Genomic DNA, 128812 nt, shown 5'->3' with positions numbered 1-128812 from the left:
TCCAGTGACAGGATGCATGGGAATGGTTCAAAGCTGTGGCAGGGGAGGTTCAGACTGGACATTAGGAAGCATTTCTTTACCAAGAGGGTGGTCAAACACCGGAACAGGCTTCCTAGAGAGGTGATCGATGCCCCAAGCCTGGCAGTGTTTAAGAGGCATTTGGATAATGCCCTTAATATAACGTGCTTTAACTGGGTCAGCCCTGAATTGGTCCAGCACTTGGACTAGATGTTCATTGTAGGTCCTTTCCAACTGCAATTGTCCATTCTGTTCTATTGCAAGATGTTAGTTTTTGCATAGCTGCATTAATTTTCATTTATCAAACTGAATCTTCTGTTATTATCCAGTCACTACCCTGAAAACATTCAAAATAAGCTTTTTTTACTGAAAATATTTGTATCATTGGCAGAATTTGCCACTTTATAATTCCCTTTTTGAGATCACTTCTGAAAACACTGAAAAAGACCATGTATATTTCTGTGGATCTCAGTTGTTAAGCTTCTTCCATTGTGAAAACATACTGTTTATTCTCTCTTTGTTGCTGAACGAGATCTTCCTTATTATCTCTTTTTATCTGTGAGTTAGTTGGAGGACACTATTCAAAGTTTTTTGAAATCTACATTATTATTGACTGGCTCAACATCCTCATCATATTCATTAGCTCTTCCCTTTGCACTGCATTTACCTATGTGTCTACTTATGTTCTTCATTTCAATCACTTTGTCCAGCGTGGAATTAAACTTAATTGGTACATAATTCATTCAGTCATTTCTCAGAGCCAAAAATATTACTTCTGCATCGCAGTCTGTTGTCATGTTGTTGTTGCAGCACGCTGAGCACAACACTGTCCTGAGCCTTACCAGCAGCGCTAAAATTAGCTGACACATACTGGAAAAAAACAGAACACAAAGTTGTAGTACCTTGAGAGATCAAGGAGAAAGTCATGTTAATCAGACCTTGTAACAGAATATGATTTTTTAAAAATGCATTATTTTTTTTTCAGATGAGTATACAAAGTGCCACATGCATCCGTCAATAGCAGTCAGTTCCTCAACACAATTTTAACCCATATATATTTGGAAAAACAGTTCTAGATTGCTCAATAACCAAAAGGTGTAAGTTAATCAGAAATAACTCTGAGAAAAAACGAAATTATTTCTGTGGACTTGTTTCATTCGGAAAAATTGAATCAAGAAGACTAAGAGTATGCAAATTTTAAAAAATAAAATACTTTTAAAAATAAAAAAGAAAAGTGAGGAATGGTTCAGCGTGATGAAAATGGTTGTAAAACAGAAAATAAGAGCTTTTAAAAAAAAAAAAAAGAAAGAAAGGAAGGAAAGCTTACTCTGTAATTTAAGAAGTATTTCCTAATGGCAAAACACATTTAACTGTAGAAGCAGACGACACCTGATATTTTGCACCATTTAAAAAAATCTCTCTAGGTCATCTATTTAGCTTGCAGAATTATAAGAGCTGTGAGCGTACTCTTGATAACTCTCTAGTTGAGGTCCCTGTATGATGGATCTATCAAGACTCTGCTCTGCAAAATAGATTTGGAAGGAAGAGTGAAGTAAAATGATCATCCAGCTTGAGGACCTCTTAAAGACACAGGAATTTCATGCGGTAGTTGCTGTAACACATTAGCACGAAGAGCAGAGGTATGACTGCCCGGCTACACGTCTTCCCTGCCCCCCCCCCCCCCCCGCCCCAGCTCATTTACTTTCATAGGAAGAGAACACATTTTACCATGAAAGACTAGTTAATATTTGGCAAGTTAACCTTTGTCTCTCAGCCAACAGCCAAAAAGCGCAGCAGTGGCTAGTGATATGATCACTTGTGAAATTCACTGAGTATCAGCATACATTTTACAGTTGTTGTCTTGATTATTACCGCTAATTACTTAGTCATTAGATTTTTCATCTCTACCCTGTCTAGGCATTCAGAGTCCCCATCGGAATAGGTGTATTACAAAAAGATGACAGCTTATTTCCCAGTAATCAGGATAAATGCTTTCTTTGCTTTGTATGTATTAGTTTCCTCAGACAGTGGAAGTGCACCCTACATATCTCACTTGCGTTACAGCACCTGTCACAATACTTTGAGTTTCCTGAAGTATTTAACATTACAGCCACCAGGTCAAGAAAACAAACTCAGGTAACAGCACAGACTCCATCTTTAATTCTCTGTAATTTATAAAGACAAAGATGGCATTAGCAAGCCAAGCCTTTAAGCCGGAGCATCTGCTCAGATACAGAAATAAATACGATTTAGGGGACACTTCTTATCCTATTTGTTATTAATGCGTAATCCAGTCAGAATTAATAACAATACATTTGTGCAACAGCAACTTCCAGAGTAAGAAACTCACCTATGCATACAACAATCTTCCTTATAAGAAGTTCTTCATAAAAAAACCTGAAACCTTTTAATATTCAGTTTCTGGTGAAGTCACTATGACAGTTCCTGTAGAAACTGCAATTATGATGCTCTTCCTTTTAAAGCTTTCTGATTACCACTGAAAACAGTTGCTCTACATTGATCATAAAGAAAAAATAATTAATAAGAAATATACAAATACAGCACATTTAGAGTTTCATTTATATTAAAAAATGAAAGCAGTACATTTCCTTAGAAGCTGGAAACCTCCCATCTGCAAGGTGATTTTTTTTTTTTTTAACTGCATACAATCATACAGTTCTCTACAACACAAGGTCTATGATATTTAACATCTTACAAATCATTTGTTACACATGTGCTTTGTATCAGTTTCCCAGTATGGGAGCACTTTAGGCTCTGTATACGGTACTCTGTAGTTTAGCAAAGAACCATAAGGTGCAAAGCGCACAGAACACAGGTGGAGTCCTTATTTATGAGGAGACCATCATTTAAATGGATGATCTTCTCCGGTTCCTCTATGTCAACTAACTGAGGCAGACCGCTTGGAGTATGTCCAGGGAATTGCTCAATGAAGTTCTGTATAAGTCTGAATTGGGAAAATAAATATTCCTAGATCATCTGCAGTATCATGTGATCGAGATACATTCGTTTTGCCACTTTTAATAAAGGCATGATTCACAGAAAGAAAAACGGGATGAAAGAAGGTCAAAGGCTTTTTAGCATCTAGAGTGGATTATTCCTCAGGTGCCATGGTACATTCAGGATAACCTTCAAGCAGAAACTCTGGTACATTGGGATGAACGACCTCTCTCCAAGCACTAGACTGTATCTCAATACTTGCACCCAAAGAGGCTAATGTTATATTTCAGGCACTATTAAGAAGAAGGAGATAAGAGGTTCTGCAGTCTGCTGCAGAAGACTAAGCACAGATCTTCACAAATACAGCAAGGACTTGAAAGGATTATGAAATCCACAGTCCCCATTGCCTGCCTCACAACATTTCATTGAGGCTCATTCAACTCAAGCATGAAGCCAGGAAGCCTCCTAAAATTAAGTCTGATGGATTCCAAGTTGTTTGACAACCTGTAATTAAACGGCACAAAATAGACTCTTTTTTTCACACTAATTTCATCAACTCAAGTCACACAGAAATAAAGAAGAAAACTCAGGTCCAGTTTTAATATTTTATGTTTAACTTTATACTCAGTCTCCTCTTACCATTACACGAAATAACGTAGATAATCCCTTTGAATTTCAGCTTGCTCTCCTTCAGCACACGTTTCCTTTACACAGCTTCTCTTTCATGTACACTTTCAACCACAGTGAATCTAAGCTTAGAGAAACGTAGCTAGGATTAGAAATAACTAGATTCGAGAGACTTGTAAAGGAGTGGATTTTCATTATTATCCATTTGTTTTCTGTATCAAACCCCAAATTTAACCTACCTGCAAAACATAGATAAAAGACAAATAAAAGAGATCATGCCACAGAAATTAAACAACTTTCATTTTTTAAGCAAGTATCTTTGAAGATCTTGTCAAGTAATAGGTTAAAAGAATCTAAGTAACAAGCTTAAATCTTGTATCACGAATCTGACTGGTTTACAATGGAGATTATTCAAGGATATTGTCTAGTAAATAAAGTGGATTTCAACCACAAAGCAAAGCATACGATGGCCAAAATCCTCCTTTATATAATTTTGTACGTTTGTACATTGCACCTTGAGATTCTTACTAAGCAAGAAATGGTGCTGTGGCTTCTTTCCTTTTTTTTTTTCCTCCCCCCTCCCCCTAATGAATGGGCTGCTTGTTCTCATGACCGTCAAAACATTTTTGCTAGTAGACTTTATCTACCCTTACCTTTTAAGGAACTGGTTCTTAAGAAACATTTGCTTTACTAAGAATAAGCATAGAGAGCATTAACACCCAAACTCTGTAAGCTGAACGGTGCCCAAAGCTACAAAGAAGCAGCACGAAAGCGATGACAGCCAGCAGCTTGTAACATCAAAGGGGGCAAGAAGTATTGGCCGTTTCTATGGACGAGATTTCTTGGCTGTTTGCTTAGCTCTGTAATAAAGCACTTTTTAAAAAAACAAAATAAAACAGAAGTCACACATCACGTTAGACCACCACCACAAAAACTTTGCCTTTCTAGAGAGTCTAGAAGTATCTGACTTAACAGTACATCCAGTTCTTTAGGAAGTTACAAAACCAGCATCGCTCAACTAATCAGTTCAAGGACATCTAAATATTAAGTTCTGTACTTAAGACTTCTTTTGCAAATTGAGGTAGACATTGCTGGAATTTGCATCTGTGAAATACTAGGACAAATTTCAAATGGAGTATTTCTTTAAATAAGAAAAAGCGTGCCACCACTGCTAACTGGTACAAGGACAACACAGACTACAGGGAAAACTGGTATTGTTTACCAACCATTTACTAACTCTTCCATACCGACAGATGCTACTATAATACTCTTGTAAAATGAACTGTGAAGTGTCAAAGCACCTCCAAATAAAAATTGAATAATCTATGAGAAGTTACTTTATTTCCTTTTTTTAAATATACATATACAAGATATTTTATTTCAAAAGCACAAGAACATTATACAAGTTTCAAATTTACATTTTTGCAATTAAAGATACCAATATGTGCATTATCAAAGAACTTCTTCTGTCAGCTTGGATGGAACAGAAATCAGTGGCATAAGCGTCTTGCGATCACTAAATACAGATTATACTCACAGTGAACAAAACTGCATAGTAATTTATGAAATGAAAGATGACGACGCTAGTCAGCGAACGACATGGGAGCCCATTTGCTAAATTAGTATGTGCAAATGTACAGAAAGATGCAACTTCTCTCTCCCACTTCTTCAGCTACAAAGAGATTTCTAGAGCTTTAAACATGAGCTCACCTGCTCAGACCAGCTCCTGTCGTTATATACTACAATTCAGACAGAAAACAAAAGTGATCTCACTGCATATTTGGTAACGGAATTTTTGTATAAGTGAAGTGCAAGGTAACTGAAAGTTTTTGATAAATGAATAGGTAAATATCAGAGGGAAACAGTAAGTGAATACAGTCTTGGTATCAATGAGCCATACATTTGCTAGTCTTAATCCAATATTTTTGTTGCTGAGTAGTGTTTTGATGACCTTAGAAATCGCCAGTGCATGCAAGTTTTCATGACAACTGTTCTTCTAAATTCAGTGTGCATTTCAAATACATTTTAGAGAAGACTAACAGAATTAATGTTTGTCCTTAAGGAGTTTCATATTCAGGTTTAAAATCTGAAAGAATCAAAATAAGGAGAATGATCTTAATTGCAAGAAACACAATACCTGAAAAATATACCAAAGCCAACTATTTATATCACCAGGGAAGGATTATACCAAAAGTTATAAAAAAGTATTTGAAATCAGAACAATATTTGAGTTCATTGGTATTCCATTTTTAGATGAGTTACGGTGCTGTTCAGTGCACTCATGCGTACTCTAAAAACTTTTAAAAACTAGAAGAACGATATTTACCGCTAAATCATTATTTGTGATTCTACTATCTCTCATACAATCAGCAGCAAAAAAAATCAACAAAAAGAAATCATACAAAACATGCTCTCAGACCTAAATTTGGAAACCTCCCCTTGCAAGCCTTATTAAAATGACACAAAAGAATCCAAATAGCAAAGGGGCGGGGAAATTTAGAGCACTGACAACTTTCACAGAGAAATGGAATTTCCTGGGAAAGCATTTTTACACATCACATTAAAATTTCTCATGTAAATTATGGTTGAAATTCAGAAAACAGAACAACAACAAACATTTAGAACTGAAGCCCAATCATGTATCATTGAGAGAGAGTTCAATCACAACGTGCTATTAACTACTGGAGGATAAAGAGACAGACTTAGCCACCCTTTTTTCTCTTTTCTGCTCTAACTGGCACTGAACCACTGAACATGGCCCCCGAAACACACAATTTCATTTACATGGGCAGGGCTCCAAACAATAGTGACAGAGGATGAAGAGTGGAAAATCCCTCAAATATGGGCGAACTTATTTCTGATTCTAAAACTTGCTGCTTTGGGGCCTTAGTTTTAGTCCAGTGATAGCTTTGAAGGTCTTTGACTTTACTGAAGTCTCTGGCTCTTGTATAACTTGCAGAGCTACACTACAACTACCTAACAGTATTTTTGCATTTGGTTCTCGGGGAAAATGTCAGAAGAAAAACTGTAAGAGAAGTAAAACTAACCACAACCTAGCCAAATGATGTAGCCCTAGACCTCTTAGGATATACAACATTAATAGAGGACAAATTCATTAGATAAAGTGCAGTTCTGGCAATGCAAAAAGCACAGACTTCATTTTTTGATGCAACAAGCAAGATGGTAATTCCCCCATGCACTTTCTATCCCACACTTCTCTTTTAAAGAGCTCATTAATGAAAACTCTTCGTTAAATCCCAGGATATAGCTGAATGCAGGCTTTTCATTACAACTTAATGCTTGCTGTACCTGTTGCTACAGGCCTGGCACCACTTCCACTCCAATATTATGCCACATATCTTGACCGATTTTAAAGGTTCACTAAGCTTGGGAAAAGAACCCAGGAAGAAAGTAAAGGAGGCTTTTCCACAGCAACTCCATTTAGGTATATTCTCAAGGCATGGAAGAGACAGAAACGTGGTATGTGCCCTGAAGCACAGTATTTGGGAAGCTTTCCTCATCAGAACAGGTGAAGCAATTACAACTTCTCAAAAAAGTGGAAGTATTTCTGGACCTGAATGTTCAGTAAAATTATATAATGTGGTTTTCCTCTCTTTTTTTGGGGGGGGGGGGGGGGGGGGGGGGGGAAGAGCAAAACATAAGACATGAGATTCTGTTTCAATGTGTCAGTAATACATCCAACCTAGAGAATCCATCAATTGTATCTGAACTACAGAATCTACTTGAAAGTAGATTATTTACTGCCACCTTTCTTTCCTTTTCCAAAGCACTGCCAAAGGTAAGAGTTTTCACTAAAAAAAAAAATAATCAAGAGCCTCAGAGCAGTTGCCAGTTGAATCCAAAGAAGATCTGATTTGTTTCTTGGCTCCTGGCAATCTCCTCTATGATGCAATGTTGCTGCCATAGCAGATGGAGCTTCCGGTAACGCTCACGACATAAGTGCAGGGGATTGCCTCTTCTTCATAGAGAGAAAAAAGGAGAATATCCAAATAAGCATAACAGAATAGCAACGACAAGCTGTTCCATTAATAGTCTAGCGTTAACACTTTTAATGACAACCAGAAAATATTAAATACTTGTACGAACACCAATTCCAACAAGTCTGGAAATGAAAAAAACCTCTACATCCGACAAGCAATGACTGCCATTTCAGCAATGGCAATTGTGCATTTCTGATGAAAAGCATACAAATTATTCTTGAGAAAAGTAAGAAAGTTTAACAGTACCAAAAAAGCGTATTTTTCCATTATGAATGACCAATTCACGACTGGAAACTGACATCATGAATTTGAAATTAAACAAGTTCACCAGGCCAAGAGACATATTACAGTGCTGTACGTGCTAGCAGGAAGAACATGTTGTCTAAGGGGGATAAGAAAGAAAAAGGTACCAAAATAGAAATTTAGAAAGAAATTAAGTCAAACATTTACTTACTTCAGACCTGGGTCTGTTTCTCCATATTCATCCAAGTAGGGAGCAGGATACAAGCAGCCCCTGGTTTTACCTTCGATGAGGACAACTTTGCATTCCCTGATTCTTAAGGAAAAAATAGCTGCATTTAAAATACAAGACAACTCCCAGCAGGTTCTTAACTTTTTGGTGAGCAATATTTTAGGTAAAAGCAATGTTTCTTCATCGCAGACAAGAGGAATCAAGTGCTTTGACAGCATTGTGAATTTTGACCTTCAAATATTTCCCTTTACCTTTTTAACACATCGAATTCTGGCTAGTTACTTACTTGAGAAACATACAGACTCCAGCTCCACATTGAAGAGCATGAGAAGTACAGGCTCCCAGCTCCTCCCCATTCACCAGTTCCTGACAACAAGTATTCTGGGAACACAACATAGCCCCACAGAATAAACACAATACTGGATGTTTTTGCTCATCATCAGAAGACCGCGGGCATCTGAAAGAAGTGTAACCAGAACCTTACTGCAGGAATTAAAACTTCAACAGAAATGTTAACTATGCATAATGTTCCAACAACAACAAAAAAAACAACCAAAACCCCCAACCCACAAACAAACAAAGTCTGAAGACACACTACGTCATAATGATATTTCACATATCTGTCTCCTTTGGCAATGTTTTTACATTGCTTGAAATATTTTATCTGCAAGATAACTGCTTTGAGCAGGAGGTTGGAGTAGATGATCTGCTGATGTCCCATCTAACCTGAATTATCCTATGATTCACTCTTCCTGGCATAAAATAGCGCCAACCTTCTGGGCTTCTTGTGTCCAGTGCAAAAATAATTTTCAGACTTATGGCCAAACCAAAGGCACATTGCACTGGTGAAAAATGACCAGCAGATCAAGCTACAATAATTTTATATGCTGTCTTATCAAACATGAGTGACTTCATTTAGTAAGCTGTTGTGTTTCAGATTTAAAATGAACATGTGCTAGTATTGTCCAGTATCACCATAAGGGTGCCTTCACTTCTGCAACATAATTTCTGTACACAGTTTTAACACCAGTTACAGTAACTGCAACAATAGAAGTGCCTAAAAGTGACAAAGCAAATAGGAAGACAAGTAAATACACCACATCTTACCTAAACTGAGAGGCTTGGTTCAGAAGGCAGCTATAGTCTTCAGGAAGCTCTATTAAACTATTTCTTTTCCTAGGATACCTGGGTAAGTGAAGAAGAACTCTTATGAGAAGAATAAAGATGGCAGCAAAGAACAGAACGGATAGCCATAAATTCCTGCTAAGCTTTCAGTCCTTCCTGCAGACTTCTGCAGTTCGAGAGCAATTCTTCAGGCCTAGATGCCCGAGTGAGAGGCTCCACATGGGAGCTTCAGCATTGCTATATTCCAGAAAAGTTGATGAAATTAAATCTCATGTGTAAGCTACACGTATGAAGACATTTCATATTTCAGTTAGCTTTTGGTTTTTTTCCTAGACTAAGCTGGATAACTTGTCTAACAATGTTGTACATTCTCAGTGAAGAGTCACTACATGAGGAATTATACACAGCCATTTAAAGAGAAACGTACTTTTGGTAGTAGAGTGGGAGGAAGAAAATACAAGCACTCTAACTTCCCCACAACAAGCACTTCATTCTTTCAACAGTTTTAACAGAAAAACAGAAGAAAAAACAGCAGTAACAACAAAACCAAACTTACCTTACTGCAATGCTTTTCCCCTTCAAGCAACTTAACACCACCGGGTCAGCACACCACCTATTTCAAACAAACATTTGCAGATGACAGTGTTTGATAACAACATACCTTCAGGATCACTAAACTAAACTAATAAGCAAACACAGAGCACAGATCAAGCATTGATAGTTCTAGCTAAAACTTCACAAGGAGAAACAGCTATCCTTTACAGTTTTGCTTCAGGAAAAGAATTTAAGTTTGTATACACAAGAAAAACCTATGTGAAAAACGCTGACGCTTAAAATTATCAACACGCACACAGAGTTAACACAGAGTTCAAAAATGAAGCAGTCTTCAGAAATACTCAAGTTCTTGAAGTGGGCTACAGTACACAGCTCCTTTTGGAATATATCTGCTGAAAGCCACAGTGCAAGAAAATATCATACAATCTACTAGGAAAATATTTATTGCTTTATTTAATAACCGTTACCCAATGGTTATTTTACAATGCTGTATTGCATGTGGTGTGCGTGCTTAGAATGGCCAAACCTGTCTACTAAAAGAATGGTAGATATCGGCAAGTTATTAAACAGAGGAACTGGTGCATCTAAGATACCTTTTCAGTTATTTCTACAAAAAGGAAGAGAAGGGAGACAGAACTGTAGCAGATGGTCAGTCTAGTAAGCCTCATTTAACACATTTCTCAATCACTAAATTTAGTCTTATGAAATGAGATTCTTTCAAAAAACATATGGGAATGTGCATGATGATCTGACAACTGTTACTATTGCATTAAATATGTAGCCTCCTACTTGAAACCTGTTTTTGACTGGGAGCACCACAGTGGATTTGTTAGCCCTGCCTCTAGGGATCATCTTCTAATGTTCAAAAGCATCTATCCCCGGTGTTCTCTTATAAGCACCATTACGTGCAAACATGTAGGAACATATAAGACAAACTTATTTAATAATTTACTTGTGAAAATGCTATTAATTTATAAGTAATTACATATACTAAAAATACAATTAATTATAGTAAAATTGCATGTAGGGAATTTTTTAGGTCAGCTATATGGACTATAAGTTGGAGTCAACAGCTCAAAATGTCCCTAAACTGAAGGACTCTAGACAACAAAACAGAACAGAGGTTTAAAAAAAAAAAAAAAAAAACAAACCAAACCAAAACACAACAGAAAAAGCTAGTGTGAGCCAGAGAATTCCGCCAAGAACCAGTAACAATAATTAATGCAACTAAGTGCACAAACGGTCACATTAAATACATGGGACAGTCTCCAACACAAATATCAGAATTATTCTCAGAGTTGGGGGGGGAGTGGTGTCTGTTTATTTTAACTTGTGTTTTTGAATGGAGAATTTTACCAATTATTTCTTTACTGCTAGATTGCAATGTACATAATATTCAAATTGTACCTTTCAACCATTAAGCTAACTTCGACATTCATCAGTATTTTGGAAATCCAGAGAACAGTACAAAGCCTACGTAAGTTTTCCATATTCTCATTTTATAGCTCGTGTAATCAGCACTTCTGCTGTAGACAGGTTAAAAATAGGCCAATGAACAGTAAGTGGCATACCATGCAAGCAAAGGTTTATGATAACTTCTTTCTGCATGGAATGATTGAATGATGCATGTCCCTTAAGCTATAATTGTTTAATATTTGAATTACCATAAAACATAGAATGTTTATGTTTTTGAAGTGTTTTAAGAGATTCAGTATACCTGTGCACATCAAACAAATGTTTAGGACCCTAGCATGAGTTTGAACTCAATCATTTGTTAACAAATTTGATCTGGAATTCCCATAGGGCCATTACAACAGAAAAATGTGGCCTGTCCAGTCCCAATTAATACCTTTGAAGCAGTGGATTTACTGTGTCCCAATATTCTTGGAAGAGCAAGAACAAATTGGTAGGCAGAGAGAGGTAACTGCAAAGTGCCTTGAATTGCCCTTCTTCAGAAACTGCAAAAGAAAAAGAAAACACGAACAACTGTTGAAGTGTTTCGGCACCACTGAATAATTCACTTAAAACTAGAAATCTCCTGATCCCTTTTTCATTGAATAAGATGTATCTTGCAACCTCAGCATAGCTCCTAGCTAGTACAATTAGATGTAATTCCACTGACTTAATCGGAGCTACAATAATTTGCATTAGCTGAGGATTTGCTTTAGGTTTAACAAATTTGGCATATATTATTAAGTAATTTTGAAGTCATGCATAAGTCACTGCAATAACAGAATTCTTTGCTCAAATACCATTTCACTGTATAACATGTAACACATACATGTTACCGCAGCAGATTTCTGTACTTACATTTTAGGTTTTGACCATCCTTTTGGACTGCAATGATACCAAATTTTGCTATGATCAAGTCAGTGCTAACACACTGCATAAAGTTGAGCTCATTTAATAGTTTGCTGGGTGGTCATTTATTGGCTCTGCTACAGAAAATGGCACTGCTGATTCACTCCTCCCTATAGAATCAAAGTTCCAGACTAACAGTAAGGACAACAGCATATCCCAAAGCGCACAGATTTTGACTCGTATCTCCTAATCATATTCAAACTTAGTTCACACTTTACATAAATCAATTTAAGATGCTATATTTTGTTTCAATTGTTCATGGCAGTTTTGGTCCTTCTTTCCGAACAGTTGATGATTCTGTCCTTCACTGCATTTTGACAGAATATTTACTTTTGGGTTTAGTATCTGTAATGCATTAGGAACCTTTAAGAAATAGGTTTAAGTTTTATTATGTGCTTTATTTCTACTTGGCTCTGTTTTTGCTGAATCCCTATGTCGTTAGCACTTACCAGCATTAGCAACTGCACAAAAAGATCTGTTTGCTGGTTCTTTTTAAATATACTCCAAGCTATTTCTTAGGTGATGTACTCTAAGCCCCTAGAATTATCCTTAAGTCACAGAATCTTCGTATTCACAAATACTTGCTACCAATACATCATTGATAATTCACATACTTGCACATAATCAGAAGTAAGTCTTTTCCATGCAAAGAAGGCCAAGACAACTCAGCCTCTCATGCCTGCCCCTTCCTATACAAATTAGTATTTCCTTTTCTTATCAAGTCTTACTTAAATGTATTAACTATTGTTAAGCTAGTATGAACGTTTAAAAATTCCATTCTTCCAAGAAAACAGTAAAAAAAGTCAATATATAGCCACATTTGCTTTCTCATATTTACCTTGTAGTAGCTCCTCAGGTGGAGAAACTCCCAGCAAATAATGAAAAAATAAAGCAGCGCAACGAAGGAAAGGCATGATGCCTTTTTTAACACAATCCCACACAAGCCAGCCTGGAATATCCTGACTAAAACAACTGTAATACACAAACGTAATACACAAATGAGCTGCAGTAGTTCACAGTGCAAATCCTTCCAGCACTTTCACATTTTGGCTAGCATTGCTAGAATGGCAGCTGTGTAGAATCAACACTGATGGACCCCAAATTCTGTGAAACACAGCCACCAGCACCTAACTTCTGACTACCCCTTTGCCTAAGGAGTTTATGTAGAATGCTTACATTAAGCTTCAAATTATCTCAACTTATATTTTTCAAAATTTAAAAAAAAAAAAAAAAAAAAAAAAAATCGCCAATATATAACTGTCTATCTCTAGGTAACTCAAGATAACCTGATTTAAACTATACAATACAGCATCACACACGGAACAACTGATTCTTGCACTGTTTTTTTTCATTACCGAATACCAGCATTTTTTTTAAATGGTGAAAGTTTTTCATTCAATTGGTGGTTTTAATGCAATTCAAAAATGAGGAAAGAAACAAAACGAAACATAAATACTCTTCAGGAACAACAAAACCAACTCAATTAAAAAATTAATACCTCATACTTCACTATGGAACTACAACAGTAACGCTCAGATTTTTTAAAATAAAGCTATAATAATTCCATTTTTGACAAAAAATACTGGAGTGACACCCATCTCAGTCATTATTCTTGTAGTTTGTGTGATATGAGCATTTGGTCTAAATTTCATAGTAAATTTAACTTACTTAGAAGGTCCTTGTTTTCTAAAAATTTTAAACTTACTTAAATTCACATTTATGTGAACAGGATGTTCACACAAATGTTGACCAGGACCTGCTGCGGAACAAACTGTACAGCTGTATTATAACACCATAGACTATTGCAAAATTATTATGCAGATTGCACTGTTTAAGCACTGATGGGTCAGAGTTAGAAGACGACAATGCATATGCAGAAATTAAAACGCTAAAGCTGGGTTGCCTAAACTTTGGCATTTAATTCTGTACCTAGGCATCTCAGTGCAGTGATCTGATTTTCTAAAGTTCTACAATTCTAAGCTTATGCCTCAGAAAACTGCTCTTATTATTTAAATATCAAATTTTAAATATTTAGAAATTTACACTTAGAACTTTTAGACAAGTGGGTACCACTGTGATTCTGTGTCGTGGTTTGGGCTACCTCAAACTGGGACACACTGTCAATCCTTGAGAAACATATCTTTGCAACTAGCCTTGGTGAAGATAAATCAAAGCAGAATTTGTAGAGGGTGCATCCATATTTTCTAGCTTATTTCACACACAGATACTGAAGTACTAAAGAGTCTGAAACTATACCTATCAAAAAAGCCTGAAAAGATGGGTGCTAATGCTCAAACAAATAAGCAACTGTGTTTAGCTTTACACTTCTTCCTTCTCTTATAGTTGAACCATTTCCTTTTTTCTGTCTTCCATCTCTAATTGAGAGATCCCATCTCTAATTGAGAGATCTAAAAAAACCCAATCGAGACAAAGAAAAAAAAATAACTACTATGGTTAGTGGTTGTATTTCTCTCCAGAAAGGATACAGGTTATTTTTTAATCCTTAGACTAAGAATTACTCTGTTGTCCACAAAAAGTAGCTGTTATAACTAGAAGTGTTCCCTTCATGAGTTTCCTTTTTTTCACTGTCAGGAGTATTGGAAGAAAGCACAGGGCATTGTGCTAACTCCCCATACAAAATGGCCAATATTTTTTCCTGTTTTCTGTATTGTTCAGATCAGTCCCTGTGGATTGCCATCTTTCTAGGAAAATGCAACACTATGACTGAACTGCTACTTACCCGCTGGTGTACTGACAAATCTCTCTACAGAAAGACTGTGCAGACTGCGCCTCCTCACTGTTGTCAGATGATCGAGCAGTAGGGGATTCTGCACACAAAAAGATGAATCCCACTGTGAATGCACTTCATTTATGACACACTTTTTTTTTTTAAATATACTGAGCTCTTCTTTTTATTAAATGCATTACAGAAATATTTCCACTTTTTTTTTTTTTTACTTCATTCTTTTTCTGTTTGCTGTTTTTAACCTAACAAAGGTTCTCCTAAAACTGCATGCTATAAAGAAGAATCAGGATTACTGCTTCATTGCTCACCCTCACATAAAAACTGCTTCCTTCCCTTGAACTTTTGAAGTTTTTGTCTTACATGGATTAAACTACAGGAAATTTTGTTTGGTTTTTTTAATACCCATCATGCTGAAGAAAAAGGAAAGTAGTAGCTAGGAAGCCTGTAGGTTACTGACAGTTTTTAATAGTGGTATTAAATACAGAGAAAAGTAAAATTGTCTCCTATTGGTTTATAGGATTCCATATTTCAGCTCTGGGTATTTACTAGGTTGAAGGGTAAAGAAAAGTTTATTTCCCAAGTCCATACTGTCATTGCACAGCTCAGAGAGCTGCTGCTGGGAAGAGCTTTGCTCCTCCTACAAGGAGTGAGGAGGGGAAAGATACCGCTCTGGAATGACTGACTAGATCAAGTGCCGATATATCAATAACTATTTTGTTTTCTTAGGCTAAGCACACAGAACTGATACAATAAAATGCTCTGAAAATGACGTAGTGCTATTATTACAACCTAGTGCTAAGTGTCAATTATCATGAGAAAGTTTATACCTGGAAGACACTAATATTGTCCGTCCATTATTTTTAAGAAATTGTATAAAAGTGCCAGAATAATCCAACCCAAATACACCTCTACCTGTTGCTGAAGAGACGACGATTTGTGTTATGTGTGCCAGTGTTGTCAGATGGAAGAGGTAGAGGTGGTTATAGGCTGAACTAATTGATGAAGGCTGCAAGTCTACAGCATCCTCCCAGTATAAAGATGGAAATGATAACACAACTCCCACCTAAAGTGAAAGGGAAGGAGCAAATATTAAAGTAACAGAAATTTGGTAAGAGCTACATGGGTTAATACAAATTATATTCTCACTATACATTTATAATTAATTTCTGTAGTCAACTTAAATACGTTCATTTATCTTGCTAGTTTTAATTCACAAAGGGTAGCAAAAACTCATTGGAAAATATTAACCATTTGTGCCCCTCTAGCACGTAGGAAACTCAGATATAGTTCCATTGTAATTGCCAGTTTAGAGATATACCAAGAAAGCTTGTCCAGTTTCTGGTTTTTGACATAAGACAAAGCACATTGAAAAAAGTGAGAAGAGAGACCAAGCATTAGTTAGAAAGGCAACCAGGGCAAAACAGGTTTTATTTCGGTGGGTTTGGTTTCTTGTTTGTTTTTTGCTGGCTTTTTTGTTGTGTGTTTTTGTGGGGGGTTTTGTTTGTGTTTTTGTTGTGGGTTTGTGGTTTTTTTTAACAGTAGAAGAAACTATAATACAGATTTGTATTAAGAACAGAAAGAAGTGGCTAAGAAGAGTAAAGAAGGTAATGAGAGTGAACGGGAAGGAATCAGAAGGCACGAGACAAAGGGAAAGTGAGGGAAATGAGTTGAGTGGGTGCATTTCTCAGGGGTTTTTGGAGGTTTGATAGCAATGGAGGTTGCTAGCATGAGACTGCAAGCACGAAATTTAATAAGAGTGAGAGAGCAAAGGCTTGTAAGCTAGGAGAAGAGCAGAACTAAGAGTAAACACTCGTATATAGCAGCCATATGTAATCATTTGCTTGTACGCAGTGCTCATGTATAGTCATTTGACTCATGCAAGTGAACAGATAATGCAGGACTATCTACAGGGTAAAGTACACAAAAATCCATGCTCCAAAAAAAAAAAAAACCCAACACCAAACCTACTAATATGAAGAATAAAATGAACCTGCTTACCAAAATGTGGAACATATCTACTTCTAAGAGGGATGGAGTGTCTTCCACTTTGAAGTTTGGTAGAAGAACTACAAAATAAAGATACCAATTATACATTTGATATGTATTTTCTTCTTTTGGATTGAGCTGCAATATCAGTATCTGGTTTTAGAGCGTCTATTATTCCTGTGTTTTCATCAAAAAAAAGTTCAAGTCTCTGAACTAAGGAAGTATCTATTTAATTGTTTACCACTTATTTAATTGATTGTGCATCTGTTTAGCTATTTCCACATGTTCAACCAGCCCACAATTTTAATGACTATATGTTCAAAATTCTAAGATAAAAAACTTTGATTTATTTCTCCAGCTCTAATAAAGCACACAGTGTTAAGGGTGAAGTCCACAAACATATTTAGGCACTGCAGCACCAGATGCCTCACAACCTACACCAATACAAAAGCCTGTACCACACCTAAGAATCCTATCACTAGAAGGCAAGTCAAAGAGCGGGATTCAAAGGCCAGCATGCTAACCTCATCAGTAAGAAACACGAAGGATAGCTATATGTCTCAAACTAGCTTTCCCTGAGACCAAAATATCTTAAACTAGGCTGCAAGCAGCCTTTTGAAAGTACTAAAAAATTGAAGTCTCACAATTGAGAGAGGAATATCTGTTTTGTGGCTTTATCCACCCATTTAGTTTTTTGTCAGTTTGAGTCATTTTGAACACTGCCAGAAACAGATTGTTAACCAACCGTAAATATTCCAGATCTGAGTATCTCTAGGCCTAGGTAATCTGGGATAGAGGATTTTTTGGAGACTTCAGTGATACAGGGCTGGGTTAAGAAGATTATTGATTACTTAAGTTCAATCAGTACTCCGTGATTTCAGGCAATATTAGAGAAATGGAAGTTAGCACTGTTGTCAGTAGTCTAACCTTTGCTTCTATGCTGTATTAGTGCGTGTGCCATTTTGCAATAGAAACTTCTGCAACATGAAAGGTAGCACAGGAAAGGAATACAATACCTCCTAGAAGACGAATCAGATGTTTCTGAATCAGGACCTGTGGTGATGTTGTTCTCTGAGCGGCTGCAAACTGCACTAATGCTTTAAGGCCACTGTGCTAGAGCGCAAGAGAAAATGGTTGGACAGGAAAAAAGGAAGATATAATAATGAAATAAAGCTGTAAAAACATATCTACTTCTACAAACAGAAAATATATCGATAGGAGAATTTAATATGAACTTCCACGTATAAGTAGAAATATGATTCTTCCAAAATGCTCTTTATGCTATCAGTCTAAACATTTTGAGAGCTATCCCTCCAGAGGGATAACATCAAGATTTAGCACGATGTTAACAGTTTCAACAGTAATGGTTTTATATACGTGTATTAGATATGTATATAAACTTTTTTGTTTAAAATGTATTGCATATCTTACTTGCCCATACCTGTCTATTTTGTAGAGATCCAAATAAAGGCTTGCCCTCCGTTTCCAAGAGGTTTTCTTAAAATCAAACACAGAAAAAATTAAGTTGCTTTGTTCTACAGGAACTAACATAACATTTCTGTTAGAATTCACTTAGTTCAAGATTAATTTATTCTTTGTATATGTACTTCTTTTTAAAGCTCAACTTTATTCTGGTAAGAGAATTAGTTTGAAAAAAAAAAATCTAGCTTAAATGCTACTGAATGTTTCCCAGATAAATGGTTGCAATGAGCTTTTTAAAAACATCTGGTTTTCAGATCTTGCTAACTTGGGATTTAAAGGAACACTGTTTCACATGAATGATGAAAAGACATTCTACGGATTTAGTTGAATTTTCAGTTACCCTTATAGAATGCTCAAAAACATCACGGTATGTTTACAGGGATGCTATACAGCCATCTCACCCTCAGATTTGCACTACTGCATTTAACTGTAGTTTAACAAAAATATTTTGTAAACATAATTCCCGAGCTGGAGTACAATACAGCTTTCCTCCCTGAGTGCATTGGTTCTAAAGGGATAATAAAGAAAAAATGAGCCAATAAAAACAACAAAGATAACTCAATTGAGTAAAAAGGTATTAATTAAAACATTTGTGCTTTAGTCACTATAGTCACTTTTCAGAGATGAATCAGTACACTTCAAGATCTTGTAATTTTATTTTTTTTTGTTTTCATAAAGAGTTTTTTGGTTGAGAGGGGTTTTTTGTTTATTTTGGGGTTTTTTTGGTTGGTTGGTTATTTTTAAGCCACCTCCAACGAAAAATTCAAGTGTTTCAACTTAGCACTTCCATACATCAGTTTAACACACAATATGTGGAGCTGATGAGGAAACGTGAAAAATCAGATTGCGATTTTTAAGTGTCTGGCTTCAGGCAATAAAAGCAATTCACATCCCTCGGGTCACTGATGCTTTGAACCTTCTCTAGAGACTCCACTCATACAGGCAGCTAAGGTTCCTTGTCTAGGCAGCTTGGCTACGTGCCTGTTAAATGGTTTTAATGACGCATCCTATGACTAGATTCAAAACCAGCATACTGGAAGCTATGTAGCAGTTTTACTTTACAATTTCATGGAAGCCTGCTCTATTTGTAAACAAAAATGAATAATCCAAGGAAGCGTGGCCTAGGATGGGTCAGACTGTCACAGTGGTCCCTCTGGTTTTATAATCTTACCCTGGTGAGGCATCAGAATTTTCTACTTCCGACATATGCCTTCAATATCACATCTGTGATAACAGTTGTTGCATTTATACACTTGCTAGCAATCTCATCTCTGACAGCCACCAAGGCCATTTTTAGATATTAAATGAAAACAATGTGCATTAAGTGCATAAAATTAAGTGCATAAAATAAAGCTGGGCGGCTTCCAGTCCTCTCCTGACCAATTTGAAAACTCTGACACAATCCAACACTAAAAAGATGTAATGAGTTCTCATGACTGTCCCTGCCTTATGAGAATATTCCCAATTCTTCTACAAACCTTTTGAACTCTTGATTCTGCACTTGGGTCAAGTCCACTATAGATTTAAGGTAGACTACGCTTGTAACTCAACAGCTTCATCAAGAAAAAATGGCATACTTGGCAAATCATATTTATGGAGATGCACAATTACATTCTCAATTCCATCAGCATACATTTCAGACTTATCTCTTGCCTCTCTCCCTTCCTGGAAGCTACTGCAGCTTTATCTACAGCTTCATGTTTACTACACAAATTTATTTCTGTATATAGTACAGAAATGAAATGAGAATGACTGCTAAACAGGTACATTAGCCCAAAAAATGCAATCATTTTTTATGGTAATTATTTTGCCTTCAAAAAGAGATTCATGCTACAGAATGTTTGGCTTGTGTTTTTTTCTACCAGGATTCTGCTTAGCAATTTCAGAATACAAAAGACTATACTACTACGAATTCCATGAGAATTCTTCAAGAATAGAGACAAAAAGAAATAACAAGGGAGGCAGTACTGTTTCATAGTTGTTAGATAGTTATCTGTGTAGCAGATGCCTGCAGGTCCATGATCTCCGGCAGCCTGAAGATATCCATTGAACATGCTTAATGTTCCAATTAGTAACGTGGAACATGATCACTCCCTGCTCTCTCACACTAAACTCAATGTTGGCATTCCACACCTTATTTTATACGCTACCATCTAACAAAACCATCCTGTTATTTATATTAGATTATACATTAGCATTCTATTATTATATATGTAATATACATTGTTATACTATTACGTATTGCTCTTATTTATGTAGAACTATTACTATTATTATTTATACTATCAGATTTTATAAAATTATACAAACAAGTGTAAGATTTTCAAGCCATAAGAAGAAATAAACCCAAATTATGCTTTACCTATACACTGGATGGTAAAAGCACATGTGCTCCAGGTCATCATAGGAATCCTATAATCAGCTTCATTTGGAGCAACTTTTAGCCCAACTCTATAAATGGTGGTGGCAAAGAGAATAAGCATCTCCTTGATGCTGCTTGAGTATTTGGCTCTGCAAAAGCAAGTCAAGATAATTCCAGGCTGAATTATTAATAGTGCTCATTGCTTACTGGTCAATCACTAACGAAGTTGAAGTCATTTATGAAAGAATTCTTGAATACAAAGGCTCTTTGTCTATACAGAGGAGAAAAAAATTTCTAGTTTCCAGTAGTAAACAAGTACCTTGACATAACAGGCTCCACAAATTGAGAGATTAAGAGCTGCCAGGCTAGAAGAAGTCTGTTTCTGTATACTGTATTATAATTCACATTCAAAAAATGCAAACATTTAAAGTAAAATACAATGAAAAAAGCAAATGCAAGTAAGCAAGTCTAGTTAAGTGCTGCAGTGAAAATATATCCCATCTCAAAAGGCACTAAAAATGCCAAGACAGACATTTCAAATGCCCTTTTAGCATTTAAGCTTCTTTCATCTGCCATTGGGTTTGTTTATGCATATACATTTATACACAGAAAAGTGCCTAGGCAAAAACCAGTACAGTTTTAATGGCTTGTGTTTTTTCAAAGTCATACACAGAACTTCGTAACAGAAATAGATAACATACATATTAATTCTCCAAATCTTTACAGCCAAAACAATTGTACCACGAAGTTTGGGGATTAGCCACAGTCATACTTAAACACGACATTGTTTAAGCGCAAACTGTAGAATCTTTCCTATTGAGATGAGTTATCAAGAAAGAATTAGATTCACCTATGATGTCCGGCAGAAGTAGCAGAAGTAGAGTACTTATAGCATGATCTAAAAAGACAACAGACAGCTGAGTACACTTAAAAGTATCTACGCGTCCATTCTGTTTTAGTGGGAGCGTGCTTTTGCGCACTGGAATAGAAACAGACAATACAGCCCTACTCCTGTGAATAACCTATATTACATTATTGCATCCAAAACCAAGTGAAATCTATCCATGCAACAGCCATATAGCAGGAAAATTAACGCAGACAGACATAAAATAACTTGCCTAGAGGCACAGGAAGTGACTCAAATCACTGAACTGTGGATTAGAAGGTTCCAGACTCCTAGCTTTATACCAAGAACATAACTACCACCAGACTGGATTTGACCTAGAAGTCCATCTAGCTCTGTATAGGTCTGATATTCAGTGAAAGCTTAAGGAAAAGTATAAGTAAGCCCATATTGAGACCAAACAAATCATATGCCCTTCCTTCAATACAAATCCTGAAGTATACCTAGGTTATTTTAGGGAGAATTAACATAATGCAGAGAGCACTTCCAGTAACACTTACGAGGACTGAACTCCAAAACTAAGGATGGAATGGAATTCCAAGGCAGAGTTCCCCATGCCCTTGTTGGTGAAAGCTGGAAGACTTTGTTTCTCTCCTTCCAAAAAAAGAAAAAAAAAAAAGATTAGATTCACATTAAAAACCAAAGAAGTGGTTACAGTTTTTACAGTAGTCTAACAGAAGATAATTTTTTATTTTAAATTGATTTGAAAAATAATTGTAAACAGACCTCACCAGCCAAACTGCCTTCTAACCCTCCTCGTTAAGTAAACATTTTCTTCTATTCTCAGAAATATGAGGATTAAAAGTAGTGCTTTGCTGTCAAGGAAAAAGAGCTTTCCTGCATTGTAAGAGTCCAAGGAACAAGCTGATTCTCCATACCTTCTGTTTTCTAAACACTCATACATGTTTTTATTTTGGCCCTTTAAATTTAATTTTTCTCCTTTTTACTGCATCACAGTCAATACAAAAGTTTAATTAACTCTGAGTGTAGTTGGTGGCTATCCCCCCCAAGTTTACATAATTCTCCTCAACAGGGAAGATGGAAAGAATTTAACAGAAACCAGAAAACTGGTGAGGGCACTATGAAATCAGGACATCAGCTCAGAAAGGGCCATGAATTTATCTGCAGCTTTATTTGACACTCTCTTGATTGACAGCAAAACATGTTCTTTCTTTGAAGTTTTCTGTTGGTATTAGTTACAACATGTACTGGCACATGAGATATCCCACAGAATAGCTTCAAGACCAAGATAACAAACCTTTAGCATTTTTCACACTGTAGCCTGATATCCTGACTGTGATAATCTCCAGCCACCTGGCCAGGGAGAGAATTTGAGCTACTGCCTCCGCATCCTCACTGAAAACAGAAATAGAAAGCAAGTTTTACTTTAACAGTCAAAGAATCACCTGATCTTTAAAAACAGAGGACCAATGTAAATTTTAAGCAAACAGTACAAAATGAAATGTTAGGCCAAATACTAGATCTAGGTACTTGCTGTTTGATATCAGCTCCAAAAGATAGCCAACCCAAGATTTTTTTTTTTTTTTTTTAATATTTTTGACTGCCCAAACCAGTATATTTGGCTGAATAGTCACTAAGGATACATGCAGTCTTTTATATAGATTAGGAAGGCCAGCTCCCTTGCAAAAATCTGAAAAGTCAATCTGCTCCAAAGTAAAATTTTATTTTTTTTTTAATTAAAGGCTATGCAATCTGGTAATTCACCTGTTTATTTTTTGAGCCTGCAATGGAACGATAGGAATAACAGTATTGCACAGAGATTTGCAAAGTGGACAAAGATACTCTCCATTCTCCAAGTCAAATATCTGTTCAACATGCAGACGTTGTCGAAAGTTCAGCTGCATGGCTTCAAAGTACCTACAACATTGGAAAGGGAGTTACTAGAAAATGGAATGGCGCAGATGTGACATGAAAACAAATGTTCAAGTAATTAAAATTGTTATTATCTAGCAAGTACTTATCCAAGCCAACAAACAAATCTTTTCCTTTGATTTTTAACTCTTTCATGTGCTTAGACACGAACATAAAATAAAACCTTTGGCATATACATGAACTCATGCAAAAATGCATGGTATACCGCTCATGCAAAAACGACAGCAACTTTTCCTTGCTTCGAAGAGCCTTTTAAATGTCATTAACACTTTTACAGATAAGCAGTCCTTAAATTTTCTACTCTTCTCTCACAACATCTTCAAAACAATGAAACACTGCATCTAGTATCTCTCATATGCATCTCATTACAGTAAGTTTGAAACGGGGATTGTACATATTTTGATTTCATTTTAGGAAAAACTACTGGTAATATTTCATGAATGAATAACAAGCTATTCATGGCAATAAATGAGCCTCATGACTAGACCATTAAACTGTAGCCTTATTTTAACAGGAAAAAAGGATAATTTATATTACAGTATCACACTTGAGCTATTTTATACTCAAAAGGAAACTAAGAAGTAACTATCATCTTTTTACAAGTTTCATTATAATTTTGCTCCCCTGATGGATGCAGTAAACCTTCAAATTTCATTAATGTCTCAGTGGTATTATTAGGAACAAAAAGATCCAACATTCAAATCTTCTTGCCTGGATACAAGCAACTAAATTCAGTACTAACGTTCAGACTGGGTATATAGGATCTTCAAGACAGATATGAAATTATCTAACTTCCCCACTATGGTGATAACTAGGGGTTATTATTATTAGTTTTGCTTTAAATCATACATCTTAAGGGAAAAAACAAAATCCCATTTATCTAATAAGAGAAAGTGTGCGTGTGGGGGCATCTGCAGAAGTTCTAATTATTACAGAGTATTTAGGAAACTATTCTCTTACAATCAAAAGAAAAAAGATACATTTATTTTCCCACATTCAAACAACTATGTTTTTGCAAGCAGCTCCTCTTCCTCATACATGGCAACTACAAACATATTCCATTCATCTGAACTCATACTGTTTTAGAGAGTATTTTGCAGTATTTTTAAGCTGCACAGATACTCTAGAAAGGTGTGTCAGGCAGCACTTGGAGGAATATTAGTATGTTAGAATGTCTGTTATGTAATAAATAAAAGACTATACTCAAACCTTCTGTGCCATCCCGTATGAGAAGAGCCTGTTGTCCATTTTAATCCCATTTACCCATACAGCAAGCCATCTTTTCTTAAAAAGTGCAAGGGAACTGAGCTCCAATGTTGCACTACTTAGATCTACGCAGATGTAGATGGATCTGCCAAGAGCAGATGTATTATACTCAAGGAACATACTGCTGTATCTTTTTAACTGCGTGCACCTATTTATTCTGTACCGATGTTTTATTGTAAATATATATATATATGTATCTATATACACACATATATAGAAAGTAAATTATAAGCACTAGAAGTTTATACAGATTTTTTTTTAAAGTAAAATGGCACAAGTACAAACAACAAACCTCAAGAGATCGTTTATATCATACAACAACATAAAGTAGCTTGCAAATGCATGACCCAACTCTCTTATCTGTTGATAATACTTCAGTGCGATTATTTCTGTTGTTATTTCACACTATTAATCTTGTTCAGAATTGCCTGACCTATGTAGATTCAAATGCAGAGAGCATTAGCTTTGCTCTCTGTAATCCTACAAATGTAGATGCAACCAGGATGACTATATTCTGCAAGCCAAGTAACTTGGCCTTTTAGTATTTCAGGTTGCATTCTAATGCACCACACTTGGTCTAAATTGTGGGCTTCCCAAAACAATAGAAATCTAGTGAAGTTCTTAAGCACGGTATCAATTCTTCGTTTTTATTAAAAGTTTGTTCACCGATAGGGGAGGAGTGGAGAAGAAATACTGGTAGATTTAATGATTTATATTCTATTCTAAATGCCAGATTCTCCTCTAAAGACTCACTGGAACAAGACAGCTTCATCCTTTAAGTACTGACCTGGTGACAGACTTTCAAAGTATTGTTGCTATAGAGGGCTCACCTGGAAGATTCCTACTGGTGCTCATTGGCTTGCTAAAAACAAACCCACTAGGTACAGCTTCTTATTCTTGACCAAATTTTACCCCATTGGTTTTCTTTGCATGAATTAGTAACTCCTTAAGAGATTCTTCTTCGGGCCATAGAAGGCACTACAAACTTTTAATGATTTTCTTCATCAGGCCAAAACTTCTCTTGTGTGGTATTTCATTTTTAGATGAGTAAACAGTTTTGACTCTCTAATTAAATATCCACTTACCGTTGAGTGTTTTCAGCGTGCACTTAAATGTTTTGGAAAATAAATTAAAAAAAGAAAAGACTGCAAAGACTCATCCTTACTTCTGCCAGCAGGCTGCATGCATTACATGACCACAGCTTCCCGTGTGGGTCCCACAAGGCAAGTCAGGATGCATGAAGAGAGGATCTAGCGTCTCTAGAAAGACACAGCAGAAAGAAATTACTGAAAGAACAATACCGTAGCTTCCCATCAGTATGAGCAGAAACGAACAACAGAACACAAGCCTTTGGATTTTATTTTGCCCACAGTCGCAATTAAATTCCATTTGGCTAGCTTTTACAGACCAATACTCCAGGAAAGCAATCACAAGACAGAGCCCACTTAAACTACTGAAGGCTTTCAACAAAATACAAAAGCAACAGTAAATTGGTTAAAAAAGAAAAAAAAAGTTGGTTAGATTCGCGATCACTGCAGTTTTTAATGTATATTTTATTGTATTTTTAAATGAAAGAAAATGAAAGGACAAGAAGTATTAGGCATTTCTCCAACTCATCCCATATATTTTTTTAAACCACTGACATGAACAGCACTGCTGAATAACAAAGTCAAGTCTATTTCTTTCTAATCTTGCATAATTGTAAACAGCAAACACGTTAAGTAATGGTGCCTTTGTGCTGCAATGCACTCACAGTGAGACTCCATGTCCCCCCCCTAAAGATATCTAAATAGTACTCAACTGAACAACAGCAGTCCTCCCAACTTCATCTGGTGGACTGTTTATGATTTTGAACAGATACACCCGAATTCGACAAAATGAAAAAGAAAAAAAAAAAACAACGAACAAACAAAAAAACCTAGCACCCAAATTGCACTGAAAATATAGTTCTATTTGACAGCAGCTGAAGCTGCTCTAAATCAAATGGAGACTGAAATAAGAAAGTGATCCTTGGTATAATGCTAATTTGCCACAATCCACACTTCTGCTGTGGGAACAACCATTTTTCCCCTTACTTAGATCTTCAAAGAAAAGAAGTTCTTACATAGAATCATAGGCCTACTTACAGGCCTGCTTCTAACGGACAAGCTGCAGAGGGCCACGCAGGAGAGAATAGGTACTACAAATAATACACAAAAGTGGCTTTAGGAAAAGGAATTTCGTTCCCTTCTTTTTTCAATTATTTCAATAGCCCAACATGTCACTGCAGAAAGCTTACCAGCGTATCTGACTACAAGAGCATAGGATTTAATTTGTACTTCAGAGTGCCATAGAAGAGAGCAAAACAAATGGATGCAATTAGTACATGGCCTAGATAAAAATTCTATACAGTTGGCTCAAAATTGCCATTACCAGTAGTTCACTGTTAAAAACAAACATGGATCAAACAGGATTCTGTAGAAGCTTGTCCTGGGTCTAGGACTATTCAGTGTTTGTTAATGACCCAGAGGAGGAAACACAAAACATCTTATTAAGTGGAACAACTTGGTAAAGGTTTGCAAGTATGATAGAGAATAGGGTAATACCCTGGAGAAATAAGAAACAATGCTCAACTTCCCTTTGCTTTAAAAATTCTATTTGATAACATCCAAGAGTGTACTTCTAAATTGAAGCAGAAATAATGAATTGCTATTTAAATGAATTTAAAGCTATTTGCTAGACAGTAGTGTTGTTAAAAAAATAAGACATAGGTTTTATTTTGCTTTAAGATCTGACCATGAATCAACAATACCCTGTTATAAAACAGAAAAAAAAACCATTTGAAAATAAGTAGCAATTTAAACTACAAGTTGTAACATCCTTGCCATGCAAAGGCAACAAACTAGAAAACATCTTGAGAGCACTGTGCATCAAGGAGGACAAAGACAAAAATTCTAATAAATGAGAATAAATTACCTTTCCTTCTCCTTACCCACAAAACCAGTTATCCTGGTCAAAAAATTAGGGTGGCTTACTAAGTTTCTTTCTTGACAAATCTATTTTTGACATTTCCTACTCCTTTATTGTCCGTCTTTATTTTTTACATTGTCTTATAAACTGATCAAAATTACGATCAATCATCCAACATACTTCAGAGGCATCCACGCTGGATGGAACACTCAAATTTTTAGTACTTTCTCATTTCACTTCCATTTTTTTGGTGGGTTTTTTTTGTGGTTTTTTGTTTGGGTTTGTTTTTGGGTTTGTTTTTGTTTTTTTAAGACAAATACTTGTTTGCCCTTCTTAGCCTTCTGAGATCTCCACAATCTCCTATGCATTTTAAAAAAATAATTAAAGACTATACTGAATACAATGGTTCTGATAGTACTTTCAATATTACTTTAATAATTGCCAAGGAGAATACACTGAAGTTATCTAGATATTGTTTCAACTTTTCTTATCCCACTCTGGACGGCATTTCTCTCTTTTTAAAACTAACAGCTATCAAGCATCCATCTTATCTTGAATTATTTTTTATTTTCTTTTCCAAAATAGAGCAAAAAAAGTCACTGAGTACTTAAGTTTTCCCTTTTCCTTCTATTTATTTTGTTTCTTTCCCTTAAGTAAGTGACCGAAATCTTTCTCATGTTTAATCAACTGTTACTTACAAAAAAATTCTGGTTGGTCTTTGTTTCCTTCTACCAATATGCTATTACGCAGCTCTAATGCTTTCGTTTGTATTATTCTTCTGTATTTTTCTTTTCATCACATGATATCATGTGATCCTTGCTTACACTTTTTTTTTTAAATGTTGCTGGTTTTATTACTGCCTGGACATAAGGAAGAAAAAAAACCCAAACAAAAAACCCCCAAACCAAATCCTCCTGAGGCTGCCATATGGGCCTTTGATAATGTTCATGTATTTCCTCCATATTGGGAAAGTTTGCTGCTGCTCTTGAATAAACAGGAACTGTTAACATTCATGGATTTTTTCCAGAGTGACTACTTCTACCCAATCCTTAAGTTTTATAAAATCTTCTTGTGAGATTAAAACATGTTCTGATTTCATAGGGACAAATCAAAATCTTCATAGACTTCTCATTTTTAAGTTTTAAAGCAGGGATTTTAAAACAATTTTAAAATTTTCACTTTCTTTTTATTAAGTAGGGTAAGCCATTTAGCAACCTGACTGAAGACAGAGTTCAGTTAGGTTCAAAGCTCTAGATACAGAACTGCTTGTAGTCTAAAAGAACAAAAATCACATACCCCCTGAGAGTTCAAGAATTCTGCTCCTATTCTGAGTTAAAGCAGTTGATTTCTGGACACAGGCAGATAATACCATGGCAGCACTTTCCAACTTTACTTCCTGCTCCTCCTGACAAAGAATACAGGTCAGAACTTCTTTCTCAGCAACAGATGGACCTCGTTTGGGACCCAAAGCAATTCTGGAGTAATCAATTGCTGAAGACATGCTGTAAGACCATAAGTGATATAAAGTGATATAAAATAATCAGACGGCTTTTTCTAAACAACCTTACCTAAAAGGGTCATATATTGCTAGCATTTCTGGTTTTATACCAAAGTGCTTTAGAAAATCAAATGGTGACCAAACAATGAAGAAACACCTCAATGCTCACTGAAATGCAGTTCTCTTTAAAAATACAAAGTGGAAGCCAGCTAACATAGGATAACACAATTAAATGGATTCAGACAGCAGGAAATTCAGGAAGCTGTATTCAATGTAGATTGGATTAAATATATTTTAATTATACAGACATATTAAAATTGTTTCTCATTCTTGAAGAAAACATACTGAAAACAAATGTTGCTACCTTAATTCAAGGCTTTGTGACACAATAAGCTTCCTTGTTTTTTTTTTAAATATTCCTTATTCCAGAGTTCAACAATGATTTATAGAAGACCGCTTATTAAAGAGCAAAAGCACACGGAAGTGATTTGTACTTTTTTTTGCAGCAGATATCTCAGTTTTCCTGATTAGTTTTGTGCAGCCCCAATTAGACCAAAATTGTGAGGTGTATTAGGTATACTGTACTGTTGAAGCATCTCTAGAAGAGGAGCAATCCATACCAACAAAATTATAACCAATATAAACCAAACATCTTCAGTATGAAATTAGATTTTAAGAAGTAATGAACAGAAATATCAGCAACTTGAGCTACAAGAAGCATATTTTCTTCATCACAAATTAACCTTAAGGCATATTGGCTTTCAGATTCTTTCCAAATTAAATACTTAAATTTTCATGTAAGGTAGACAGTCACATCCAAACTTACAGTGTTGTCAACTCAGCAACTTTTTGTTGACATTTTTTTCAACTGTTAAGAAATATAAGTGTCCACCATTTGAAGAAATAATTAATTTTCTAATAATTTATCTTATGCTGCTGTACAAAGTGAGTCCACTGTTCTTACATTAGCATACACATGCTAGTTTACATACAATTCTGTAACAGAAGATGACTTAAAAGTAAGTGGAGACACAAGTTTGCTGACTGGGATGACACAATCTGTCCCTTGAACATACTCTCAAAATTTTCATGTAGCAGACTGAACTTATGTAGCAGGCAATGAGCTCTTCCCACTAGAACTCTGTATGTTTGGTTTTTCTTACCTTTCCTCCTCCATAATAGAATCTTCTTTCCCCTGTGCCTCTAGTGTGTTTTCGTACAGAAGCTTATGGGTTTCAATGAAATTCCTCTGCAGTGCAGACATCTGGGCCATTATCTTCTGACGGTGCAACCTAGCTGCTTCTGCCTTTCTCTTCCGCTCCGCTTTCTCTTTATCCTGACTGCTCTGTGTCTTACAAGAAAAAAGAATAAAAAAATCACAGGCGACAGAGAACAACAAAAAATGAGAAGAACCTTTCCCCAACTATACGCATTCTAACCACTGACACCAAATTCCTTAATTGACAACACTTTAATGATATAAAAAAAAAGTTAACTGCTAAAAGAAAAATTTAAAACTAAAATCTTAAATTAACCTTGTCAGAACAAAGAGGTTTTTCAGGGGTCCACAAAAGGTCACTCGTACAATCTCTTGCCTGGAGACAGGATCAATAACACCTGATCCATTTTAATTAAGTGCTCGTCCGTTCTTAAGAAACTTTAGTGAGGTGAACATCACAGGCCTCCTCCAGAGTTTTGTTATTATTCCCCCCATAAGCAGAATTCCTTTTATTCGATTAACTAAGGCACAAATTCAACTTTATACACATTGCTTCCATTCACAATACCATTACTTTTTGAGGAAATGAAACAACAACAAATTGCTCAACAAGTAGTGGAACTGTAAGAGTCTCGCTTCTTACTGACTTTTGCATTTTGTTCCCTTACCTTATCAGATATCATATGACACCTTTCTCAAAAAAGAAACACAGCATATGCTGTGACAAGTTTAGAGCTATACATGCAGTGACGAGCCAAGAGACTGTCTGGCAGCAAGCTGTTGCCAAACAGAATGTGTAAGAGCAAACCAGCCTGTCTTTGCACACTATCTAAGGCTAGCTGGATTCTTCTTTTCTATTAAATTGCCAGTTAAAAACAAAAAACAAACACTCATGGGACTCCAGTAATCTTCAAAATTTTCATTTCACTATGTCATTTGACCACTAGATTCAAAAGTTATTTTGAGGGAAGCGTAGAGACTGATAACACAGACGGAATAATCACCTAAACCTGATGCCTTTATACAATCAAGGCAAAGCAGATTAACCTCTTGGTAGGTCATGTAAATTACAAGACATCATTTTAAGTGGATTTGTATTTCTAATTATTGCACAATGACAACATAATAGAAAAGGTGACCAAATCATAAAGATAAGAAATGGAGAAACAAACACAAATTACTTCTCACCCCACCTCAGTTGTTTCTTTTAACTTGGAAGTACAACCAAAACCAGATTAGCTGCTGATAATTCCACAAAACTTGTTTAGCATAAATTTCATTTATTAAAAATATTAATCTTGGCACCTAAATCCTATTTGTAGGCTATATATCAGAAATTAATATTTTAAAATTATCATTTTAGGTAACCTTTTTGAAAACAGCCATTCAAACCATTAAATACAAGGCTTCCACAGAACATTATTATTACCTCATCACCTTTTGTAGCTTCTGAGCCTGATGTAGCCGCTACTGTTGTCAAACTAGATTTTTCTCTCAATCTTTTCACTGTGTCAAACATCTAGGAATAGATATTTAGATGTTAAAAATAAAATGCAACTTGGCTCTTACGAAAATATAGACAGGATTAAAGCTCTTGATATTTAGTTTTACATTATTTTCAGGTTTTCAAATGGATGAAACCAACAGCCATACTCATAAATAACAAAAATATTTAACTGAGACCGTATGTGCACTCCCGTAGCACTGCTGTGTCTGCATCCTAAACCTGATGAGCGCTGCTCATTCTTCCAGCGCTAATACAGCTAAGCAGCTAAAGCATTTGTACATCAGAAGAATGGACAGAGACTGCTAGCTTATTTCAACTAGGTGAGATGTGGATCATCCCATGAAAATAGTCATTAAAATAACATAAAAGCGTATACATCTGTAACAGAAAGCTTTCCAGCATGTACCAAATTAGTTGAAAGAGCCTTCAATTTTTATTTACTGTTTTCTCCAGCTATCTTTACTTTAATAAGCATCTTGGAGTTTTGATAATATTAAATATTCTACATTTACTATAGGTATCATTAAAAAGTTAAATATACTTTTAAAACTACATTTTTACTTTCGCCCTTCGAATTTTAGAAGTATAACTTCTCAAAAAGTCTATCAAACCTGCCTCCCTAATGTACCAGGATAGTCCAATTTCAGTAGCCAAGGATAGTTTTGGAACGCTACTATGGATTCTTACCCTCTTTTCCAAAAGCACTGTCTTCTATGTTTGCCACCTAAAACAACAAGCCACCTAAAACAAGAAGCCCAAAACGGAACAGGACAGTAATACTCCTGCTAAGCAGAAGCAGCAGCCTCCTACATTAGAGGAGGTGTCACTGGTCTAGAAGTTTTTCCCATCTCTTACTGGGTAAGAACAGGGAGTTGGATTCAAGAAACCTCATCTCGTCTGGGGGGAATAAAATGTTCCAATATATTAAGCTTCTCAAGAAATCATTGCAGCTGTGAACACTGGGTTATATGTAGGAATCATAACATCTTTCATAAATGCTTTTTAAGTTACTAAAATCAGATCATACTTATCTCCTTGTGTACCTGCAGTATCCAATTGACTGTGTCCTTCTGTGCCTCTAACTGAGGAACTCTCTTTAATTTTTCCAGAAGCATTAACACATTCACAGCGTTCAAGGCCGAGCTTCCCATTCCTTTACAAAGGCGGAAAAAAAAAAAAAAAAAAAAAAAAATAGAAAAGCATGGGTCTTCAGGGGAAAAAATCTCTCAACATTTTAATGTATTTACAATCATGGACTTTAAAACAGAAATGGAACTACAAATGTTGTGTTCATGTATGTGTGTTATATAATTGGCAATGTTTTAATTTCATCTGTTTATTCCAGTTAAATGCGACATAATCTTTTCCCCTTGTAGATCAATAGTTTTTGCTACTTTCAAAAGCAGAAGAACAGACAAACCCAGATTTCCCTTTTGCTTCAAAGAGAAGCAGTGAAGTTCTTATAGATTACCTAAGCTTGCTAACAGCTCAGTGTGCACAAGTTTATTTCTATCACAAAAACTATTATAATTACAGTAATTATTTGCTTTCTCACACTTTGGTAACAGTTTATAATGTTTTAGGCCATTCTCGCTAACACAAGCATGCTTTAAAATTGAGACCATTCTCTTTATTATATTTCTTTTGCAGCGCTTTCCATTTGAAATGAATTTGCACATTTTTAGAAATGAGACAAATACATTACAAAAATGTTTTTGTTTGTTTTTAAATAACTTCTCAGAAAGAGTTTTCTCACAAAAACACTGTTTATTTTTGCATCCCTTATGTATCAATAGGGCTTTGGTTTCTCTGGTTATGCAAAATTCAAGCTGGCAAAGAAATTCTTTAACGTCTCAATTGTAATTACTTTCAGTGTATTCCTACAGGTGACATGAAGCTTCTTAAACATGTTCAGTGTGATGATAATACTTCTTGCTCAACAATAAGAAAAAATAAAATTTGAAAAAGCGAAATGGCAGTGTTTTTCAAACTCAGTGACACCTCTTTAGACAAGATTTTAGAAAAACTAAATAAAGGCAGTTCAGCAGCTTTACGTATTTATTTATGTAGGAGGTATTTAAAAGACGTGTAGATGTGATGCTTAGGGGCATGTTTTAGTTCTGAACTTGGCAGTGCTAGGTTAAGAGCTGAACTCAAAGGTCTTTTCCAACATAAACGATTCTATGATTTTAGTTCATAATTCTTATCTCTCTTTCATCTCTCAAGTGACAATAAATGTTTAGTTTGATAATGGATTTTTTTTATTTATTTGTTCTTACACAGTGAAGGAGAAACTCTAGATAAGGTGGAAGATTATTTAGAAAATGTAGATTCCAACTCCCACTCACGAGTCTTGCACGTAAGATTAGGAAATTCTCTGTAGGGATTTGGAAAATTAAAGAAAAAGAAAAAAAGCACACTTCATATCCACTAAGTTTTGCTTCTGTTATCACTACCATAGTAAAAGACTTTAACTTGCAGGTAAATGCATAACTGTACAGCTCAGGAGTACAAAAGATTGAGACAGTTCACTTAAAACCACTCTCATTTTTCAAGGAGTTCTTAGTTTCCACGTCAATAACGTTCTTGCAAAGCAAGAACCATTTTCAGCTACCTAATGCTAGTATTACTTCATTTCTTTCACAGGAAGAGAAGCACATCTCCTCTTCAACATATCTGGCAATTTGGAACAAAGAAAGCTAGTCCAAACCTGGTTTCTTGGTTATTTAAAAACAAAACAAACAAAAAAAAAAAACCAAACCCAAAAAAAAACCCAAACACCAACCAAACACGTCACAACTTTAGCAAGTTTTAATTCTGTAGCAAAAATAAATCCCTTCTAACTAAAATCACCGAATACTTTTCTAGTTTATTTTTGTCCTGACAAAATCAAGTTAGCCTAATTTGCTCTGCCCGTTTAAACAAAATGAAACATACGTGTTGCTTTGTGATAAAAATCAAAGGTTACTTCTTCTTCTGGAGACTTCTGTAACTGCTGCTTCTCTTCTAGTAGCCCTAAAGAAAGGAGATGAAGCACCTACAGAAAGAGAAAAACAGTAAATCTCATTCACTGTTAGAGGTCTGGAAAACTGGCATATAAAATAAGGATGTTTAAGATAGTTCTGTACTATATGCTGATTATATCTATGATGAAACACAGAAATAAGAAAAAGTGCAGAGATCATACATGAAAAGTGAAACAACTATATACAGTATAATTTTCCTGCATATTACTTGTACTAAAATTAAAAAACTTGCACACATTTTACATTAATAACATATGAATCTTGTCATTTTGCGGATACAGATCTATGAATATTTGGTTAATTCCATAATCCAAAGATTAGCAGCTAAGGGAAGGCAATTAAATAATCCATGCACTCTAATTAAGAAAACTGATTAACTCAACCAGTCTGTAAATTCAGGTCCTAATCCTATAAATATTTAAAAAAAAAAAAAAAAAGAAAAAAATACTTCAACAATGTCAGTAATTCCTTTTTTTAAAGCATAAAGTCACTGTGGTAAAATCAAATGTTTTAAATACTTTAAAAAATAAATTATTTCATGACTGAGGCCCCAGAGACATTTACATATTTGGAAATTTCACAGCTTACAAGATGAAGCAACTCCAATTTCCCTAAGATGATCAACGGGTTACTTACTTGCACATGAATTTTCAAGTAAAAGATGAAGTAAGGAGAATTACATACTGAAACAGCTTCAGTGATGAGGAAACATGGGGAGAAAAGCAAAATAGAAGACTGAAGAATATTCCCGATTTAACACTATTGTGTTTCACATTTCTATTTTACAGTGGAGACAAATAATTAGAAATATTTTCTTTTTTGGTAAGATTTATAAGAACAGGTTTGGGGACAAAAAGTAAATTCTTACCATTCAAAATTAAAGTTTATCTTTACACATTTTGATCTTATCACGAGCGGTTAACATGGTCAACACAAGAATGACCATAGGAAGAAAACCAGCGCTAACCATACCATTTGGATCATAGCTTCAGTCCACAAGTGAGTTTCCAGTTCCACTGCTCTCTGTAGAATAGTCCGCAGTATGTGCATCATAACGTCACAGTTCAGAATCCTCACCACGTTGCTGAATGCAGGACTGAAGTCTGGAGGAGGAGGTGGTGGCAATGCTAGAAAACGGTCACGTGCAAATATATTAACAAGCTGGCATCTCAACAAAGGTTGCAAGCAAAAAGTCGAGAGCACAAACATACTAATTCCAGTGAAAGAACAGCTAGACCTTTAAATTAATAAAAACACACTCGAACACAATTGCTCACTTAAGTCAACTTTTATCTTCAGCAAAACTAAGTACTTTTAGTAAGTTCTTATATAAAACATATGCAAACTAGGGTAAACAATCAATCACAAGTACTTAGTTATATCTGTAAATACAAATACTTTGCACTGCCTGATCATTTGTGTATCACTAATAAACATATAGTGTTTGTGTTTTGCAGCAAATTTAAAGTTTTCAAGTAGTTAAACAAGAGTGAGAAGTGGAACTTCCAGAGCGTGGTGTCTCACACTAGTGTCCCATGCCTTATATGGCTCGAGCGCTAAATTTTTCCTGCTGTTGGGGCATTTTGATAGTTTCTAGCTATCTACATTTTCTGAGTGAATATTGAAACCATGTGATATGGTGTCTCACCCAGAAGCCAAGTACAATCTTGGCATCTACTAACAGCAGCTCAACTGACGCCACAGCCTCTCCCTACCTGGGAGCATTGACTTAACTCTTCTTTTGCTACCTGGATGCCTATTTTCAGAAAACTTCTATAAATGTAATGTCTGAAACCAACAATCTTTTGGCAATTTAGACTGAATGAATTATAAAAAGTTACTGAGGTAGCCACATAAAAGCATATGCACAAAGCATTTGCAACAAAATGGGTAGTCTTGGGGGAATACACATTAAGGTAAACCGTTACCTTTGTATTTTGGAACTGTATTGTCTGATTACATGAATGTGAGTGTCTGACAATTACATCTAAATATTTGCATTTTTAAAAAGTTCTACAAAATAAACATCCCTGCTAACATTAATTGCTGAAGTGAACAGGGGAAATAAAAAAAACTTAGGCACTATTGAAAAAAATCCATCAACTGTATAAAATAAACAGTGGAGGAAGAAACAAAAAGTAATCCAAAGATTTTTTTTTTTCCTCATTATTTTCCAGATGCCGTAATCTTCCACGTTACTTACAACTGAAGGAAATTAATTTTTTTCAGAGAGAATGTGATTTCTGATTTAACTGTGTCCCTCCTAAATGACAATGCCAATTTATTCTTTTTCAGTTCCAGGGTTTTTCAACTGAAAGGAAGCCAAAGCAAATAAAATTTACTCAGACTGAATTTTAACCAAGTATGTAGCCAAGAATGAAAATGCTGTAGTGCCCCTGATTGTACACAAAAATCAAAACAGGCTTTAGAGTAGAAAGCAAAGATTACGGTATTCAACTGGAAGGGCAACCTGGGAAGAGAAAAATAATTGTCTGTTGCAACTCACAAAAGCAGGTGATAGTTGCTTTTTTTAAGTTGTTTATTGTACTTAATTAGTTCAGCTTACAAAGTCTTCCTCAAATCAAGTCAGTTAGTGCTCATGACTTGAATGGGTAAAAGTAAACTCAAAGGGGAAATAACGTTTATGTTACGATAGAAACATGGGGCTTTATCGTTATCTGTATTTGCAGCTTCTAAAAAAGAAAATTTTGATTTATAAAACTTAAGCCTCAAGTCTCATACTTACAGAATGGATATGAGCACTAGTTCCTGCGGCAACCTCTTCTACACAGCATTATAATATCTTAACATTGTGCTAGAGAAACTACTCACAAAAATAAAGTTTTGCCTCCTAGTTACTCCACCATAACAACTAAGTTGTTCATTTTGTCAATGGGTACTACACCATGTTTATTTGTCTACACAGAAATTAAACTAAAAATTCCTAAAAAAGAGAAAAGAAATGTCAGGTTCTAATTAATTACAATTATTACAAATCACAACAAATTTAATATGAACTCGACTAACCACGATTAAGTCATAAGACACCTCCCAAAGTTCATTTTTATATGCACAACTACATATACTACTGAATTATCACATTTGTTGAGTTATCAGTTTCAAGTTTTTACCTTCATCTCTGTTTTCTTGTTTCCTTCTTTTCTTTTGTGTATGTTCAGCCTACAGAAAAAGCAATGTTGTATCAGCATCTCTACAGAAGTACGTAATGAAACAATAAGAAACATTAAACTCGAAACGTGGCAAGATACATAGTACTTGGTCGCATAACTAGAATCTTGTCTGAAATCTGTTCAACAATATTGCATTTTACATTTCAATTTGTAGTAGAGATAAATAATTGGACATACGTGCTTCCTCAATAAAAGTTATAAAAGCAAAGTTTGGGGTTTTCCCATTCAAAGATAATTCTTATCGTATTTTGTTCTTACCATAAACAGTTGACACAGTTAATACAGAAGTCATCCTAAGGAAAATACTAATGCAAACCACACCACGTCAATTTGTATTAACAATCTTAACTTCATTAGAAGTTTAGTTTTGAAGTTAACTGCATATACTCTTTACTGAATCGGTTTCTTTAGATTCCATTGATTCAGCAAAATTCTTTAGACATTGATAAGTATTTACTATTTCTTAACCTTTGAGAGTGAATCTTACACTGCTTACCTTGCTGTGCTGGGTCTTAGTATAGTGATAAAAGAACATATTGAACTCCTTCAAGCATTCATCTTTCAATTCATAAACTCCATGGCCAGACACACCCGGTTTCCTTACAGAGAGATATTTCATGACATGCAGATTAATAACTTATGTTCAGCACATCTTTGAATGTAAACAAACCAGTAACACCATTTATTTTCTAAGGAAACGCTAACAAGAAGAGGAACAGTGATGGCTGCTTCATTAACTTATAAAGAGCATAGAGTAAGTACAGTTATCAGTCTTTAATTTTCAAGACTGCTTACTACTGTAAATCCTACCCAGCAGCAAAATATTTGTAGTCTACACCATCTACAGTGCACCATATAGCTTCTGAGAGGTAAATGCTTTTTAACTTTATGGCTTAGAATTTCAGACATTCCATGTTATTGGATAAAATTCATTACTTGCTTTAACCAAAGTACAAAACAAGTAATACAAAGAGCTACTTTCCAGCCAGCGAGATTTTTTGAACCTTCCATATAATTCCCAAAGCAAAATTCCTAGGTACGCCTAGAGTTGCCCTTGATTAAACATAAACAAGTGAGCCACATGAAATTTAAAATAAGGTAAACTAAAATAATTAAAATTACAAGATATTTTTGTGACAAAAAGAGCAGACATTTGTACTAGTATTTCTCAACTGCTGCAATTGATTGTTCTATATTTGCATGTATATCTATGTCAAAAAAAAGAATTAACTCCCATCTGAAAGTTACAGCAAGTTCCCAACTAAATAACATCTAATGATTAGGTGGTAATCGTCCAAGGCACAACGACTTGTTAAGTTTCCTGACCATCTTTGAAATAAAGCGAGATCTGAAGATTTTCCCACCAGGACTTGAGATTACTAAACTCCTGAGACTCCTCAAACTGGATTTGAAGGAAGAGGCGGGCAACAGGAAAGAAGCAGCAGCTTTTGGATATTCCATACAGTTTTCTTTCCTATGCATATTTGAAAGCATATATATTTCAAGACAGCAAAATATTAGCTGAAGAGAGACTGTGCGGTACAACTTGCTTAACCCGTATAATCCAAGAGATCTTATTTCACGTTCAAGCTACTTACAAAATAATACTGTGAACTTACTTAAATGTAGCCACTCTATCAATTACATTCTCCAAGCCAGTTTCATTGTTCTCCTGGTAAAAAAAAAAAAAATTTAGTTTAGCATAAATATATAATGATTCAAATATATTCAGTATTATGCTAGGTGTAACAAAACTAGACATACAGATTTAGATCAACTCCCTAATTCATGAATTAATATATTTTGCCCACTGTTATTCAGAAAACAAATATTCATAATTGACAAGCTACAAGGAAGTACTAAAGACAGCTAATACTTTCATTTAATCATGTAATATTTTATATATAACAGAGCTGATCTCCAGAAACAGAGCAGTGCCTTACCCAACCTCAATAGAGGGAAAAACAGAGTTTTAGTCTCTTAAAACTGAGTGAATGTGGATCACCCATTATTGGTTTCTGATAATATTCCAATCTATTTAATTTACAATAAAAATTAAGTTTTTTGCATCGGTTGCCAGCCCTGAAAACTTGCACAGGCTATAAAAGTCTATTCCAGATCCCTCTCCTTTGCTTAAATTTTCAACAGTTGGAATAAAATGGCAGGGAAACCTGTGCTTTTGAATAGACCTGAACAATACTTGACTTCCAATGGATCCGCACAGGTTTAAGTGATCAAAACTACAGGATCAAATTGATTGATGGCACACAGAGCAGAATGGTATACATCTGCATGGTCCTACAGGGCCAAATGAGAAAATTATTTTAAAACTTTTCTTTTTGAATCTAGGAGAACTACAGCTGAATATTCTAAAAAATTCCACCTCTTCACCAAAAAGCACAATCCCCATACAAGCTTTTTCAGGTTAGACCATGCTTGAATCCATGGCATTTACCTTTACATCACGAAGGTGTGTAAGCCCCTTTGTCATCCTATTTTGTAATTCTGAAACCAATGTCTGAGCTTTATATCAAAAATAAAACGCTTACATGTAAAGATTTGGAAGTGAAAAAAGAAAAAGACGTACACAAAAAGTAAATAAACCAGGACTCACATTTTCAGGCAAGGACTTGGTAATTGCACTGTGAGCCATTGGTTCAATACATAACAGATGGATGATTTCTCTCATGGTAACATCTTCTTTTGTCACATTACTCACTCCAGGCACATATCTTTCCCCTACCAGAGTGAATCAAAAGGAGAAGAATGGCAAATATGTCAGTTATAAAGCAATTCTGAATTTTGCACAAAGGTAATGCTATTGCTGAGGTATTTAATTGTGTACGTTTGCATTTACCAGAAACTTATCCCAAGTGTCTGAGAGAAAAAATGTTTTTTTAGCCTAGCTTCCAAACAAAATGGGCTGAGATGGAGTTTCTCTTCATATTTTACATAATAGTCAATTATGAAGTTATCTAACAGCTTTTTACACTATGTAACCCTTACTGCTTCCAGCTGACAGACAACTGTGCTACTGAACCATCTATTTAAAACAGCCATTCTCCAGTACCCTCTCCATACCATCTATGTTAAAGAACGCCACCAAGCCTGTTTTGTCAAACTGTAATAATCCATTACTACAACAGCAGAGAGAAATGAAACTCACCCACAACGTAGATGAGAATCTGTAGCATCTCTTCTATTAACACATTACATTGTTTGATCAAATCCTACAAGAATTACAGAAATTAGGGTTTTTTTAATGAAAAAAAACAGGCAGGAGAATCTGTCATATAACACTGAGCTCAGCCTTCAGATGTACTACTTCGCTGAAGCACTGTACTGTAAGAAGAAACCTCCATTCTAACAAGCTAGAAAAAAATACTTGTGCTTGTAGAGGAGATATTCTGCAACTGAAGTGCAAGATTCGCATGCAGGAAAAGAAACAGCTAAAAACGCATCCCAAATAAAGGTTCAGATAAAAGTTCAAGCCTCAAGAAGCAGTACAACAATCCAAGAAACTTCCAGCCAAAATAAGAACACACAAAATGGCTTACAAGACATAGAAGTTTTATAGACAAGTCATTTACATGGATTTTTGTAGATGCCCTATGAATTAAAGGTCAAAGAGGGCAAAACCTGTTTGCTAATTTTGAGTAAGCCTCTACAAATTCCAAATGCAAAGTCATTTATCTAACCACTAGGTCCTGTGTTGACTGACTTTTAGTGTGATCATAAAAATGCAGTTACCAACAGTAGCTAGTTTTTCTTATTAATGTTCCATAAACTCAAACAAATTAACCAGCAGAAATACTTGGTACTTACCTGATCTTTGGTGGGCTTGAGTTTTTTGAAAGTATCAGCAAGCTCGTATCTCTGCAGTATCAGCAGGAGGAACTGGTTTGGATCCATAAGAGATGCACCTATCTATCAAAAAATCCAAACTATTATGAACATCAGTTACTACTACAGTTCTTCGTTCATTATGAAAAACACTCTTTTACCAAGAAAATTTTAAGAAATCATATAAATTTAATTAAAATTTAAAAAATTCCGTGAAAGTTTTGAGTCAAGCAAGCAAGCATTCAGAAAATCATACCTGAAGCATGATAATGTCTTTATCATACATCTCTTCTCTGCATTTAACATCTTGATAATAGAATACCTGAGAAACAGGAAAACAAAATTTAAGTAGAGAAGTAATGTAATGTAATGCACTATCAAATGTGCACCAGTTAATGTCTGAGGCTTTTTTAAATCATAGAGCTCCTTTATTGAGTAAGGGAAAGTCCTGTGTTTCTTTCAAAACAAATATGTACTTTAATGGAAAATAAAAATGTTGTTTTTTCACCTATCCAGAGAAAGTCTATGCCATACTTCTTCATACCCTCTTCCAAGACAACATAATTCTAATGGCTGCTACTGATCAAAGTCTAAACATCATCTTCCTCCTACCCATCTCTCAGAGAGACAATTCTACAGGTGGCTATCAATATTTTCTTTTACCAAAGGGTCCTGCGAAAGGTAAACACAGAAAATTTCTGCCATTAAAGAAAAAAAAAAAAAAGAAAAAAAAAGTGAAGCCAAAGCAGGCAAAATACAAGTACTTAAGGGTAGACTTTTACCTTTATTCTTGCAACAAAAAAAGCCCACAAGTATTATAAAATATTTGTTATGTCCAGTTATATGGCACTCAAGAGTTTAGCATGAAATCATTAAAATAGTTTAATTTTTGCATTTAATTATTACCACATGTCAGGAGATTCTTCTAACATTTTATGTTACAAGCAATAGCACTAACAGTACTTACACAGTGATTTCTTTACCAGATATGAAAGTAGTTTATAGTAGACATCAGTAACATCAACACCATTTCACAGTCAGAAACAGTCATAAGAGAGATGAAAATACTTGTCTAATATGGGGACACAAGCATTGATGAAGCTGCAGTCTAAATTCCCACCTAGAAGCCTTTCTATTTAGTGTAGGATTGACCCCCCAGTGACCTCTTTCTGCACTGGATGAAACCACCACTGGGAGCATCACTGAGAAACGTTTGCATACACCATTAGGACCAGCTCACTACTGGATACTGTAGGGAGTACCTGGCTTATCAGGGAGAGCCCGTTCCTTCTCCACATCTCTGCAGCAACCTGAGCAACCAAGACAAGGCATCGCAAAGGATATTCCACTAGCAGCTCCACTTGAAATTCTTCCTAGAATTTAAAAAAGAATAATAAAAAAAAAGAAAAGAAATCCAGCAAGAGTAAGTCTGACAGTCATTTTAAAAGTGTAAGTCCTAATAAACGAAGACACATTGACAGCTGCAAAATAACTTGTATGTGTCATGAAAGTTAGAGGATATAATTTTAGGCTTTTTCCTTCCCAGAGAATAAATCACAAGAAGTCGGGGCAGAGGGGGAATCTTACAGGAGAAACAAACTCGTGCAGTCTTGAGATGGTTCCAGTCTTGCTTAATCGTACATGAAGACCTACAAAACCAACATGAAAACATTAGACAATAAGTCAAAATCAGTAAAGATTCTCCTCCAAGCCATTCTAAATGCTAGCTAAATCATCTACAACTCGCAAGAATTACAGAAAAAAGTCAAATTTTATTTAGGAAAGACTTGGTACTTTTGTTTGGTGGGGTTTTTTTGTTTGTTTGTTTGTTTTAGATAGTAGATCTATTACATTATCACTACAGTTCTTACTAGCCTTACAATCCATTATTTTATGAACAAATCTATTCATTTAATGATTTCATTAAAACCATTTAAATTGAGACGCTAAGTAGTATTAGCAAAATTTTAATTTCACGTTTAAATCATGTCAGTAATAACTGAATTTCAAGACTACACGGCTTAACAGATGGTATCTTGTGATAAAGAATCTACAGCTTAATAATAGCATATGATTTCATTTGTATTCTAGAGAAAGTGGCGATCACCCACTGCTGTGGTCCTTTGTATTCTGACTGGAAATCTGTCCTGGCATGCTGCAAGCATGTCTTTTAAGAGGAGCATTTTAACAGTCCTAAGATGTATGTGGCTGGAAAATAAATTCAAGATACAGTAATAATGAACATTCATTTAGGCAAAACGGGTAGAAATAGAACCACATAAATCCAAATAGTCCAGGGAAAACAGAAGTTCTCATTAAAACACAAAACTTTTCCTTCTCGCCTGACTTTCTTATCTCTCTCCCTTTTAAAAAATGTCCTCCAACCTCCCAGGCAAATGTTGTTCTTTTCTGGGAAAACCTTCCCTTAGGGGGACATCTGAGGAACATGGTTGCCTCACCATGAGAATATCAGTAAGTCAGAGAGCGACTGATCTGTGAAGCACTTCATCTAAATGCTGTCTAGAATAAAGAAATAGAGACGGATAATAAAAGTAATTCAAATAGCAATCAAAACAAAACACACCACCTACCAGCAAGAGTCCTAGACAGTGGTAAATGTATGCTGACAGGATCTGCAGACACTCTGTAAGGTCTGCTCTCCAGAGTATGGCCACACAAGTGAAACACTGTCTTTTCCCGTGAGCGGCCATTTGTGCTGCACCTCATCACAGCTTTGTGACATTCACTGTAGGCTCTGAGTAACAACTCTTCCTAGAATTTAAAATAAATGCATAGCATTATATTCAAAAATCATATATATGCACTGAAATTCCTCACTTGCTTTTTCTGATGGTATAAACAGTTACTAAAAGTCCACAATATAATTACTACTCTGTTTCTTAATACTGAGAAGTACTGAACTGGAGCAGTGGAGCATCCAACTAAAGCTAACAGACTATGCTTCTGTCCAAAAAAGCTGCTCTGTCAAATGCTCTAAAAATCTATGTGCTTACTTAAGCTGCAATATTTCAATATTTTGTGTAGTTTGCACCCCAAATTGGATCAAGAAGTTCCTGAACTGCTGTAGTTCTTCCTGTCTCTCCTACTGGGGGGGGGGGGGGGCGGACACACCAAAAAACCCACCACAAAACCTACTTCAAAATATTACAATATTTTACAATTTCCTCCCTTCCCCCAGCACAGAGATGAGCTCCAGCACAGATTAAGTCTACTTACAGTGCAATTACCCAATTAGCGCGGTTTCTTCAGTCCACTTTTGCAATTAACAATGAACACGATGTGCTTCAAAACCTTAGAACTTGACAGTGATACCATGAACCTAATTCTCAAAATCTGATTATTATTATGAATTATAAGAAGTATTTTCTGTTTATGATTTGCCTGACACCCTGTGCAGCCTTGTCAGCTAGAAAATTATATTCTTCTGAGATCTCTTCTCTCTTTGTCATACCACAGATTAATTCTTTCAGACTCTTCGTGGAGATCTGCATTGAACAATACTGAGCTTTTTTAAAAGCTGCTATTTAAAAAACACTCAGGATTATTCACAAAAGGCACCCATGTACGAATCCCAGACAACTGACATACTTACATCACAGGCACACCACTCCTGGAACATCAAAAGAATGTTCTTGAGCTGCATCTGTATAGCAATAGCTGCTTCCCAGTCAGGGTCCACCTCAATGTGCTGACCAATCTGTCTTTTTATCTCCTCCATTCCCTGAAATGAAGATGCAACAAACCACTCAAGCTAAATCAGTGCTTGTAGGCTTAAAACAACGCAAAATCCCGTATGGTAAAATAGAGGTTATTCAGACACATGTAGCTAAAATTACACAAGTAATATTCACCAAAGTAAACACTACTTTTTCACCCACCCAAGACCGTGATTGAAGAATTTACCATTTTAATTGCACGTTTATACCCATGACATTGCTATGGATAAAAAGAAGTGCTGTAATATCTTCATAACAGTATATTAGAAAGAAATTATTTAAACGTGTTGTACCTGCATGCAAGTTAGAATCCTTAGGAAAGAAACAAATCCTTCTAAAAACCGCGCCCTCAGACGGTCTGTCCATAATGTAGGCTTGCTGACTAAAACATACCTGTCCCCAAAGAAAACATTATCATCTTTTGCTCAGACTTTCCTTCCGCTTATGCTTGTATTTAAAGTGTTCTTTGCATAAAAATAATCAACTGCATCACCACATTACATCACCCTCCCCATCTCAAACTCCTCTTAAAATTGTCGCCAAACGCTAGAGTTGCTTGGTGTAACTCCATCACTTGAAATGAAAAGATTTGGGTTTTTTAATTCCAAGGTATTTGGGGTGGTTTGCTTTTACATTATTCAGTTTATTAGAGAAATTTGAGACCTGTGAGAGGGGAAAATGCTAAGCAGATGAGGATTATACAGCTTTCCCAGAATGATAATGAATAGAAGCCAAATTTCCCATACTGTCTTACAGCAGGTATATTTTGTTTATTAATGCAACTGTTATATGGAATGGTATCAGTGAAAATAATCAAAAATCGTCTTTATAGAATATAATTTTAGTATTGGAAAATTTTTACGTTTCCACTGAAAACCAAAACATTAAAGTTTCATGTGTGTTTTCGATGGGCTTGGGTTTGTTTTTAAAGCAGTTTTATCATCAGATTCCTGAATTGAAACACCTCATCTTACTGCCAATTTTCCAAGAGTTGCTCAAGCATCTCAGTTTTACACTTACCTGAGGTCATATATTACTGCATATACCCGGTTCAGTTTGTCCTGACTGTAACCTTGGAAGTTGAACTTGTCATTTTTGTCTAGGTACTCTGGAAGCACTTCTAGAAGTGTCTCTGTAATGGTGGTGATTACATTCTGCTCTTCAATAAGATGTCGGGCCTGCAAGAAGAAAATTTAAAATTTTTCTTCCGATTTTTGTTGAAGAGAACTGTCAAATTTTTCTTTGAATTGAGTCTTTTTGATTAGGAATTATTTTAAGCATTTGTAAAGAGTCCAAGCTACAAAAACTCCTACAGTATTTATTATGTATGAACACAATTTCTATAAATTTAGCATGTTTGTTCACTCTGACAGCTTCAATGTAACAGACATGCAATTTTTTTCCAGAAGGATCATGTAGAAAAGGACTTTTACACTAGTATTTCAGGCAAGAAACATATAACCTTTAAAACCTACAGGTATGCTAGCCCCTCCTCACCCCATCCCCCCCAGGATTTAACATATTTCACCCGCACAAAAAGACATGTAAGCACTTTTTCCCCCCGCCTCCTCCCAAGTTTTTAAAGTTACATAAGAAGGTAAATGCGAACAGTAAACGAACACAGAAAGTTAATGCAGAAAACAATGCTGCAGAAAACTTATTTGCCTTCCCTCTGTCTTCTGTAATGAATTTTCACATGAACTCAAGCTCCTGCTTTCATATTGGCCTTAACAAATTTCAAAAACATTCATTTTCAACTCAGCAATGCATAATAGACTCTCTACCAAGTACAACAGCCTGCAAAGGTGGTACTGCCAGCAATTCTCAAATTTATTTCACATTTCTAGTGGAGACAGGCTGTACGTACCAGAGTGGGTACAGTGAACATCTGAACCGAGAGTGCTGTCACAGAGAGAGCTCTATCATGATCATCACTGATGTATTCTTTTTGCAATGCCTTGTAATACTAGGAAAAGAGAATATTGGGGAAATTAAATAAAACAAGTGTTCTTTAAAAACATTTACTTTTTTATTTGCAAGAATTACATCTCAATGTCTTTCCTCCTTTCTAATAGACGCAGTTCAAACAACAAAACCAGCACAATGTCCTCAATGCACCAAAGCAATTAAATATGTGCCCCACTGCCTTAATACTGAAGATAAGCACAAATTTAACTGTTCTGCCAGATCAAAACGAGGTTGTTTTTTTTCCTCCTTTTCCCCAATAAAAGAAATTCAATATCTGAAAAAAGGATCGATAAAGACATTAACTTATTATAAAACAAGTCTTCCTCCTGCAGTGAGCTGCACAGATAGTTATTCAACAGCTGTCTATAAAAGATGTGTACAATGAGTAATGTAAGTCTTTGTTTGCTTTGTTTCAGTCCAGAGAAAACCATGAGTGTCAGTCACCTTTACCAGGATTAAAAAGTCTCACCCTAAAACAAAAACCTCTTGGTCTTAAGTTTAGTATATTTCTGAACTATTGTATGTAATTTTTAAAAAGAAAGACCAGTTTCGGTTGCAGTTCATCTCCCATTTCAAAAGATACACAGAATACTAACAATACTGCATTCAACATGAGCATATACACCTACACGATTATAAGGAACAAACCAATGATGTTGAAAGTAACACACTCTATAAAGGCTGAGCTAGTTGTTGAAGCTCTGCTTGTTGAAAAATTCATTATTTATACTGAAACAATTTTCAGGTTTCAGGGAACTTTTACAAAGCTAGTAAAAATTCATAGCATAAGTAACAAATAGCTATTTACCTTCACAAATTCCACAGCAAAAAGTTTTTTGTATTCCATTTCCATGAAAAAACTACTGAAGATAAGTTCATGAAGAACCTTCCTTGCCCCTGTGAAAAGCCAATACAATGCACATCACTTTATTGTGCTAAGATGCAGCTTTTTGTGTAAAAGAGGAAGAGATTACTAAATTATAATTAAAAATTATTAAAAGCCTTGAAATGGTTATGAAGTATATTAAAAGAGTTATTCTTTTTTTTTACTTTATTTTTAACATTTGTTGGTATGTATTTAAAACACAGGGTAAGCATCAAGTCACTAACAGGCAGGCTACAACTTGTGAAAAGATTCTTCAAAATACATAAAGCAGGAAAACTTTAGGAGGCAAATACATACACAAAATAACAATTATCTCAGCTGTAAAAAAAAAGTCTGTATAAAAACCATAATATAAAAACTATAAAGAAATGTAATTTCACCTGCATATCACTTATTTACTTTTACACATTTGTTACACGCATGAAAAAATAATTTGCCTCTTCAGTTTATAGCAACATAGGTACACAAACCTTTATGAAGTTTTGCATCCCATAGCATCAACTTGCTTATGAAACATGGGTTTTCAGATCCAGCTTCTTCTTTGAGACATATTTGACAAAAGATCTGGCGGAAGTCACCTATAGGGATAAAACTATTCATTTGTACAAGAATGCTTCAATAATTAAATGATAGGAGGAAACAAAATGAGAATTACAGAATTATGTTCTTTAAGAGAAAAAAAGAAGGCACTTAAGTATGAGTTATTTTTTAACAATTTTTTTCCTCAGTGATACTCCCACACACTCTCCCGTTACTAATTTCTTCCTATTATTCTTACCACCTTTATTTAATAAATCCAGTGACGCAGAAGAGTTTTTTGAAATGAAAAGCATTTAGACGGCTTTGCAAAGCAGATCCATAAGCAGAGTTCACCACAGAAATGTACAGCCTAGGCAGATCTACACTGGTCCCTTCCTTGGGCGCTGAAAGTCAGTCTTTTGTAGAATTTCAGAACATTATTTTATATTTTCTTGCATCTATCAGTAAATACAGTGCTTGATGAAGCAGTTTTGGGGATCACCATATCAGAGTCATGGGTTACTACCATTCAGAAATGAGCTCTTACGTCACTAATTTCAAAAGGAAAAGTGGAATGTCATGAATCAGATTCCTAACAACCTGGAAATAAAGAGCATTGAATGCTTCTTGATCAGTATTCTACCACTTGAAGCAATACCAGGAAAACAATGGGAACCACCAGACCACCAAGGTGTTCCAGCTGAGTACAGAACATCAAGCCCTTAAAGCATCTATGTATATAATCCAGAAGAACAAGGACAAGAATGTTACACTTCAATCTTTGTGCTTGAAGACTCTCATAAAACATATTAAAGTATCAGTTAACTTATATCAAAATGCTGCACCCAACAGAGGAGGCTGCTTTTTAGCTTATCTCATCACCTAAAAAGGTAATACTTAAAACCCTGTAATTCTGGGGATTTGCTGGGGCACTAACACCAACTTGTCTATACTCACACAGAGTCAACAGATGAATAATTAGCTGTCAGTTGGTGTTTTAGAGTAATCTCATAAAATTTAAAATAATAAGAAAAAGTTATCTAGAAAGAAAAATGTGGATAAACCCCAAACTTTCACTAGAAATCTTGAAATAAACCACACAGTCAAGAATTTGTACCAACTAAAAGAACTGTCTGAGGAACTCAGACCAGCAAGAAAATATCATCAGTGAAATAAAGTTGAAAAGAACTGAAAGCTAAAATTTATAAAATATTGTAAAGAAACGCAAAAAGGTACAATTCTGATATAAGTATCTCAAGGGAAAGATTGGAAAGTAAGTGTTCAGAAAAAAAGGCAGGAAAGTCACTTTATTATCCAAGCTTACAAACTGGCTAAAGCAGACCAACAGATTTACCCTTTCAAGAAGGAGAAAGAGCAAAGAGCACAGCTTAATCTATGTATATTTGTATGGCAAGAAGAAATTCTATAATGGCTTTAGTCTGCCAAAACACAGGTAGGACAAAACCTAACAACAGTCATCAAAATTAGATTGATCCAGAAGTCATCTTTAAAACCATGAGCATCATTAAATACCAGAGCAATGTTTGAAAGCTTAAAATAGACTTTCCACTACTGGACAAATGTTTAAATTAAGGCTTTTGTTTGTTTGTTTTACTGACGCTATCTAATTAATCACAGTTATCAAATCTGAAGCAGGAATTAATTCAAGCAGAGGATGTATGCTTTACACTGATGATGTTCTGCAGCTTTCCACCACCGCTGGGTAAGGCAGCTTTTAAGCAAAGAAGTCACTGAAATAGGGCATGTGATGCTGAAACTAAGGATAATAAAACTTCTAGAGGAACAGACAGAGCTCAAGCAGGGAAAGACATTTGTTTCAGTAAGAAGGAAAAGAAAAGTACTACTATTCATAACCATACCAATGGATATCAGAAGCCATACTACTGTATTTATTTATTAATTAGAAGGAATGTGAAAGTATTTTAATAAGGGAATATCATATATAGTACAGCTAAAAACATTTTTTGAGATAATTAGTCAGCTAATTACTGACGTAGCAGTATTGTAACAAAAATCAGTTATGCTTACTTGAATAGCTCATGAGTTTGTTCAGCCAAGAACCAAGGCGCAAGGCAAACTTCTGGTGAGCCATAACATCAGCATGCAGAACCTCCACATGAAGTGGTCGTTGAGAAACATTTTCAGAATGCCTCTAGGAGTCAGGTAAATATTAATAGAGATAAAATAAAGGTAAGATGATTTTTCATATTTGTCTTTACCACTCATTACCTCTCCCAAGCAGATGTTAATGGCAAACCCTAACAAAAATGAAATCAGTTTGACATTTTATTTCTGAAGATACTTATTTATCTATACCAATTGTGGTGGGGTAAATTCACTTTCAAAAAGTTCACAGGCAGGATATAAAAGCATGGAAGTACTAAGTTAAAGACTACAACAGACAAGTAAGTCTTCAGTATTAATAATGATGAGGGTGATTTGCTTGTTTTTCAAATGAGAAAAATATTTTAGGAAGTTACCTTGATTTCTTCTTTTGCTTCCTGACAAGAGGTGTAATGTCCTGCCTTAACAGCTCTACGACCCTGTTTAAAGAAAATATCGAGCGTGAGACTAACATATGACAAAACGAAAATGTCACAAGCTTGATCCTTGCTATGTTTTTTATGAGAAATGGGGACCAGCAACATTCATGGTGCTTATAGATATCTAGAAGCAAATCAAGATTAACATAATTATCTTTAGAAAAAAGCTATTTCAATTAAATTAACAACAGAACAACAAAGTAAAGTCTGGGTATCTTAATATTATTAGATGAGGAAAATTCATGTACACTAAGTTACTCTGCAACATGCCTTTCTCTCTCCTCAAGCTCCAGCACCCCAGAAACAAAAACTCTATGATCAAGAGACTAAAGTAGCACTACTTAATGATTAAAAAGTTACTTTCTCCCATACACAGAATGAACTAACCTCTTTATCTATGGCAGTAGTATGCAACTGGGCTTCACCGAGTTCGCAGCCAAGTGCCCTTTGCAGGCTATAGATGACATGATCGTAAGAATGATGTTCATCATTGAAAAGGACACAGTAGTAGCTGTCTACCTTCTCTCTACTGGAAAAAAGCCAACAGAACACCATACAAATAAAAGTAAAATCGTAAATAGTGTCCTATCCAATACAAGCAACAGCTCACTTGGTAGCTTGAGAGAAACGTCAAGTACAAAAAAAATCATAGAAGAAAATCAAGCATGGTCTTCATGTCAAAGACACACCCAAAAATTCCCTCACCGTGTATACCAGAATAAGCCATAGAAATAACGTATGAAGGACAAAATAGATTTTAAGTTATTTGATTGTTCCATTACTATTCCTCTCTCTGCCATTTAAAGATCCCATTTGTCTTTTTAACATGACATATAACAAACTTTTTCCATTTTGATGGAGGACAATCACATGTTACTTTTTCCATGAAGTATCAAAAGCTTTTCTCTATATAACTGTAGGTCAGAAATGCTACAGTGCTGTTTACAGGGATTTTGGCACTAACATATTTGCATGAGCCTAAGTATACCGCAGGCAAAATTATTATGAAAGTTTCTAATGCCTTGGAAGAGAAAGCGGGAAATACTCCCTACCTAATTGTGAGCTCCGGAGGCAGTTCCTTCTCTTCTTCCCATATAAGCATATCTACAATGTATTTTATCACAGCGGGAAACACTCTCCTAGAGTGCTCCATAATTTCTTCGTTCAACTGACATTCAGAATTCTGTAAGACATGAGATAATATTAACATGGAAAAGAAACTTAAAAAATTAAAAAAGGATTGGTAGAATACCTTATTACTATATTTGTTTCAGGAAATGAGCCTTCTCGTTATTTTCAAGCAAATTAATCTCACCCAATTTCTTCTCTTCAAAATTATTTCATCCAAAGGGCTCTCAGTAGTATTCCAACAGTTTCATCTAACTTTTTATACACATCCAGTTTTTATCTAGGAATAGTCTATGAAAGGTCTCACCAAATGTGTTAGGAAGCTTCAATTATTGCTTTTTTTTTTTTTTTAAAAAATGAAGCTGGTTAACAGTTTTCTGTACACCCGAAGATATTGAAAATTTGCAGTCCAGACCAAAATTATTCCCCTGCATTGCTTGCTCTTTTGTGAGTGTATTCTGTCAAATGTTTACGACAGCTTAAAATCATGTTTTTGAAAAATTCTTAAATCAACTATAGAATCATATTTATCCATTTATGAAGCAGATTGCTTTAAAAAAATAAAAATTCAAGTGAAATCATGTTGTATCCATAGGATGTAAAACCTAAAAACATAGTGGAAGAGAAGTAAAAATGCATTAACATGGCCAATTACTTACAAAACTCTGAACAACAGTTTTCTGACCTGATAAGCACTACAAGAATAATTTGGATCCAAACATACAATCTAAAATGTCTGCCAATGAAATCATGGTCTATAAATATCACTGTGTGTACATACTTAAGTTTGAATAAGCTTGTGGTAGATCTTGGTAATTAAGAATACAAATGTCTGGGCTATTTTTTTTTTCCCCAGATTGACAAAGCTATCATTATCCTACAGTTTGGAGCAGAATGAAAAAAACTTAAGTGCTAAGAATAATCTAATTGAACGCAGTCGTAAATATACTAATTTTTTCTTCCAGTATTTCTTAAGAGTTTGGCTTTTTAAGCATTAACATATGGCAAGCAAAAATGATAGAGCTGGAAGAAAACATGAAGCTGTGCGTAGAGATACTCAAAACAAGAACCTTCTGGCAAGACATGCTACTGTCCTTCAGTCTGTAGAAGAAATCAAAGGAAACTACATCAAAGGATTTATAAACTACTAAAAGTGGGGACTGAACTCATAAAAGTAGTGGAAAGTTAAATGATGCAATGCCACCTCCAATGCTACCCACTTTAATAGAAGTCACAGTAAAATGAAATTAAGATACAGCTAATGTAAATTGAAAGCATAAGAACAAAATTTCCTCAGAACTATGCCCAAAAATGCCTAATTATTTAAGCTTCAGGTAGAGCTTCAAATAATAACATTGTGGAAGAATGAACAAAGCGTGTTCAGATATCAACTTTTAAAAATAACTAATAACCTAATTATTATTTTTTTAAACAAACATGCCTGGGAAGTATTTTTACCTCATCTCTGACATAAATTCTTAAAATTATCTGTTTTTAAGGATAAATTCTGGCAAAAGGGTTTTATATTTATATATTTCTGGCATAGCAAAGACATTAATTTGGAATCAATAGGGAACAGATGACTCCTAAAAGCCTGGACTGGGGATTCTAAAGTGAAGGATTGCTTTTCTGAGCCCCATGTTACATACATACCAACAAGTTTTGTAAATATCTCCTCATTGTAAAACTTTTTTTTTTAAATAAGGTTCAATTAAGATTTTTGTAAGGGTACTGCATTTTACTAATGCTCACCTCTTTATCTCAGAAATGGTAAAAGCTCCGGTGCCTATCTTTCACATGGTAGATTCAAACCTGTCCTCTACTGAGGGCTCATTTTTAAAAGGTGGTAGTTCTGTAGATCATATTCTAAACTTAATCTACCTTTTAAAAATAGCAGCCAGTTTCTAAGCACATTTTTACCATGTTCTGCACAGCAGACAAATGTATTGCGAACATATCCCTCTTCTTATTTGCTCCTACCTGATCAGAGTAAGTTTATAAACACCTTAGTATGATACATCCTCTGCACTTAAGCATAATTAAAGGAACATTGGTCAGGATCATCAATAAAAGAGTGCTTTTTGTTTGACAAGCATGTGATAAACTTCCATACTATCAGAAAACATGCTGGAAGAGAAATATGCAAGACTGTTCCAAATGTGCTTTGCAACTCATTTCTTTTAATAAGCACTATATGCTGAGAAAATTCCTACATTATGAATGTCCTTGATTCTCAAAACAGAGAACAAACTATGAGATAATCCAAACATCCATGAGTCTCTTCATCATAAAAAAAAAAAATCTCTCGGACAAGTCTTCTATTAAAACAGGAACATTGTCATGCAATGCAATCTAACAAATAGTTACATATAGTATACATTAATATACTGATCCGTTTCATTATTGTAGTGGTTGTATATCTGCCCTATTACTAGAGAGTCTACATACACTGACTGCATAATAACTACATCTACTGACAACAAAGAACTATTACAACAAGTAACTTTCTACTTCTTCAAATTCAAATAATTGTCTGTTTTTCATTATTCACTACTCCCAGGTAGTATGTTCCAGTTTATTCTTGTGCAATCTACTCTAGATGAACCTGCTCTGGCAGGGGGGTTGGACTAGATGATCTCCAGAGGTCCCTTCCAACCCCTGCCATTCTGTGAGTTGACAGCAGTTGTAACACAGCTTTGGACTAGCACAACTCCATGAAAGAAGTGATGATCAAACAAACTCACTGCAAACCAACCAAAGACCTTATGAGAGACTGGAAGAGAAATATTACTCGAAGCAGCATGGGAGGTTCCCCATTTCCTTATCATCACAGGTATGATTACAGTTCTCAATAATCTGTAAAACCAAGAGATACCGCGGTAGCTGCTGTCATTCCTGATATGATCTATCCTTTAACCTTATCTCCATTAGATACAAATGACCCGAAAAATATTCTGAGCAGCTTATCTTCATCCAAACAGAAATAAAATGCTATGGACTGAATGCATGCAGTTTCCTCTCAAGCTTTGTTTGAATACGGCTTTGAAAAAAAGCCCACAAAATTTGGACAGTGCGATTTTAACAAGAGTGAAACAGTTTTTGGGTAAAATTTTTTATAAAGGTTTTGGTGTTTTTCCTAACATTTGGTTTTGAATTATTTCATTGTTATGAAAAAACTGTTCTAAAGGAAAGGGAGGTAAAAAGCCAAATATGCCATCACAGATGCAAATACCAGATCTGCAAGATCAAAATCTGTACCTTGCTGATAAATAGGTTCCCCAGCAGGAAGTAAACGTTGCATAAACCATTTTAGGGACTCTGACCAGAGTTGTTGGAACCAAAAAAATAACACCATTCTCAGAAGTAAAGTGCTGAAGCAACTGTTTTTTAGATCTCCTACAGAGGCCTAAATTTTAAATCTGGGAGATACAATCTATGTTGTTTAGAATCTCTTTGTTAAAGTTCTTAATGTGCCTCATAGGTCCATGTTCATACAGGTATTGGTGTGATTTTTTGTGAGCCATCACAGGTGAAATCCATAATGTATGCTTGCTACTGTCTGTAAGACACAAACTGGTCACCTGAGGCATAAGTAATATCCCGTATCTAGGAGCAATGGAGATACTTTGGCTGGAAACAATTTTCAAGTGAAAGAACACCTAATGCTCAACTGAGACCTGAACATTTTGTCTTAAGACCATTGCTAAATTCTCTTCATGATGTGACACGGACCCCTCAGCAATCTGCTAGAAATCTGATACTGAGCATCTTGTAACATAAGCTTTCCATAGTATCCAAAGGTGGCTTTGAAGCTGGTAGACACACAAGCTTCTCTACCTTCCCGTATGTCTTTATCAACAGTACCAGGAGTCTAGCATTGCAAAACAATACTATTTTCCTTCAGAATGCAAGGACAAAAACTAATACTTCCCAAAGAGGAACTGTTTCTGGTTTCTTATTCTGGAAGCACCTCTAGAACATGCTGGAAAAACATATAACGTATGTGATAATGGCAACAGCAGTAAAATTAACCATACTGCAGCTATTTTGTGGTATTCTAATATTGTGGAAACAATCTGGTTCTCTTGATTACAGTTTTTCGTAAGTAATATGTAGGTATCAGCTGCAGATATGTATCACATGGCTCAGTACTCGGGGATAAGTACCGCACAGCAGAACAGACTTTACTGAAGTAGAAGCAGGTCAATATTACAGTGACAAGCTCCAAATGGTAATCAGACAACCCCTTCTTGGAGCTTCAACTATTTTTATTTCTGAAATCCATTAAGATTCATGGTTTTTTGAAGGATGAACCAGTCAAGGAAAACTTTGCCTCATTTTTCTGTAAGACCAGTGTTCTTTATTTCTATTCCATTTAATTTTTTTCCAGATCCTAAAGAGAAGTACTTTTGCAAAAAAACCAGGAGGAATTAAGGGTCTCTTTGCAACGATGAATGGTAAGGGCGTTTTTTGTCCTGGTTATCTCAGAATGTAGGACTCGAAAGAAAAAATTTTACCTGAAGCAACTGATTTGCCTACATTCTTCTTGAGAACTACTTATAAAATGGCATATTTCTCATTAATATGCTGCTTTATGAGGTACAATAAGCCTGAGACATCCTGAGGTTACTTTTAAAGCATAGCAACTTATTCTAGCCATAGTGACAGATCACATACCAGAATTAACTGACAAAAAAAATTGTTCACTAATGCAGTAATGTGGAAAAGAGAAAATATTATTAAAATCAAATACTATACCTATTTACTAACCACTGGGAAACCAATTATTTATAAATAAGAACTGAGTAATACATATAGCACAGAAAAGAGCAGAAACTCCTATTTTAATTCCTAATCAAAGACAGAAGTGCACAAGACCGGTAGATGGAAGTGTTCTATTGGTTTTGCTTTTTGTTTGGAGACAAAGGATGGACAATATACATGTTTGACCCCAATAAACACCTTGACCAAGGAAATCCTGATTCAATTCAATTGGACCTGCTACATAAACATACATACTTTCATATACTGGAATAAGCACTTTTTAAAAAAAGACAATATTTATTCTTTCACTTTAAGCAATATTCTTACTTCTTTTGCAGAACCTGATGCTCCAGGTTCATGTTTAGTACACAGCGGTCCAGCCTTCCATGCCTCTGTATCCCCACAGTCACAAAATCCGCCTCCAGTGGAGCTATGCATCTGTAAAAACGTGTATTTCAGTCATGAAATATGCACGTAAAAAGCAAGAGAAAAATAAAAATGTGCACTATTTAAGTCAAACACAAGTATCAATAGCTACTTACAAAATACAAGAGGCACTGCATAACCAATGGACTTGTCACAACATATTTTTTTCTTTTTAACTAAAAGTTAAAAGGAGACTTATCAAAGATGAGGCGGGGTGGCGTGATGGTGGGGGGGGGAATGTAAACTTTTTGAACAGAAAATACAGGAGGAAATACAGTTGCCGCTGCAAAAAAGTATGCAAGTAAAGTAAATTTGAGTATTAAGTAAATTTACTTAGAAAGTAGGTGAAAAAGCCTATGACTGATAAATAAGCACTTCATAAATAGAAAAATAATGATTTCTGGTTTTATGAGCAAAATTATAGCAAAGATGCTTAATGCCTTCTTTACAAATTACTTGGTAAAGTTTGAAAATAATCTAAACAAGCATGTGTGTATATTGAACAGGTATTTAGTAGTACCTCTACACCTAATCAAAGAAAATAATATATAATCAGCATCTACATACATTCTTGCAACTTTAACTTTGCATTACACTTTCAGAAAAGTACAAATTTTGTATCATTTTGGCAAAAAATTGAGACAAAACTCAGGCAAAAATAATTATCTTTAGCTTAGTCTAAATCCCCAATCCTAAACTAATTATAAAAAACACTAAGTGACCCAATAAAAAGACATTAAAAAATTTGTTATTTACTTGAAACGTTTTAAAATAACCTGATCTAATTAGATGTGCTTGGAACACGAGGCTGGACTAGGTGACCTCCTTAGGCCCCTTCCAACCTAAATTATTCTATGAATCTATAAAGAGCATAATCTGTATTCTGTAGAATGCATCTTTAAAATGGAAATGCAGCAAATCTGCTCCCATCTGACTACCTATTTCCATGGCTGATGTTTTGCCCAAAGTAGTTACTGAAAAACAGGGAAACGACAACAGCTTCTCAGCCCAGCTGTAATTCCAAACTGCTCCATAATCACTATTGTCTGCTTTCCCTGATTTTCATCTTACCTCTCTGTAAAATGTGTGTGTGCGTGGAAGTTACATTTGCACCGTCCAAGTAGTTTTGTACATCTTTCAATCAATACTTACTATACATCTTCAGATCAGTATACACAGACTCATACAGAGGGGCGGAATTTTGTATTTTAGTCCCAGTTAATTTTGAGATTCTTACAAACTATCTCTCATTAAAACATACCCACTTAAAGGGGATTTATGACCAATTGATAATACAAGTAAGACATCATGTCAACAAATAGAAGAAATAGCTGCAAAAAAAATCCAGCCCACTTTTTGGTTATGAAAGTTAATTAAGTTGAATACATAAAGTTTCTGTACATTTTTTTGCAGCAGAGTTAGACCAACTTTAAAAATTACACTTAATATATTGTTTTCCATTTCTGCATCCAAGGCTATTGACATTACAGAGTTCTCAATGAAGAGGGCAAGCAAAAATAGGGGCTTGGGAAAGAAACAGTAGGTGACAGTTTAGTCATCGAGTTAGCTAAAAATTATTTAAAAGATCCTTCTTTAATTAAAGCATGGGAACCTCTCAAAGATAACACAGATTTGACTCAAAGAGAATCAAAAGGATATCAGAAAGAGATGATCCAGTTCTAGAACAATCTCAAAAAAATTGATGCTTGACTTTTGTTTTAACTTCATCATAGTCCACACTAAGCACAAAGTAGTTTATGCAAATCAAAATGGAGCAACAGAGTGGAAGTGTAGAGACTGCATGAGTAAGTGCTGAAGTAATGGCCCTTGTATACGCACACTCATTCTCGTTTTCCAAATAGTACTGACTGGAACTCAGGACAAGACTGTCATTTTCAGTCACAGCTTTTTGCTCTGACATACACTTCTGTGATACTGCCAAAGAGAATAACAATGTATGCATTCACAAACACTCCCTTACCTTTAGCTCTTGAACAAGACAGAAAGTCACTATTCTTAAAAGAGGCTTTACATAGTTAGAAACATGAGAGAATTAACTAATTAGTAAACCCCAGATATTTTTTTAAATGAAAATTGCTAACGGTTCATATGCAGTTTATTATATCCTCAAAAAAATCTTCTCTAAAGCTACAAATACAATTTCTTAATATAAAATATTCCTACCTTGTACCGGTGGTTCTTGTGAATGCTATTCTGGAAGCAGTCCATACAGAGTACACAAGTTGGATCAACTGCACAGTCTCTGCAACGAAAATGGTAACTGGAAAACTTTCTAAAACAAACACATGGAATTTTCATGCACAAAAGAAAATGCTGCTCTGAAAAGAAATTTGAAATTAACAGATCCAAATTATAAAAACATTGTCTACTTCACAGAAAGAAGATAAAAGCCAATCTTGTTAGGCTTGAACCATGTCCTCAGACCTGCTGTATCAGAAACATGCTTGATATCACTTTCAAAACTTGTTGCTAATATATTTCTGGTTTTGCTAAGAATAAGCAGCTATGAAACACCATGATGGCCCTGAAGTAACCTTTATTATTGTTTCCAACAACTGCAGCCAGTTTGCTAATGAAACTTTTGCTACACTTCTGCTAGGTTATGTTTATAACTTTTAAAACAGTTAGAAGTTAAAATCTAAGGAGAATACCTTTGTAAAATGAGCCAAAGAATATATACTTTGAAATTTAATTTCAACAGTTTCAGTCATGCACTCAAACACATGAAAATCCAGAATTACATTTGTGGGCAATCTAATTCAATTTTTCTCTATGCTCCACATACATACATTTTTTTTTTACATTGCATTTTGCCCCTAAAACATGTCACTCTTTTTTTCTTTAAATGCTGTTTATTTCTATGCAACTTGTGGATGACAGGCATTTAACGCAACATAACAAGTTTTCTGTTTCATGCCATTGTTCAACATCTATTTCAAGCCTCCTTTACAATACAACTAAAATAGTATGGTAATTCTGATTACAGAATGAATTTCCTTTCAACCCTTTAGATGATAATCATGATTACAATAATTTAATCTTCACTAACATTTATTATCATAAATTGACTGCAAGGTGAGTTAAAAGAACAAAAACTTAATCCAGAAGTTAAAGTTGAATGCCTGATTCAAGACATTTAGATTTTAATATTTCAGAGTATCTGTTATTTTTAGCAATTTAGATGCCTAAAGCAAATGTATATTTAGCTTCAGTTGCAGTAGTAAATACACTATTTTGTATAAATACTACCACATTTTTGTAAGACAGGAACTCAAAAAAAAAAAAAAAGAAAAAGAGACTACCTCTGGGAAGTATAGCTTTGTCTTTTTGCCTGCTATCATACAAGAACTCTGCAGAAGTAGGAACAGAATTATTCCTGTTGCAGCAGCACTAAACTGCCTTGACCATCCTTTCCCTTTGTTCAATCCAATGTCACACTCACTACACACTGTCTAGCAAACAGGTAAGGACTTCAAAGACCATTCTCCTTTCATACACAACACTAACTTATTCCTAGAAAAAGCTGAAGAGTATGTGATTGATTAAAACCTTACAGTGTAATTCATAAACATAAAGTTTACAGAGAGCTTTCATTCTGATATCTCCTAAATTCTAAGGGCTGGATTTTTTATCCATAATAATGTTCTTGATCCTTAATAACAGTCTTTTGGTATTTCTGATTAAATTTTCTAGGGTTTTAAAATAAACTGAAAACTAGAATAAACTATGACAATAGCATCATATTAATACTAATGAATTGCCAGCACCGTTACAATCTTTACATCTACCACAAAGACCTCTGGCTTTTTAATATTAATATATTCTTATTCATACTATTTATATTAATATATTCATATTAATATGAATCAACAAAATAAATTCTATCAAACCAATGGGCTGCCATCTTTAGTATACTCGAGGATGAGACAGAAAGTGAAAACATGACCACTGGTCACGTAGCTATTGCTTAAGCAAAGGACTGACGATGCTCAGAAATGCGGGGTTCTGTTTCAGACTTTGAAAGGGTGAGTACTGTACAGCTCACAGATTTTTATGCCTATTCTCCCTCAATTCAGGTACAGCCCATACTCATACCCTATCATCCAATCTTTTTAACCAATGGCTTTCAGTACCTTTATTATCCTTTACATTTCCTTCCCCATTTCTCTGCCAGAGCCTGCTTTTCACATGCAATTTTCCTCACATTAAAGTGGTTTGAAATGTGAAGCAAATGCCACTGTCAGTTAAGCAAAGACCTACCGTGACCCAAAGAATGATTAGTTAGCAGTGCGACTAATTTTATTAAACCACTTTGCCGCATTATCTCACATGGGAACACTCATGATAACATACCTCCATTCTTACCTGCAAGAGTACGTTGTCTCCCCTCCTTTGAACACCTTCCCACAGAGCTGTGAGGTTCCACTTTGTTGTAGTTTCTCCAGGAACATATCTGGGTCTTCCCCAAACAAATAACATTCCAGGGGGTATAATACTGCTGCCTGGACCATTTCTTCTTGTTTCTCCAGCAAGGGGTCCATTTCAGCTGAGTAAATATTTGGCACATGTTTTGCCAAGCACTGTAAAAACGTAGCTTGGAAGTTGAATCTTTCATCACACCACTGCAAGAAAAGTACACCCATGGATAAACATAAATGAATAAATAAATTTAAAGGTAATAGATTAAGTGCTTCTACTGCGAATCCAGAATTCTTTTCCACATCAGAAGTCAGTTCTGCAAGCAATAAAACCCAAGAAAGCATGGCTTCTCAAGATTTTCTCTGCTATTTTCCTTTCAGTACCCACCACAGTAACCTCTGCTCCCTTGAAGTCATCTACTAAAACACTTTGAGGCAAGAGTTGGCAGGTGCTATGCTACTGTAGAGCAGCCCGCGCACTAATTAATCTTCAACTACGTGCTTGACAACTGGCCAGCCAATACACAAACCTTGCTGTTTGTTCAGCTGCTGGCAAATGGAAGGAGCAGCAGCAGCAGCGGGTTTCCCTGTCTTAGCTGGGAAATAAGTTTGGGATTCATTCCTTAGCCTGCTGATAGTCACAAAACGTGCAACAACTGAATGGCCTTTGAAATTGTTACCCTTCTGTAAAATCTTGTTGAAACTGGTCATCTGGGTTCAAGAGTTACTGAGGGAGAAAGAAGCACAACTGACTGTTTCAGGTTAATATCCTTGGGACGCCTAAACTAAAATGCTATTTTATATTTATAAGGCAATTAATAAAAGTACTTATGTTTTGGCTTGAGGTTCTTAATTTAAGTCCCTAATTTCAATTGCAACTACTCTAGTTCTCTGAACAGTTCTCACCAATTGCTCTATTTCTGTCCTTCAAGTCTGAATATTCTTTCTTTCACATTATTCAGAAATAGCTTTTGTTTTTCCTCATTGCACATCAAGTAAGTTTATCCATCAATGCTTCTAAAACAACCTCCTTTCATGCACAACCTTGATTTATGCCCAAAAATTTATTTTTGCAAGAAAAAAAAAATATATGTAACTTCATAAATAGCTCAAGGGAAATTCCTCTAGGCCAAGAATGAGCAAAGCAACCAGCAGAGAGTTCAGATTGAGAAAAGGCTCAAAGTAGCAGACTAATCAACTTTTTTAAAAGGATGAAAAAGCACAACATCTTACATGAAAGGCAAAAAATGCTGATTTCTCACTTAAAATGAAACCTACATCAATTGAATCAATGGATTGCCCCCCCCAAACTGACGGAGATAAGAGATTAAATAACAGATCTATAAGGCTACAGCTCCCCAGTTTACTACCTAGAACCACAATTCTCCAAAAAAAATAAATTAATCTAGAACACATGCAGTACAAACTGCTGCAATCCCAGTACTCTGAAAGCCGGATCTGCAATCATGTAGAAATTGCATAGCTGTTTTCTGAAAAATTGTATGTCTACCTAATATAGACAAGTACAAAAAAACCTGTCTACTTACAAAATCTAAACAGAAATAGAAGCAAGATACCAGGTTGAAACAGCCTCGATTAACAATAATATCCGTTACCCCAAACTAATCTGTTAAAGGAGATTGGTTCCACGTTGTAACCACTCTAAACACTTCCTTTATGGCTTTAATAAAATACACTACAGTTCTAATATGTTTAGTTTTAGCCTGAGGCTTCTACAGATATTTTGGCTATCAATCTTCCTTAGCATTACCCTTAGGTAGTCCATAATTTCATTTATCAGAGTGATCCATGAACTCAAAGTTATGGAAAAAAAATACATGGCAGACACTGATGAAAAAGAGAAGCCATGGATAATGAGGTCAAGCAGGAGAGCGAATTTGTCCTCAAATCATCCTAGAATATCCTCATTTTATAAATGCAGGTTGACCAGTCTAATCAGATTTCTTGAATCACAAAGCATTCAACCGATCCTCAAATATCTGAAAATGAAGATTCACCCATGAAGTGACAGGAGTCACTTATTTAAAATACAATTCTAACAAAAAAGTCTAGATCAAGAACGGATTTATTACATGAGCAGTAAGCACCACTGTGATCACCATATTGGTCATAACAGCTTTAGCATAGACACGCATGTAATATATAGCATTCTGTATACATACACACACTCAAATATATAGGTATGTATTTATTTTTACATATTCACAGTGGTAAGGAACAAAAGGGAAAGGAAACAAATTAGCAGATTGCCTTTTATTTTAAATAATTTGTTCAAATTTTTCAACTACCTAGCAACAATTTTTTAATAAAAATTTTATTTACCTGGGACATAAAGACACCAAATTGTAAAAAGCAATTGTAAAAAAATTGTAAATTAAATCCAAATTTCTCAAAAACTTGCATAGTAACACTTAAAAAAGAAAAATATCACATTTAGCTGGGAGCTCTCAGAAAGACGTCAAATTGTAAAAGGTAACTGAAAACTGAATTCCTTGATCGCGTGTTTATTTTTTTGCAGGTCTGATTTAATGAGTGGAAGTAAATTATTCCTATCATAAATAAAGTCCATAATTCAACTTTCCTCCTTAAACATGTTTCTTCCCATAACTTGTTTTTGTTTTTTGTTTTAACTTACCTATCCCGCATTATGGCTTTAGCGAGTTCCCCTCAAACTGTATTTGTTCAAATGGGTGTGTGTGACCCTTTGGCACGCTCCCTTCCCAAAGCACAGGAGAATCCCTGTAGTCTGTAGCTCTTCTATCTTAATAAGCCATGCTCCCAAGAGATGGTGTAAGTTTAGCTTCTGTGTCGTTGGAACAGAGGACATCATAGCTTCAAGAAACAGGGGAAAGCTTTCCTGAAAATCTGCCAGAAGTGTAGAACGGGTTCTCACACAGTCTAACTCATAAGCATTTCAAGTATTCCCGTGCAAAGCTTTTAATTCTATTTAAATGTTGTCCAGAGAAGGAAGTAGGGAAACAGAGGGAAGAAGGGAAGCAAAAGAACTCTCTCAAGCAGACTGGCTGCCTTTTGGTAAACACACTAAATTATATCCTCAACCTATACATCACCCAGGAAATATCCATTATATTCACAAGAGAAACAAGAATATTCATTTTCCTATTTCTAAAAGCTGCACCAGGCTAAACTTCAGACCTATCCCATACCCTCTGTGTCTCCTAGGAGAAGCAATTTACTCCTTGCATCAGAATCTGTTTAGCATACTATATTCAACTGTATAAAATTACACACAAAATCATCAAAAAAATACAGAAGCTGCCAAATAAAGCACTCCCTTAAGTTCAGACTGACTGTCCAATGCTAGCTTGGTCCCCTTGTGCACACATATTGAAATTCAGGTTTGAATACTTTGATTAACACTTTGAGCAGTCCCACCTTCCCTCTGCTCACTCACTCCTTTACACGTCAAGTGCTCAGCTGCTACAGATATGAAAACCATATGAATTAATAAATTGTTGTTTTTTCTTTATTGACTGGCAAAGAAGAAATAAAATACTGTATTATCATCAAGTTCTAACCATCCTATGCACGGGATGAGCTGGGAGTCTAGAAAAGCCTAAGAGCCGTGCGAAACAGCAGCAAGCAGAGCCGGGGCTTGCACTGCAGCATTCTGCCCAGCACTGGCACAGGCTGCCCTGAGAGGCTGCGGAGCCGCCATCCTTGGACATACTCAAAAGCCAACAGGACATGGTCCTGGGCAACCTGTCCTAGGTTGGGCAGGGAGTTTGGACAGGACGACCTCCAGAGTTCCCTTCCAGCCCCAACCATTCTGTGATTCAAGTACCTTCACCAGGAGAAATATTACTTCTTTCTCAGTTTCTTGTAGTCTTTCAATTTCTACCACAAGTAAGCGCGACTTAAGAGAGCTTAAGTAACTTAAGCACTTAGCTCTACTAAGTCATTTTCCAAATTTGATGCCACTCAAAAATGAATTTGAAGCAGTGTACTGAAAGAGGCAGAGATCATGAGATAGAGCAATTAAGATAAGAACATAATCATGTAACTAAAATACTACTATTGGTTGTCTCTCCACAGCCCCCCAGTGCTCACACCCAGCCCTCCAGGGCCCACAGACTGTAACTAACAGAGGAAAGCCCAGAGGAAGCAAGCCTCAATACACTCCATTCCCATCGACACTATTCCACTGGAAAATATTTTTGGACTGCAAGGTGAAAATTACTGAATTTAGGGGAAAAAATCACCTCTGCATACATTTGGAGTAAGTTAAGGCTTACCTTCAAATTTTAATTCTGAAATTTCTGTGCTTTTAAATATCTGGATTGGCAACCTTAGTAAAGTTCTTTTGGTAGGTGTTTTTGGTCATTTTCTCATTTTTATTAAGTTACCTGAAGAAACAGCCATGCCATCATATGGACCATACAGTCATACGCATGGCCGAGAAATAAAAGAGCCACAAACAATGACCAGAATGAGCTCAGGGAGTAATCACAGCAGCAGCACACAACCACCCCTCCTGTGGAGGGAGCAACATCCACCTCATGCCGGTGGGCATTCCCAGGTATTGAAAACAGCAGGCAGAGGTGACACTTGGGAACCGACATTAACAAAGACCATATGTAAAAGACATACATAGCCTCCTGTGTCTTCTTTTATACTTTACATCTCTATCCTTCTCCAGCCTCATCTTTATTCTTCCTTCAATCAGGCCTTCCTGTCACATTCTCCTTTTTTAAAATAACAGTAATTCTTAAACTGCATGAAAAAGGGAGATGAGGGGAACCAGGAGTTGCAAAGCTATGTTTCTCAAGTGTAAGTGGTTTTGTCAAAAAAGCAGAGACAGCATCCATTTTGTCCAAGACTTTTGATTTGTTCCGTATAACAAAAGCAGTAATCTATAATTTTTAATGGCTCTTCAGAAGAGTATGACTATAGAAGTGGCACCTCACAATACCACTTGAGAAAGAATCATTAGAAGATAATCTCTTGCATGGAAACATGTCTTCCTCTGTGGGATCAGACTACTAATATTTCTTCCCATGCGTAAGCACACAGAGATCTTCCAAAAAGTCAATTCCAACTAAAAGGACAGTTTGTAGGCTTTTTTCAAACCCTTTAAATAAGCATCACGTCAGAAAAGGTCAGAGGATGAAGAATTACACTTGCCTACAAATACTGCTATAAAAAGAGCAAAATATCTGTCGTTGATATATCCAATATATCCGTACCCAATGTTGTCACTCACAAACGCATTCATTTGTGAATACTGCAAATAATAATAGGCATGAGCGCTAAGTATATGCAGAAACAGAGAAAAAAAAAATCACTTTTCACCTATAGCTCAAGCGTCAAATGAAATTTCTCACCACTATGACAGAACTTCTTCATCATTGCAACAGGTTTATTACGTACATTAATTCAGTAGCCATTACTTCCATGACAGTTTTTGATTTACATTCTAAGCACAGTTCTGTTTGAATTCTAAAGTCTTTTCAAATTAACAGTTTGCATTAGGCAATACTATAAAAAGCAGCTCTACTTTAACTGCAGTGATTGACACACTGATCTTTTAGTGCAAAAGTACTGCATAAATTTCAAGACTACATTTTTAGAAATATACATTAATGTAATCAGTGAAAAGAAGGAATATTAATATTTATAAACATTAAATAACAAATTATGAAGGAATAGACATTGCCAGTAGCACAAACTAAAACCTGAACCTGGTCCAACATTCAAGTTTAACAGAGTAGTAAAAGAACTTAGTTTGTGCATGACAAATCTGTCAAGCATGAGACGGCAATACCAGCTGCCTGTCAAAACAGCTGGTAGAAGCAGAATTTTAACAGTAAATCGATAAAATGCTGGGGACACATTGATTTCAGGCAGATGCCATTCAACATTAATACGGAATGCAAAAGGCTGCTTTACTTTAATGCACAGAACAGCTGTTAGTAGTTAAACAGAGATTAGCAGGACAACAGATCCCAGGAAACTTTTATTCTGATATTGTCTATCCAATTGAGCAACCATAAAAGATATCTTAAAAGGATAAACATGCAGTAGTTCTTTGATAAATATGCAGAATACTTAAAATTTCTTTAGAAAGCAAACTTCAAAATATTCTTGAACTAACATTTTCATATAAGGTTCTGCTTTTAAATGTTTAGTTCAGTTTTTCCTTCTGATTATTTTAGTTTAAAATTCTGTTTTCTACTGCACTGAAAATAAGATCCAACTGCAGTGCATAACACCTAGGCATTATTTTTACTAAAAATAACAAGATGACAAGGCAACCTATTTCAACCTCAAAAGATACATATTCCCCAAAGAAGAGGCTTCAAAAATAAGCACTAGGAATTAATTAGCATATTTGTTCTTCCCTGCCTTAAATCAAACTGAATTTTTTTAGGAGCACAAATTCTACTATCTCAGGAGGGGCACGGTTCAGGGAGATAAAACGGAAGCTTACTCTAGCTTTTTGTCACTTAAGCACTGCGTAGCTGTTCATGATGTTTCACATTCTCCGACAAAGTACAGCCGATGTTTCAGTAGAGAACCTAAGCTTAAAAAATGACGGTTTAGAACTCAATTACAAAATATCCGTTTTCTAACACGACAGTCACATGGCTCCTTTATATTAACATAGCTGGTAACCAGCCACGTACCAAACTTTGGTCCGCTCTGCAAGAAGCAAATTTGGTTTCAAAAGTTATTTTGTATTGGCAGAACATGGGTAACATTCAAGACCATCTAACATTGTCCTAACAAAACATCAACTCTGACCTAAAGACATAAAAGAACTGTTTGATCTCTACATTCATTTAAACTTTGGCCCCTAAGCCAAAGCAGGGTGCCAATTAATGTTAAAAGATGCTTTAATGATGCAGGTGTTTGCCCACTGGGAATGAGACTTGTAACAGCACAGACTACTGAAGCTTTTTCTACAGTAGAATCTTACCCCAATTCCAGCAGTCTCCAACAGCTAACAGTTTAGCTGAACTAGAGCAAACTAGTGATAACCAGAGAAGCAAAAAAGTAACCGCCAGCACCAGCAGCTACTGCTTTGGCTGCTGGACAGTTAAAACTAATGTCATATTCAGGGTAAGCAATGCCCAGAGCCAGGCTGTTCAACGTCCTTGAAACTGCAGGCCAGGTGTCAGTTTTAAAATCAGACTCACCTCCAATATCACTGGAGTGCAGCTTCAGTTGACAGGGATCAGCACGTGGATACAAACAGGTGGCCAAGGAGACATTTCAAGTGAAATCATGGCCTGTAGTTCTCTCTCTGCCACGCTGCAGATATCATACTGCCTACCAACTGAACGCTCTAGCCTAAATACACTACAAAATTAGCAGGCTACTACTAAGTAGGTTCAACAGGCAAAACAAAATAGCCAGAAATTCTAGAATTCCCAAGTCTTTGAGGCATGCAATCTAAACGCCTTTCATGTTCCAAATTTTTTGGTCAAACCTGCGTTAGGTAGATAGCAATGTACAACACATCAACACTACAGGAAATAGGAATTCAGTATCAGGCATTAAATATACAAAATACATATTTTGTAAAAATAGTTATTCTCCCTAGAAAAATCATCACCTTTGCAGAGTTATTTGTAGCACTCTTGTGAGACTTGAAAATAGAACTTTTTGTTTAAGTTCTGACCATTGATATAACAGATCCTTCTTATTTTGTTTCTAAAGAAACAAAGGAAAGGCTTTGATTCCTTCCTTGTCTGATCCTTAACACCCATGCTGTAGTCTCCTACCCTTGATGGAACAGAGTCTCTATCAAATTTCTTAGCATCAGACTACACTTCAAAAATTGCAGCTATGGTGGATATTTATGAAGTAGTAATTCATTAATTTGGTATAGTTATGTTTAAAGAAAAAAAAAAAAGCAAAACCAGAAAGTGACATATGTTTATACCAGGCTTTTGTATTAATGCTGGTGTACTAAAACTCGCCTTGCACCCACGCAATTTTCCATTATCATGAATTTTAAGATCCCTTGTATACATAGTCTAATTCTGCAGTGAATTAATGTGTAATAAAATTCAGGTCAATCTATCTGTATCTAGCACTAACTCAGCATCTCCCAAAGGCCTTCCCTTACACAAGAAAGCCAACCTGTTTATCCCTAGCTTCTCTACTGCTCTGGGATCTTGAAGACACTTAAACAGTTGCACGATATCAGGAACATCCACCTGCAGCTACATTCTCCTGGAGCCACATACCTCTCACAGCACAATAACAGTATAACAGCCGAATTACAGCAACTGTAATTTGTGCCCTTTTTGTGGACTTGAGCAAAGCTGACAGATACTTCCACTATCACAGTTCACTCCTGCACTAACAAAAGCCACAAAAATTACTCCAGTTACCTATTACAACTTCACGGACTCCACTTCTTGGACACTGATACAAGTGTAGAGTAGACAGTGTTCTGCTAATACACTCCGCTGTTCTAAAAACAGTAGCTTTGACTAGATGCGATTCAGGGTTTATTTACACAAAAGGATATGCTGGTTTACCTAAAGATGAAATTTTAAACTAATTTAGCTTAACATAAACTGATGTAAAATTATATGGACATGTCATCTGGTTGTCGTGGTTTTGGCCAAATTGGCCAATGGCCAGCAACAGATACTCCCCCCGCCAGCCTCTCATATACAGAGAGGAGGAGGAGAGATAAAGAGAGATTTATGAGTTTAGAAGAAACTAAACTACTTTAATGAAATATTAATAATAAAATAAAAAGGAAAATAATGAAATAGATACAGAATATACAAAACCGTATTAAGCTCCCAGGATGACATCACCATCAGGCACTGGGGAAGTCCCAGGCTGGACTCAGCAACGGGTGGGAACTGGATTCCACAGATGGAGTCAAGAACACATGGATCGGGATCAAAGGCAGATGAACAGACAGGGTCCTCCTTGGATGTCAGCCACTGAAGGAAGAGACTTGACCCTTTGATCCCTCAGCTTTTATACTGAGCATGGGGCAGATGGGATGGAATATCCCTGTTGGTCAATTTTGGGTCACCTGCCCTGTACGCTCCTCCCCACAGGTGGGACCCCTCTACACTTTTCCGCTTCCAACCCTCCAATGGGGCAAATAATGAAATTAGTTGACCTTGGTTGTTATAGCAATAAGTACAAGCAAGGGCCTCTCTGCGTACCATTCCTTGGCACAAACTGTCTTATCACTCTGAACGAACTGTTTTAGACACAACATGCTGTTAATTTCAGAGAGTTAGAAGAGGCCTAGCTAAGAAATAAAATTACTGAACAGAAAATTGGTTCTGTTTTACTTCAAACCAGGACACTGGTCTAAGCAAGTTCACTCAGTTCAGGAGAGGTTAGATTTAAAACTGAAAGAAATGCCTGACTGATATTTCATTAATCTCAAGTTTGAGATATGTGCATATGAATATGAACGTCCCCTCCATATTACTACTTGATTACACCACCGCTATAGAAGTATGGCTTCTCATATGCATTTTCTCAACAATATAATAGCATTGAATGGCACAACCCAAAATCTGAAATAGCTTGTAACGCACAAGCACCTGCATCATGTTTTGCTTTCCAAGATTAAGTGGTTTTCCTTCAAGTTATTTTCCTGCCTTTAAAGAAAATATCCTAATAATAAAGCTCTTCGCTTCTTGTACACCACTACCCTGCTTACATTTATACTTTTGTACAGGAGTATTGAGTGATGACAAAAGGTGGGACTGATGAAAAAAACCCCTTTTCTTCACAAGTATTACTGAGAAGGTACATGTACATCAAAATTTTAAGATTTTGTATAAATTAAAATCTTTGAAATATTTTAGTATCTACAACCTGGCTTGTATATTCCAGATAGGCATCACCAAAGCAGGCAGGAGTCAAACCGGAATTTGTTTAGAATACAGATGGACAAACAACTAAAAGGCTGGGTCCAGCCTGCAAAGCAGGCTTTTATTGGGCCACCGGCAATGCCTGCTAGCCAGCTACTAGACAAGCCAAGTCCAACCCATCAGTCAGCCAACAGCAATGCTGTTGGGAAAGAAAAGAAAGTAAACTTAAGTTTGGTAGACAGGGTTTACTGCAGTACCAGTGCAGCCCAAATTCAGCCCTCTCTCCTTCAGGGCAGCTCAGCTCAGGAAGCAATGCAACCAGTATAAAGAAGAGGGCAGAGACAGAACCTGACTTCAACTAACACAGTGAATCACCAACTCGGGTATTTCCAACCACAGTCATCCAACCCGAAGAGTTGGAGTTAAGTGCACAGAAGAAACCATAGAGTTGGGCTGGGTGCAGAAGAGTTTATTACCTGAGTCATCACCATCCATTCCAGAATCAGTCTGGCACCTGCAGAATCATTTAGGTAATCCTGCATCATGTACCCAGCGCTCTGTGAAGGTTTATTAGTCATGCAGCCAGATGTGGTGCTGCACTGCAACCAACTGCACCCAGAGCCAGAGATGAAAAAGGAGAGCAAAAGTCGGTCTGACTGGGCTGACGCCAAGACAGATTTGACAACTTCAGTAAGGACGAAGCTCTCTCCACTCAGCCAGTTGTTTCTGCTCCACATTCCCTCAACTTCCCAATTCTAGCACAACAGCGAAAGGACATTCAGAGTAGCTGTGCACGGTCAAAACACAAGTCAGACAAGATACGTTAGTTCCACCTAATTAGTATCAGCTTTAGCACAGCAGTAAATTGGGTGTACTGCTTCCAGATTACAGCTTTCTCTGGCATCAGTATAGCCAGGTTTGCAAGCAACTTCACGAACGCTGTCAGACCCAACCTAAGTCCATATCCCTAACACCCCTTCTCCCTTAATATATGCCCCATACTCCCTGTCAAAATTCCTGCAGTTTGCTTGGATACATAGCAGACAGCCCAACCTGGGTGGCCACCCACCTCTCTTGCAATAACAGTAATTCTAGCGCAGAGTCTCTCAATTGGCTGAAACCACATAAAAATTAAGACAACGTAGTTGATGAGCATCAACTTTGAGCAGATGAGGATCTCTTTAACATCTTTCCCCATGTTTTTCACAATACCACTATTATGAGTTTTACACATTGCCTGGGTTAATGCAGCCTCTTATGTCCCCGAATAATGGAAGGTTGATTGCATTGTTTTGCTGCTGATTGCAACTATCACTCACAGTACCTCTCTGACTCTACACATGGCTCTCAAGCTTAGGAAGTTGCCTGACTCAGGCTGCATTTTTTTGAAACTACAATGCAATCGAATTACATTTTTACTAGTTTAAAATCAAATTGCTTTTAATATAGGAAAAAAAAATCAACACATAGACCTGTTATGGCCACAGAAATATACTTCGCTTTAGAAATGGCTCTGTAGTCACAGACTGCATTCTTATGATTTGCAGAGACCCTTATAATTCTGAGAGGAAAGGTACGACGAATAATTGTTGTTGCCCTAGCACTACCACCTGCAAGAGAAGTTCCATGAGTAAACATCTCTCTAATTACATCTTCCTCATTTTATTAATGGTGTGTAGCATCATGTAAAAAGTAGCTATTCCACAGGCTTGCCAGTGCCCAACTTTTAAACATCCACAGTCAAAAGTTTCAAAACCACAGTATGTATTCGGGTTGTTGCAGGAAAATATAACATAGAATGCAGTAAAATTTCTGCCATGCATTTGGACTCCCTTTCTTAAACTGACAGCCTTTGGGTTTTGAACTCCACTAGCAAAAATGTTTGCAACATAGTAATCACTTCGCAAGGCTGTGAAGGAAAGCACAGGAGGCCCTCACCTACTTTCACTAGCCAGATTCAGCACCAAGTTGTGTTCAGTAAGGGAATATTGAATCCATAGGTGACTGAAGTAATTCACAGAGAGGAGAATTCTGTTCAGCAAATGAACAACTGTCTCCATCTACATCCTTTCTAAACCTCGCTATTTGTTGCTTCATTCACACTCTGCAGAATGATAATCTGTTACTCGGCCTTTTTTGTTCCACAGTAAAGTCACCTTTAATTAGGAAAGGTAAAGCCAGAATAAAAGGTGCATGTATACGCTGCGGCGTTTTAAGGACGCGTGATAGCCTTTGGAGCTTTCTAAAGTCTGATCTCGTCTAATTACCGAGAGGTCAAACGAAGAGAGGGGAATGAAGGCGGGGGGTGGGTGATGCTGCAGGGAGCTGGCGACAAACCGCTTCCCTCCGGGCCGCCTGACAGCGCCTCGCTGGGCCCAGGGCAGGGCTACCTCTCCGGGGCACGGGCCGCCGGGGCCGAGGCCGGGCCGGGTGCGCAGGGGGCAGCGGGCCGCCCGCCCTTCTCCTGGGCTCCGGCCCCGCTGCTGGCCATCGCACCTCGGCAGCTGCCACCGCCGCCGCCCGCCGGCAACAGCGGGCATACAATAGCGCGTCCCGCCCCTCCACACGGCGGCCCCACCAGAGAGGACGCGGCCCCCACGGCGCCGCCCCATCGGGCGGAGGCCGCCGGCTCCCCTCCGCGGCGGGCAGCGGGGCGCCCCACGGCCGGAAAAGCTAGACGGGTCGGCGGGGTGGCAGCGAGGGCAGGGCACAGGCTGCCCCCGAGCGGGGGCAAGGGGAACCGCGCCGGGCTGCAGCCTCACCATGGCTCGCTCCTGGGGCTGCGCGTGGACCCTGCCGCCCGCTGCTCCCGCCGCTGCTGCTCCGGGCCCTCCGTTGCCTCCGTCCGCCATTTTGAGAGCGAGGGACGCGACCGGCGAGGCCGTCACCGCCCGGAAGGAGCCGCCACCGTCACCCGGCCGCCGCGCCGCGTCGCCTCCACAGCCCGCCCCCCGCGGCGGCCCGGGTGGCACCGCGCAGGCGCCGCCCGCCCTACGCGCATGCTCCACGGCGCTGAGTCGGTGCGGGAGGTCAGCGGTGCAGGCAGCGCTGTCCCAGAGGCGGTAGGGCGGAGGAGGGTGAATAGGCTGAGTTCGGGAGGTGCGGTGAAGCGAGCGCGGTTGCCTTGGCCCGGCCCGGCCCGCTGAGGAGCGCTGTGAGGGGCTGAGGAAGGCCCGGAGCCCGGGAGACCGAGGCGGAGTGCTTCCCCGGGGTGTGTGAGGACGGTCGGCAAAGCGAAACTCGCGTTGGTTCCGCCCGCGGAGTTACGTGGGTGACGTTCCTCTGCGGGCCCTTAAACTGCAGGATGCAGGTGTTCGCTCAGGGCCCTGCATTAATAGCAAGATAATAAACGTTTTAAGTAATTTTCCTACACAATACTGCGGTGTTACACTATTTCAGCAGACTCCCATTTCATATTTCAGCATGTCTCCTATTTGGGCTAAGCAAAAGCAAAATTTTAGGAACTTTGTACAAGCATGGGAGGCAGCAGTAGTTTTGGCACGTCACTGTCTCCAAGGTCAAAGTTTTTCCTCCACTAGAACTGCGGTGGGTATTCTGCGTTTGCTGCTCTGGCAGAAGACTGGGGTGTTAAGGAACTTGGCTGATACGTGACAGACCTGGCCTCAATGCTGCTTGGAAGTTTTCCAGATGGTTGCAAACCAGTCCATTTGCGCAATTCCCTGGGTTTATACCTTTCTAAGGCTGGGGAAATAGGTGGAATAGCCATAGCTTTGGACCTCGCAGGCATACATGCTAACTACCTATGTCTAATAACTCTGTTTTGAAGAAGACTGACTCCTTCCTCGCTGCTTCAAGCCTCCAAGCAACCCTTCCACATTCCTCGTTTATCAGTATGGATGGGATGAAGGTTGCAAGTGACCTTTTCAGGTATATTTAATAGAGTTTTCTCACTGTAGCTGGCCACAGGTCCTCCCAAAGTTCTTCTCTTACATCTTTAGAATATTTGACTAGCTTTTCCGTAGAAGCTACCATTCATCTTCATTTTAAGTCACTGCAGACTTATTTACCTTATTGAAATCTGTCACTTAAAATTACTGAGTAGATAATGTCACTGAGACAGGTTTAGGCATGAGAGATAAAGAAAGACAAAGCTTCATCTAGTTTTGTCCGTGTGTGTTGCAAGTCTGCGTTCAACCCTTTTCGATGGCATGGCTGATCTCTAACCAGCAGGACAACAGCCAGCTTTAGACTGCAATTACTGGAGTCCTCATCATGTTTTAGCATCAACAGTAGCAATTATGTCTTACAGCTTCCGATGTAGTCGAGCAAGAGAAGCAAGGCTGGGATTCCAAGACAGCAACGAACGCGCTCGAGCAGCGGCAGGGCCGCCTGCGGTCCCCTCGGCTGCAAGATGGGTGTCTTGCGTGGCCATGTCTTTTAGCTGAACTATGGGTATGGTTTCACTTTAGTGTGGGACTTTTAGAAGAAGTTATGCTAATATAAACCAGCTGCTTTAGTTGAAGAAGAGTATGGATTTATTAAGGAAAATAGTACAAAAAAAAGAAATATTTGGAACCCACGTATGCTGGGAGACAGCAAAATGAGTGGCAGCGAACCTCTGAAAAAACAAGCTGGCAACACTACCCCAGGCAGAAATGGCACAAAACACCAAGACCTCCATGGATGCTAAAATAATAGACGAAATAAGAAGAAGGAAACACAAATACAGATAAATTTTAATAGTGACAAAATGCTGAAGCTTGGCAGTCCTTCTAGGGCTAAAATAAAATGGTAGAGCTCCAGGAAGAAATTGAGCAAACCCTAGTTTTCAAGATTACTCCCCAAGATGACCGGGATTACTGATTGCTAACTGTTGATTTAAAAGCAGTTGTTTGGGGTGTTCTTTGCAGGGAAGTAGGAAGCAGACATGCAAGATGGAAGGCAGCTGAAAAAAATAAAGCAAACATACATTGTATACGTCCCACAAAAGAGCAGCGAAATTATCAAGAACATCTGAAGAAGGGGTGTAATATAATAATGAAGATTAACTGATCTGAAAAGTGGTTTTCTTGATCAATGCTAAAAATTAAATCTTTTTCCTATGAAAAATTATATGAGAAGAGTCAAGATAATGAAACTTAAGCAATATTGAATTAGAAACCTCTAAGAGTCTGGAAAGTTGTTTGAGAATACCATGTTAAATATCAAAGAAAACAGTGATGTAAAGTGGCAGAACCTTTTTCAGCTAAACTCGTGCTTAAGATGGTAGGAAAAAAAAACCAGACTGCAAATGCAGGCAGCAGTTAGGGAAGCAGAGAGCTGATAGCAAAGAATAACTTACCAATTATGAAATGTGCAGTTGTTATAGTAAGGTTTAAAATGGCGTATATGAAAACAAAACAGAACAGTGTTCAAAGCACCGTAAGATGACTTTTTATGTATGTCGGGAGAAAAAAAAAAAGTCAATTGCCTAGATTTATAAGCAGGTAGAATTATAAACACTGACAGGGAAAGGAAAAAAGAAAGGTGACTGTTTACATGCTGTACGTGGAAGGAAGCGGGATGAGACATTGATCACTTTATACGTCTGTTTTTGTCCCGACCGTTCTTGACCGAAGAAATGGCCCGAGGCCTCCTTACGGTGCACGCTTCCCCCCGGATCACGAAAACGGCTTAAGGATAAGGCAGACCGCGCGTTTCAGATAACGTGCCGGCCGTGGGGGCCTTTCCAGGCACCCCTGCAGTTTTGGGGCAGGCTCAGGGCGCGGGGGCAGCCTGTGGCCGCCGCCCGGCCCGGGCGAGGGCGGCCCGAGGAAACCGCCGAGAGCCGGGGAGCGCCCACCCCCTCCCGGCGCTGGCACCAACCATCGACGAGCGGCAGGGGCGGCCCGACAGGCCGAGGAGGTGGGCCGCGACGCGGAAGCCCTGAAGCCGGCGGCAGGGCGGCCCGGGGCGGGCGTATGGTGGCCGGGCGGCGGAGGATGCTGAAGCTAGCTGTGGGGCTGCTGACAGCCGCCGCCGTGGCGCTGCTGCTGGATTGGTGCGCACCTCCAGGGGCGCCACCGCCGGGGGGTCAGGGCCGCCGCCGGCGGGCCCCTCAGCCGGCCCCCGGGGCGGAGGCCGCTAACCTGCTGTGGGTGGTGCAGGTGAGTGGGGCCGGGGGGCGGTGCGTGGCCGAGCAACGGCCCGGCGCCAGCGGCGGCCTTTGGCGCCGCGCTGAGGTCCGGCCGTCCCTCCGGCCGTCCCCCCGGCTTCTCGGGGCTCGGTGACGGGGCGAGCCCGGCCAGCTGCCGCCGGGGGTGGGGGGAGGGCAGGGGGCAGAATGAGGGGCGGCCCAGCTACGGCACCTTCTCCCCGTAGACGTCCCCCTTTCGCCTTCACGGAGGCTGGCAGTGAAGCTTCAGTTACAGGTGTTTGACCAGTTTGCTTGGGCTACCCGAAAGATGCGATGTGCATGGTAGAAGCGGGTAATTAAGACTCACCTAATTATTATGCTAGCCTCTATGTTGTATCAGTACCCCATACAGTATTATCTGATATCCCAGTGGGAAATGCAGGCTCTGCCTGTCCCTTTCCTCTCCCAAAACTCAGGAAAGTCGTGTGGCTGAGGAAATGGTTACACAGAATTTTAGCAATAGGCAGTACTGGGGCAGTACAAGAGTGATGTATGTTAGGTTAAATGTACACAGCTTTGTTTCCAGGTTGAACACAAAATCCAAATTAACCTGGTATAGTCTTGGAAGTAAACTGTCACGTCCGGGTTCTTCTGTGGCCTCTTTTCTGACTCTTCCCCCCTGCAAGCGTTCCTGAAGCACTTTGTGTATAACTAAGCACAAGCTGCTTACATATTTGCAGGTAATTGTCTGCTGAGATGTCGCAGGGGTTGCTGTGCAGTTCCTTCTAACAAATAGGCTGCTTTTACTATTTTGCTTTTGTTCTCAAACTCAAGGACACTTTGCCTACATGTATTAGCTGCATGCAGTGCTCTTAGTGCACAAGCCTATGTATTGTTAGTCCTTTTGTTCTCTCCAATTTCTATGTATTTTCAATGTCAGTTTTTCCAGTAATTTTTCCTTAAGTGACTTAAGGCTTATCTTTACTGCAGAACAGATTTCAAGATGAGAGATATGCTTGAATTAATGTAGATAAAGTCCCTATCTTGAGTTGCTATCTGAAGAGTCGACTACAGCAGCATATAGCAGATGCAGAGCTATGGTGACGGCCCCGTACTTCTCTTGCCGCGTTCTCTCTGGTTGTGTGACTCCAAGTGGAGTTCTCCCAAGGACAGGTCACGGCACAGCTAATTTGAGACTTGGCTTTACTTTCAAGTGGCTATGTTCTCTTTCAGACATGCCCTTTAACAGCTGCTTTATCATTGACCTAACTTGGCAATTAATCAAGCACTAAATGCAGCGTTGTGCCTGATGATGTTGTGGGAAACAGGCTTCAGGCTCCCTGGTGACTCCATAGGTCTAAGCCTAGGTCATGGCATAGAGCTCAAGATGATGGGTTCCACCCCCAGCAGTTCCTGCCTTGTTTTTCCTCCCATCCACAGGACTCTCTCTTCTTAAAATGAACTAAATGGCAATCTGTGTTCTATAATCTTGTATTAATGGCTCTTTCAACTTTCTAATAGCAGAACTTCCTGTCTTATCCAGTGCCTAATAGGCACTTTAGTTCAATATTTGACAAGCTTGCAGTTGATTTTTCTCCTGTTTCTGTCAGCTGGATGCATTCTGCTGTTGCTGTAGGCCGTTGTAATTCTCCCTTGTTCATGCTTGGCTTTCCTGAGCCACATCTTCTCAAGATAAGGAATGTCAATGGTGATTTCTCCTCACCCCTAAGTCTCTTCCAACCCATTTTGACAAAATCACTGCCTAAGATCCAATGAGAGAAGCGAAGTTTCCACATCGGTCAGAGGGAGGGGAAAGAGAGAAGAAATGCAATAAGTGGGCTCTTACCTACATTTTGGGAAATGAAATAAGAGCATTGCAAGCTTTTCCCCCTCTCCACTGACTTCCCTTTTATTGGGATGTTCTTTGAAGTTAATTAGAAAAAAATTAGGAAAAGCTCCACTCCCAAGATCTTCATATTTCATGGCTTTTAGTGATGACAGAAACGTATTCCCGGGACACTGTAACACTTAGAACTTACAATAAAAGCCTTTTGTAAATCTTAAACTTGTATCATGGTAGGGGAAAAAAGTGGGAGGATCTTTGTAGAAAATCAGGCTTCCCAACCACTGTCTGCTAAAAAGTTGGAAATTTACATTCTCCATAGTTATTGGTAGAACAGGAGTGAGGTTTCTTGTAAGACTTTTTGCTCAAGAATCTGGAGACAGCAACAATAGAGGGTTTTATTTTCTCTGTTTGATTGCTGAGATAGATGAATTGCAAATACACAGGAGGAGAAGCAAAGTAAGATATTGTATCCTTGCCAATGATTAAATTAGGTTTGATGTATCAAGCTATTTTACTTTGCTTTTTTGTTCACACTTGCTTGAATGTATCAGTAAAAATGAAGTTAAGTTTATGTCTAAAAGTATTTACCTTTTTTAGCATCCAATTCTGATCTAGGTGAAAGTTCCATGTAAGAAAATAGGGAATTTTCCTAAGCAGAATTTAAAAACTGTATTCAGACAATATTTTCTGCATATTCAAATGACTGAATAAGTAGAAGCTAAGGCATTTTGTCGTCAAAGTATTTTATCTGGATTTTTCAAAAAGGAAAAAGCTTTACAAGAACCAGGTTTATTAAATTGAATGTAAAAGTTAATGTTTTTCTTTCTCAGTTAGTGATACCATCAGATGGCCATGAGCACGTGCTCACTGTTCTTTGAGCATCAAATACCATTTGTCTAAACTGAGGAGGATAATTTATTAATTGATTGACTGAAGTGGAACAGAAAGTGGAATTGAAAGGACTCACCCAAGATTTATTTTGGACAGATCTGAAAATCCACAGCATTTAAAAAAAAAAAAAGATTATGTTTCTTATTCTCCCCATCCTGTCCTGTATGGCTTTTCTGATGTGAGGGCTTTGACTGTTTGGTTCAGAAATGAACAGCGTCTTTTACAGTTACGTGCAAGTGGTATCATCTTTGGGCAATCTTTGCCTTCATGAAGGCACATGGAATGGGGTATAAACACACTCATTAGCTTCATTAAAATTAATGGGTAGAATGTTAGAAGTCCTTCCACCCAGCTACTGAAAATGACACACCAGCTATAAAATTAGTTATCAGTATGCTTCAAGTCCTAGGTGACTTTAACCTATTGTTGCTTTGCAGAACTACTGAGTATTCTGTCTTGCAGCAAGATCACTGTGTTGCACCAGAAGCTCACAGAATTTGGAAGTCAACAGACCACTTAGAGCCATCAAAACTTACTGTAGATAGCTAAGTATTTCCCCATATTATTGTATGCCCTTAGATTTAAGGAAATTCTCTTGATATAAATATGATTTTAGGGGTTAGAGATGCAATATCCTATATTTGCACTGCTTTTGTTCTCCCCTAGTCAACCACTTCTGTTTCTCCCTGTATCCCTTAGACTGATACGAATCACTATGATTGCTCTTATGTTGCATTCTTATTTACTTGGCTTTGCAGAACAACTTGGGCAGCAATAACCCTCTGCTTGGGACAGTGTTTCATTTTTCTCTTTTGCAGGTGTCAGATATTCATATCAGTAGATTTCAGGATCCCAAACGAGCTCCTGACTTTGAAAAATTCTGTTCTGAAGCAATTGATGTAATTCAGCCAGCAATTGTTCTAGCAACAGGTAAGCAATTCAAAAGTGTGAATTACCCGTTGAATGTGCTGTCAAAGGAAGAGCAAATAAGCAAAATTTTAGGATGTCAAGAGAGATCCTATGAAGCCTTAAGATATCTTAAGCAATGGAAATGGAATCACAGCTGAAGATAGACTGCTAGAAGCAGAAGAGAATAACTTCTCAACTCAAGAGAATTAGTTTTTGTTCAGTGTCTTGAGTCTGATGGTGATTTTAGTGTGTATTATACATAACAAAGACATAATTATGCAATATAGCTATTGTTTCCCCAATATTTGTCACTACACCTTAGTCCTTGCTAGCAGCTGTCTTCCTTTTTGTCCTCCTGATGGTGATTCTACATGATTCTTCATATTTGAAAGTGAGCGATATCTCTGATTAGTCATTAAGAACCAGTTCCTCTCTCAGAACAGTCCCTGCTCATTTGTATGAAATTCACCTGTGAACTAATGTAAGATTTCATTGCTGGTTTCCGTTTGAGCATAGCATACCAAGGCAGGTGAAATAAACCTTGCCATTTCATGTGATAGATTACTGTTGCTATTAAAATGGATTACGTTTTTGCAAGCAAATAAAAAAGACTTTGAGCCATTACTATATGCAAGGCTTTAGAATCTTAATGCTAGACTTGTACTTTTGTTTCTACAGGGATTTATTTATCTGCTGCTTGCTTTTTAAGATAAGAGTTCTGAAATGGTTAGCATTCATCTTTTAACTAGCAATGCAGGGAGGCATTACTATATGAACAGAAATGTGAATGGTTCAAACTTTATGGAGCTTGAGGGGATACGGAAGGTGTAAAGTTAGGCAAAGCTTCTATAAGTAGAATCTTCAGGTATAATGAATGCGTAACAATTTTCTTTGGCATTGTGGTAGTAAACATGCTGCAGTGACATGGTTGATAGATGTTTGAACAGGCTGCTACCACTGCATTACAAGGCTTTTACCCTGATAGTCACCTCTTGGACCAGATGACGGGAACATCCAGATTGCACACAGGAGGCCTGTGGCCTCTTACACTAGGAGGCTTGGGTTGCATGCTTGCCTAGTTACAGTATTTGTGTAAGCTGTGTAGGCCTCTAGTTATATCTCATCTTTGTACACTTTCAGGTGACCTGACAGATGCTAAGACAAGAGATAAATTGGGATCTGAGCAAGTAGAAGTAGAATGGAAAACTTACCAGTCAATCCTGAAGAGATCAAGAGTCATGGAAAAAACCAAGTGGATAGACATCAAAGGGAATCATGGTAAGAAGGAAATGAAACATCTCTTTCTATCTTGTGATTACAGAGCTGATTTAGGTAAGTTTGAATAGAGAGGTAAAGTATTAGTACTTACTAGCATGTTAGTGGTGGTTATGAGTCACTAGAAGGGTTGCCATCCACGTATCTGCTCTGTTGAGGCACACTTTGTTTCCAGAAACTTATTGGAGTTTTAGTACCAGGGAAGTAAGAGTCTTCATTTATTAATTTTGCCAGGCAAGTGATAGAACATAGCTTTAGGTATTAGATTCCAGGTCATTAGTTTATATACCCCATCTTTTAATGGACAGGCAAAGTGTAACCTTACTCTACTGAAGAAATGGTTTCAATTTATTTTACATAGACCTTCCCCCATAGGCTTAAGTTAAATCTGTCACAAGTTCAGCAATTAAAGGAAATTTGATTTCTTTTGAATAGAAAGAACTCATGGAAGTTTGTACGTGTCATAGTTGCCACTATATTCTAAGCATTCAAACACAAGCACAGAACCTTGTGGGCTGTATAAGCCAGCTGTTACATGAAGGGCAAAACTAGAAAGCCTAGCACTGTGGAAAAAATGCATGCTTTGTCATATACAGCCCGTATATGACTTTTTACTCTGATTTCCCTATCAGGCTTCTGTTACCAGCCTTTATGGAGAGGTGGACCCCAGTTGCAGTACGAGATTCCCCAAGTTGGTGTTTGTTTCACACATGCTATTCTCTGGGTGCTATTGCTACTTTACTTTCTTTGCATGAGTTAGGTCTTACTCACAGAGAATCACAGAATCACAGAATCTTCAGAGTTGGAAGGGACCTCTAGAGATCATCTAGTCCAACTCCCCTGCTAAAGCAGGATTGCCCAGAGCACGTCACTCAGGACTGCATCCAGGCGAGTCTTGAAAATCTCCAGAGAAGGGGACTCCACAACCTCCCTGGGCAGGCTGTTCCAGTGCTCTGTCACCCTCACCGTAAAGAAGTTTTTTCTTACATTTGATCGGAACTTCCTGTGTTCCAATTGTGCCTATTACCCCTCGTCCTGTTACTGGGAACCATTGAAAAGAGTCTGGCACCATCCTCCTTCAACGCACCCTTTAGATACTTGTATGCCATAATAAAGTCTCCCATCAGCCTTCTATTCTCCAGGCTAAAGAGTCCCAGCTCTCTCAGCCTTTCCTCATAAGGGAGATGCTCCAGTCCCTCAATCATCTTAGTTGCCCTTCGCTGGGCTCCCTCCCTGTCCCTCTTGAACTGGGGAGCCCAAAACTGGACGCAGTATTCCAGTTGTGGCCTCACCAGTGCAGAGTAGAGGGGGAGAATGACCTCCTTCGACCTACTGGCCACACTCTTCCCTATGCAGCCCAGGATTCCATTGGCCTTTTTGGCAACAAGGGCACATTGTTGGCTCATGGATAATTTACTGTCTACTAGGACCCCCAGATCTTTCTTCTCAGAACTACTTCCCAGCAGGTCCACCCCTAACCTATACTGGTGCTTAGCATTCTTCCTCCCCAGGTGGAGGACCTTGCACTTGCTTTTGTTGAACCTCATTAGGTTCTTCTCTGCCCAGCTCTCCAGCCTGTCCAGGTCACGCTGGATGGCAGCACGGCCCTCTGGAGTGTCAGTCACCCCACCCAGTTTGGTATCATCAGCGAACTTGCTGAGGATACACTCTGTCCCATCATCCAGGTCATTAATGAATATACTGAACAAAATTGGACCAAGTATTGACCCCTGGGGGACGCCACTGGTTACAGGCCTCCAACTAGACTCTATGCCGGTGATCACAACCCTCTGAGTTCTGTCACACAGCCAGCTCTCAATCCACCTCACTGTCACCTCATCTAGCCCATACTTCCTCAGCTTCCTAATGAGGATGTTATGGGAGACAGTGTCAAAAGCCTTGCTAAAGTCAAGGTAGATGACATCTATGGCTCTCCCCTCATCCAGCCATGCACCCAATCCGAAAAGCTTCTGAAAAGCTTTATGGCCAAAGTGGAGAGTGGTTTTACGTTCCCACAACAGCCTTATCTTTGAATTGAAACATAAATGAGAAAACTATTCCCACTTTTAGGTCAACCGCATCAAGTATGTAATATCTTCTCTGCACAGTTAGAGAGTCTGCTTGTCAATTATGCATTTTTTAAAAAATAGCTCTTCAGGGCCTGCTCAGACTGCTTTATCTCAACATTAGGAAATAAAATACAGACATCAATAATCAATTTGATATGAAAGTTTCTTCATTTCCATTTTCTCTCCCTTACAGATTCATTCAACATTCCACACCTGGATAGCATTCGGAATTATTACAGGTACTTTTATTTACCATACAGATGCCATTATATTCAAGGTCAAACTCACTAAACAATATTCTGTTTTCAGTTATCACATACATGGTTTTTCACTGACTTTCCTGTAGTCCAGGATCATATTTGCTATTCCCTCTGTCCTTTCCGTTTCCAGTTAGTAGAGCAGAATAGATTGAGAAAATAGAGAATTATCTGTGCAGACTTCTTATCTCTTATCCCTCTGTGTTTTGTAATTGGATATATTGTAAATCTGCTCGTGTCTAGGAAATGTTCTGTGCGTTTTGTGTTCAGTTTCCTCAGAACAGTTGTGGTATTTCTGTAAAAAAAGGTACTTCTGTAAAACCAGTGTTCCCAAATAATGCTTTACCTCCTTAAAACAGATCAAAAAAAGAAAAAGAAAGCTAGAGAAAACCTCACTTTTTTTAATATTCTTTCTGTATGCCCAAAGGGGCTTTTCAAATCATATGGGTCTAAATTATATCTGAGCCATTTCTTCACATCTGAGTCATTTTCGAAAACTGAAAGTAGAGAAGCAAAAAGGCAGATGATGATAGTGGGTGGAAGAATGTTCTTGAGGAATAGACTTGAGATTTGAATGTGAAGATAGGTGAGGAAACTTTCCCCTCTTCAGCTGGCTCTTTTGCTTGTACATTGTAAAGGTAGCCTCAGTTGAAACTCATGTTTAACTTCTCAGTTTCTCCTGCCCTTCACATCTGAACACAAAATCTTGTCTCGTAATTTTGGTGGTGATTTCAGCTTTGACTCTTTGGAACTGGAGGAGGACTTGGAAATCTGCTTTAATTCAGGCTCTTAAGCCATCCTCTGCAATAAGAACACAGATTAAACATCTGAGAATTCCGTTTGCTTCAGTTCCCTGCGGCCCAGCGGGAGCAGATACATTTTCCCACAAATTCCGTGGGATAGGATCCTACAGCAGCTGCATTTGCAGAACATGGAATTCACATGTGGATTTACCATGAAGGGATGAATGTGTGGTGCTAACAAGGCTTTTGAATGTGCTAGAGCAGTGCACATCCCTATGTCTTTCATCACAGTTGTGACTACATGACAACCTAGCATCAGTCTTCCACTCTAGTTTAAGGTTGCTATCAGAAGAGTTAGTGACATGCAGAGTAGCACTGGTGACTTTGCTGGATCATCCCTGAATTGCTGTTTGGCCTGGACAGGCTTTCTGTTTGGAAAGATACATGGATCACCTGCCCCTAGTCCACACTGAAGATGCACTGATAGCAAAAGGGATTGGAGAGGATTAGGGTGAAATTTCAAAGCAATTTAGCCAACTTGAGAATTTCTGAGTTAAATTCTGAGTCAGGTAAAAAAGTCTTTGCTTATTAGTTAACAGTCTCTTGCTAAACAAATGGTTCTCATAATGGTTTTTGCTTCATTATAGTCTGTTCTGATCGCAAAATGAAGAGATTTATCATACTTTCTATCAAAGACTGAAGAAAGGCACTAAGAGTCCTCAAAAGCTATTAAGCATCACTAAAGACAGAACTTTACAGGGACAATTTTATTTATCTGATGTATTAATAAAATATAAAGATTAAGAAAATTATTAGTAAATGTGCTACACTGTAGGAAGGCACTGTCTGCTTGGTTTTATGTGTGATTCCTGAACAAATAATTCATTCTTTGCTGTACACCTTAGAGCGCTGTAGCTTGCAGGTATAAAATAGAGGCTAGGGAAAACAGGGAAAAAATCTGTTGTTCATTATGTATTAAAATTAAATAAGGAAACAGTTGCATTGAAATACAATAATATTTTTACACAAAAAGCATGGGTATCTATTTTATGTCCACAGCATACTTTAGTGGGACTACAGGCAGAAATCTTAGGATTATGGCACTGAGCTTCCAGTTTTCTTATTGAAGGTTCATGATGTTTGTAAAAGTAACATTAACTTAAAAAAAACCCAAACATATTATAAAAGGGCCTTTATGGCATTGGAAGTATTGATTTATATCTGAAGCTTGTTTTTAATATGTTGTCTTTTGTTATGTTCAGGTCAACCCTTCTGGCAGTTTTATTGTTTATTCTGATTGGTGGAGGAATAGTGAATTAATTACTTTCTGGATGGCTGTGTTCAAACTATACTCACCATCTGAACTCAGGGATGTTTTAGCTTCCACATATCATGCAGGGAGTTTAAAAAAAAAAAAAAAACACAAAAAAAAACCCCCAATAAACCCACCAACCCAAAAGAAAACAAAAAAAAAACCCCAATAAAACCCAGTAAGTTTTAGTTAATCTCAGATATACTCACAGTCATTTTAGTTACAGAATTTAATTTAGAAGGTAGAATCATATAGGTAGGTACCATTAGTTGTAATGTTATCTGTCTTTGCCAGTGGAGGATATGTGCAATTCCCGTCTAGCATAAAATGTCAAAAGCACTTCAATTTTAGAAATTAGAAGAACTGAAAATATCTGTTGTCGATGTAAGAAGAGAAAGTAATTCATATTCATAAATATATTATTACATGTATTTATTGTAGACAATATTAGCATAAAACCACGGGGGGAAAAAAAAAGGTTGAATTAGTTGACATATCTTTTACGTCCTTCCATGTTACAATTCTCTCTTAAGAGTATTTTAAGATTAAGATTCAAGAGCTCAATTAACATCAGGTGGCGTGCAAAAGAGCAGCAATCCTTTTTGCTCTCTGCTTTTACTCTTTGAAGAATTCTGATGACATTCCACAGGTGACAGGAGAACTGATAGGATTTGATGTGCAAAAAAGAGTAATAAGTAGGAAGAAATGCTGCCTTATTTGCTATTCATAAGATTTGGTGTAGTGTTGTGTCTCTTTTTGGAAAATAACTGAAAAGGTTCAATATTTCTTTGGTTCAAAATCATATTACATTAGCCAACAGCTGATCATTCTACATCTGAGTAACTTAAGAGATCTCTAACAAAATAGTGGAGACAAGACTTGATGTCCCTGATATTTCTAGGTAAGCAAGGAAAAATTCTTTTGGAAAAATTCTTTCAGATACCAACAATAAACACAAGACAATTTTTTTTTTTTTTTTTTGGTTGCAAATCTCCTTTAAGGTGTAAGATCCTGCTGTCCTGTCATCTTGCCTATTTGTTTTGCATTGTTTATGCTGCTGGCCTATCCTTTGTCCATGAAAAAAGTGCCGTGTTGATCAGGGAAAGTGTGTTTATGCTAGCATTTTTTTAAGTGTTTGTGTGCTAACCTGCTGCTTGTCTTAACATGAGCCATGTAATGCATCCTATTTGAAGTGCAAACTTTTCAATGCCATTGATTTTTAAGAAAAGACTTTACTGCAGTAACAAGATGGAGCTAGATCCAATGCAAGAAATCTTGAATTTATAGTATGCATGTCATTTTTGTCATTGCTGCAAGCTTTTCTAACAGCAATATTTCCATTTTATTTTGGCAGGAAATACTCTGCCTGGCGTAAAGATGGCTCTTTCCATTACATCCACACCACCTCTTTTGGGAACTACTCATTCATCTGCGTGGATGCCACACTCAGCCCAGGCCCTAAGAGACCCTATAATTTCTTTGGGATTTTAAACATGGTATATTATAAGTCTTGACGTTCTATTTTGCTGGCTGTTTTACTTCTATAGTGGTTTGTTTGTTTTTATAAAGAAGAATTGTCTGAAAGATTTGTGTTCATCTAAAAGAGTCTTTATGCTTTTTAAGTTATTATACATGTGGGACATTTATTTCAAAAAATTAATGTGTCACTTAACGTATGGAGTATTTGTGTTATCTCACTTAAGAAATAATCCGGTACGAAAATGGCAAATTAGACATTTTAAGGACATTGTCAGTAGTTTCTCAGCACTTAGCTAGACTTGAGTGATAGTTTCCTTATATGCTGTAAAGTTTAAAAAACAAAAACAAACCCCAAACTTTCTGATTTCACTCCTTTTTGTTTCATTAGATGCTTTTTTTCATTATATTACAGATGAGAGAGTTGCACTTATCAGTGGAATAATGTGAAAAATAATGCTATAAAGAAATGTGTCATTTATGAAAGTGAGGTCTGATCTTCTGAGGCCATAAAAATGACATGGTATTGTTTGGAAAGAATAACATTAATCACAATGTTTAAATTACATATCATTTTAGATAACATTTTGCTTCCCTTCGATTTTTCTCTGTAGTTTGTTGATATGCTATTGTTCTTGAGGTACTCTTCTGAAGTGTTGGCCGAGAGCTAATGTGTTCTGGTAAACAGATGTCATGTTTTGCCTGTGATAATGGCCTCAATGAAAAGCAAAATGTTCTCCCTCTAATCTTGTCTAAAGGAGGCTCAACATTTAATTAAGTGTTTGTAAAGAGCTTGGTGATACTTAGATGAAAGGTGATGTAGGAGTGCCAAGTACTGTTCTCATTGTTTACTGTAATCCATAGTAGGTGCAGTAGATTTGCAGACAAACTCTCAGGGAGCTAAGAAATGCAGTTGAGTCTAGAGCTTCTGTCCTCGGCTGCAGTAGGCCAAACATTTGCTTGCTAATTACCCAGCACAGGAGTCCAGAGGGTGTCCTTCACAGATTTTTACACAAAACTGAAAGTAACGGTAGATACCTGTAACTTTCAAGAATTAAACTTCTGTCAGGAATTTGAAAAATAAATTAGATTTGTATCAGTGATTTGATTGCATAGCTTAGGTAAACGTATTCTTAAAGCCCAAATTCATAAAGGTAAAAGAAATAGAATTTCACTTAATAAGCCCCATTACATAAACCCAGAATGATATACCGAATCCATTCTTTTTAAATATACCTTTATTTCTGTTTCCTTTACACATGCCCTTTGGTGTTTCTTTTCAGGTAGGAGGGAAAATAATATGTTTGTAATTCTCTGTGTTCTCACCATCTGCAAAATGGTGAAAAAGTAGATTTGTGTTCTTTTCTGGTTTTAGTTTTCCTGCCTCCTCTGTTAGACTTTGAGATCTTACCAGTATAGGGAGTCTCTCTGGACAGTAAGTGGGTGATTTAATATTGGAAGTCAAACAAGTAAAGGAGGGAAACTTTACCTGCTGTGTAAAGTGTTATTTTTGCTTAACTTTAACAGCAATGGCTGAGTAATATTTTCAAGATTCAGCATCACAGTTCATCCGATTAAATGACTGAAGCATATGGTGCACAGTTTCTGTGGTCTGTCATGTTTATAAAAGGCCATCTAGCAACTCAAGAGATAGTAGGGATGATAATTGTAAGGTAAAGATGTATGTAAAATCAGCTCAAGTATGTCATCTCTTACTATATAAATAAGCAGTAGAAAGGATAGAAATAGAGTTGACCAAAAATCTTTGTTTATATTGCACTTTTCCTGTGTTCGTTTGCAAGGAAAGTATTGCGTGTCTTGTTTTCACTTTCTTTTTCCAACATCGGATTTTAGGGATACATCTAGTAGTACAGTTTGTTCATGACAGGTCCCTGAAGCAACTGAAAGTATTCTCTGAAAAAAAAAAATAAATTGCATTCTTCATTAGTTTCTTTCTGCTTTCATTTTGCTGTTCTTTGCAAATAGCCTGAATGTTAAACAGGTTTGTTTGGTTGTTTGTTTGTCTTTCAAACACCTGCCCATTTCAGAATCAAATGAAAGATCTATCTTTGATGGCATCAGAAAGTCTGCGCAGCAATCATACTGTCTGGTTTGGCCATTTTCCCACCTCAACAATCATCTCACCAGCCCCAGGAATACGATCATTAATGAGGTAAGATCGTTCTTTTTCTCCTGTATGTTTTCAGCCTGAAGTACATTTCTTGCCTCCGTACTTGTGTGTCACTTCTCACGTTTTCTGCAGTGGTATTTCCTTCCCACCCAAATAATCACAATTCTTACGTTCTTTTGTTAGTTCTGCCACAGCCTATTTATGTGGACATCTCCATACAATGGGTGGGCTGATGCCAGTCTTGCACAGTCAACACCGTGGTGGCACGCTGGAACTCGAATTGGGAGACTGGAAGGATAATAGGAGGTAAGTAAACCCCATGTGAGCAAATGATTACATGGAGCCTACCTGGTTATACTGTGATTCCCTTTTACGCTGTTTGGAGGATTTGAAAGAAGCATTAGATCTGCCTGACTGGTTATTACTGTTAATGCTTTTGAAAAACGTCTCTGTTTGTAAGTTTGAGATTTTTTTCCCTATGCTAAAAGTGTACTAGTAATTTTTTTGATTCATTCTCAATATTTAGAAATTAAAAAGAGGACATCTAAATGTCCATTTAGTATGTTTTTAGCATTCAAAGTAGATAAATAAATTGTAAAAAAATTCAGCACCACTATGTCAAAATATCTGTGCTCTGTACCAGCTGTTAGAACTGTAGAGACAAAAATAGTCTACCTGAAAAATGTTACCTTAGCGGCATATCAAAAAGTCCGATGCTACAGGGAATGTATAGTAGCTTTTATTCTGCGGTGGTCCTAAGAAAGATACTTGCACCCATACAGGAAGAGAGCACACTTGGGTCTTTGTCCATAACTAGAGTACCTACCCAGACACTGTAGTAATGTACGTTATATTTGAATTCTTTAACTTAATGTTTATCTGTCTGATTCATGTGCAAAATTCAATAAATCTTGACATTTGGAATTTTGAGTGGTGCTTTAGTGATTTATAGTAAAATGAACCTCATCAGAGGTAGGAAGCTGTACAACTAATACAGCAGAGTTGGTCGATACAGAATAAGCTACAGAAGAGAATAAACGGAAAATAAATCAGACAAGTTCCGATTAGTTATTTGGGAAGCAAGGGAATCAGCTGTTGTGCAGTAGTTTGTATCAACAATATTATTTTTTTTTTTCCTTTCATTATAGATATCGGATCCTTGCATTTGATCATGACCTCCTTAGCTTCGCAGATCTTAACTTTGAGGAATGGCCTGTAGTTCTCATCACCAATCCCAAATCCTTCCTTTACAGCAGTTCTACTCATGAACCACTTGTCAAAATTCTTTATTCCACTCATATCAGGTACCCAGTGTTCTCTTGATTTCACAATATTTAACTATATTTTAATATTTGTGGTCTTTCTTGGTTATAATGTACATCTATATTTATACGTATATACACAAAACCTCTTTTTTAAATGCATGTGTCCACTGTTCTCAGAATTCACTTTTCTCTGGAAGATTGTTCCTGAGAGCTCACTTTGTATCATATCTGTGACAAAAGGAGATTATGTAGTAGTAATTAATGTTTGTTTTATTTATCCAGTTATTTCCTCTAAAGTCAAGTGAACTTTTTTGTGTAAACAAAGCTGATAGAGTTAGATGAACACATAATATGTGTTATTAATCTCACATGTTGACATTGCCTTGCTGATTTCAGGATTTTTTCTATGTATTTTTCTACATGTTTTCTCTATTTGTTTTGGGATTTCTTTGCCTCTTGTATTTTCAGTTTTATGTCCCTTATATATTAAAACATTTTAAGCTTCTGCCAATTTTCGTATTTGTCTTAAATCTCCCCATCTTTCCATTTTTACCTTTTCTATTTACTTTTTTAATTTGTATTCTATGCCCTTTCCAACATCTTATATTTGCTGTTAGACTAATATGTGTTAAATATATGAGTATATTGCATACACAGAATTACAATCAAAAGAAGTCTGTCATACTTTTCAGTTAGGAAGCAGTGTCCTACTAAGTCTAGCTACTTTACAGTTTTGTATTTAGAACCTTATCTAAACATTCTTACAATTATATTAAATATATGAACTGTTGGAATTGTTCACCATAACTATATGAAACTCCTTCATTTGACTGAAACATGCTCCAGAATGCCGTTTGGATTACCAGAGATGAAAGAAATTGTATGTGCAGCATATTGAGTCTATATGAGTAACACTGTTTCCCTGAATATAAGCACTGCCAAATGATACTACATTTGTTGGTATCTCAGACCTGTAAAACCAGTCTTGCATTCCACTACACTTCTCACAAATTCAGTTAAAAAGACTGAGAGGTTATATTCTGACTAGCAAAATGTAAAAAAACAAAACAAAACCAAACAAACAAATAAAAAACCAAATGCACGCACAACAACAAAGGACTTGAGAGAGAGAGAGAGACTGGCAATTTTTAATGAAGACATCTACATGTGTTTGATTATGTGTCTGCATGTGTGCACTAAGATGCATCCTACTTGCGTTAGCAAATGTTTTGACAGCAAGAGTTCTAAAATTATTTCTACCAGGACCTGAAGATCTCTGCCAGTTTTTCATCTGTTCCACAGTCCAGTTTTCTATGCTATTCTTTTGCACAATACCATACAGAACTTCTCTTTTTAACAGCAGGGAAGAGCTGTAATATTACCATCAGCCTACAGATATTTCACTGTTTTAATTTCTAATGCTTTTGAACTCTTAAGCACAAGGCAGCGTAATCTTTAGAGGCTTCTCTTCAGGAAGTAATGACAAATCTGCAAGTCCTGTAGCAAATCGGTTTATTTTGCTGTTTATTCACTCCTTAGAATTCTGGCCTTCTCTCCTTCTGTCATTATCTCCGTCGAAGTCTATATAGATGGAGTTCACTTGGGGAATGCGCATCAGGTGTCTGGCCCTCTCTACGTACTGAAGTGGAGCCCGCAAAACTACAGTGAAGGGTTCCATCACATAGATGTGACTGTCCAGGTAAGGTACCTGTTGGCATTCTTTGTATTGAATTTGTATGTTGTCATGTCTGCTCCATCACTCTTTTGCATCACATAACTAGGGACGAAATATGTGATAACAAACTTCCTTTCATATTTATCTGTTTACAAAAACCCGAAAAGATTTATGAAATGAAAAAATACTGACTGCTCAGCACTAAAACATTCATAAAGCATCTGGACAAAAGAAAGGATTCTTATTTTTCATAAGAAATACAATAAGACATGACATAAGAGCAAGCGATTGGTCAAAAATAAATTATTCCAAGTAACAGGCAACAATTACTTTTAAGGTTGTCTTGGAAAAAAAGAAAATCGAGCTTGGTCAAGGAAAACAGGAAGTAGCATCATGTTAGTTCAGAAAGGCAAAGGAACTGTATCTGGAAGATTGGAGTGCTGTCTTTATCTGTTTGAAGTTCTTTTAATGATTTCTTACAGTCAGAGTGAATACAGCTTCTGTTTCTCAGAACATCAGACTTAACTGATGTTAGATTACTGGGTGCAAAAAATGTTTTTCTGTGAATGCTTCGGTTCTTGGTACTATATTTTATTTTATTTTTGTACCTTCAAGTGGTCTTTGAAGAACTCAATCTGGCTGTTCTAACATTCCGCACATTTGCGCAGGGAAAGTCAGCTTTGTGCCGCTTGGTGGAAGCCAGCTGGGTATAAGGCAGAGGCTAGCACAGCTAGGCGTAAGGCAGAGCTAGCTATAGGCACGAGAGCGATGCTGTGTGGTTTTTTTCTAATGGCCTTTCTGTACTGCCAGTGTTCCACCTCCTAGCTTGCTACCAATTTCTGTGATGCTTTACTTGGGAAAGCTGCATTTTATAAGTGGTTTATTTTGTGGTTTTTTTAATGATGATGAAAACGTATGCACAAAACTGAGTAACTTTTGAAGAGGGTTATAAAGGCCTGCATAGCAATAGTTTTCTTGCAAATACATGCTTGTTATCAGATAACTGAATGGCATTAAAAAAAAAAATAATTTCCTTTCCCCTTCAGTCATAAATCACTATTCCATCTAGTAACTGAATAGTTTTGGAAAAGTGAGGAGGATGAAGTGTTGAGTTAGATAACTGGAGAAAATAACGATACTCAATTGCTGTACGTTGTTTCTGGGATTGTCCAAAGATTGTCTCAGCTGTAATCACACTCAATATAGTAAGTCCTTTATTCTAAATAAACCATTTATTATGTACTGGAAGATAAGGTGTCGGTGTTACGCATGCAGAAATACCAAACTGTTGAATAAATGTAGCACTGTTATTGTTTATCAATATCAGTTTCTAACAAATACTCCAGAAAAGAAGCACGACAAAGCTTCAAAATATTTTAAGATGGGCTATTATTTAGAATTCACCTTTCAGAAAACAAGTGGTGGTGGCGGCCAATAAATAGTCACTGTCTTCCAGGAGTTTCTGAATCTCTGAAAGGATCTCCTTCATATGTAGCACTTTCAGATTATGATTTCACAATCACCAATTTACTTGAAACTACAAAATTGACAGTAAGTAGTCCGTTGTAGGTAGAACTATTTAATAAAGCAGTATGCCAGACATGCATGCATCAAGTGGATCTTTCCAGAAAAGCTGCAATGATAATTAGCAACTTTAACTAGATATTTTGTGCACTACTGGTATCTAATTGCTCTTTCATTTTATATCAATCTAGGATGCTTCGGGAAGAATTAGCACGCGGGGTCATATATTTGCTATGGAAGAAAACCTCTCTCTTAGATTTGGCTTTTGGCCATCTCTTATTCTTCTCACTGACCACTATGTTCTAGTAAGTACTTCCAGCAAAACAGCCGTCACTTCGTGTTGGTTTCCCCAGAGACTGCAGGAGGCATTTTCCTGATTCCTGGTAGACTTGAATACACTCTGCTTTTTCCAGATAACACTCTGATGGAATTTCACAAATATTTCAAGTTTGCTTTCTCAAGTTGCACACTTCAAACGTGAATGTGCAGCCATGGTTCATGCAAACAGTTGACTTCCTGGATTTAGTCACCATTGTCCTTTTTGGGCATAGCTATACAGGCATTTTGTACAAGCAAAAGGAAAAGAAGCTACTAGAAAGCTGCTAGTAGAAAAAGGAAAATGAAATCAAAGAAAACTTCACTGTGATCTGTTGCAATATGCATACTAACTTAATAGCTAGCTCTAGCAAAGAGGAAGGCAAAATCCCCATTGACTTTAGTAAGTTTCAGGTCATATCCAGAGGCGTTACAGCTTGGTACGTGCAAAGAAGGCATGTCAGAATAGCTTAGGTGCACTTACAGAACAACAGGGGAAAGTCCACATGACAGCAGATAGTATCATAATTGGCTCAAAATTATTATATTAGTTTTGTTAATCAGTAACCAATATTCTCCACTATGTCTTGGTCTCCAATTCTATTCGGTACAGCACTCGGAAAATGTTTTACATAGGAAGTGTATTTACACTTTATCAATGGATGTGTTTTACAAACCCCGTTCTTCAAAGGTTCAGGTCTATCACTTTCAGCCATCCAACTGAATCCAACTCAGTAAGATGTAAGGCCAATAACTTAGAAACTCAAGTTTCTTTTTAATCTTCAGTTCAATGACACCATCAAGCTTTGAAGATGCGTCAGAAATCTTTGTATCATTCTGTAACTGCTCAAAGGCGGCTACGACTCCAGGCCTGGCTTAGAGTTAAAACTGTCTTTTCAGGCTCGTGTGCTGTTTGGACTGATTGTGCTGATGCAGATTGCCTTGCTCGTTATTTTCAGATACCTCCAAAAGCCAGCACTCAAAGGTATGAACCAATGTTTGTCTGTGGTTTTTAGAGGATCTAATTTTATTTACTGTTTATCTGTATGTTAACAATATGTAAGTAATTGTGCTCTTAATCGCCATATGCATTTTGCATCTAGTACTGTGGGGTTTGATTGGGTTCTCAGAAGCTGCCGTTTTGCTTCTAAGGGGATCCAGAAAACCTCCGATATATCAAATAAAGTAAATGAAAACCTAAAAATTTGATCAGGTATCTTTGTTTAAACAAAAATTCAATTAAATGAAGTCTAGAGGTTTAATTTTAATTTTCTTACTGGAGAATCCAGTGCATAGGAAAATTAATGCTTTGGTTTGTATTAGTTCTGTATGTGTGCTTGTTTCACTACAGCTGGCCCAGAATTCTTTGTCACCCGAGTGGAGAAACAGATTTCCTTCTACAAAAATAATTTTTGTGAATCTTTGCAAAGAACATGAACAGGCTTGGGTCTTTCTCAAAATAATATTAAGACCAGTTCTGTCATTACTTGATATTTTGTTTGTGATAAATCTAGTAAATGAAAATTAATACTATTAAGCTTGTGGTGTTTATCCTTCAAACAATTGCTTGAACCACACCTCACTAATGAGATTTTTCTGGAAGCCACCTCCCTTCCTATTCATGTTAGCGTATGTCCCTTCCTTTATACTTATAATCACGTAGCATCCTGAGGTAACTACAGCAACTGCTTACATAGAAAAAGAATATATTTTTCAGTTGCCTTTTTGGAACTCAGCAGCTAAAAATGAAAAGAGCTAGCACTCTGTGATCAGCTACGTCCCTGTAGACCATGACAAATGTTTTACAAATTGGTGAATAAATTTGTTAGAGCTGTTGATATTCAAAGGTCAAGCTTGCCCTCTGGGAGTTAGTGCTTTGTGAGAAGGGCAGCCACGTAATAGGTGAAACTCTAAAAGCTAAGTTTTATAGGAGGGCTTTCTCAATCTCAATCTATGAATTGTCTATTTCAGTTAGAAAATTAATATTGCTTTTTTTTCACAACATTACACACTTGTCAAAATGCTGCCATTTTAATGCCTAGCCTTCATTTTATCGGAGTTGCTATCAGATCTCACTAAGTAGATTAAGCAAAGAAAATCCAGTTAATCTAGTCTGTGCTGACCTGCCTTTTTGGGTTTGCACGATTACTGTTTTGAATCTCTTACTTTTCATTTAATATGAACTTTCTCCATGTTTTTCATTTTAGCTAACTTCGTTTTCTGGGTATAGAATGGTCGTTCAGTTTTATTTACATACAGTAAGTGTACTCATTTAGAATGGCAGCTCTTCTGCTGTTTTTAACATAGATCATTATCTTTATTGGTTCCTTACTTTCAGTTATCACAGTAATAGTAGAAATGCATTCCCTTACGTTTGTTCTGTAGACGTACCAAATATTTCTTATTTAATAGAATGAGTAAGAAATGTGCAGATTTGTTTCAGAAAAAGCAATACATTTTATATATGTGTGTGTGTTGCAACCTGAATCAAGTGTATTTTTCTTAAATGTTGTCTCTGTTTAGAAAAGCCGGGATTACTTACTCTGACCTCATATTCCCTTCATGTCTTCAGTAAAACAAACACCTTCTACTACTCAATTCTGGTTCTGAATTTATACACCATTCTGGGTAAGTAACATAGAGTACTGGAGAACAAAAATTAGTATTTTTAAATTGCACATCAGATCCTGATGAAAAATGAGACTTCTAACATCTTGGAGAGTAGGGAAAATCTACTTCAGTTGCAAAATCTATGTGGAACTTTTAAAAGTTAATGTCTAAAGAGACTAAAGTTTGTTTGGAAGAGCCTAACTTAGAAGCCCTAGAATTAATTAAACACTTAAATTATTAAATCACTCTGAAAGCAAAGTGAGTATTTTAAAATTTAATTTGGTTTTCACTTATTCTTTGAGTAAGATCTGGTTGTGCCTTGGTGTAAAAAGAGTATAGGGAACGTACATTTCACATGACATGTCACTGAGATGTCTTGGCTCTGATGCTAACAATTTTAGCTTATTTCTCCTCTGATAATATGTTACTAAAATAGCTACTTTGTTGGCAGTCAGTGTAGTACCCATAACATAGTGCAGCCTGCTCATTCTGACTGCTAAGCTGGGCCAAGCTGGAATTGTTTATGACCGTGTCTTTCATATATCTTACTGTAATTCCGGGAAAAGGCCAGCATGTGAAAGGATCGATCTTTTCACTTCTCTCATAAAGAAAATATTATATGTGGTGTTGAAAATTGTCACAGCGATGAAACCTTAAAAGCTTAAAAGCATTTTCATTGCATTCACAATTCGTTGGTGTACTGTGATCTTTTCAAATCAGCAATGTTCATCACATTGTTGTTTGTTGACAAATTGTTGACAGTTAGGCTTATTACTATAGACAAGCAATAGGGAAGTCATTTTCCCCGGTTAACTACTTTGTGCTCAGTAGCACAAAGCGCCGCGTGAAAAAGGGCCATGTCTATACTGTATTTTCTGATGGTGCTCTATGTTTGATTTCCTCTCTTTCAGGACCATGGTTTGTAGGTGAACTGATAGACGGCCACGTGGGGGCCTGTTTTTCCTTTGGGGTGTTCGTTGGTGGTTCCTTCTTACAGGGAAGTCTGACGTTTGTGGTTGGGATTTTACAGGTACATATTTATAAAAATTAAGGCTGCCAAACTGCTTTTCTCTGGGAATTTTTTCTGGTTTTTTTTTTCTTTAATAGTTTAATAAAGAAAGGAGTCTTGGAAGGAAAGAGAACATTAGTGGACATGCCTGACTACAAGAGCTCTTTCTTACCTTTCTGCAAAGTTAAAGGGCGGAAAGGAAGGAAGTTGTGCATTATTGTCCCAAACTTCTCTTTTCCACTATTCAATGTTGCTTTGGACTCCCTGGATGTCTGGGTTAGAAGCCGTCTCTACAGGTTTACTACTCTAAACTTTTTTTTGTCCTCAGCTCACACGCAGGTTGCAGTGATTAAACAAAAGGAACTGAATGGCCAGAGCAGCCTTTACACACTGTATTACCCTTCACAGCAGTAGGTGTCACTCTCCAAGTACACACGAGTCCAGTGTTCCCAACAGTCTGACCTGGCTGCCCACTGGTTTTCGCAGCTGCCATTAGTCTGAAGGAGAGGGTGTAGTTCCTTCGCGTTCAAGCCAGACCAAGCTGGTATTGCCTCCTTCATGGTCCCTCCCTTATGCCAGTGCTACCACTTGTCTGGCACCACAGTGGGCTGGGTCAGAGAGCTAAACTGACATAAGGACCTTCCTTTTTTACTGTGCTAGTGTTTTGCCAAGTCTAGCTCCCTGAACCAGCTCCAGGAAAGGTCAGATGCATGTCACTGCCCCCTACTGCAAGGGAGTGGGCAGGAATGCTTGGCCTGGGACTGAGGCACAGGCAGTCACAGCTCTATCAGCTGCTGCGTCTTGGAAGCGCACCCTGAGATGCCAGCTCTGGGAATTGTACTCAGCCCTTGGAATGGGACAGTTCTATGTGCTCTTATCTTTCTATGCCCTCACATATGTTGCCCATAACACTTGGCTTGCTCATTGTCTTATTTTTCTCTCCTCTTCTTTTCAGATGTTGTTTTTCAACCTGCCATTAATGGCCTACTTGTGCTGGTGCCTGTTGCTGCGATGCCAGGGTCACAGCTTCCTTTCTCACATCCGTCACGTCCGACGCCCCGTGGCTGTGCTCATTCACCTGGCAATGGCCCTCCTCCTGACCTGGCAGGTCTATTCCTGCTATTTCCTGCAGCGAACCTATGGAACCTTGGCTTTCTTCCTCTCCCCAATGAGAACGTGGCTGGTGGTGCTGACCTCGGCTCTGGTTTATAAAACTTGGACACTGAAATCATCTGAGCTCAGAACTTACATAGTAGAAATAAAAAACTGTCAGAGCTCCTGAAGTACAATATGAGTATTCAAAGTTCTTTTCCTTAAACACTGTCAAGGCACAACTTATAGTTTTGTGATGCTGGAATTCCATACAGCCCAACTATTAGGTGGTATGATCTGAAAGTGGTAAGATCGCGATCTGCATCGCTACAGAGCTGTATTAAATAGTGAATGTAAACAATATGTATTATATACTTTTATGGTATTATACATATACAATATACTGTATAATACATGTTATATAATACAGTTATACATTAATACAGTGTGGGAAAGTAATGGAAGATCGACAAGAAGGATTGTAAACACCTTGCACTTGGGGTGTTGGAAAACATATATCCCACTAATCATTGCTCAGTCTTATGTGCTCAACAAGTAGAACATCTGCACTTAGATAACATGGGCCTATGATGGACTCAGAGGCACCTTATCGAACGTGCCTGAGATTCCTGCCCTGCTGTCAGAGAAAATCAATGCACAGGGGAAAACTATGCCTGCTTGAATCCCTGATACACAGGCGAGAACAGCAGCTCTGAACTGTCTGTCTCGCTCTGGCTAGCGAGGAATCTCTTGCTAACAAAGAAAAAATCTCTAGCAAGGAGAAGCTCCACGGTGCCTGTGTTCCCGCTTGCGTGCCTCTGCACAGGTGCTGTCTCAGACACCCCCCCGGTTCACGAGGTATCAAGATTAAATTTACTCTTTGCATTTCACCCGTGGTTTTGTGGTTGGGCCTGTGTCGGCTCACACATGCAGTATGAGCTGTATCATAATCTCTATAATAGGGGGTTTTGTGGTACAGAAGATAGATCCGTATGGATCACAAATGGAAATGTTTGATCATTACTACTGTGAATGGAAAAATGCTTTTAATTAATTAAATTGATTCTTACACTGCTGGGAAAAATGAGCTCCAGGATTTGTGCTTAACTTTGCTTTTTATTTCAAGGTTTACGTATCTTTTTACAAGACTAAGTGTAAGACTAGAGGGGATGTCTTTATGAAGTAACGGTTATTGCAAAGGTGCTGTGGTAGCCTTCACAGTAAGAGTCCTACGCTCATACACTTTTTCAGTTCATAATGCTGTATACGAGCAGTCTGTAGGCTGTCAGGTGTGTATATGTGTATTTATGTTTACCTGAGCCATGCCTTGTTGGTCTTGTCCTGGGAGTGCTGGCTAATTAACATGCTCTCTGACTGGGAGGAAGAAGTTATGTTTTCCACTGCTGAGGTTGCCTATTTTCCCACACTTGACCAGTGAAAGGAGAGTGAATGATCAGTGTTACTGGGATTCCCAGCTGTAGTCAGAGTTCAACTTTAAAGCAAAGAAGGGAGACGATGTCCTCCAGATGGGAAAGGGTGAAGGAATCACGTGGCCTGATGCCTACAAGGTCTTAAGTGAGGGGGTCAGGGCTGTATTTCTGGGTCTCAGTCAAATGTGACAAAGAGCAACCTAGGAAAACTCATTTCTTTGTTTTCAGTTTTCCTAAGTCTAAAAATGATAGAACACTTAAATTTACGAAGAATGCAATTATCCAGAGCTAAGACTGAGGTGCCTTTATCTGTAACGTAAGGAGAACACTGGCCTGCTTCACAAGACTGCTGGGAGTGGAACATTTAAAATACTTCAGGTAATTTTCCAGTAACTTATTTATGGCTCCTCAAGAAAAAGGAGGGTAACTTACTTATGGCACCTTAGAAGAAAACAGCAGTGGCTGTAGTAGAGCATACAGGAAAATAAATTTAATTGGAATAAAATATTGACTACAACTAAGACTTCTGTTATTTCTAAAAGGTGACAGTTTTTCGATTCCTTAATTCCCATTCCTCAGTGACTGACAATATACTAGAAAAAAGAGTAACAGCTCTCATTTGCATAAGTTAAATACACTGTTAAGAGAATACAGCATGTCATTGGTTGCTACCTAAGTTTGTTTTGCAAAGCTGTTAGAAAATCAAAGAGGCAGGGTACAAAACTGACTTGTGCGAAACAGTACTGAAAAATTAATTAAAAAACCTGACATTTCACAATTAAATTACTTTTATGTGATCAGGGAGCATAAGAAGTCGCAATAAAATACTTCATATCTATTCCCTGTGACAAGACCCTGTTCTGAAATGAGACTTTTTTTGTTCTGGTGGTAGCGGTTGATTACATTGTAATCAAGTGTCTATGGATTTAAAAATCTTACAGTCTGTGAAGTACTTACCTTTTGGCTCCACGGGATGTGTTCGGTACGTGGATGGGATTGTCTTAAGAACCTCTCAGTGCTGTTCTTGGTGTGGCGAGCAAAGATGTTTCATTTGCAGATGTGCTATCCCTGGCTCCAGGGAGCCAAGTAAGAATCACATGCTCTGAAGTGTGGTTGATGTGTGAGTTATATGTGTGGGGGGAATGATGTAGTAAATTCAGAGAACGGGACTATTCCAGTGGTATCACAGTGAAGAGCACGCTGTACAAACTTAGCACTCTACCCTGCAGAGGAAGCACCTCTTATCTCATGTTCTACAGGCACAGCTATTGCCGCTTTTTGTTGCCTAACAGATGAGTAAAACTTACCGTGTCTCACAATAATTCAGATTTTTCTCCTTCTTAAACAGTTTTCCAATATTCTAAAACCTTAGCAGGAAAATACTAACTTTTGTATTTGAGCTGTACACTTTGACACAGGAAGACTTTGTTTACCAGTACTTTCTTAAAAGTGTTTTAATTCTTTGTGTCTTAGCAGGCTGAAAATTCTTAGAAGCACAGACTATGAGATAGCCTCTAATTTAGCTGTCCTTACCGTATAGGCAAGTGCTTGCCCAAGTTAACTATAAGTGACAAAAATCACAATACAGTATGTTTTCTGTTAAAATTAAAACACAATAAATTGGTTTCGTAAAATGCAGCCCATCTCCTAGAACTGTGACCAGTCACCTAAGTGAACCAGTGACAATGGGAGAAACCTCTGACAACTATGCAGAAGTTATGATAAATCTGCAAGCCACCCTATAAAGAAACTGCATTTGCTCCTTTGTTGGCCTGTGGTGCCCAGGAGCCACAAATCAACATAGTGGACCGAAGGGAGACATTCCGGTGATAACGGGCACTGAGTTGTCCTGATGAATTGCCTGGGTTTGGTCCTCTTTCAAAATTAAGCTCTGCTCACTGACAGGCAGCATTTCTACTGAGAAAATAAGACAATATTGTGCTGTAACACATCTTAGCGTTTGCATCAGTATAAGATCTCTCACAGTGTTACATGGTTTATAACATGGTTTTCCAGTTTATGGATAAAAAGATTTTATTTATTAATTTTTTTTACTTGAACAGAAGCAAATGGCTTTGGCATTCATTCCTTCTGGCACGTAGTTCTCTTCATTTTAAACTAGTACTGCATGGCTGGTTTAGGGTAAGCATGAGAATGCAGCCATCTTCTGAAGTCAAGAGCATCCTTTCCAAGCTGTTCATTAGGAGGACAAATCAGAGCTACGTGAAGTGAGCAAAGCAAGTGGCAGATCCCGGAATCAGACTGATGCAGTACTTTACGTACTGCTGGCAGACATTAGTATGATCTGTGACAAATCAATCTTTCATAATATAAATACTTCTATTATGGTACTCTGCGGGGTTGGTTGGTTTGTTTCGGTTTTTTTAACCTGCATGGAGGAGCTCCTTTAAAATACTTAATTCCCATTTGAAACCCCTCTAAAAGGAGACTTGAAATCATTATTTGGAAAGAAAAAAAATCTGACAATGTCTTTCAAATGTATTTTGTTCTCTTTTTCTCTTTTTAAAGCCTCTTGGACAATATCGTGTGTAACTTTTCATGCTGCTGTTTGCTTATGAAGGAATTCTTGTGTTCATCAATGATTTATGTCCAAGATGTTGTGAAATGCATAACATAAACTAGGAAAAAAAGAGAAGATTATTTTACATGTATTACCCTCGGTTCTCTGAGGGCTGACCAAAACTCGCAGAGGGAAGTTCCCGGGGGAACGCCATTGCCGTGCATAATTTCCTATAACTGTCATCAGTGAAGGCCTGTCCAACCCAGTGATCCTAATAAAGAGATCTTGGCATTCGGTGTAGTGGAAAATGCAAGGATAGGGGGCAAAAGAGGCTTTTTCCATGTGCTTTTCCCACTATCTGTAGCATACCAAAAAAAAAAAAATCAACAAGAAACAGTTCCATAAGTTCAAAGAGAAAGCAGCCCGCCCTGGAGCTGGCCTGGGCAGAGGCAGAGGTGAGCGACAGCTGCCTGCAGGGCCCCGAAGGCTCACTGGGGCTGCCTGGCCCCAGGACACACAACAGGCTGCTCCAGTTTGAAACGCTCATTGCTGCCCGAGCAGCTTTCTAATGGCATTGTTATTGCCGAAAGCCAGGTACAGCTATTACTCTGGCTGAGCGGGACATAAAGACAGGAAAAGCACGAGTGGACAGTGTCCTGCCCTCCCCAGGTCACTCCGAGAATCAGGAGAAACTCCAACCGTGCTGGCTCCCGTCCGAACTTTACCTCATCAGAGCCTGATCCTTGGCCTTTTGCTTTCCCTCCCCACATTCCCCAGCCTGGAGGGCAAAGGGAAGCGAGCAGGGGCTGATGGGGTGAGGAAGGCTCCTTCTTGCACAGGAGAAGGGACTGTGGAAAGGTCTCTGATATGGGGAAGCCAGTCCAAGAAGAGGGTGGAGCAGAAGAGGCCCTAGCCCCATAAAATTTACTGCCTTCTGTCACCGTTGCCCTCAGACAGTCTCCTATAAAAAAATAAATTGCAGCTCCCTATACTTGTATAAACACTGCTTTGCTACTTCATGGTTTCAGTTTTCTTTCAATGCTGCTGAGCTGTTCAGCCACCCTCTTACCACCACTCCACCCGGAGTAGAGTGCTGTAGCAAAAGTGAATTTTGCTGTCTTTCCGGTTGCAAAATTCTGTGTTGCTGTGGCTGAAAAGTCTTGACTCATTTCTGCTTCTTTCTGTGCTTTTTTCTAAAAAGCTCCTAGTTGTGTCTCACAAAATATTTTCTAGGTTTGGCGCTTATTCCAGCTGCCGTTACCCTTTCTTATTGCACGATAACGCTATCTGCCTGTGATCTTCTTTTATCCCCTGGCAGTCTATTTCTGGATTGTATAAACATTTCCCACTGTGAAGAGAACCCAGCAAAGAGAAAGGCAGCCTACCAATAGAGGAGTGCAATGTTACAAACAGGACTAAGTAATCCTGTGTCTGCTTCTTCCATGATCAATGCATTAAAATATAGAATAAAGAGATGAGGCTGTTCAAAAGGCGTCTGCCTTTGCTCTCTCCACTTTTGTAACAACAACTACTAGAAATTGCAGCAAGGCACATTTATGTCAGGGCTGGCAAGCTCTTTTCACGGTATTGCTGACATTTTCCATGAAACCCTGACACTAAACCACTAATAGGTGCTCCTATGAAAGACAGCATGTTTTTCTGATTACCAAGGAAGCCAAAAAGAAAGAAAAGGAACATGATGAACTAAAAAAAAAAATAAGGAAAAGGGGGGAAAAAATGGAGCGTAAGAAAGCAGAAGGGAAGAATATTAAATATAGGACAGGAAACAGCAACTGTTCAAGGTGCAAAGGGAGAAGGGGTGGAAATGGGAGTGCATAGAACTTTACCAAATACAAACAAGCAGAAGACTGGCTCAAAGAAAAATAAGAATAAAAAGTCTCCCTGCCCAATACTGTTTAAGTTTTATTACTCTTGGCAACAAGAAATGCTTTTTTTATAGACTTCTAGTCTTTAAAGAACTTCTAGTAGCTTACAACTCCTACTCTGAATCCATGCTTGCCTTTGCCCAAGATGTTACAAACTATCACTCGCCCTCTGTCAGGCGAAGCTTCATGGGACAAACGCTGGTGGCTCCTGCAGCCAGTGACCGTCTACCTGCTACATCCAAAGCATCTTGGATTTTGGTTACAAGTTATTTGTCGCCCTTTGTGAAATGAGGCCTCTCCTATAGTGCTGAAGAGTCACACTATTACGATAATTAAGAAATTAAGACACAGTGGAAAAAAAAAGACGTATTAATATTTTTTAAAACTGTGGGCACTTTGTTTGAAGCATTTTCTCCCTTTGATTTTTAGTTATTCTTAAGAGGACTCATAAGTAAAGAAATGCTTCTATGAGAGTCCTAAACATTGGGGACACCAGGATGAGATTTACTTTGACTAGGAGCCAATTTTTTTTTTATTTTTTCCCTAAAGCCAATTGTCTAATGCTGATAGAACTGACGTTGCCCTCAACAGCTTACCTCAACTACAGGAATGCTGCTGCGATCTAGCTGCCTTTATTATGGTAAAGAATCAGTGCCTCAGCATGATCTCACTCTGGATCACCCCTCACATCATCAGCTCTTAACAGGCTTACAATTTGGGTGGATTACTAAGCAATTGCTGTAATAGAATAGTGCTGGGAATTTTATAATTTTATCATATTCCGTTTTAGTTGTAAAAAAATAACTTTCTAGAGGAGTGTCATTCCTGGAAAGCGTGTCAACTCATGGTACCAGAGATGAGCTCACTCTGGAGTAGCTCTTCAGCAAACACTGTTCAAAAGTACAAAATTTGTACTTTGGACAAACAAATGTAGCTCTGGAAACATAAATATGTCAGAACGAGGCCTTCACCTACAGTATACTAATGGAAAACAACATTTTAACACCTTTTCAGTAGTGGTTATTGTTATGATTGCTTTCTTACATTCATACAACACAAACTCACCACAGTTCACAGCTGAAGTCTCTTTTGAAATGTACAGGTATTTAATTAGCTTGCTTTGGATACTACCCTATGATATACTTCCTTCCAAACAGGCTGGAATTAAAACAGAAGAAGGGTCCTCAGTTTTAAGAATAGAAGATATTTTTTTCAAAACAGGCTGTTGAAACTCAAACAAAATTGATAGATTGGAGGAAGCCATACATAGGGAAACGCAAGTTATAGGATGCTGAAACTTGTGTGCAGGAAGAAAATACGAAAACACCATGCTGGCACCATGCCCCAAAACGCACCACAAATATTTACGTACAATTAGAGAGAGACACACACAAAAAACCCAAATTCAATGGAGGACTTCTGTTCCTAATTAAAACTGATACTACTTCAACTCAGCAGCAACAGCAATACTAACACCCTCATTTGTAAAAATACTCTTGCATCGATATCTATTTTCAGGAGGAGCAGCAATGGAGCCTCATGTTAAGACCAGCTTTGCCTGCAGGGGTGTGGAGTGTTAACGGCAGGTCACATACGTGGAGCGGGCTGATTTCCTTTGCAGTTAGGTATTTGCTTTAGGAATGGACTGTAAGGATGAGGATGGTTATTCAGAAAGGTGAAGTGTGTTAAAGCACATTAAGGCTACTCTGCTGCCTGGCAGAAATTGAACGCAGAATATGGTGTGCGCTGCATAACAAACCAATACAGGGTGATGGTGATGCTGTTTTGTTCTGAATATTCATACTGGGCATGGGCATGTGGGACCACATGGGAAGGAGGAAAGAAAGGAAAGGGGGCAACGGACACATCAGCACACTCATTAGAGCCGCAGCTCCCTCCCCATTAAATCCAGCCGACATGACAGGAATCCAAGCCTAGAGACAGTGCTCAGGATCACTACATTTCCTCCTGCCTCTTGTTTTAATGTACGTACGAATTATCAAGTCTTACAAGCTTGCATTGCTTAACTTTCACAAGTAAGTTACCATCTATGAACAGTCAATATGCAGGAATTCATAGAATTTCACTCACCTGTTGCTTTCTGTCTTTATTTGCCCACTATGATCACACTGATTCTACTGCGTAAAAATTTGGGCTTCTATCCCAGTGTGACACTGTTATTAATGCTGCTTGAGGTAGTTATGCTGATGTTGGATTCACAATCTAGCTGAAAGTGAACCAGTCACTGGTTTTGTAGTTAAAAAGGCACACTGGGAGATTTTAGACCACGTAATGCTATACTGCAGGTGTCTCTTCCTCGAAGTTTATGGCATCCATCACTGCATGCCTCCTCCTTTCAGGGCCAGCTTCAGCACTAGCAAACAAAAGGACTGTTTTTCATATTGCTCACCACCATATCAGGCGATTTTGATAACCCATTGGCTTGCTTTCCACAGCATGCAAAACGATTTCTTGCATAGTGTTTCTTTCCTAATCCTTGGATTCCGTTTAGCGAAAGGCGAGGCAGTGACTCACGCAGACCTGGATAATCCATTCTCTGGACAGCTCAGCTGACCCTGCAGTTTGGAAGCACTCGTCTTAAAGGCAAAGAAATGAAAACCAAAACCAACAATAGCCTGTAAATCAGAATGTGTCACGAGCAATGCTATTCTCTAAATAAATATGCATTTATGTCTCTAAATGTACACGGTCCAGAAATTCTAATATCTTTAAGATAATTATCTGTTCCCTTTTCTGTTCCTTACTTTTGAAGACACATACTTAATCTGATCAGTCTCATTTGACTTGGAGTTATGCTAGTCAGACTTGGCAACGGTGACTCATTTTTTCAAGTTTCCCCATTGGGATGGTAAAAGAGCATTGTTAGATCAAAAATTCTGAGCCAAGATAAGTTACTGAGGGAACAGAAGGTCAATTGTCTGCAAAGTTACCTTCTGTCCTCAGGCAGCATGTTTTGAGATCCTCTGTCTGTCACCCTGGAGAGGTAGAAAAACTAGAAAAACTAGTGAAATCGGGGAGACTATCATAAAATACAGTAGAGTTTAGAAAAGGAATTCTAAAAAGAAAACACTTAAGTCCGGAATGCAAAGATTGAGAAGAGTAAATAAATGAACAGTTAAGCAGGAGGCTCACCCTACACCTGAACCTATCTCTGATGAAAGTCTCAGGTTGCATGCAATGGAATTGTAAATGAATTGAATTTCAAGTGCTCTGAAAATAGGGGATATAATGATACAATGCAGAGACATGGACAAGACAGATCAGCGGAAATTTGTTCCAGATGGTAAAATGGAAATACCTTTGTTATTAGAGACCTTAAATTCCAGAAATGGAATTTGTCATTGCAATTATCTGTTAAAATGAGAACAGTTACATTCTAAAATGATCAGTCCGATTGACTGAACCGTCAGAGTAAACTTACACTATTAAATTGAAAATTCCCAGTGAAGTTCCTGGGCACTGAGACACACTATCACGGGAAGGGTGCCCATCTACACTACTAAATTCTTCTAACGACCAAAACTAGGTGGCTGCATACAAATTGCTTATTGGAATTGGTTCCCGGGATGTTCTAACTTCCAAACCATACCCATGAATATTTGCAAGTGCGCTAGCTGGCAACTCTCAAAATCATGTCAAAGAACATATTACTCATTTCTAGTATAAATAACTGCACTCCTGTTTCCAGTTCTATTTAGTTTATTAGCATAGGTTCTGCCTTAGCATCCCAGAATCTCTGCTTTCAGTACATACAGAACAACATGATGGTTTATTTAAGAAAATGGAAATTAGTATATGTAAAAACTTGCTCACTGTTAGAGATAGAATCCAATTATTTTTCCCCGAAGAAATATTTTTTACTTAGAAACTGAGACGATCTGTTTTCCAATATTGCCTCCATTCATCATGGACTGGAAAGCGGCTTCAAAAGAAATGATGAAATAAGTTAGTGCCAAGACGAATGTGTCCAGTAACTTTCAAAAAAGAAAAAAAATGGTGGAAGCAAATACATTAGCCAGCTCCCCGAATTAAGAAGAAAAAAGCTACTCTGTAATAAACTGCTAAGGGCAGTTTTGTGTAATAATTAAAAAAATATTTGTAAGCAACTATTTAGCCCTATACAAGTTAGCAATTACATGTGCTGCTTTTGTGATATGGCATACAAATACCAAACAGAAAGACAAGGTGTGACTGGAGAGTCCTCAAATGCTGTGGATTTCACGAGCCTTTGTGAAAGGAATATAAATACTCGATGTAGTGCAATAAATGCCAGAAGCTGGTGCAAAATAATAAATCTTTGAGTAATCAAGGTATGAAATATGACTGCTATATTTGATCAAAATCCTTAAAAATACATATGTATACAAGTAAGTAGCAATAATTAGTATAAGTTTTAATCTATAAGATTCAGATATTGCTTAATTATACTGGTTTCAAATCTAGTGGGATTAAAGACTAAATTCTTACAGCACATCTTGAATCACCTGACTCTCTAGCTTTGTCTCACTGGAGTCTCAGTGCCCCCTTCATTTTTATATTTTCTTTGCTACAGATTTTTTGAACAGGCTACAGTCTATTTTGTTCCTTTAAATAAATTATTTTTTACTTTGTTTAGCAACGTCTAATATGCTTGCCCCTTTCTTGTGTGTACTTTTCAATTTATTTTTTGTTACCAAATTCAATAACAAGCACTGTTAGAAATTGGTTTTTTTAAAGCTTAAGTTCAAGCTTTCCAAAATACCATTTCCTTACACACAAGTTCGAGGAAATGGGCAGCACCTTGAATCTGTAAGATCAGGGTGATATCATCAGCTGCTAAGGTAGCAGTTTAACAATTCACTCCCCCCCCCATAGTAAAACAAAGAAAAAAAACACCCAAATTTATAATGAATTGGGTTTTTTAACATAAAATATTCTTCTCACAAAACTTTTTAATACCTTGTGAAAAAATATTTTTTATTATAACATAAAAATCGTGTTTTAGATCAAATCCAAAAATCTGAATTGGCAAACAAAACAAAGGAGGTAGTTAACCTCTACTGTCATTGTATTTAATCAGACTGCTATTCTTAGAAAATGGTGTAAAAATCTTACCACCAATGTTTGCTAAGCCTTCTACCACGGTCTCTCTGACCTGTCAAGGCAAACAAGTCCTTTTAGCTTTATTCAAACAAGATTAACATTTCTTAGAAACATGCCATGAAACTGCCAAGAAACTATCAAAATCTAAAGGATTCTCTTGCTACATTCGACAGTCTTTCATCAAGAGAGGAGTGAATACTTTCTGATAAAGCTGTAGGCAATTTCATGCTTCAGTCAGAACTGGAACATCCCTGCCCCTGCCAAAATTTCATGTTTCAGGATTTTCCCAGGAAAATTTACTGATCACCTGAAGAATCAAAAACTAATGTAGACAGACCTCATGGGGAAGGAATGGATAAAGCATTTACCCATCACAAAATAATAAATGGTGGTTATAAAGCTTGAAACAAAATTTCAGACAAGATCCCCAAAAGCATTCAGGACACTGACTATTCAGGAATTCGAAAGTAAATATTTTTGAAGGTCTGATCCCTTAAGTAAAAAAAGCGCTTGCACTCTATACTGAAAGAAATAGACATCAGCAGCATGTAATTAGGCAAGTCTGTCATACTACAGTCACATCATCCTCAGCAGGTGTCTACTAAAACAGTGCTACTTAATAAGCTTTCAAGTATACTTAAACACTCATAAAAACACTTGTTCAATAATGAGGCATGGTAAGAGAGCCAAGGACAAAGACATCAGACTTCTTGTACTCAGACCGTGATCTGAAGACGTAGTATCAGAGGCCAGAGACTAGATGTAAAAGTTCGTACCTTCAGTTTGCCTTCTTGGATCCACTGACAGAGTTGTAATACACTAGCTTCTTGTTTGTCCATATAGTTCAACACTAAGAATCTTTCCCTGTGAAAGAAAAGAATGGGCCTTGATTTAAGAAAGGATGGTAAGCATAGTTTGAAATCTTTACAAATATTTTCAGGAAACAGCGTTATTGAAACGGAAGGATTATGAGTACTAATTACACTGGGACACAGCTCAGAGCTTTGCCAGCTTGCTGAGTAACATCAGTCTTAGCCAAGTAATTCTGGTCAAGTATCAGAGACAAGAATAATAAAAATCAAGTAGTATCACCAAAATAAGAAAATGTCTATAAAATGTGAGTGAATTCCTATTCTTTCTTACTTTTTTTTTTTGGTGGTAGGGAGAATAATGAATGGACCTGCAACTAGATGGTGAGTATAAACGTTCAGGCTCCCCAAAATTTTGCATATCCTGCTATCACAGCTGCCTACAGCAATCAAGAGAAACTGTAACGATCATAAAAAATGATAATTACTTGTAGCAATGTACTGACTACATTCTCCACTACCTTCTACTACACATGGTGTATTTTAGTATTTTTATCCATTTTTTAAAAGTGCAGACAACGGTAACAGGGACGAGAAATGAATTTTAATTAGAAGAGGTCAATCCATTTGCACAGAAATCAAAAGTCTCCCCAACTTTCTGCAATGCAATGAATGAAAGATCTCCTAAGACTTTGTTCCTAATCTCTTTCCTAGCTCCACCTGAATCCTGACAGGAGATTCAGCAATTCCCAGAGTCATAACAAAAATTAATGGTTTACCCTGTATATATCTGCCACTCCTCAGTCCCATTATCTAATAAACCCCCAAATACTAAAAATGTAATTTCAATACAATCACTGCATCAGCTGCATCCTTTTTTAAAAAATATTTGATTTTGTCTCTGCCTGAACTACTACACCAGGCAAGAAGGCACTCTGCAAAACATGTGAGAACAGAACCATGGCAACACCTCCCCTCGTACTGAAGAATCCGTCAGAGACTCCAGGACTAAATCAAGCAACCACAATCAAAGCATAACAACAGACAACTATATTAACACATAACAACATCCTTTCCCATTTTTTTATGCTGATACAGACAATTGTAAGAGAAAAGATTTACTGACACTGCGATTACAGTTTCCTTTTTTCATATGGCAACGTTCTGTTCCGATTACACGTGCCTGCAGATGTACAGACTATCTTCCAAACATCGGAGTCACAACATCACGTGCGCAATCCACCTGGAACCTGGTCACAAGTTCTGGAAGAGAAACGTACCTTGTGATATTTCTTTCTTTCTGTATTTTTTCTATGTCAGGAGGCAGTGGAGGAGGATAAGGCACATCTTTGTTATACTGAGAAATCTGTCCACACAGGATGATATGGCTGTTCTGATTCATCTGTTTGGGACAGCACAAAGTGAGAAAAATTACATTTCTTGGTCTCAGAAACTAAATTTTCCAGAGATGCAATAGATTATATTCCAAAATTTTCACACGGGTATCCTTATTTAGAGCCACATTTCCTAGAAAAGAGTGGGAGAATTGCAGGCTGTCCCATTAAACCTATGACAACATTCAAATAGACAAATGCAGGGCAATAGCGGAAAAAGAAATGCTATACAGCCCAAGTGTAATTTAAAAAGGCATTAAGGACAAGGAATATAAGAAATTGTTATCTTACTGTGTGCCCTTTTTGTCAGGAGGAGAGGGGCAAGCGGACAAGGAAGTTGGATACTTCTAAAGAAGTGATTTAGAGCTCCCAAAGATGGCATTGCCACCAAAGCCTCCTGCCATGAGACAGAGTAGTTTCACGCTAACGAGAGGACTGGTCAAGACCAGGAGAGCTGGTCTTTTGTGAAGCCAGAAAACCAAAGCTGATAAAACACAAGACTACTACACTGACAGACAAGATTTTAGAATACCACCAGGTCTCCTGGACAAAGAAGTGAGAGATGAGAAGCAGAAATTGTGTTTCTATTACTACACTGCCAGGCTAGTCCAAATGACAGACACTGGTTTCAAATACCTGATTTCTCCTCAGGACCAGGATCAGCACCTGGATTAGATCAATGAAGTGGAAAGTCTGCTCTGTTGTACTGCAGGCTCGTCTCCAGCATGAATTAATTCAAGGCTGAGCATGCAGACATTGGAGAATGACTAGAATAAACCCGACAGCTGGTATAATCACCTGACTTATTACTGTGTCACTGATGTCTCCACCAACATTATCAAAGTAAACATCCACACCGCCTGGGCAGAGTTCACATAGCTGCTCTGCCACGTTCCCCTTCTTGTAATTGATAGCAGCATCAAACCCCATTTCTTGGACCAAAATGGAGCACTTTTCATCTGTGCCAGCGATCCCCACCACTCTAGAGCAGCCCTCCAGACGGCCGATCTGCAGAGCACAGTTTAAAAACAAAACAAAACAAAACAAAAAACAAAACAAAACCCCCAACCAATACAGAGAAGTTAGATCATTCATCTGCATAAAGGTACCAGTGGGAGGAAGGGGGCCTGAGCGGGTGTTACAGTTATCCCACATCCACTAAACCCCAAGCAGCAAAGTTCAGGGCACATTCCCATCTCATGTGACACCAGTGCCTCTTGTCATTCCCTCCCCACACATAGAGAAGGGGCACGTACAACCAAAATCTGCCATCTTTTCAAACTCACTGGCTGCAGGACATTTAATCTGTGGAGTCACCAATGACTGGCAGTACTAGAGAGCCAAATATAGTATAAAATCACCAAGTATCAAATATAGTATAAAATCGCTAAGTACCTTAACATAGCTAATAGAAGGCCAAAAAGATTGGACAATAATTGATTTAAATCCTTTTTTCATAGATCTACTTATGCATTGTTTCTTCATAACTCCTCTTTATCAGTAGGTCTTAAGCTTGCTTAATATTTATTGTGTTTGTATATATGTATCTCTGTGTGTGTGTATATATACATGTAGATACGCAAAACCACACCGCAACATGTTCTGTAAAGCTGAGGAGGATAGAAGGGCTGTAAATCTCAAAACCCAAAGGATGTCATGGAACACAACATGAAGAAGGGTTTACTCCATTTTTTTACTGACTATTTTCTACTATAGAAAAACAACGAAAGTCGCCAGTCAATTCAAAGACTGTGTTCAAATGGCAGACTACTATACAAATATATAGTAAATAAATGTATTTATACCATCTACTTTATTTACGCTAGTGACAAGTAATCACCTTGGGATATTTTCTCCTATCTCAGTTCCACGAAGCTGAAGTTTCACGCCTAAAATCTTTCTCAGTAAGAATTTAAGCCAGATCTGTGAAACTGGCCCTTCCCATGGAGTTATACCTGCTCACATTTACAATGATTTTATCTGTATGTTTACTAACCAGGATGTTTCAGAAAATAAACTTGGTAACAGAGTATGCTTGTAAGTCTTAAGCCTACCTACCTGGCCAGCCAAAGAGCCACAGGCACCAGCTGCTCCACTCACCACCATTGTCTGATTTGCACCCACAGCCACGTGTCCTTTCTCCCTTATACCTAACAGGGCTGTCAGTCCTGTGATGCCAGCTGCACCGAGAAAGTAGGAAAGGCGTCCATTTACAAGTTGTGGAACAAGCTACAAAACAGAAACGCGTGGTGGTGGTCATTTCTTTTTAAGGTGAGGCTTGCTATCTGATTATCTAAGGATAGAAGACTAACTCAGGATATTTACCAGGCAAGGTACAACTGCTCGGGACAAGCTAGCTCTAATTAGCTTTACCTTAATAATAAGTTTTATACAAAATGAGACAAAGATTTTATTTCCATAGTTTTAGAAAAAGTTTTTAAACGAAGTCACTGACAAAAACTTAATGGAAGTATCAAAATGCCGTGGGGAGATCCAAAGCGTCCAGCAATAGTGAACTATCCCTATGTTAGCATAAAGGATAAAATATCACCGTCTTATCAAATATTGTGATTTCAGATCAGTGCGAAAAGGTCCTAAAGGGAGGAGTTTATTCAAAAGTATACATTCCTAAACTACAATAAGTTTCTGTATTACACGAGGACGATCAACACAATAACCCTAATGCACTGTTACCTCTCCATTTTCAACTTAATATTGAATAACCTTTCTTCTGCGGTTGTAAAATCTCAAGTAAAATCTTTCACTAGCATATGTTAGTGAAATAAACTGAAATAAATACATCTAAAGTCTTTTATGTCTTATGACTACACTCTCATGGATCAGGTGTTCTACTAGAATTAGAATAATTAACAGAATTAATTAACAGAAGCAGCTTCAGGGAAATTTATTAAAGATCCAACAATTGAAATAATACTGGCATGTCTGGTAACCAACAAAAGCATTTACATTTTTCTTTGTTAATAAAAGAGATAAATGGATACAGATTTTGCCGCCTGTGAGCCAATCTGCCTTTTGAGAACTGGTTGCTCCAATAACAGCGGCTTGGTTTTAACTAAGAAATAGTATCATTAGCAGCTATTAAAAAAAAAAAAAGAAAAAAAAGGTTTAAGAAAAGAAAATAGTGACAATCTGGGCTTTGCATTTACACTACCTTTTGTAGGAAGCTTCCATCTAGAATTGCCACTGTCTGCCAGGGCCAATTGAAGGAAGTTACGAAGTCTCCTTTAGCAAGGTTATCATGCTTGCTCTCCTCCACAACCCCAATGCCGCCACCATCAGCAACTTCAGACAGCTGCCAGGGCAGGAGGTAATCTGAGCCAGTATCCTCATTCATTCGGCAGCGCTGAAAGACAAGGCTTTAATAAGAGCCTCTGGTTTGTTGAAGAGTTCAAATGAAGTTGGGGATGAGTTATGTTTAAAACTTCAAACACAAAGGGCTACTCAAAAATCTCTCAACAAGCCCCAAATATTCATCATCTTCACTTAGATCCCTCTTTCCCCTCTTGTTTGCTCAGTACAAAAGGAGGACGGACCATTCTGACCTCCTCCTGCAGCGTTATCAAAGCCAACACATTCTATAGATGCTGCCTCAAAGTCAGCCGTGCAAAAACAACTGGCTTGGGTCTGATGAGAATCCTAAAAATGCCATTCCTTAACTGGATGAATCATAGAAATGTAGGATTGAAAAAACAACCCACAAGTCATTTAGTCTATGCCTATGCACTGAAGAACAAACGTCCGTAGGCCATCCCTGACAGAGAACTGATTAATGAAACATTTTAAAATCTGAAGTCTTTTCTTTATATCTCCCCCTGTAGCCTGAGTTAGTACTTCAAGATGCTTAAACTTTTCCTTAATTCCCAAGCTAAACCTACTTTCCTGAAATTAAGACTCTTTTCTACTATCTCCATCTATGCCGGGAACAAAAGATCAGAATACTCTTTATAGCAAACTTTTACGTGCTAGCAGACCATCTGTCTGGTTCTGCTCCTACCTTCACTTCCATTTCAACCCAAAACTCTCCCAACCGCGATTCCTAGTTTTGCAGAATTAGGTGCATTAGCTGGTTATGGCTTCATTGACTAATCCTCCCTCTGTTTCCATTGTTTACAATGTATTGACACATTTTTGTCTCACCATCACCCACTTAAGGAGAAAATTTGACTTTCATTTGTAAACAAAACCACTAATAGCTAAATAGCATTTAAGTTGAATCATTTATGTGTTTTGTCTAGAATTATTTTGCCCTCTCTTGCTTCATCATGAAATATTCTTCCTCCTCTACACACACTCCCCTCAATTAAAAAAATACTTCCTTCCATGGCAAAAAAAAAAAAAGGTTAAAAATGTATATAAAAAAAGCAAAGTTCAGAAAAAGACAATAAATCTGTAATGGTATGCCAGGGCTCATAGTCTCTTCTTGATCCTATAAATTCATATTCCTATGTATATCACAGGCACATTAATGCCAAATTCCTTCTCAATATAACTCCATCAGAATGAACAGAATTACTAAGTTACACTGGAGATACACTTGTCCTGTAATTGGATGTTTAACTTTGATGTTAAACATCATGACAGGTACAGAGTGGAAGATATTTTAAAAAACAAATTCTGGCTTAGCTCTAAGTCCATCACCTACCATGTAAGGGTCCACCGAGAGATAGAGGGTTCTAACACGCACTTGTCCCACCTGGATTGTATCTGCTATTGTACTTTGTTCCAGTCGGAAGTTTTCAGCCACCGGCACTCCATTCTTACCTAGAATTATTTTAAAATCAGAGACATAAATTATTCAATATAGAGATTCCCTTAACCAATATGGAAGGCCTGTTTTCAAGGTAGTCCTTTTTAGAATACGTTAGGCTGTATCTTTACTTAGGTATAAACCTACCGACCAACTTTCAGATTTCGTTCCACAGACTATGATTTAAATGGGCACACTGCCACCATCCAAACTGAAGACCTGCCGATCTGTCAGCTTACGCTTACCTGGGCCAGCACCAGGCACTTGCCCTGACTGACGGTTTCCATGCTGTTCGCTACACATCATTTTTATGACGAATTAATATAAATGAAAAAAAAAGGGGGGGGGAGGGTGTCTGTTTCCATTCTCAAAAAATGGTTCTATATACAGTAAAAGCTGAAAAGCCCCTAACTTTCAAAACAAAGACATGTATTGGGACTTCTCTCATATAACAAAACCCCTGTACGCTATTTTTCCAGTAGCAAATGACCATAAATTTTAAACAGGTTAAGTTTTAAACTCTCACCTTTCAGTCTCTTTTGACTCAGTGAGATTGGGGAAATACAGACCATTGCCACTGCACATGCATATGGGGCAAGAGCATCTCTTCACAGCTACAGACAGACCTCTTTAATTTAAAGTTTCCCAGGAACACCTATAAAACGTATGCCAAGAGCCCTAGAACCGGAGGCTTCATCCTCAGGTTGGTACCACACGCAGATCAATCAGACTGACATCTGGTACCACCGGCACTAAAAGGAGTGAGCCAGATACCCGTGTATGTTTTAAGTCAGAGTGACGGGGCAACTACAGCAGGCTTGCATTAAAAGAGACAGTCCAAACAATAGTTCTTACCTCTTAGGACTATTTTGGCATTGAGCAGTATACAATGCACCCCAAAAACTTAATGAACGCATGTGGGTCTTCTACAACAGACAATTTAGAAACTCACTACTCAAAATATTGTGCTGACATCCCTAACAAGGAAAATGTGTAAGCAAGGAAGTAAACAAATCCTTAAGAGTGTAAATTTAAACAATAAACGCTTCAAAACATGGGAAGAAGAAAAGACTCGATATTTACTAAAAGGAAATAAAAAATGAACAGTAACAAAATACTTTATTTTAGTCATCTCTTAAAATGCATAAAGAACAAATGTCAGAGCTAAAAAGCAATGTTTGCTAATCTTTCTTCACTTTGAGTCCCTACACTTAGGGTTTTCTCATTTATTACGCATTAAACCTTTTTTTTCTCACAGAAGAGTTTAGAAATCTGTATATACAAAATAAAACAATACACTTCACAGTAAACTTTATTGCTGCATGCAATATTAAGACATATAAATGTCAATATCTTAAGTTAGTGTCTGTTTCTACCCTTACCATTTTGGACCATTAGACAACCACAACAAACACATCATTCCTTTATCAGAGAGAAATACATACCAGGGCGTGAATTCAGCACTACTCTCTGTATAATCATCCCTGCTTTTGCAGCAATTTCCCACTGGATTTCTACAAAGGAAAACATTGTTTGAAGGTATGAAACATAAATTTGCTTGAAAAAGAATACGGGGCAAAGTACTTAGTAATTTGGAAACTGAGGATGAAATATGGGCCTCACCAACTTCAGCATCCATGCCCAAAAATCATATAAAACCACCTAAAATGTAAAATAAAAAAGAGTTTCCCCGTTTATCTTGTTAAAGACGTGATTTTATACAATGTCACAGTCGCACCTCCGGGAAAGTCTGAAAATTATCATGTACCATGCTCCTTGTAAGATCACCACCAACCCCTACCAGATTGTAGGAGATGGGTGCGGTTTATTTTCCTGTACTGACTGACTTGAGAACACTCTGTTCCCACCTAAAAGACACTGTGGCAGTTTTGCCTGCTTAAGTCAGGTGCAACTCAATAAAACGCATACACGCATGCCAGTAACAGCAGTATGCAGGTATATCATAAAAAGAGATTGTTGTGTAAGATGTTTCACATGAAACAGCAAGTCTTTCTATTAGTAGTGCGTTTTCTCCTAAGAAATTGTCTGGCCCAGACATGAGAAAGAGTTACATCCCCATTTGATCTGTTTTACTGAAAATTTTCTCCTAGAATTTCAACAGTTTAAAAGCGGACTGTAAATGTGTGTTCTTGCAACCGTGAGATGCCAAAGTGATTAACAGGGAATGAACCTGATTTAACAGAAGAAAAATCATGGTCCTATATGCTTTCGGAGCTAATACATAATAAAAATGTTCTTACTACTATTCTCAGCTGAGTGCCATAAATAACCGACCTCCACAAGGACCCAGGACTTTAAGGAATGAAACATGATAGCTGATGTCTTTGTTATAATGTTTGTTTTGCTGACAAGAACAGCAAATTGGAGTGAAGCTCAACAGATGAGCCTAGGGAGAGTACATCACCACCACTTGTCCAACACCTTTATTGTTTGAACATTGTGAAATACAGAACCTTCTGTCTGTGCTGTTGCAGTGCTTACATTACAGCACTCACAGACCATCAAGAAGTACAGCCTGGTGTACTGTACATAATACAAAAATCATCTGGAGAAAATGAGCATGTCCCTGGCCTTTCCCTCTCCTCCTGGCCACCCCTCCACGACTGATTCAAACCAAAAGTATCTTGTTCATAAACCAGATAAATGTTTGATTGTGTTCAAACTTGAAAAGCTACTTATTAGGCAAAAATTATTCAAGAGTTACTTTTGAAGAAATTATTCAATAAATTATTCAACAGATCGAAGGGCGCTACAAGAAAAATTACGTGAAATGGATCTCAAATGTGTCTTTACAGCATCATATCAGTGAAAAATAAGTGACCTGCACAGTTCTTTGGACAGAACAATGCAGAACATCAGTCTACAACAAAAGGAAAAAAACCCCACACTTTGATGAAGTTACTAGTTACTGTTTAAAAATAAAAAAATGAGCATTGGAAATACAGGAGTTAACAGTTAAGGAGTGAAATAAAAATCCGTTTTTATACTCACACAGCTGATACAATCTCTGGAATAAATATACTCATGTAAAACGGTAACAGGAAGGAGGGCCTAAGATAAACTTTGGCCAATCTTGGGTTCAGCATCATACTCAGCTACAGACTTCCTGTGTGATCGTGGGCACACCACTTTGTACTTCTTTTATAAAATATTTTTCAGAACAAAGTTCCAAATTTGCCTAACAAAATTACATTCAAGTGGCACAGCTGTTATCCCCAGAAAAATTGTCTTAGCATCTGAGAATTTGTGCTAATTCAACGAGCATTTTATAAACTGTGAGATATGCCCAGTACAATTTAAAAGGACAACATATTCTAGTAAACAATTTGCACACATACAGAAATTGGCTGAAGTTTATAACCACTAATGAGTGCTCTGTGCAGAAATAATGAGTTAAGAATGTAGTGAATATAAACCAACAGCGATCTGACAGCTCACATGAAATCTGGGCAAATAATTCCTCTACATACTTTTCATATTCAGTTCAAATCTATTGATGGCGTTAAGAGTTTGCTCCACTGCTTATAAACCATACAGAGTAGGCAGAATTGCTGTACAGCTCATGCCTTACAAAAAGGCCCACTGTCAGAACTCCTGACCCAATTTTTGTTATTTTGAAACTAAATACCTGTATTATGCAAACACAAAATCCCAATCTGAACAAGAAGAGATGATGAAAAGCATTTTTATTGTGCCTAACACATACTTGAAGTATCTGCTTTCTATGATAGTACAGAGAAAAAAATTAGATTTCTTTAAAGAAAAAAGCCAAAGATACTAACATATTAAAAGAAAGAAAAAGCAATACAGAGTGGCATAGAAAGATGAGAGTGGAAAAAGTATACAGTGTAAATTCAGATTACTTCTTTGAATGCCTGACATTCTGAGGGAACAAAATGGTGTTGATTTCCCAGGTCATTTTCACAGCTTTTGGTGGAGAAGCCTGTGTACTAATTCAATTTGAAGATCTTCCAGATACTGTGAGTGGATGGACAAAAAACAGGGCTGGCAACTAAATTGTCACTCATTCTATGGCAGCTGTCACAGTAAAATACAACACTGGAGATGGACATTTACTTCCAAATATGACTGCACTTACTCTACAGTGGAAGTCAGTAACACCATTACACAAGCAAACGTTCACACTAATATCATAACATAGCAAGAAACAATCAAGCCTTCCTCACATTATAAACAATACAGAAGTGACTAAAGAAAATAAGCAGAGGTGCCATCTTTCAGCCCCATAAATTGACGAAACCTTTTGGAGAAAGAGAACAGATTTTTTTTCAAGTGAAATAAAGGGGATTTGTATCATATACATAATCCTTTTCTGTATACATGGAATCCCAGTGTGAAGGATGCTTTTGACTCTTTTGGGTTTTTTTTTTTAAAAGACCAACAGGCAGCAACACGCATTATTATTTTTTAGCTTTTCCAAACAAAAATAATGAGTTAGTTTTACTCCTTAAATCAAATGGAGTAAAAATTAATTCCAAGTTTTAGCATTGTCATTCTATGCTAAGATCTCCTGACCCACCCTGTGAGTACCACAGGAGCATTAAGCAGCACAACAGCCGTACCTTCAGGGGAGTCTCAAGTATGTTTTAGCTCAGTTTTATTCTTATCCCTTCTCCTCTTGCCTTTCTTTTCCCATTTTTGCAGAAAGAGCCATGACAACCCCTTTTAAAAATGTTAAATAAATTTCTCAGCGCTAAAATGCTTCACTTTATTTATCCTGGGCTTGATTCCTATAATTTCTTTTTTCTGAGACTGCCCATAAGACACAGTTTTCAGTTGCAAATATTTTTGCAAAACAATTCACCTGCTTCCAAGTTCTTAGAGCCTATGCCAGGCTCAGTCTAGTAAAAAAAGGAAGAACAGGTAGTTTATTCCTCCTGTATCAGGTGTGGGCAGCAGAGAGGAAAAAGGCAGTCAATCTAAAAGGAGGAGAATTAAGACTGGAAGTCATCTGAAACTGTGGTGTCAAATTGGCTGGAACAAGGATCCTCAGAGGAAACTCAAAGAAAGAAATTTCAAGGAAGAACGACTCTGAATAAGGAACATGAAGGAAGGAAAGATGGGAAGGACTGGCACTAGGAGTCAGTAAGAACAGACAAACGTGACAAGAATAGCAACTTAAGGGCCAGTAAAGCAGGGAAGAGAGAAACAGAATGGAGAGAGAGAACTGGAGAAACTGGCAACGATGAATGAGACAGAACCATGCAAAATGAGATGGGAATAGATGGGCAAAAAGCAAAAAAATGGTAACTGTAACTGGCAAGGTGAGGAGAATGGAAATGGAAAAGCAAATGTAATGGCTTAGGCACCAAAGTCTCCACCACACCCGTAAGGAGCTCTACATTTGAAGAACGTTAATTAATTGCAAACTCAAGTTTTCAAAAAGTAGAAGCCAGAATCAATGCTGTCATGAATGGAGAAAAACACATGCCGTAAAAAGATAAATACTTTAATGAACTGAACTAATAAATCCAGATGTCATAGTATTTTATGTCTCATCACTGAATTCTCTGGTGTAAAGTTCCTCCCATAGTGTTTTCTCCATGTGGATTCTCTGACGCACTGTAAGGGTTGAGGGCAGGCTGCAGTCTTTCCCCCAACAAAGAAAGAAAGGTGAAAAAGGAAGAATGACAACAGTAGTAGGATCTTGATACAGCTAATTTTTTTTTAACAAACAAGCCTAATATCTTTGAGCTTTTGATCAAATTTGACGGACAAACAGAGCAAAAGTTCCAGTAAGTATATACACGCATATCTACACACAATAGGATTGTAAAAACTTTACTTTTTCAGATCTAGGTAGTCAAAAAACGCTGAAAGCTCTCAGGTCCCACCTCTTGGGCCTTTTGAATTTTTTTTTAAATAGTTGCATTGTATTGGAGTTGCTGAAAATTGTTTAAAAATACCAACACACAAAGCCTAACTTTTCTTAGCGGAATTTCAAATCAGGAATGAACACAAGAATGCAGATTGCTCCCGGAAAGGCAGGAACACCACCTGACATTTTTTTGAGAAGCCTGTGTGCAATATGCAGGCTCCCACACAAGAGCAATCCCAGAGAGTGTACTGATTATCCACTTGCCTAGGTGTGACCCAAGGCCAAGTTAGAAATCACTGCTGTCAAAGGTGGAAGAGCCTCTGGAGACTGTCTTGCAGATGGTTCAATAACAGTTTCAGAAGCTGCAGACAGAATAACGTAAGAGAGAGAAACCAAGAGAGGTCAGAAGTAATGAAAGATGTTCAGTTTTACAAGCTACACAGTGGCCCTGATGTGGGTGCTGAGGAGGACTCCTTTCCTCAGGGATTCCTCCACAGCCCCAGGCCACGGTTTGACCTAGGGGCTCGGTGAGGCCAGGCTGCTGTTCTAGAGATCAGGCAATTCCAGTCATACAATGGTTTAGGTTGGAAGGGAACTTAAAGATCATCTAGTTCCAACCCCCCTGCCATGGGCAGGGGCACCTCTCACTAGACCAGGCTGCTCAAAGCCCCATCCAGCCTGGCCTTGAACACTTCCAGGGATGGGGCATCCACAGCTTCCCTGGGCAACCTGTGCCAGTGTCTCACCACCCTCAGAGTTAATAATTTCTTCCTCATATCCAATCTAAACCGGCTCTCCCGACCGTCAAACCCGTGCCCCCGCCCACCCTGCAACCATCACGCGCCAGTCCCTGAGGAAGCGGCTCCTGGGAAGGAGGGCGGGGGTCCTGCCCCCTTAGGGAGGGCCCGGTGAGCGCTGCCGAGCCCTCCCCACGCGAGACGAGGCCGCCGGCCCTCACGGTTTTACACCTGGCACCGGGGCACGCTCATCCCAACGGGGACGGCGGGCGGGCGCGCGCCCACCGGCCCGGTCCGTTCCCTCAGAGACTCAAAGCCCCGCGCGCCGCCGCCATCGTCCCCCTCCGCGCGTGGGAGGCCGCGTGGGGACGGTTAGAGGCCGGCTTTCCCCCCATGCTTATGCCACCACCGCCGACGTCACCACACGCGAGACACTCTCGCTCACCTTGAGCGCTCCCGGCACCTTCGTCGCGGGGCGGAGAGGCGGCCCCGCCCCGCCCCGCCCCCCGCGCGCATGCGCGCAGCCCTGACACAGGCACCGGCTGCGGCACAACCCTTAAAGGGGCCGTGCCCGAGCCCGGCCCGCGGCAGGCGGGAAGGGCCGCAGTAGGCAGCGGCCCGGACTCTTCAGCCGCCTCCTGTCGGCAGCAGGTGCCTAGTTTTGTCCCGTTCTCCTCCCTCCATTTCGCGGGGAGTGGCCGGTGGCGCTGTGGGCCGGGGTCTCCCGCCTTCCTGTGTGGGCGAGGTGATGGCGGCCTCACCTCCTGAGGCGCTGGGGTGAGGTGCCTACAGCTCCTGAGGGGTTTTTCTTTGAGAGAGCGGGTAACACTGACAGATGCTCACTCCTTGCATGTTCTAGTGGGAGAGATTTTGTTCATTGATGCAATATAACACTGTATTGCAGCCGTTCTTAGAATTCCAGTAATGTCACAGTTGTGTACAATATAATGTTGTATTTACTATATCCATCCTTTTGCTATGCTTGAATACAGCTGAAGAGACGTGTTTACTTCAAGAACAGGCTGTAGGAGGATGAATAACTGAAGAGCCAGAGTTTTCCTGGGATGGGGCTCAGGTCCTGGAGCTGCCTGACTTGATGACTGTGTAGTCACCCTGCTGGGTGTCATAGTGACTCACCGTGCTGGAAAGGCAAACAGGTCTGTGAGGTGGCCACTGAGTTGGTGCAAACTACTGTGGAGCTTTAACTGACCACTCAGAAAACTGGAAAAACTCTTCCAGACTAATGATCCAGATGACTTTATTTTCTGCCTCTCACATAAAGGCAGGCAAAGCCTTTCTATTGTACAATATAGGTCGAAGTGAATGATTTGTATTTGTGACACCATGGTATACAAAACTTTGCATTTCACATTAGTTGCAATAACTTCATTGGAACTCATATGGTCGGGGGGGTGGTGGAGGAGGTATCTTAATGTTGTAGCAGAACTGGTATTAACTAGGAAAATGAAATGTAACATGTAATTGAAGCAACCAAGGGAACCTGCTGCTGCTGCTAAAAATCCTCTATACAGCCCCAACATCATTTATAGAGAAACAGTAACTAGATATGATTTATTTGAGATTAAATTAAGGAACTAACTACTAGACAATATAGGTTTGTTAATAAGCAGGATATTCCTCTCAAGAGAGTAATGTACTGTAGGCCTGGTCAGCAAAGTGAGAAAACCATCTGGAACTGCCAAGATTAGAGGAGAAGCAGGTAAAAGGTAATTTTGGCAGGGGGAGATCGCAACCACAGACTCATTGAGCACCTACCCAAATGATACCACCTACTCAAAAGAGAACAATAGAAGAAGACAGAGTTTGCGCACTAATTTACATAGGAAGCAAAGAAATCTCCGCCACTCATTAAAGAGAGTAACAATGAATATGTATTAATTGTTAGTTTTTGGAACTAAAGTGTGCTCCCTTGGGATGAGCACCCCATTTCTGCGCATTAACGGAATAAACTCGGAAATACCTCTGCTCCATGTGTTACTGGCTTGCACACCGGGTAAAGAACCCAGACGTGTGACATTAGTAAGGGGATTCATACCTCCATACTTTTTTTTCCCCCAACTTTTATCATTTAATCTAATGAAAGGTCAACATCTTACTTACAGTGTAACGCACTGTAAGTAAGTATTCAGAGTTGAAGTTGTCCCCATAGTTTCAAATGGGCATATCTTGTATGTAGAAGGCCTGCATTAATGAATGAATACTGACTTGCCTCATACTTATGCAAGAAAAGAGCAGCACAATTACTACAGAAATAATTATTTCAGAAACCAATGTCACATGTCATTATATGAGCAAACAGGAAAAGATTATGAAGTGTATTAATGGAGAACTCCCAGTTAATTTAGAAGTAGTATATCTCAATGACTAGTAATAATTGAAAGAAAAGTGGGGAAAAGGTATGCTGTATATGGGCACATCTGCATATTTTTGTTTCCATATATTATATAATGACAATACAACTTCAGATACTTTATAAAAATACCAAAAAAACCCAAACCCACCCCAACACATGAAATGGGCTTTCAAACTCTCTGTTCAACCTCACTTTCTCTTGCCTATTATAGGGTGGCTTTCTATCCTCCACAAACAAGGTTATCCTGAAAGGTGGTTACAGCAACCATCTGCAGTTTACTGTTTTAACCCTCATGTTCACACCCCCCCCCCATTGGCTCTTTTGTTAAGTACTTGTCAAGTGAAGCTATTGTGAAACAAGCTTAGGTGTGAATTTAAAATGCAGTATCTGTTCTGCAGTGGCTTGCTTTATGGATACATGTTCTACTCTAAGAACACCTTTTTGTGGTTTGCTTAATCCACCTCAGACTAAGCTAAAGCACAGAAAGTCACACTTCCTATGAAACAAAACCGTCCACGCAAACTATTGTGGAACAGTTATTACATAACAGGTATTAGGGGTTATTACCACATATAAATACGGCTAAATCAAGCTGGGTGTCATCATTTTAAAGTCAATCAGAGACAGGGCAGAGATGAAATGGGGGATGTGTTTGTGCTGGAAGATGGTTGTGGTCATTGTCAACAAACCATTGCTGCCTACTCACATAGGGTATGTCATTCAATTGGGCCTTTCTTCGCTGAACAGATACTTCCCCCTAATTCAAATTTTTCTCTAACTAACATCAGGCAAACTGGAGAAAGCAAAAACATTTCTGGCCACATGGTGGGATTAAAAAGACTTTGTCCCCTTTGATGTTTTTAGAACAAAAAGAGAGAGAGAAAAAAAAAAAAGAGGCTTGTGGATACAAAGTCATTAGCTCTGAGAATCGTGTGTAAATTTGGACAGAGTGTGAAAATGAAACAGCAGTTTCAGAGCGGTTAAAATCATATTTCCATAAATTTTAGTGAAGTCTACCACAAAAATTAAAATAGAACTCAAAAATAAAATTCTGGAGGCTTTTTTTTTTTTCTTTTCTTTTTTTTCTTTTGTTTAGCTGACTGCCAAATCAACTTTTGTTCTTGTTTACCTGCCCTTAATATAGAAACAATAAACTTTACATATTCTGTCTATACTGTGAGGCATTA

General features: G+C 37.7%; 3 protein-coding genes across 8 annotated transcripts; 1 reads left to right on the top strand and 2 right to left on the bottom strand.

The window, feature by feature from the left end:
• Window positions 1-7235: 7235 nt before the first annotated feature.
• On the bottom strand, window positions 7236-75163 carry UBR1 (ubiquitin protein ligase E3 component n-recognin 1). Of its 2 annotated transcripts, none has more exons than XM_063331803.1 (47): window positions 75031-75163; window positions 62368-62624; window positions 60166-60244; window positions 57883-57993; window positions 52716-52846; window positions 52051-52192; window positions 51601-51663; window positions 51149-51272; window positions 49051-49158; window positions 48503-48591; window positions 47594-47692; window positions 46747-46904; window positions 46020-46119; window positions 45603-45731; window positions 44581-44761; window positions 43577-43638; window positions 43252-43362; window positions 42246-42311; window positions 41972-42073; window positions 41313-41376; window positions 40761-40885; window positions 39766-39818; window positions 38643-38745; window positions 38087-38135; window positions 35928-36082; window positions 34867-34966; window positions 32973-33082; window positions 31852-31941; window positions 30367-30554; window positions 29002-29207; window positions 25922-26015; window positions 23323-23475; window positions 22856-22953; window positions 22098-22191; window positions 20694-20842; window positions 18291-18346; window positions 17866-17962; window positions 16862-16929; window positions 15776-15926; window positions 14858-14945; window positions 12956-13089; window positions 11606-11714; window positions 9758-9814; window positions 9184-9261; window positions 8363-8533; window positions 8059-8160; window positions 7236-7582 (listed from the first exon to the last, which is right to left on the bottom strand). In XM_063331803.1, the coding sequence occupies exons 1-47, from the start codon at window positions 75118-75120 to the stop codon at window positions 7441-7443; spliced, it is 5286 nt and encodes a 1761-aa protein (XP_063187873.1). In that variant the 5' UTR covers window positions 75121-75163; the 3' UTR covers window positions 7236-7440. The 2 variants fall into 2 exon arrangements, with proteins under 2 accessions (XP_063187873.1, XP_063187875.1); XM_063331805.1 differs by having other exon boundaries at window positions 30367-30548.
• A 2691-nt stretch (window positions 75164-77854) lies between these two features.
• TMEM62 (transmembrane protein 62) lies at window positions 77855-101830 on the top strand. 3 transcript variants are annotated; one of them, XM_063331532.1, is made up of 14 exons: window positions 77855-78375; window positions 81900-82011; window positions 83131-83268; window positions 85528-85573; window positions 89001-89142; window positions 91171-91295; window positions 91437-91559; window positions 92402-92557; window positions 94058-94217; window positions 95909-96022; window positions 96933-97017; window positions 98556-98660; window positions 99554-99672; window positions 100607-101830. In XM_063331532.1, exons 1-14 carry the CDS (start codon window positions 78190-78192, stop codon window positions 100931-100933), a joined length of 1938 nt encoding a protein of 645 aa, XP_063187602.1. In that variant the 5' UTR covers window positions 77855-78189; the 3' UTR covers window positions 100934-101830. The 3 variants fall into 3 exon arrangements, with proteins under 3 accessions (XP_063187602.1, XP_063187603.1, XP_063187604.1); XM_063331533.1 differs by lacking the exon at window positions 77855-78375 and adding an exon at window positions 78549-78696; XM_063331534.1 differs by lacking the exons at window positions 77855-78375; window positions 85528-85573 and adding an exon at window positions 78549-78696.
• A 5354-nt stretch (window positions 101831-107184) lies between these two features.
• On the bottom strand, window positions 107185-125780 carry PTGR2 (prostaglandin reductase 2). Of its 3 annotated transcripts, none has more exons than XM_063331537.1 (11): window positions 125697-125780; window positions 120100-120168; window positions 118550-118668; window positions 117059-117250; window positions 115945-116115; window positions 114685-114894; window positions 113773-113894; window positions 112460-112547; window positions 111696-111735; window positions 110415-110523; window positions 107185-109156 (listed from the first exon to the last, which is right to left on the bottom strand). In XM_063331537.1, the coding sequence occupies exons 2-10, from the start codon at window positions 120134-120136 to the stop codon at window positions 110459-110461; spliced, it is 1044 nt and encodes a 347-aa protein (XP_063187607.1). In that variant the 5' UTR covers window positions 120137-120168; window positions 125697-125780; the 3' UTR covers window positions 107185-109156; window positions 110415-110458. The 3 variants fall into 3 exon arrangements, with proteins under 3 accessions (XP_063187607.1, XP_063187608.1, XP_063187605.1); XM_063331538.1 differs by lacking the exon at window positions 107185-109156 and adding an exon at window positions 124779-124876 and having other exon boundaries at window positions 110264-110523; window positions 125697-125743; XM_063331535.1 differs by lacking the exon at window positions 107185-109156 and having other exon boundaries at window positions 110264-110523.
• Window positions 125781-128812: the final 3032 nt, after the last annotated feature.

The sequence above is a fragment of the Chroicocephalus ridibundus genome, chromosome 4 (assembly GCF_963924245.1).
Source record: "Chroicocephalus ridibundus chromosome 4, bChrRid1.1, whole genome shotgun sequence".
In the NCBI taxonomy this organism is placed as follows: domain Eukaryota; kingdom Metazoa; phylum Chordata; class Aves; order Charadriiformes; family Laridae; genus Chroicocephalus; species Chroicocephalus ridibundus.
The sequence above is the reverse complement of the archived record's forward strand: the minus strand, read 5'-3'. Positions and strand labels throughout refer to the sequence as shown.

Coding starts and splice junctions, on each gene's coding strand:
- UBR1 (XM_063331803.1), bottom strand. CDS start 75,120: ATGGCGGACGGAGGCAACGGAGGGCCCGGAGCAGCAGCGGCGGGAGCA. Junction 48,592..49,050: donor GGATGCAAAACTTCATAAAG/GTTTGTGTACCT, acceptor GGCTTTTCACAG/GGGCAAGGAAGGTTCTTCAT. Junction 8,161..8,362: donor GGAGTCTGTATGTTTCTCAA/GTAAGTAACTAG, acceptor TTTTTCCTTAAG/AATCAGGGAATGCAAAGTTG.
- TMEM62 (XM_063331532.1), top strand. CDS start 78,190: ATGGTGGCCGGGCGGCGGAGGATGCTGAAGCTAGCTGTGGGGCTGCTG. Junction 97,018..98,555: donor CCAAAAGCCAGCACTCAAAG/GTATGAACCAAT, acceptor GTCTCTGTTTAG/AAAAGCCGGGATTACTTACT. Junction 99,673..100,606: donor TTGTGGTTGGGATTTTACAG/GTACATATTTAT, acceptor TCTTCTTTTCAG/ATGTTGTTTTTCAACCTGCC.
- PTGR2 (XM_063331537.1), bottom strand. CDS start 120,136: ATGATTATACAGAGAGTAGTGCTGAATTCACGCCCTG. Junction 116,116..117,058: donor ATGGAAGCTTCCTACAAAAG/GTAGTGTAAATG, acceptor TCTGTTTTGTAG/CTTGTTCCACAACTTGTAAA. Junction 111,736..112,459: donor TCCAAGAAGGCAAACTGAAG/GTACGAACTTTT, acceptor TTGCCTTGACAG/GTCAGAGAGACCGTGGTAGA.